The sequence below is a fragment of the Acanthaster planci genome, linkage group LG11, assembly GCF_054643075.1.
Source record: "Acanthaster planci isolate LZ-2023a linkage group LG11, COTS_SCS, whole genome shotgun sequence".
Lineage (NCBI taxonomy): Eukaryota > Metazoa > Echinodermata > Asteroidea > Valvatida > Acanthasteridae > Acanthaster > Acanthaster planci.
Window position 1 is genome coordinate 4,871,493 of NC_141787.1, and position 102,744 is coordinate 4,974,236.

At 40.9% G+C, this 102,744-nt stretch overlaps 3 protein-coding genes across 10 annotated transcripts; all 3 read left to right on the forward strand.

Annotated features, from left to right (window-relative positions):
• Positions 1-4,501: 4,501 nt before the first annotated feature.
• Positions 4,502-25,483, forward strand: LOC110981568 (peroxisomal leader peptide-processing protease-like). 6 transcript variants are annotated; one of them, XM_022239220.2, is made up of 11 exons: positions 4,502-4,559; positions 6,462-6,713; positions 8,520-9,024; positions 9,906-10,139; positions 10,844-11,025; positions 12,903-13,052; positions 13,718-13,891; positions 15,374-15,495; positions 18,623-18,714; positions 22,285-22,379; positions 23,241-25,483. In XM_022239220.2, exons 2-11 carry the CDS (start codon positions 6,464-6,466, stop codon positions 23,363-23,365), a joined length of 1,929 nt encoding a protein of 642 aa, XP_022094912.2. In that variant the 5' UTR covers positions 4,502-4,559; positions 6,462-6,463; the 3' UTR covers positions 23,366-25,483. The 6 variants fall into 6 exon arrangements, with proteins under 6 accessions (XP_022094912.2, XP_022094911.2, XP_086999484.1 ...); XM_022239219.2 differs by having other exon boundaries at positions 4,523-4,653; XM_087143358.1 differs by having other exon boundaries at positions 4,525-4,653; positions 6,459-6,713.
• Positions 25,484-34,026: 8,543 nt separating this feature from the next.
• LOC110981577 (uncharacterized) lies at positions 34,027-84,887 on the forward strand. Of its 2 annotated transcripts, none has more exons than XM_087143053.1 (46): positions 34,027-34,147; positions 35,175-35,363; positions 36,373-36,506; positions 36,885-37,157; positions 38,310-38,496; positions 39,228-39,421; positions 41,047-41,172; positions 41,765-41,987; positions 43,246-43,355; positions 44,516-44,704; positions 46,642-46,795; positions 47,327-47,556; positions 48,075-48,254; positions 48,844-48,975; positions 49,338-49,601; positions 50,418-50,534; positions 52,425-52,565; positions 52,747-52,869; positions 53,426-53,575; positions 54,472-54,625; positions 55,109-55,225; positions 56,526-56,734; positions 57,575-58,145; positions 58,624-58,976; positions 60,138-60,191; positions 60,522-60,569; positions 60,912-61,075; positions 61,776-61,974; positions 62,772-63,043; positions 63,655-63,781; positions 64,105-64,269; positions 64,448-64,723; positions 65,743-65,960; positions 66,675-66,832; positions 67,333-67,406; positions 68,664-68,906; positions 70,148-70,319; positions 71,815-71,903; positions 72,311-72,394; positions 72,629-72,769; positions 73,854-74,042; positions 76,278-76,403; positions 77,071-77,262; positions 77,784-77,891; positions 79,474-79,579; positions 80,262-84,887. In XM_087143053.1, exons 2-46 carry the CDS (start codon positions 35,210-35,212, stop codon positions 80,363-80,365), a joined length of 7,794 nt encoding a protein of 2,597 aa, XP_086999179.1. In that variant the 5' UTR covers positions 34,027-34,147; positions 35,175-35,209; the 3' UTR covers positions 80,366-84,887. The 2 variants fall into 2 exon arrangements, with proteins under 2 accessions (XP_086999179.1, XP_086999180.1); XM_087143054.1 differs by having other exon boundaries at positions 34,050-34,151.
• Positions 84,888-87,359: 2,472 nt separating this feature from the next.
• Positions 87,360-91,408, forward strand: LOC147797266 (uncharacterized). 2 transcript variants are annotated; one of them, XM_087143055.1, is made up of 3 exons: positions 87,360-88,556; positions 89,290-89,368; positions 89,614-91,408. In XM_087143055.1, exon 1 carries the CDS (start codon positions 87,485-87,487, stop codon positions 87,812-87,814), a length of 330 nt encoding a protein of 109 aa, XP_086999181.1. In that variant the 5' UTR covers positions 87,360-87,484; the 3' UTR covers positions 87,815-88,556; positions 89,290-89,368; positions 89,614-91,408. Both variants share the same exon structure in this region, with proteins under 2 accessions (XP_086999181.1, XP_086999182.1).
• Positions 91,409-102,744: the final 11,336 nt, after the last annotated feature.

The following is a 102,744-nucleotide window of genomic DNA, read 5'->3' on the forward strand; positions in this document are numbered from 1 at the left end:
TTGGGGGGGGGTTGGTTACTGAGATCAGGAAAGCGGTACAGAGTTATCAAATGTAAGACAGAAAAGTTATGGAAGAGTTTCTACTCAAGCGCAGTACAGGGCATTGAAAGAGATGGAGGAATTTCAAGTGGTCGGTTGTTGTATGTAATGATTCCTCACTTTATTTATTCACATGTAATTATTTGTCTTTACATTACGTGTTCTTCTTGACATTTTTCATAGGCATTTAATGTAAATGATGAATTGTGATTCAATGGAATTATCTGTACGATTTTGTATGGTGAATTGTAACAAGCTCTATACCCTTAGGCTATTGTGCCTACCGCACCCCCCCTCGGAACTCTGAGAGGAATTCCAAAGATACCACTAATACAAAAGAATACACAATAGAGGGGGGTCCCCTTTGCCGTATGTCGGGAGATACGGGATACGAGACGTATGTCCAATCCCTACCCACGCTCTAGAGTATTGTTAGAAAACGTCTCAAAAGGTATACGCCAATTACCAACCAGGTTGGTTAGGAGAAGACGTCGTCGACTTCTACATTCGACAACTCTGTTAGACGGTCCAACGCAACAACCACCAGTAAAAGAAGTGTGGGCAGTACAGTGTTTTATTACAAAACGAATAATAAATCGCCTGTCAATTCCACAAACATTTCAAATTGTGGCCAAGAACTGTTATTCACAAAAGGCATTGAGTGAAGTCATGTTTTTCCCTCTACTTGAAAATATTCATTTCACCCTCTGTGTCATCGATAACACCAATCATACAATAAACTATTATGACTCTCGCAATCGAACAATGGATTCGTGACAAAAAAATGCTGAATCATGCTCGGACATTTGGCAATTTCTAATCCGAGTGGTTTTTAGGGTGAGAATATCGCTCGGATCATACAAGTGCTGTGCATGCAACAAACTGATTCGGCAAGTTATGGCACCTTCTGCTGTTTGTTTGCCAAAGAACTATGTATCTGTGTCAACTAAATTCTGATAAATAACAACAGTGACGATCTCCGAATGTATCTTGCATTTTAACTTATAAAACGTTATGCCGCTATCGACCCACAACTTCGTATCATCTCACACGAGTATTAATCCCAAACAAGCAAACAGCCATAGATAATACGGTACAATATAAGAAATATTTGAAAATGTGCTCTCTTTTTATTCATTACATGGAAAGAAAAGGTTCAACTTAAGAAAAGAGGTAGAAAACAGAGTATTAGTCCTGGCCAAAATTGTTGGGACTCGTGTAAATGGATACAATCTCCGAAGGTTGCACAGACCATGACCAACCAGACTTGACACTGACCGAGATGTGGGAGATCAGGGGAGGTCTGGTCGATTTTGTGAGATTTAGTTTGAATAGTTGCACACCATATGCCTCAATTGGTCACTGTGGTACACCCCGAACCACACTGACCTAAATTCCATCGTCAGATGGCGGCCTGTATCTGTGGTATTAATATTTTTTATTATTTTTCAGTTTACTGAGACCAAAGAAAGTTCATTAAAAATCACATAACTGTATAAAGTTCATTTTTACAATTTTATTCATAGCTTTGAATGGACACTTGCCGATTCGAGGGCTGCTGTTCATAATTGATTGATTATGACCACTCCCTAGATACCTGTTACGAGTAAATATCCGAATTACTAACCTTGGATGTGGTAGGTGAGAAGATTTTCTGCTTTGTTTTCGAAAATGTTCTTTGGAAGTTTTACGGCCACTCCAAAGACAGTGTCATTTGGTTGCATCACGCCGTTTCATGCACATCAAAAATATGGAATGGTCAGTACTTGAATTTGATTTGAGAAGCTTTTGATAAATGGCAGGTACATTTTAGCAGTATGCTGTTAAAGTTCGAAATGGAGCATACATATACTTGAATACTTCTAGTAAAAAATGGCTCTTTGTCCTGCACTTTTGCAAACTCGAGTATATACCGATGTTAAAGTTATGGCCAGTGAGGCACGGGTAAACTATAAAAATGACATCATGAAGTTTCAGCCAGATCAAAATTAAGTGCAACATGGGTTCCCGTGGGAAAACTGAATGGTCTATGTATGCCGTGATGCTGAGGTGTATGCAGCTTTTTCTGCGAGAACGGGGTAAAACCAACGGCATTACTGACTTTCTGTTGTTGAAATTTAACAGCTGGGGAAAGTTCGTTTGGTTGTTTCTTCATTTTTCTTTAAGAGGCGTTTTTACACTCAAACAAATAGCCATTCTGTATAGCCCTTACTGAGTATGGCCAGGGGGTCTGAAAATTCCAGTTATAGAACAAAATGAAAATGTCTTCAATATGTAGGGTACAGTTTCGTCAAAAGTTACGCCCTTATAAATCATGCAAATGGGAATTCTTGGAAAGTGTTTAAAACGGGATACCTTTAAAAGTCGCTTTGACACAGAAATAGCCATTTTATGTTTTCCTTACTGAAATGTGGCCAGGGCTCTGACCATTTCAGTTATGCAAAGAAAAGGAAAATATTTGTTAACATATAGGGTATACTTTTATGGGCTTTTTCGGTATTGTAGATGATTGGAAGAGGCATTCTTTAAAAACACTCTAAAGGAATTTTAACACACCATTGCATGCAACCCTTGCTAAAACATCGGGTCAGGGCTCAAGCAATTGGAATTATAAAAAAAGGAGGATGAACTTATAACATGTTTGGTTCGCTCAAATCGCAACAGTGAAGTATTCTTTGTTGAATATTTCAGATTGAGAATAGGCCTAGGTGAAAAGCATGCTTCCCCCCAAAAAAGTTATGAGACTGACCTTTTACTAGTGAAACCAAATTATTTATTACACATTTTCGTTTAAATAGCTTAAATTTCATCAAACATTAGGAATGTTGTTTGTGGAAAAAGTAAAACATTCGTTCAATTTAGGACTAGGCCTATTTAACGTGTCCTTTGCTTGTCTGTTTTGACAGTCTTCATCAGCCGAACACTAAATATGGCACCCCATTATATGCTCCAGTGGCCTGTCCACTCTTCTACACCCCGTGACTGCATATTAACCACCCACATCCACTAAACCTCCCCTCCGAAAATAGATTTGTAATAATAATGAAGAAGTGATTTATATGAGAAGACAAATAGTCTATAAATTAATGTCCTTTGAAAATGTCCGTGGGAGAACTGTTAGATGACATGAGGACATCTGATTTTTCTGGGGGGAATCACAACAAAAACTCTAGTATTTGTGTCTGGAAAAATTCGAAAAAGGTGGGTTATTTCTTTAACAAATAAAGTAAGATTACAGGATTAATTTCCAACATTTTCGGGGTCTTTTGCAAAACTTTTGACCATGGACAAACTGATCAAGTGACCGCTGGCTGGTCAGTAGCGCGCTCGTTCAGTTCGCAAAAAAGTTAACTTAAAGGTCAGGGTGAGTGCGTAGAAATAGGACTGCGTAGATTTAGGGGGCCTGATAGCACCACAAGGAACGTGTGTATAGGCCCTGCAGTAGGCCTACTTGTAGAGCCCCAAGTCACTACTCCGTATGACTTGGGTTCGTAACACTATGGGATTTTAAATGCAACTCTGCAATTAATGTCACTTTGATTCTTGCCGGCCGAAACTGCGCTTTCTCGGTCAGTTAAAATCTGCGGAAAGAGTTCCATATATGCGGATGTACGCCAGTAATTGTTCCCAGTAGTGACCTAGCTAGGCCATTAGCCATCAGAAAGCAAAACAACAACAACAACAACAACAACAACAGCAACAACAGAAACAAACAAAACAAGAAAGGCCAGAAAAGTTCAGTTAAGGAGGGAAATAGAGGCGGATTTAGCTTTCATTATACTGTTCTGGCGTTTTTACGTAATCACAGCTGTCACCTAAAATGTTTGTAATTTTCTTTATTGTTCACTGCGACGTTAAAAACATAGATGTGGCCTTCATTCAGTGCAGTTGGCTACAGGGCGTTGGCTCCGTCACGTTGTTATGTACAGCTCTTTTCGTATTTTTGTTGGAGGCCGGTGGCCTTATTAAATGTTCACGAGAGCAGACATTTTAATTCTTTTGAGTTTTCTTCAGTCTGTCTGATAGCCTCATTCCACCCTTCTCCCGAGCCGGTTCTTTGAGCTTCATAAGAATACGGGGGTTGATGGGCGTACTGAAGGGATCCCCTGCTATGGTGGGGGGTCCGAAAGCATCATGCACCGTTCCCTGATAAGAAGAAAACTTCAAAACTTACGATATTATTTTCTCTTCTAAAGACCATCGGTGTAATTGTTTCACTGTATAGATGGACAGTCGGTAAATGGCACCTCTAGCTTTACTGTGATCTTTATGGTGCGAACCATCACACGTACCGTACATTGTTCATGTACAGTACATGTAAGTACATGTACTGTACATGTTTGTACATTTACTATACTGTACATTTACAGGGCGCCATCACCTCACGAATCGTTATCATAACGATTCGTGTGGTGATATGATAGCACCCTCTAACAATGTACATGTGTGGTAAGTGTCGTGGCGTTCTCCGCGTCAAACGCGCCTCAGCTCCCGCGCCCGGCGCGCTTATAAAGCATGAGGTGAGTACCATAAAACTACGCCCTCTCTTGCTCGCGCTAGCTAGTGTGTTTGTGAGAGGCTGATGAAGAGGGTGGTGCCCAACGATCTTCGGTGGTGAGTGCGGCACTATGTGATTTTGGTAGTAATAGAAGCTACGTTATAATATAGGCTGATAGGCCTAATGATGTGGCTACCTCAATTAAACAAATATAGGCCGAGTCATTCACTTACGTTAAACTTTTGAGATTAGAGGCATCGGGACAGCTTTTTTGGGGGTGGGGGAGCCCAGAATTGTGGGGTCCGACGTCCGGCCGCTCCTCTCCCACGTGGGAGAGGAGCGGACGTCGGACCCCACAGTTCTGGGGGTAGGGAAGACGATGACCTACTATCCTACTGTCGGCCTACTAACTATCGCCCGACCATGTCCAAATGTTAAAAAAGGCCATTTGCAGGGTCCAATTTCCAAGTTACTCGGACTAAATTTGGCACGAACAGTCAGGCCATGGTCAGACATGTCAGGTAGATTAGTTACCCCCAGAACTGTGGGGTCCGACGTCCGCAGCTCTCTTCGTGGGAGAGCAGCGGACGTCGGACCCTTAGTTCTAGGGGTAGAAGACCAATCAGGTCAGGCAGGCTGACATGGCTAGGCAGGGTACTTGAAATAATTAAGACTCTATAATTTCCCATTTACACATTTGAATATGGCTGTGTTCCATTGTTTACTAATACTATGGCCTTAAATTTTAGTAGGGTAGCAGACGGTGGGCATAATTGGGTTTGTCATTTGCCATGCAGCAGTAGCGTAGGATTTAGTGGGGGGCACAAGGACACCAGTGTCTTATGGAGGGCACCAGCTTTCAGTGCAATGGTGAGGTTTTTTGGGAGCCAGCTTTTTTTAGCCTAATCCGTTCATCCATTTATCTTGTTTTCTTAGTGGGGGGCATCTTGGGGGCACCGGGAATTTGATTCATACTTCAGAGCTGCACTTGCCCAAAGAAGGAGACATCTTGTTTGTGTAGTCCTCAAATACTTTTACATATTCATTTACGTGTGCTTGTACACACATGCACCTATGAATCTGTACACGATAAATTCTAATTAATAATTTTTTGTTAACTCAGAGCTGTTGCTTGCTAACTTTGTGCTTTTGATAGGGCTCAAACAATTTGAATAAATCAGTATTCAAATATTTGACCTTCAATCAAATGTCCAATGTTTCGGTTGTACTGACCAGCAAACTGATGAACAAACCTTAAACGAAATCCGTTGCAATAACAAACACAATGTACATGAATACTTCTCGCCCTGTTGAAAATTTCTATTCCTTTTAAATTTTGTAATGAATAATTTACATGTACTTTTTAAATCATAAGATTTCTGTCATTGTTCTTTTGAATGTGTTTGAAACAAGCCTCCATAGTGTAATTTTTCTCATTTAAAATAAAAGAAAATTCTCCCCTCCTTTTCATGAATTTTGCATTTCGAATATTCAGATTCAGAAAATACTATTCAAATATTCAATAATCCCGCTGCAGTAGTGACTCATGCTAGAGTTGGCAGTTACACCCTTTTTTTTCCCTTTTTTTTAGAATTTTGAGCTGTATTCATGGACATTAAACTTTTTTTTAGAATTGTGAACATATTTGGGGGAAAATGTTCGACCGACCTTATTTTCCATTTATAGCAACACATACACACAGATACATGTACATTTATATATCTCTGCACTGCTGTTGTGACAAGGCAACCTACTCTTTTTGTAAATTTGATCAAAACCAATAAGGGATTGCCTTCTAAAATCATCTTTTTGTCAACCATTGCAGCAACGGTCTACAAAGCCAGGTACATGTATATGGCAGCAATACCCTATGAATAATTATATCACATTAGTGACACACCATTTCTTTGTCACTCTCCAGCAGATATGGACGGCAGTCGGATCTTGTTGGCTGACAGCTGTGTCGTCCACGTGCAGAAGCAGCAAAGGTTCCACACAAGAGGTGAAAATGACCAATCAGAGTACAGCTGCAGTGGGATTGTAATTGACCCCCTGAATGGACTAGTCTTGACTAGCGGTCAAGTCTTCTCAGAGGTTGTACACTATCAGAGATCTCAAGGATTACACTTGATCAAGCCAGGAAAGAAAGGACTAATTCCAGCATTACAGAAAAGAGGTCAGATTCGTGGCCATGTTTAGTATATGTTTTGACAACTGTCAACACTTTGTTTTGTGAATCCTAAAACTTGAGACATACTTTTTTTTTTCTTTTTCTTATTTTTTTACAATTACATGTAATCGGTTCGTAAGTGTGACATCACTTCAGTTTAAACCATGCCCACAGCACGTGCACCCCACTACATGTAGAGTTAATACATGCATTGATTGCCATTTACATGAAAACATGGAACCGGAAGTTAACGCCCAACCTCAGTGGTCGTCCAATGGGAGCCTTCAAATCATGGTGCCTCTGCCTTTGTGATGAAGTCACTTACAAACCGGATTGACTTTAGTCCATTGTACTTCTTGAGTGTTACTGTTACCATGCACTAGTTCCCCCAAAGGACCAAAATGACTACAAAAATTCAATAAAATACATGTACCTACAAAATTGCCTACTGGTTTATCTTCCTGCACATGTCAAAGGTGGAGCATTGTTACAATAGGGAAACTTATGTAAAAAGATACAGCTCCCCAGTTACCAGATCTAGGTCGCTGTGTGAAATACCTGTAACCAGTCTCTCTCTTCTAGTGTTGCAAAATCGAAAGACACATGTATGTAAAAAGAACATCATTACCAGTTTCACCGTACATTCCATTCATCTTCAAAAATGGGTCAGTCTCCTCTTCTGCTTGTGAATTGAAATCATCAGGAAAGACCTTTTCAAGGTTTGAAAAACATACATTGGATTGATTTGAGATAGTCTGGACAAGAATTGTGTCAGTCATCTGTCCAGAATGAAAGTTTCTGATAGGCACATCTAGAATCTACTCCAAGCCAGCAGTGAAAAGTAGGTACCCTGTAGTAGAAATTTCTTTTACCCAGTAGGGATGCAAATATTTTCTGCTCACACTTATTAGTTAATAAATTGGGTGTACCAACCTCAGTATGCAGTCTTTGGATCCACACATGTGGTGGATGGTGTTATTTTGCAATGAACTGGCCTCTGTATTTTAAAATATACAGCAAGAAACGAACATGTACACACAGCAGCCACTTTTTTTCACGACTATATGCCACCACAAAATGCTAACCCTTGAGAGTCATGCTTCTGCAGGGTTTATGCAACATTTCACACATGGCTTGCCATCTTTTATACACCCTTATGTACCGGTACTGCTGCAAAGTGATCTATGTATTTGGTTTATATGCTCAAACATCTACAGTGACCAGTAATGGCTCACAGGATTTCTGTTTCAGGGCTATAAAATTAGCCTCTAGAACAAAAATGAGGCAGTTTTGAATTCAGACAGGGCATGCCCAAAATCATTCAGGAAAAGCAGTACAATTGCATGATGTCGGCCCTATCAGCGCTGTCATACACCAACTCACAGAAGTGTGTATTTGCCTGCAACTGGGGACCCCCTATTTCTCTTTTGTTTGTACTTTAACTTTTTAAGAAGACCACCCATATGTTTTGTACACAGTTGTCAATCGGGGACCCTCTGTCAATCGGGGATCTTATTGTCCTCTATTGTTCAGGGTTCCCAATTGAATGCAGAAACAAACTCACAAGCTGTGTTCTCGAATGACCATGCTTCTTTGAAATACTGAACCGGCTCATAGCCGAAATGTGTTATCATGTACACGTGTATGCCATCCGGTTGAACAGCACAACACTACCCATGTGTATGCCCTTGAGTATAGTAATGAATAAAATCTTGCTTGAAAATTTGTTTCCAAATTTGGAAAAAATTACTGACAACGTATTACGCACATTTTTTGTGTACACGGTTTTGGTGCTGTTAATATTACCTATAGAGAGCCATGGGTACTCCACGGCAACAGAAGTGATGAAAAATGTGCACATTGATGTCATCCTACCGGTACCACAGCAGGTCCTGTCACATCTTGCAGTTCTTCCTGCTTCATCAGCAACTTCCGCTACCAAGCACAGTCCTACATATACTTCCAGTCACAAGCAATCCGGTGTCAGCACTATGACCAGAAAAGCCCAGCTGATCTCACTTTGGAAGTGCCAAGAATTTCACAACCTCCTTCAGGCCATCATCCCGGAGACAGACGGCTGGAAGTACACTGAATACGGAGAAGGCCAAAGGGAGCAGAGTGGTCAAGCAGGCGACTCGACAGTGAGATCAGGCTCAGGGAGGGACTCTCCAAATGGCCAGTGCGTAGAGCCCTTTGGGTTGAGCTCTGTCTCCAGGAACTTACCTAGGGAGAATTTCATCAGTTGGTTTGCCCTGTTGAAGTTGCAAGATAGCAAGGATAATCCGTGTCCACTGGGCCATCCCTCCAATGCCATCTGGTAAACTTGACTATAGCATTTTCATTTCATCTAGAGCAATGCTAACCTAAATGCGTGTATATTTGACCGTTGCTGTCCTGATAGTCCAAACCATCAACGCTACAGTTGGAAGGGCCTTGATAAACAGTAGTATATTCAAAGGAACCCTGAAAGATAAAAGCATGGGCTATTAGGGTTGGGCAAGAAATATAATATTAAGGTGAAAATGTGTATTAGAACTTCAAGTATTTGAAAAAGACATGAACTGATCTGAATCCTTATAAGGTGTACTTTTGCATCAGGGAGATGTCAATTTTACATCAAGTGATTGCCCTTTTAAAACGTTTGCCATATACATGTTCTGATTACTGTCAATTGGCTTGTGAAAAAATCCGCAAGCTTACATGGGTGGGACTGGACCCGAGCACCTTCTGTTTACTTGTGCAGACATCTTTTACCTCTCAACGACTAAGTTTGTTGGGGTCGTGAAGCCAATTTCAGTCAGATTAGTAGCAGATAAGATTATTGTAAGAAGTCATTTTTGCATCAGCATATGTTGATTTTTACATTAGGCATTTGCCCTCTACCAACATATGAATAAACACTGTATACTCATCTGAAGGCTTGGGGAAAAAATTACAAATTTATTAGAATCCTGTCATACAAATATCCATCCTTTTACGTCTAACAGTGTCAAGCTTTGGGTCAAAATGTTTATTTGTCCAACCATTTAAGTACTCAATCAATATACCGGTAGCCATTTAACACTCATGCTTTCATCCAAGCATTCCTGCTCTTTGTCTTTATCATCAGGCTTACATGCAGACTCCAAAAATATTGGACTGTAAGACATAGCCATTGTTTGACTTTTTAACTAAATACTGATCTTGTCTGACTCACAGGTCCCGCACACTTCAAGATGCTTTCTGTCTACAGCAAGGAGATCCCGTCTGTCTGCATACAACCCCATTTGGTTCTACCTGTCCTGCTGTCTTTCTCAACAGTATCAGTAAGGGGATTGTCAGCAATGTGGCCGGCCCCAAGCACCAGCTCATTATGACAGATGCACGATGCATTCCAGGATCTGAAGGAGGAGGCATGTATCTGACAAAGTCTGGAAGAAATCACCAAGAAAGGTAAACACAACGTATGACGCAAAACACATCAGTCGAGGGGTCCAGAAAGTTACCATCACGTTAGCAGTGGCTGCTTCGTGGTTTCACATTTTTACAATGTCTTAAGCACTCCATAACCTGTTCTTTATGTGTACAATTGTGGAAGCAAACTGGATTGAGACGAGAGTGACATCTCTTTTGAAATTAAAAATTATTGTCCATTAATTTAATGTGAAAACTAACTGGTGAATTTTGCTCCATCTAATTTTGACAGCAAAAGGGATTAGCAACTTTGTAAGAATAAGGGCTCTACTTATTCATTCAAACAAGAGTGTGCATGCCTGTTCACAGGCATGAATCATTTCTGGATGTTAGCCCAGTGGAAATTTGTAACCCAAGGGTAAGCACTGTTAACCCAGTCCCCTCTGCTGTTTTGTGTGTCATATACATATGAGTTGATGCGTGCACAGGACCCTACAAAGCCCACCTTTGTCCTTAGCTCTACTGTCCGTACCTTGGACCTAATTTGAAAGCAAGAAGAACATATATACCTGTACCAAACGTTTCTGCATGCATGTGAGACATAAGTTACGTAGCATATTGACTTAATAAATCTGTCTTACTATAAGCAAACTTGTCATTATATTTCACCACCAGTTGTTACACCACAAGTGGTTACAAAAGGTGTATCCAATTGAGGATGTTGTTTTCCATGTTTCTTTTAGTGTGCTTGCAGGTATCATAGTTGCCCCACTGTGCTGGAAAAACAACGAATGGATTGGTCTGACCCTTGTTTGTTCCATTCAAGCAGTCCTGGACTCCCTGAGATGCATCACAGATTCCCTGACCCACAAGAAAGTCACCTCTGCACCTCCCTCCTGGCAAGGAGAATGCAAACCTAATCAAGGTGGTGGAAATACATCAAAGCGTTCTGGATTTCATATATTCATTTCAGGCTTCTGCGTCATGAGAATAATTGTATTGTTATACCTCTTGCTTGAATTCTGTATTTTCATTGGCTCCAAATAATCATGTGACCGGGTAATGAAAATTGTGGACACTCATCATTGTGCTTGTTTGGGAGCAAATTATAGTTCATCGCCTGGTTATTTGCTTTTCAGTTATGTTTTTTCAGTAGGAATATGCTTTGTACATCATGTTTGAACAACAGTATTTGAAGTTGTTTTTAAAATTGTATCGTTACATTTTGCTTTGGGATTAACTGCAATTTTCATGACATTCATGACATTTTGTACCATTGTTTTCCTGTGAATGGGTTCCCTTCACAGTGAGAGCTAATAATAACCAGTGGTGTGACCATGCTCCAGGGCCTGGTTCCCAATGTTCTACCAGATTTTCCAGACAATTCTTTTTGGGACTCAGCTCAAACTATAATCTTTTCCTAGACTTACTCTACGTGTGCATCATGACACCATAGACTTGTTCCTACCCCACAGTCCAAACCATGATGCAGGGACACTTTGTGCACCTCTGCTATTTTTGCCCATGTATAGTTAAGAAGAGTGAAGTTCAGTGGGACTGGTAAACCAGCCTACAATATGATCAGCTGGTGGAGCACTGCAGTATTATTGTCAATAGTTGAAGCTCATTTGAAATTTTCTGGGGGGTTTTGTTTAAGTTCCTCAGCATAATGACTGCTAAGCCTGAGGGCACGTGCAGATGCTTCTGCAGAAATGGTTTTTAAGACCAGAAAATATTGATTTCAAGCGAGACACATGCAATCAACACAAACCAGTACAACAATGCTCAGAAGCTTTTGTTTGTCATACAACTTTCTGTGCAGCAGTGGACAAAGACACTCCAATAAATTCAAGACACTTTATGAGGAATATCACAAAGAATTCCAGAGAAGGATACATGTGTAACAAAACAGTTATTGACTATGTGGGATATTATGCTTTTATCACCCTTTGGGACGCATGGCACCCTCTGCTTCACCTGGGATGGTATGCGCCCCTGGAGTGTTCAAACATCATGTCCCACATCACAGTTGCCCATAATGAGCTAGTTCAGTATTTCAAAAAGCCAAGGTCTTTCAGGGAGAAAACACACGAGTCGACGTATGGCTGCACTAATAGGACAAACTATCGCACATAGCTTTTCCTGAATAGCCTTGTATTGGGCATGCCTTGTTGGAATAACAGGCCGGTTCATTGTTGAGTATTTTGTTGCTGTGGGAGGAGTACAGTATTAGTACTTGCATAAGGACAATAGTATTTTGATACTGTCCTGAGTATTTGCTCTTCACTAAAAGTGTGGAAACTTGCTGTTGTTAACCTGTGAACAGTGTACAGCAATATTGGGCACGTGTGTTGTCATGGTTGTAGGTTATTCGTACAGGCACTATCATGTTGTTCCAGTGTTTGAAACATTTCTGAACTGCCAACATCTGCAATTTGGATGGTGAACCAGCTAACAATTGGATTTGAATATTCACTTCAGTGATCCAAATCAATTTGCTTGGGCTGTTGGAATCACCAGCCTGATGTGATTGATACTAATGTCATGAGATGCCTAGATACAAAAACACGGTTTATTGACTCTGACAATATTGCACTGGTCTTCAATTGGCACAAAATTGTTCAATCTTGGGCAATATTTTCTTGTAGCTCCCTCAATCCCATAAAATCCTCCTGAACCTCTTGTGGCTTTGGAGGGAGGATCAGGGTAAAAAATAAATTAAAGTTTCTGACAAAATCTAGTGTAACACCACGGGCATGTGAGATTTGTAATGGCTTTCCCGTCATTTGTTTCATTTTTCAGGTAGACCACTGTCCGTTGTTCAGCAGTGCATGAAGTCTGTTGTTCTAATCAAGGCTAGCACTGTGTGGGGATCTGGTGTGTTGATCAATGCAGACAAGGGTGTCATTCTCACCTGCCGTCATGTGGTGCATAAAGCAACCGATCACCACGGTAATGAGTACAGTTTTATGCCCCTCAGTCAGAGCTAAAGGGTCAAACTTTTAGTCAACTAGTTGCGACCAGTCTATATCGAGGTTGGTTGTATCATTGGTTGCCATGCATCACACTTAATAGCACATTGCAGAGAGGACCAATTATAAAAAAAAAAAAGACAGAAGAACTGTATACCACTCGTAAATAACCATTTTCACTTTTATTTTTGCTGTTTTGGCCTTCCTGCTAACACCTTTTCTCCCCTTTGGCCTAGTGATGGGACAGCGGTCGTTCGCACTTCCACTTCACTGCACATGTGCTAGGTACATCATGAACCAACTACTAATTAACCAGTGGTCCTTGATCAAACTTGCCTCGTGATTGTGTTGTGGATTATGCCAGATATTAAAGTTATGTCACATGATCTACAATTTACCACTCAGAAGATAGGGATTTATTCCGGTGAACCTTGGTCAGAACCCACGAAATGAATCTGAAAAAACCTTTTGGGCAAGTTTACTTCCTGATTTACAATAGAAAGAATTCAGTCCTGCTTTGCATTTTCTCACTTCAAATACACTTGGATAGGCCATTGGCAATGTTTATTGTTGATTTTCATCAATCATGGAAGTGTTGCTCTTCTCTGAACTCAATATAGTTATATAGATACTTTCTCATTGCAGTTCGTGTTCGGATTGACTGCCCATATCTGCACTGGGAAGATGCCACAGTTGTGTATACTACTAGCCCCAACTCACCCTTTGACCTTGCTATTCTAAAACTAGAGGGAAAATTGGATGCATTGAGAGAGGCCTATAGAATCACTGGATTAAGAATGGCTACGTCATACACACAAGGTAATGGACACAGCCCTGTTGTTTTTGAAGTTATTTTATCGTGTTGCAGTTCAAGCAGAAAGTGAGTGTAACTTGTACAGCAGTAGCAAGTCTGTGTTTCTGCTACTCTTGCCCATTTTAAAACTCGATCAGTGTGTTTCCTGCATTATACGTTATCCTCACCGTTTCACGCCAGGGTGGGATATCGGGGTACCCTATCATGTGACCCAACTTAGATTTGGCTGAAAGAATTCTGCAAACCACCTAGACATACTGAATGATATGTTTAATTTTTTTGTTTGGATTGAGGGTTTGGATGCTAACTTGCTCATTTGTTTGTGGTAGCATCTTTGAAGACCAATAAACTCCTTCCTAAATGAAGGTGGATAGTTGAAAAATGGTGTGGAAGCTGATTTCCTCTTTGAATCTTGAAATTATGGATTCCTAATCCTAATCTGCTCTGTATTTAAAAGAGCATACTTGTCTCTTTGTTTTGATGTATCAGTCAGTTTGGTATTCTGTTGCAACTAGACATTATATGGGGGACAGATGTTAAGGGTTCATATTAATTCTTACTCTGTGCAGTTCTTTCAGGCTTTAAATTCTAAAGTTGCTCTTGTGAGTTGAGACTTTAGATTCCAAAGTTGCTCTTGTGAGTTGAGACTTTAGATTCCAAAGTTGCTCTTGTGAGTTGAGACTTTAGATTCCAAAGTTGCTCTTGTGAGTTGAGACTTTAGATTCCAAAGTTGCTCTTGTGAGTTGAGACTTTAGATTCCAAAGTTGCTCTTGTGAGTTGAGACTTTAGATTCCAAGGTTGCTCTTGTGAGTTGAGACTTTAGATTCCAAAGTTGCTCTTGTGAGTTGAGACTCAGTTTCACACAATGGGCCACTGAGAATAATTACAAAAAATTTTGTTGTTTTGTAAAAACTTTTCTGAGAATTGACCACGTATCAAATACCTTTGTGTTGATTGGACCATGGAGGGCTGGGGGGGGGCAAAACCTAGCACCAAGACAGTAGTCACATCTGTGACATTCCTAATTCAAGCTACTTTTTGACTGTAATTGGGAATTTCATTTTTGGCCCCATAAAATATCACAGGTTTTATGGTAGTTTTTAAAAAAACATGCCTTTGATAAGACATCTGCACTATTAAGCAGGACACTTGTGGAGAGTACTGAGCATGCATTGCTGACTACATTACACATGTGATGGGCACAATATAACTTAAAAGGATAATGTAGTTGTCCAGTTCCATGGTTTCAGGTGAGCTAGTCACACGGACACATGCACATTCATCTACAACCACTAAGTTCATAAATTTGGTTGAAATTGCACTGCAGTTAAAGTGACATCAGATAACTGACTGCCAATCTACTTCAGATGCTAATCTGAATAGTTTTCTCTATTTACCCTACTTACTATTCAGTAATCATTGGTAAAAAGTTTTGATTTTAAAGTGTAATCTGTTTAACAGTATCCCTCAATACTATTTGACCACAGGTCAGCCAGTAATCATGGTGGGCCATGCTTTGCTTGCTCCAGAACTGGACCTCTCACCATCAGTCAGCTTGGGGGTAATGTCAAAGGTCAACACAGCCAACAGTACTCCAGTAATGCTCCAAGTAAGCACAGTACAGCACAGCTATAAGAAACACAATAGGGTCATTGCAGAATGTTTGTCATAGCCATCATTTAGTCGGGATTTTCAGTGGAAGATGCACCTATTTCTGGCTCCAACCTTATGCATGTGGTGGCCTGCTTCATAGATGTTTCTGCTTGAGGAATTGGGCCTGTAATTCCAATTCCAACGAAAAACTTGGTTTAAATGACACTGAAATTTGTTCCTTTTTATTGAAGTATATTCATTTCCTTCCATTTTTCACCTTTTAGGTGGCTCTCACTGGAAGTCAAATAAAATGCAGTTTTCTTTGAGTCCTCACTTAAAAATTGCATGCAACAGGCAACACAGATACTCTGGTTGGAGTTGGGCTGAAAAATATGACTAAAGTAGGCAACAAAAGTTTTCCTATGCAACAAGTACATGTACATGTTGGAGAAATAGCACAATGTTCAAGTTACATTGGATCACAACCAAGTGCAATGCGTAATCTTTCCCTTTCCAATTTTGGAGGAAAATTTCCCTGGAAAATTCAAATGATGGTTACAATAAACAACTACCTTTTTGAAGCAGAGATAATCATTCTCATATGCTTAGCAATGTGTACACTGATGACGCCCATTCTATCCTATCAATGTACAACGGTGAACACTTTGATATGTCATCAGTACATAGGGCTGTTGAGAAAGAGGGAGAGCATGTTAACCACTTGCTGCCGGGGGACCCGTTGTCGAGCACCTAGGCTTTAAACACGAAGCCGGGGAGCCCAAAACCGGACAAAAGAGCTAGGCCCTGTAACAAAAGACCGTGCTTGGCACAAAAGACTGAGCTGCTGGGGATTGTCAACATTTGTTCAGTTGTCAATATCCAAGGAAATCTGTCCTTGTTTTGAAAGATTACACCACTGTTTGTGGCATTCAGCGCAAGCAGATTACCACCGGGGACAAAAGCTCTCCAGGGCTCCAGCAGTGAGCGATACAACACCGCTGCACACTAATCTGGCCTGTATTGAAAAGACGCCAGCAGTGCACTGTGCCGATTTCGAGAACAAAAGAAACTTACATAACACCGCACAATCTGGGCTTTTTTCACAAGGCTGTAGGCCTGCTTGAAATACTCTGGCATCAAAAGATTTTGTCTGTCAGACTAGAGGGGCCACCAGACAGTAATTCACGTGGGTGTAAACGTCCATTAAATGAAATGATGAATTTTTAACGAATTTTGAAAACTGAAAATCTTGAAATTGACAGGTATGTGTGCACTGCATTTTTCAAAGCATCCGGTACCAAGTGGTTAAAGAGGAGAGATGTACGTGTAATCATCCATAGTTAACCCACGTTGCAACATGTGCTTATGCAAACAATACTGCACTTAAAAATTGAATCCTCCTTGGTCAGTTTGACCTCTCTTGGAAAAGTATGCATAACGCTGTAAAAAATGATCAGATTAGGACATTTAATGTCAATTTTAAAGTGGAAAGGCATGTCATTCGAATCCTATCTACAGCATATTACCAGCGTACGTTAATGTTCTACACTTGGCAATATGTTATTCTTGGTGTGCGTTTTTTTAGGTACATTTCAGCTGCTGTTAAGCTGACAATCATTGTGGACTTGTACTCATTCCAATGAAAGCTAAACCTACACACCAAAAAACTTTTACTTGGAAACAAGTTTTTTACATTTTTCTCCATCTCTCAAATGCAAGGACACTATCCAACATCTGTCTTTGATTATGGTCCATGACTAAGTGCACTTTTTAAGTAAGGTAAACTTTTTCCTGCTTTTCGTGACAAATGAGGGTGCTTTTGATGTGATGCAATTATGGGAAGACACTCATCCTTTTGCAGACATGCCAACCTATCATACTCCTTCCTGAGGTCAGGCAGTACCACACAATACATTAAAAGGTATTTAAATGAGCCCTCAGTTCATTTAAAATTCTAATCTTTTATGCGGTGATGCCTGACCTCAGGAAGGAGTACGACAGGTTGGCAGGTATGCCTTTGGGAGTGATTCAGTTTAAATTGTGAACGCCAACCCTATTTCAGTGAAAAAAATGGGGGGGGGAACTGGGCACTGACCTTCATGTACTGTACTATCATTAACAAGGAATTACTCAGGTAAACAAAATTTACCGAAGAAAAATACATGTATATCTAAAGCTCCGTCAAATTTTAGTGCAGAAGTTAAACTGTTGCACTGAGGTTTCTGCCTCGGATAAGTGCTCATTTTTGCTCATAAATATGGAAATTGGCAGCGTAAAAATAAAAAGTACATGTACCAGAATGCCCTTCAAATTAAAATTGAAAGTCATATTATGTGAGACAAGGTTTGTTAATAAGAACTACATTACAATGGGCCCTTTGAGATAAATGCATCCTATATGAAACACATTTCTTTCACTGGAGCTCTCATGAAGGGATCACACTGCACCGTCCACAGTTCTTGAGCATAGTTCCATGCGTGACACACAAGTTCAGATACTGATTTAGTTTCACCAAAAATGTTCATCTTTGCTAATGGGTACTTCCAGAAAATAGGGTCCAAATGTGACATTCTTGTGGCCCTGTTACATCTTGCCTTTATTTTTTGACGTGGAGATATCACCGGAACTGATTTCAAACTATTTTATTGGTTTGGCAGGTACTGGTAATTTACATTAATTCATTACTCTTGGAAATTAGAAGATATGTTCTGAACTTACAAAATCAAATGTCTGATGTGACAGTGACACGAAAAAAATGGACCCCTAATTTGTAGAATTACCCTGTTGAGTATGTTATATATCCATAGTTTCAAAAAAGGTGCACCAAACCTTAATTTTTTTACATCAATTTTTTAAATCAATTATTGGCTACTCTACATTATCTTACCAAATATTCAAACAGACCTGAAACATAATGTGATATTTGTTTGCATGTGTGCTTTCCTATGGCAGTGAGATGGGACACAATCCATCAAGCCTCACAGGAAAGCACACATGTAGAAAATGCTTGACATCATTATGTTTCAGGTCATTCGTAAACCTCTGCATAGTTCCATTTTTGAGAGCTCTTGATCTTGTCCCAGCTCTTGTCAATTTGGTTTGCATAGGCATTTAGAGATGTTATCATGGACATTTTGTTGCAGTCAACTTGTGCAGTGCATGCTGGGGCAAGTGGGGGTGCCCTCTTCTGTCACAGGACTGGACAGCTGCTGGGTATAGTTACCAGTAATGCAAGGTATCGTTTTAACCTCGTTTCCATGTTATTAAGCAGTGCGCCCCCGTAGCTACCTGTTGTCCTACCGTAGAACAGGATCATCAAGCATGTTGTTAATATGAAATAGTCTGGTGCCTGGCAGCCCTATAGAATTTCATTCACGTTTGTATGCCATGTCTGTTTAATGCAGCCAATTCTGTATGTTTAAGACGAATCAAGTTCATTTTATTTCCCCCCCCTTATTAATGTTTGCACTGCCGACTCTTGGTAATCTTACACGACAGAAACTTTATGTTTCTGTTATGCAATATGACCCTCAATGAAAAAAGGTTTTAGGTTGCGATATACTGTAGACATAAAGGGGTCCTCCATGGGGAGAGGTGAAAAAAACAATGGCAAATCCTGGATTTGCACCATGCACAAGCCACTATTTGTCTGTCACAGGGTGTTTCAGAAAAAGGGAATCCTGTTTTCCAGAGTTCAGTTCAATTCAGTGGACCTTTATTTTGACTTCTTTTTAGTAAACCAATAGCAAGTGGAACAAGACAGAGTACAAAACTGTGATATTTCAGCAAAAAAATGTAACACCAGTGACAAAATAATGCATTGGGTAATAAGTCGAAAGGGGAATAAAAATAGTAATACATGTGGAATAGGACGGATGTTCACATTAACCAAGGCTTGTACTTGGAGATGGGATAACCTGCACAGACTGTACTGCTAAATAACTTACAAAATACACCCCCAAAACCAAATTAGAAACACACAAACAACACTTAGACAAACACAGCATTGTGTAATTATGTCGTACATCAAGCTGATGCCAGAAATGAGGACCATTAACAAGGACAATATACAGAGATGACAATGAAAAGGAAGCAGAAACTAAATATTAAATATTGAAAGGAAACAAATAGCAAATGAGAGAAGGCTTTGTTACATACTGGGAGAGAAGAAATCTTTTATACATGAATATAGATAAACCAGTCTGCACTGCCCTGATGTCATTAGGGGTAGGATTTCTCAAACATGGACCATCGAATTAGAGGGTGAGTCTATTTAACTTTAATTTTGGGGGCTCACATATCACTCTATTGTACTTTATATTGCAATTTGTATAGGTTTATTGGAAAGTTCAAAATGTCTTCTGAACTGAATTCATATGACAGAACTCTATATTTCACAAGCAAAAAGCTTTTTATCATATTATAAATGAAAAAAACCTTTTGCTATCTAATGATGCATGTGCATTGATTTTTCATCCAGGATCAAGTATCACTGAGCACTTTGTTTTTCCAAATGTGGTGTGAAATCGGGTTTGGCATACTGTTTGTCTATTTGTCACGATTCCTATCAGTTCATGTAATTTTACATTCTTGTAATTAAAGGGCTCAGAATTTTAATGTTACCTATGTGGAAATAAGGAGAGCCTTGCAGAGTTACTGATCACCTCTTCCTCCATTCTGCTGTATTCTTTTGTTTTGTTCATTTTACTTTTGTTATTTTGATATTGTGTGTTTTAATATCTGCTTGCATTTTTCTCAGTGTGATTCCTTTTTACTTGTTTCACCAGTCTGTAGTGTACTAAAGAAAATAAAAAATTAAACTGCAATACATTATTCATCTCAAGAATCACTGCAGGGATCAAATTTGGCTTAAAATGTGACAAGTTCAACTTAGCAACAATTACAATATAATCCTGATATGGTGAAGCTATTAAATTCTTGTTTCGACCATCAATACATGTATTTCTGCATCCATGTGCACGTAATTCTGAATTGATGTATGTACCATAGAGCTATAAGATATTACTAGGGCAATGCATTATCATATACTTGCTGGGCAAAGTAAAGCCTGCTGAGTGCATCCAAGTTTGTACACAAACCTATAGAAAATGCGAGGCTTTTGTCTAACTGGTTGCATCTATGGTCGAGTTTGGGCGGCCTGTTTTTGACGCGGGTTTCGCGTTCTCGCACTCGAACGTTCTCGGAACAGGTTCACACACCACCTTCTCGTCAGGGTTGTACACGAACACACAGGAAAACTGGTAAGATTTGATTTTTGAAAAGCTGGAAAAACTATGGAGACGGCTTACAAAACTGGAGACAATGGAAAATTTTGCACAATTAACATCAATAATTTTTGATAACAGATAAATGGAAAAGATGTAAGCTCAAACATTAACTCTCAAAGAATGTACAAGGACACCGCCATGTTTGCATGTTGCTTGCATGCTACAAGTAACTAGTAGCGATAACGGTTCCCAGCGTTCGAGCGGCCAATCCACAAACTGTTCCTGAACATATGAGAACAATCCGCCCGAACTCAGCCTATATTCTCAAATGATGCATTGTCATTAAAGCAGATACATGTACACTAAACAAAAACTAAATGCTCAATCGGTAAATGGGTGTTTCCTTTTGCTCAGTGTGCAACACAAATGCCTGTGTATATACATGTACAGTTAAAAGTTACAGTTCATTTGGGAATTCATTCCATGTTATATCATTATGTACTGTAATTAGGCTCATGGATTCAAGATGTCTACAATTAGGATGATGTTAAAGGAACCAGGAAATTAATTCTTCTAAGAATCACTTTTTGTGTATCTCTGAACTCTACTTCCATGTATGAAGAATGCTTGACATCTTTTTTGAGTTACATGAACTAAACGGTGCATTTTTTCAAACATTAAAAATTGACCAAGCATTTGTGGACAAGTGGAGGCGCTTTTGCTTTGATGTAAATCTAGGAAGACATGGTTCAGGCTGCATGTTTTCATGTTCAAATTGTGAATCCCAAATTCCAAATCTGGGAACATTTCTGTGAAAAGGATTTTTACTGGATTATTGCCATATACTTACACAGCAATAAATTGTCAAAGAAAATCAAATCTGCCATAGGAGTGGTTTAAAAAATCAAGAAATTTCCTGTGCACAAATCAGTGCAACATTGCGATTCAGTGCCTTGGATGACATCATAGTTCTGCTCATGAATATGCAAATCTCATTAGAATAAAACAAAATATGGGTTAAAATTGCAAAGCAAAAATTTAGAATCAGGTAAATTGAATCCCAAAGATGCAGTTTCAAGGGTTTTTAGTAAAATTTATAGAAGTATTTCTATTTCCTTGTTCCTTTAAAGTTTCTCTGCAAAGGGAATTCAGGAGTTCCATGCGGCACTGGAATAATTCATTGTAGCTCTATGATTTTACAGCCTTAACCCATTAGTGTTGTTACTTCATTTAAGTCTAAGTTCATATATAGTTATGTACGTGTACGATTGTTTGAGAATTGGTATCCGTTTGTTTTGAGATGGTATATTTCCTTTAACTCAGGCACTTGCAGATGTGTTTGAGCAGCTTCCAATGGGTAATCCTGGCCTGGGACTGCCATGTATGTTATGAGACCTAACTAGTGAGACTGTGGGGACAAGGTTGAATGCCAGGTCCACCAAGGGAAGCTACTTCAACACACCCATACTTGCCAGTGCTTGAGTGTTTCAAATTCACGTGGACATGCATGTTTGTCAGAAAAGATTACACGTACATGTGCTACAAAAAAGGGAAATAACCTTCAATTTCTTCTGCAGAGATATGGATTCAGGGGCATCATTTCCACACGTCAACTTCAGCATTCCATGGACTGTCATTGGCCCTGCCTTGAATAAATATCTACAGACAGATGGTAAGCAAATTAACAGACAATTTAATGGGAATAATGCTGCAACTTAACTCCACTTTGTTGTTTTGTACTAAGTTTATGGAGAGTTCAATGCATTTTGGAAGTATCTTCTAAGAAAAGTTGAGTTTTCAGCGCTAGACTGACTGACTGACTACTGTAACCAACCATCACTGAGGTCATGCATTTAAGCCCAAAATTATCCATATCCATTCCAAATTCAGGCAACGTAGAATTGACAACCAAAAGTTTATATTTTTGCCCAGATCAGCTTTTGCAAAGGAACTACAAGTTTTTGTGTGCCTGGGTTTACCATCAGTCCAGTTGAAATGCTTAATATAATAAACTGCCGCATTTTACAAAGGGTTTGAATAATTCTAGGCTGAACTGCAACTGATGGAAAAAATGGAGGTAGGTTGCAACATTCTTTCCAGTGTTACTCTGGACTTAACATGTACAAACTCTGCATTCTCTGACCCCTCCTGCTTTGTGTCACATTTTTCACTACATTTTTTTTCACTGTCGGAGGATAGAGTTGTTGACTCCAGTGTTGTGGTCGAGTCTGCTATTACAAGCCCCTTTACAAATCTAGTCACAAGGCTAGTCATAAATAAACAAGCATAAATAGCAATAACAAAGGAATGCTTCTGTCATCCTTCATTCGAATAAGTTGTGACTCGGCTTAATACTGGATGACTTGTTAAAGACTTACAGGGACCTGTGATGATGGACTCAACCACAACAGGGTTGAGACTGTCTTTTCCTAAATATCAAACATCAACTCACATCACTTATTTGATTTTGTTGCCTCGATCACACTTGATAAAGGTGTTTATTCAGTTGAATTCTTTTTGTGTTTGGTTGTAGATGTGACTAAGCTAGATTCACTTGAAGCTACTGATGACCACAGCCATCTTGTGGCATTATGGAGTCTGGACAATCAACGGCTGACTGACAAGAAAGAGACCGACCTGACGCTTAGCAAGCTTTGATCAATCTGTATTTATAGATCTAAGGAAAAAAATCTGTGTCCGTCATGGTTGTAATATAATACACCTCAGTAGAAAATTATCATAAAGGAGTTGAAACAAGGGCTGGTCACATTGTTGTCTTAACTATGTTATTTTCTCTGGGCGGAACAAAAGAGGGCGTGTTTTTTTTTTTGTACTCACCGCATTCGTGCGCCATGAGGCATGCAGGTATATGCGAGTTTGACGTGGAGCACGCTGAGTACATGTAACTAATTTATTCCGGCATGCATGATTTTTTTCGTACACACACAGAACGCATGCAAGAATCCGCTTGTAACCACCTGTCTCTCTTTTGCCGATTGGGGGTGCACTTCAGCTCGGGGCAGATAACTATGCCAGCCCATTTTTTTAGCATGGTTCTGTCATAAATCACCCTGGCATGTTATTTTCATCTTCATTTTGTACAGGAGGGTGCTGTGGCCTTTTAGTTATTACAGGGAGACCGTGTTCATTTTGGGGGCTCTCTTTTCAAATTGTGAACCCAAGGCTCTCTCGTTGAAAATATTTGTAGAAAGTTTTGCCGACTGGCCTGCTGTTCATGAACTCAAACAACAATAGCCGCCACCAATGTACAAAATTTACAACAGCATAATACTTCAAGTTCTGATAAAGTGTAGTTAACACTGAAGTATCTACCTCAGATGCCATCACTCACACATTTCCTCACAAATATGCAAGTTTGCCATTAACATGCTTAAGAACACAATGCTTTAAAATCAAGCTAAATTGGACACAAAAAGAGCATTTACAAAAACTGCACTATAAAGACATTGTTTGGCCTTTCAACATAAAAACCCCACAAAGCTCAAAACATTTGATTTCAGTGTATTACACGCAGAGGCCTGCGACCGGGCTTGTGAGAAGCCATATGAAATTTGCTCATTGAGAAATATATCGTCATACAACTGGTCAACCACTCATGATTTGCATGCAGTTCAAACCAAGGAAACTAATATGGCAATTGAAAATAAAATAAAAGTTTTCAAATTAGTCTCACAACAAAGACAATCTGTTTAATTTATCTAGACTTTACATCATCTGTGATGACTTGAAAAAAAACTAATGGTATCAGAATAATCGGATTATATACCAGATGAAGAATTGATCGATGAGACGCCGAATTAAATTCAAAGGTAAACTCTTCATGACAAGGTACATGTAATGGATAAGCAAAAGGAAAAGCATTTTTCGGCATTTGTCAACTTGTGAATTGAATTTGAATTTCATTTTCATTATGCACAACAATATACACGGTAACAATTGACCATGTTTTTTATCGATGTTAGATATGATGTGACTGATAGGACATAAGCCCCCCGTAGTGTGAGGAAATTCTCAGACTGTTGCCAGAATACAAACATATAACTCAGTAAGCTGAGCAACTTGAAGGTGCTTTGTTTCAAACACTAGTGAAATATGATGAAAAAGCACCTAATAATGAGCTTCAGTTTCTACAAGAAGTAAGTTTTTTTGTCTGTATAAATATGTGTCGATCAAAGATGTAAGTGCCAAAATGGAATACTGATTAAGATTTCGTGTAATTTATTTTTTAAATAAAGTGCTTAATTTCAAATTGAAATGTTCAGTGTACTTCCATTACAAGAGGCAGCAGGTATGCCTTTCATTTAACGTTGAAAGTTATTATGTAGTTTCTTTTTTTTCACAAAGACTTATTTCCTTTGTTTTTCCCCCGGAAAAGTTACTGTCTGCCGTTTCTTTTTCCACACGAAAGGACATTTACATGTAATTCCCTTTTTTTATTAGAAAGCATCAACTGTGTAGGTTGTCTCAAATGACTGGGTCTCCTCAGTTCCTTCAGTCAGTTAATTAGCAACCTAATCCAGCATGATTATCAACCATGTTTCCTGTGGCATATCAAAGCCTGTAGCTTATAAGGATAGATATGAAATACGGGTCCTGTTGATAATTTCGCCGCTAATGACGCACGGATAGTTTACACCTGGCAAAATTTGCACCGTCTGGTTTTATCTCCATCGTTTTCTAAACCACCCTTTATCAGCTGTTACTGTATAATAAAACATCGGCAGCACCAATTTCATTACATTGTGAACACTGAAACTTCGTGTTTCCTATGCTGTTGATAATGTTGTAATTTGCCAGTTGGGTTGGAGCTTTCCCAGTAGTGCGTATTTGGATATGCTACAAGAATATGTGTGCGTTTTAAATAAGGGGCACTGTGGTTTCGTTGGTCCTCTTTTTTCCTTAATCCCGAGATTTCCGTAGGCCCTGTCATGCCTATTGGATAACTCAGCCTTCACAAGGTGTCAAATCGAGAACCAGGGGAGGCCATCCCAAGCGATTCCTGGTAGCGCGTTGTGTGGACTAGATGGGTCCGTGTCCTGCCTTTAGATGCCCAGGCCAAGCTATCTTGAAACGGTTTTTACGTACCATTTTAATTCAAGCAGTCCAGTAATAAATTAGTAGAGAAACGCATCCAAGATATAAGTTCAGTGGCAAGTTTGTTATCCCTAGTTCACGGCAAAACCCTGATAATGACCGTTGTTTTTGTACATAGCTCAGTGGAACTTTCCCATTGTTATCTGGTTGCCTGGACAATTGGTATCAATTGTCAATGGATGATGTATTTCAGACATGTTTCCAAGGGCATATTTCTGTATCCCAGTGAATAACAACAATGCCAAGCAGTGGTGCTGGTATTTGCTACTGCTTAGATTGAAAAGGATTGCAGGGAAAATGACCCATGACCCGTTGGAACTCGTACCTTCTTATTGCAGTAGACCATATTTACGCTTTTGTTGAATGACGCCAGTCGCTTCACTTTGCTGCGCACATTGCGTACTTTTGCAGTTGAAAATCATTCTTTTCAGAGTTTCTTTGCATTCCTTATTTCTAAGGCAGAAGATGATGCAGTCTGTCCACTTAGTGGCGAATATTAGAAAATACGCCAAATCATGGGCAGCCCGCAGCAACCAGTTATGATTAGCCCGATAGAGCCAAATAATCGTTAGCACCAGATAAGGAGCCCAACCGCACACGATGACAGCAACAATCATCATAATCGTGGTGAACGATTTGGTGTTGATTCCTCGTGCTATCTCTTTTCCGACTGTAGGATGCTTGAATCGGTTCGCTCGATGCGACTGGCGTGTAGCAATGACCAGAATGTGCAAGTACATAATCAAAATAACAACCAGCCCAGCCAGGTTCAAGCTTGCAATAAATGCGATTACCTGTACGATTACTCCTAAAACGAAAATCAAAGGGATTGTGAGAAGAGATATCAGTGTAGCCGATACCCAACTGCAGATGACGATGATTTTTGATCTCTTCACTGTCATTATGCTTGGGTAGTGCAAAGAACAGACGATGGCAATGTAGCGATCAATGGTCAGCAGCAACAAGGACAGAAGATTTTGATTGACGAATGTCAAGGTCAGGAACACCAAAGGTGCCACCTGTACAGTATGACCAATGTTTGCGAAGACGATCACGATGTTTGTGACAAATCCAATTATCCCGACACCAAGGTCAGAGATGGTAAGAGACGTCATGAAAATCTTGGTGGTAGTTTGGATACTGGCCGTTCGGTAAATGACGAACAAACACAACGGGTTGGTGATGACAGTAAGGATGGTGCATACAATGCCTACAGCGATAACAACATTTCCACTTGGCAAGGCGTAGTTAAAATAATGTCCGCTGTCACTGGAATTGGTTAAATCTTCCAACACTGTTTCGTTCCAAAGGTTAAACATTGTCAGATAGTGTGATAACCGATTTTTGTTCTCCCCGTAACCCCTTTGTCGTCTTTTCGCCGATGTGTGAGTCCTTGCTGTATCGCACCATTTCTTACAGTCACATAGCGTGCACTTTCGTGCCGTCGTTGGCAGTTTGGAATGCAACCCACGTCGCAGTTGTTGCGCCTTTATGGAAGTGGTGGAATTGTTATAGCAAGTACAATCACGCACAAATAGACTTGTCATAGCGAGTTAAGTTTCTTTCTTTCGAGTAAGTCACAACCGTGACTCTGTTGGTTAAAGGGGCATATGACGCAAGAGCATCACCGGTCGAGAACGTGACGGTTTGGTCCACGCGAGAATCAATGTCCATGTGGTACTGTCCCCCAAAACACACATTTTTGTGGTTTTCACCACAGGATTACCGCAGGACATTTTCGTAAGGAATACAAAATATAAGGCCAAAGACACGTGATCAGTGAAACGGTGATGCTTAGTGAGAAAATAAATTAACACTTGTGATTGTACTAAGGCCATGTTTTTATTATATAGCCGATTCTTTACCTGTGCCAAAGCATTGCCATTGGCGAACCCAAAAAAATTAAATGACGCCTCGCGGTCACAGGTTGTGTAGCCGTTGATCAAGGCGCCCGCGGCGAAATGGATAGTCGCTCAAGAGCGAGGAGCGGCAGGAGACTAGTTCGAGCACCAAACCAACGCACAAAAAAAGACTACAGGCCGAACCGCACGCCCCGAACGCCTTTAGAGCGAGCTCCCCACATAGCTTATGTTTTTCTTTACATTTGCTAACGTTTTGGTAGCAGATACGATATATACGTATGCATAAGTCTCCACCAATCAAAACGATCGCCTCTGTGGCGCATGTAATAAATTATTCATCGTTCAACACGGCGTCCTTTCCGGCAGTGGTATAAGCTCTAGACGACAATCTCTTCCAGAATTGCCTCAATTTTACAGCATTTACAGCATCCCAGGATACTCTGTGACCTGATTTGCCTGCCGTCATCACCGTTCCTACTGTCTTCACTCTTCCTGCCGTCTTCACTCTTCCTGCCGTCATCACCGTTCCCGCCGTCATCACCGTTCCCGCCGTCATCAGCGTTCCCGCCGTCATCAGCGTTCCCGCCGTCATCACGGTTCCCGCCGTCATCAGCGTTCCCGCCGTCATCAGCGTTCCCGCCGTCATCACGGTTCCTGCCGTCATCACCGTTCCCACCGTCTTCACCGTTCCCGCCGTCATCACCGTTCCTGCCGCCATCACAGCTCCTGCCGTCTTAACCGTTCCCGCCGTCTTCACCGTTCCCGCCGTCTTCACCGTTCCCGCCGTCTTAACCGTTCCTGCCGTCTTCACCGTTCCCGCCGTCATCACCGTTCCCACCGTCTTAACAGTTCCCGCCGTCTTCACCGTTCCCGCCGTCTTCACCGTTCCTGCAGTCTTCAACGTCCCCACTGATTTTGCTCTACCGGACTGTGTCCGCTGAACTGTTTGTTGATCTGCGTTCTGTTCCTGCATCTTCCACTGTCCTGCCTTTACGCTGTGCTCCGAACTCTGAACTACCCCGAACTGTTCCTGCTCTCACCATCTAGTCATCGCCTGAACTTTTCCGCCGCACTTTTCCCACTTCTCTCTGCACCGGCCTGCTTCCTTCATTTTTTAATCGAGCCGAGTGTTTCATTTTCTTCACGGGGGACAAGTGGACACCTCTTTGCAAGTTATTTTCATTGTTTTGTTGTTGCATTTTAATGGTTGCATTCTACTTTAGTTTGCCAATTGCTTTTCTGATTTCTGTTGGATCACATTTTTTTATAGTTTGCTTTTGCTGTTCAACTTCTCGGTGAAGACGGCAGGAGCTGTGATGACGGCGATAAGAGTGGTGTACATGTTCCTTTTCATTTTCACCAGTGCCATTATTGTGTTCTTTTGTTGTATTTTATTTTGTGCGTACAAACTGTGCATTTTTATCATCACTGCACATAATTAATTGCATTTCGTCCCCTTTAAACTTGCATTTTACTTGATACCGGTGCCCTGTTGTAAGATCTAGATTTGCAGTCCCTCACCATGTTCCCTCTTCCCACTGGCTCTACCAGTTGCACTATTTCAAAGCGGAACTACCAGCCCCATTTTCTGGCAGCGGCACCGAAGATTTTACGCTTTGGTGTCGCCGTCTGGAAGTGGGCGTAAATGCCAACCCGCACGAAAATAACCCCCAACTTGCCACCCTCCTTCCCGCAAAGTTATGTGGCTATGCATTTATTTTGTGGGACAGTCTGATGATATCAAAGCGGATTACGATAAGGTCAAATCTACTCTAGCCTCTGTCTTTGTCCAACATCAATCGATCAAACGCTTCCGAACATGTGCAAGCGTCCGTCCCCGCTTCCCCAATGAGCCTCTTGAAGTATTTGCAGCTGACATTTCTAGTTTATACCAAGAAGCATTCCCCCAGTACGGCCAAGTTGCTCTAAATGGTGAGCGTTTCCGTAGATTTGTTGCCGGGCTGGCCCCATACTTGCAATTGAAAATTCACGAACAACATGTAACCTCCATTGATGACGCTGTCAAATATGCAGTACAACTTGAGAGGGCTCACGAGGCCAGCGAGTTATCCATCTCCCCACCCCAACCTGCCACGCCTTTGCCCATCCAGCCTCTGGTTACCCCACCAGCCGGAACCACCCTGCCCACCCCATCTCCGCCAGCACCTACCACTTCTGCCACACCCACTACATTCTCAGTTAGTTCGATTATCGATTCCACCTTGGCCCAACTCTTGCATAAAATGGATAGCCGTCTTGATGATATCCAGTATTCCTTGCGCCGCAGCCGTGCCCAAAGCCCACGTCGATCCTTCTCCTAACGCCAATATTCTCCCTCCCCACCTCGTGACCATCTACGCCGGTCAAACAGTCCCTTTCCCCGATCTCCTCACGATTCTTATTATAACCACTATGACTCCTTTGATTCCCTAGATTCCCGTTCTCGTTACACCCAGTATGATTCTCGAGACTACCGTAACCGCCATCCCCGCTCTGCTAGTCGCGATCGGCATGACCGTCATGATAGCCGTAATCGCTATAACCGTCACGATAGCCGCGATCGCTACACCCGTCCCGATAACCGTGAACGCTATGAACGGCCCTCCCAATCATCCAGCTCCTCTCGTGGACGTTCCCCCAACCGTCGACCCTCCCCTCGTGACACTGGTAGCCGCTGCTCATCCAGCCCTAGCACACGCCGTGTTACTTTTACACATGACTTCCCATCCTTACAGATTCAGGAAAACTAGAAGTAGCTAGCGAAACGGGCCCTTCCCTAACTACTGCCTCCCCAGTGGCCCCACCCCATGACCCATCCTTATCTTGCGATGTATTTCTGTCTCAGTTACACCCCTCAATCTCCCAAACCCCACCTAAGACTTTTGCACCTGTTCTCGTTGACAACACCCCTGTTCACGCTCTCCTCGATACCGGTTCTGATATTTCCATCATAAGCGATGAAGTTTGAATGCAAATCCCAAGTCTCAGCAAAAAACCGATAACACACCAATTTCTCCACACCCAATCTGTCACTGGTCAGCGGAAGGACACCCTAGGCACAATTCAAATTGCTGTCAAGGTCGTATCTTTTTCAACAACACATACTTTCCAAGTTGTCCGAGGCATCAACCGACAATTTCTCCTCGGATGGGACTTTTTCTGTGCCCACAATGTGCATGGCTAGAAGATCAATTTTCGTTTCAATTTCATAGGGGTCAGCCACGAAAAGTTTTTCTTATTCGCCTTTGAATGAAGATACCCCCCAAATAGCAGTAAAACTAAGCGCTCATTTCTGAATGTAGCCGCCCGCCTCACTCCAAAATTGGGGCTTTTTGTGAAAGAAGTACCCCGAGCTGGAAACTATTAGTCCTAAATTCGGGATTTATAGAAATATATCTATGATGCTTCCTGATTATGGCCTGTCTTATTGTAAAAAAAATCCCGTGGGATCACAAAATATTAATGAGCTCGCGTGCAGAAATACAACCATTTGGGGGAATGCACCCCGAACTGAAGCACCATGCTAGTGTGGCACCTGGCCTTTGCCGGTTGCCGCTCACTCACTGGGCTTAATAGACCTTTCTTTTGTTTACAGACATCGACTGTTATTACACATGGGTGGCTATTGTTTGCACTGGAAGTTCACGCATGGTCGGCAACAACTTTTACTGCGAAGAAGAAAGTTTACATTTGACTTCATGGCGGGAATTTGATCAGGATCCTCAAAGCACACCGAGTGCCCCCACGTCTTCTCCTTGCCATCCTGCCTATGCAAGCACACAGCGAGCCAAAGCGGTTCATAACGGCAAAACTGACGCTTTCAATATCACTGCAGGAGTGTTGCAAGAGATTACTGTCACACCTTCCCTATTGCCCAGGGCGTCACTTTGCTGTTACAGAGACCAATCTAGACTTGGAGAGCGACATTGTACTGCTCTCAGATGAAGACTGGGCCTGGCACAGGAACTACTTCTTCACGTCGAATCAAAGTATAAATGAGTTGGTTTTGCTTTAACGCTAAGAAGAACGAGGTGATTTACATCAACATACCAGAAAACAAACCATTTAAGAACAAAACTGAGGGGAGGGGGTACTGAAGGATGTCAGTGACTTCACCTAGTGCCTCAGGTTCTGGGTCAATTCTACAAACAGGCCTAGGGCAACATCAAAATAAGAAAAACAAATTCTTGGATTTCCAAAGAACCACATGACGAGGATCTGGAATTGTGGGATGTCTCGGATGGTCAGGGTCTCCTTTATTGCCTTGGAACGTCTCTTTCAAGTGCCTATAGTTAAATAGGTCTATGTCCACACTGAAGTTTTAGATGAATCAAATATGTAACAAATAATAGATAAATGAATAGATGACCACTGTATTTTATGTTGATGTCCTGGTTTAGGTCTTCGACGATAGTAGTTCATGTGACAATCATGAAGCTGGTTACATTCATTCATTCTGTCAGATTCCCCTTACTTTTCGTATTATTTTTCGTACGGTTTTCTTTTAGACCAAGATTCTCTCTGTGAGCAACTTGAAAACTGGCTCATACTACGTGTGCCCCACCAATGTCTAGGGGTAGGGCTTAATGGGGGCAAAGGAGCCACTTACTGATGGCCAGCTGGAGATTAATTAAAATCCACTCACGGTTGACATAGGACTGTGGTGTGCCGTGTGAAACCATATATTTCCATTTTACAAGTAGCATTGCGTCCCAATAAATAAGGTTTGGGATCTCATGTACGTAGCTACGTATACCTTCACTATTATTTACATCATGTCTGCCGATACCACCAAAACTCCGGCGAACTGCACAGGGTCTTTTTGTCAGCTACGACAACGCCACTAGTAAGATGGCTTTATGTTCTGCTAGGTGGTATCATCTTCAAACCACTGCAGAAACTGAGTTGGAAATGTACACAATGCTGTTAGTTGCTGACTTCTGTCGTCTGTCGTTTATCAGCCAAGGGCGGGGATGAGAGATATACCCTCTCCCTATTATTTTGGACTCCATATTCAGTGCCAACAAAAACAACAGTACTTATTAGCACCCCATGCAATTGGTGAAGAGCCAGAAGGATGATAAGATGACTGTGCTACTCTTAACTTCAGAGGCTTTTGAAAATTTGGATGACTTTTGAACAGTGCGAATTACAGTCGGCCATTTCGGTCTGTCGAGTGGAGGAGCCAAATACGTTCATACATCCTGCATTAGACCCAAATTATTAAGTTTAAATAGAACAACAGATAAATAAAAATACGTTTTTAGGTATTCGTTTTGGTTAATCTTAGTATATGTGGATTTATGACAATAATATCAGGGAATTTAAAAGCATCCGAAAATGCATGGATCCTATGGAACCCATATTTATTTTGGGATGGCTGACGGACACCAATGACATTGTTTCTGGATACATGTTTTAGGTAGATATTCATGAGTCCTGGCATATACTCCCTCCAAGTTATTATGGCCCTACTAAATTCTAAGCGCAACAGTCAAGTACGAGGCAGTGGTGTATCCTCCCCCAGGTCTTCCCACGGTGCCCCTAATTTATCTTGAATTTGACAAAAATATCCATAGCTTGTCTTCGGTTCCCTTTGAACTTGAATGGAGGCACAAAACATTAAATATTGCTAATTGAAATGTATCTTGTCTTTTACACATAATATGTGTTGACTTTCTGAGCCTGTGACTCAATTCCATCACCCCCTCACTGACACATAATGCTACTGATGAACAGTGCCCCCCAGTGTCACGTTATTTCCAGCCCAAAACCCTCACGCCCCCCCCCGCATAGATCTGTGCCACTGCTCGCACTCACAGTGCTGAGTAAACATGGGAATGACCTTGTCTGAGTACAAATTTACCCTTTTCTGGCGCACTCTGAACCTTTCAGGTCATTGTAATCGGTACAAAAAGTCAGTAACCTGGACGACTGAGGATCAAGCATAGCACCTATAATATATTATGTTGCCAGTATGCAAGTCCTGCATGGGCTTCCTTAGCTAGGGTTGTTGTTACGCCCCAACTATAGTATAAGTCCCAACTATACAGCCCCAACTGTAGTGCTGCAGTTGGGCTGGCCCAACTATTGTTGACCAATTAATGTGTGTGGCAAATGTCTCAACGTTATCAAAGTCAATGTGTCTCACACTTGACACAATTCATCTAAAATGTGGCACTTCATCTGTTCATCTAGTCCTATGACCAATGACATGACATTTGTAAACAATATGGCTTTGGCACAAGCTGGGCACATCATGCACACAGGACCTCTCTGCTGTAGTTGGGCCGGCCCAACTGTAGCACTCTAGTTGGGACGGGCCCAACTATAGTTGGGACTTATACTATAGTTGGGGCGTAACAACATAATGCGGCAAACAATCATGGCGGCTAGTTCAACTGCTGATTCAAAGTATTGGCTACCTCTCTCACTCAAAATTGTAGACTCCCAGGCCCTCATTGTAAGTTAGCATGGCTCTTTTTATATAGATATTTGCCTATGTTTCAGACGGTTTAACTTTTGTGCGCAATCAAATATGTCAAACCGTATTCTTGACTATTCTTTTTTCACTAATAATTTAATATAAGTTTGGTCATGTTGCATGTTGGTTGGCATGGTATGGTTGGTATGTTTCCTGAGGCTGATACTAAACCTAGAGGCTTTGCCGACTATTTGATTCAGTTGACTCAATGACCTGGATGGAATTGGGAGTAGCCTACCTCTGTATTACCCCCACACCCACAGTTCTGGCGGTAGGATTGTCAAGATTGTTTAGGCCTAACGTTTGGGGGATTGTAAATTTAGGGACCCTGTTCCTATAATCATGATAATAAAGAGAGAGCTAGATTTTAACTTTTGAATTTACCTTGGTAGATTGTGACATCATGCTCAAAAACTGTAGGGTTCATGTTGTCAAAACAGGGCAGGGTTTTGAGTTTTGAGGGAAATTATGAGGGGAAACTGTGAGTGTTTTAACACATGACATACACCTTATGGTGGATTCAAACTTGCATGGCTAGTTTATCAATAAAAAAGTCACATTTTCTCGCAATTTACAATTTGAAATTTCCAAAAAGTTGGGTCAGCATAATGAAGAGAGTGTCGTCTGTGATTTTGGGAGGGGAGCTGACCAGTTTTACAAGTTTAAAATGACAAAAAACTGGGGGGGGGAGGTGCCTTCCAAATATATATCCCCAACTGGCATACATCACAACATGGAGGAGGTCCTTGTAGTTGGAGAAGTCCCTTTATTCAAGGACAAAATCAGTCCCCGGAAAGAGAGATGTGCAGTAATAATAATAATATTTATTGTTTCAGGTACATTACATCATAAAACAGATCTCAACAGGCTGTACATAAATAAAATATTATACTATAACCATAGCTTAAGAATTAAAAAAAAATTAGCAACAAATTGTACAACAAAAAGCTGAAAAAAAATATAACTATTATGCTTGTTTTCTTCTGTTTTGTCATGCATTTGATAGATGTGGCTGAGACAGCAAGAAAGTAAATCATCAGCATGAGAAAAGCAGGAAGACCTACTCCATTGTCCGGGACAGGTAGCACCCCTAAGACAGGCAAGACACAGCCGGTCTCTAAGAGGAAACTACCCCAGCCAGTGGCGAGAAATCCCAAACCGATGAAGCCTGCCAAGGATGAAGATGACCGCAATGGTAACCAACTGCTTCTTTATACCTGACCATAAGCTGGTATCCGGCATCTTCATCTCTGATAAGTTAATAATTAACATGGTTACTGCATTGAGTCACAAATGCCATTTGATGAGATGTACATGTGATGCCTCTCTCAGTTTGGGGCAGTGTAATTTAACTTTTCATGGCTTCTTTTTGAAAATGAAAATTTTTCTTCCTCTGTGACCTAAAATTTGCATGACAGTGCAGTGACCTTCCCAACAAAGGCGTGTGTTAAGCTAGAGGCATTTTTTATGTATCAGAGATAGAATTCGGCTGATTTTAAAATTCTTGGCTCTTACTTTCATCAAGAGTTCACAATGTCTTATGTGCAATCTCTTCATTAGACTCGATAGACCTTTTTCACCCATGTTACTAAATGCAAACAATACCACCACGTGTGGACCGCCTTCGCCACGGTGATTGCATATATTCCTACGGACAGCTTCAACCACGTGCATGCACACGCACGTGTGAAGGCTGCGTGCTTGACTGATTTATCTTGAATAGGTAGATTACCATCGCAACACTATGCACTCATTACCATCACAACACATCATAGGTCCAGCATGATCTTGACATCACAGGAAAAAGGGCTATAGGACATGTGAAGGATAGACTTGATGACAACTCGTTTTATAGCGTTTTATCCATCAGCACAGTCATAATAGTACAAGCGTGGCTCCTTTATGCCAATACTGCATTCACTTTGCAACGCTCTGACATGTCTGTTGGAGGGCATGCATAATAATGGTTGGTTGATGTTATGTACCATCCCCACCACTGCAACAAATATGTGGTACGTCCGTACTCACTGTGCAGCACGTGGCAGGCAAATAAAACCATCCGATTACCGGCTTGATTTCAAGTTTAACAATAGGGGGGCATTACACACCACTGGTACTTGACCTCACTGGCAGTACACTGCATCTCCTCCATCTTGCCCTGCCGAGCATGTACGTTCTTTATATACCTACCATTTTGCTTTCAGATTCGGGAGAGAAGTCACTCGTGCGGTACATCAACGATGTCATGATCAAGAAGATATCAGGCAAAGATGTACTGAAGGATATTACGACCCTAAATCTGACCCTGACAACCAAGGATGATGGCAAGAAAATAAGAGTATGTAAACTCCCACCCTGTTCAAGTGCCCAAAGCCAGTATAACCTTACATGTTTTTTGGGGGGGGCTACTTGTAAATCACTCTTGTACAGGGTGTATCAGAAAAAGTATACAGTCAGAAAATTAACTGCAAAATAAAAATGTGAACATTTTTCAAAAATCTCTTCTCCTACATGGGTTGATTAGAGTGTCATGCTGTTATTAAACTTGCGATCATGAACAGATTTTCATGCCTGAGTGACCAGGAGCTATTTTCCTAAATCGCTCAAAAATTGGCTTGCGAAAAAACCCAGGTCCTCTAGGGTTGTGCCACTGCATCATTTGGATAATCTTAACTTTTGCCCATCTTGCTTGTCTTGTGAACCTCTATTTTCACAGTACATTGAGAATCTAGAGGGTCTGGTCAATCTTCAAGTCCTAAAGATTAGCCACAACCAGATCAGCAAGATTGAGAGACTCCACCACCTGACACAGCTTCGGGAACTAGACATCAGCTGCAATAGGATTGGCAAGGTGGAAGGTCTGGAGACCTTGATGCACCTGCAGAGCTTGAACCTGTCGCATAATCTGATTGAGACCATACCGGCCTGGCTAGGCAAGAAACTCTCTGCTCTGAGGGTGTTCCACATCGCGGGAAATCTTCTGTACTCTGTGAGTTTACTTCAAGTTCCCTGCAGTGATTCACTTTAATTCAAACTGCTGCCCTCAACCTTCTAAGAATTATTATAATTATTGTATATTCCTAAAGTGTGTTAATGCTCACATACATGTACTTGTGTATTTGTTTTGTTTCCAGTATTGTTTCTGTCAAGGTCAAATAAATAATTATCATAACTCATCTCCTTTCTGTGATCAGACTTTGTTTGATCCTGCTTGTGCCATGAGAAAATAGAACAGGTTTAATGGCTGCAGATTTAAAGATTTTTCCTCGCCATTGGATCTTCACATCTTGGTTATGATATCTACAATTTATTAGGAGTTGTACCAGAATGCTTCTTCCGTAAACCTTTTTGTTTCTTTCATGCTGCATCATAACTTTCCACAAATTACTTTGGTCTGAAATTCTCTGTCTTTATTCTGTTTTCCAAATTGTAGAAAAAACACAAACCAACCAACCAATGAGTAAAAGCTTGATGATTTTAAATCGACATTGTGAATCTAGCCTGTTCTCTTGTCACAAAGTCTCTTCTTAACCACATGCTGCCGGGTGCTTTTAAAAATGCAGTGCACATATACGGGCGATTTCGAGAGTTTCAGTTTTCAAAAATCTTCCAAAATTCATCATTTTATGCAATGGACATTTACACTCACACGAATGACTCTTTGGTTGCTACTCTAAGAAGCCAGGTAACCTTCATTGACTCCTGAATATTTCAGCCAGGCCTGCCACCCTGTAAAGAGAGCCCAGAATTGTGAGGTGTTTCGTAATTTCCTTTGTCCCCAGTGAATGCGAGTGGCATCTTTTCAAACGCGGCTGGATTAGCATGCACCAGTTCTGTGTCACTCATCAATGGGGCCCTGGAGCACTTTTGTCCGCGGGGCTAATCCGCGGGCGCACTATGCCCCAAACAAAGGTATACTGTTTAAAAACAGTGCCGGACTACCTTCAAAAAATGCAAGCTGAAAAATGGTGGCAATTCCCAGCAGCAGGTCTTTTGTTCCGAGTACAGTCTTTTGTTACACGGACCAGCTCTTTTGTCCCATTTTGGGCACCCCAACTCTGCATATAAACCCATGGTGCTCAAAATGAGGTTCCCAAGCAGCAAGTGGTGAACTGGAAGTTCCTCCTCATTCTATCCACAGCTGTCTGATGTGTTCAGACTTCGTCCACTCAAGGATCTGGTGCATCTCTCACTTGCGGACAATCCGTTATGTGACCTGCCACACCACAGGCTGTTTGCAGTGTTCCACCTGCGGACCCTACAGGTACTAGACAAACAGGCAGTCACAGAGACTGAGCGACAAGAAGCTGACAAGAGATTTGAACAAGGTAAGGACAGAAGACAGAAAAAACAATGAATAAAGTGTAAGATGTGTTTGAAGAACGATTACTGCGATTTGGGTTACCAAGAATCATGCAGAATTCACTGCAGCAGGTTATCCCAGGCGAAGACAACTTTGATGAAGTTGATGTGGATGGTGCTTTATTGTTTAACATCACATTGATCGAGACTCCTCTGTATTTGACCGAAATTGAGCATACAGTTTTGGGATATTTTGCATTAAAAACCTTGGTTCTTTGACTTCATTTGGAGTTCATGACTAATGATTGTGTCAATGGTTTGTTGCTCAGAAATGGAATTTGGAAAATTTCCAGGTCAAAGAAGCTTAGAAGCTCATTTTTATTAAGTAAAAATTTTCCTATACATAATCCCGCGTCACATATTGTTTAGTTGCACATACATTTATCATTCAGTACTCTGCAATGTTGCTTGAGAACTTACTTAACGATAGTGCTTTGTGCCACTTAGAATGTGTTTGCCATCATCTTTGGAGGCCCAGAAAATAATAATAACCACATGTATGCACAGCAACATGAGCACATGCTATCCAGTCATTAAATGGAGATCAGTCACTTAATCCAAAAGGGATTTCAACTAATTTTTGCACATTGAAGATTAGTATAAAGGGGCAGCCAAAACATTGTAAGAAAAATATTCACTTGGACCCTTTGATATTTGGCTAAATATTTTGAATTGAGTGTGAATACTTGTTTACCAGAGGAACTTGAGAATCTTGAAATGCAGTTGGGACAAGAAGAGAAGAAACTTCGCTCCCTCCAAAAAGACCACAGCCAGACCGTGACTGAGCAGGAACAATCCAAGAGCCTTATTGCATCATTGAAGACCAGGAACGTTGAACATCAACGCAGTATCCATCAGCTACAAGAAGAACTGCATGCCAAGGATGACTTGGTAAGGCTCTCAAGACTGTCTAGCCCCTAGCATTCAGGACCCACAGCACCTTCAGTTGGATCCTTTATTTTAAGTGTTTTAATTTGGATAACTTGTTTGGTCATGTTGTGTGCATACATGTATATTACAGACTCTTTGTTTTTCTTTACAGCTATTTTTGACTGTGTTATGTCTCGTGCTGCTGGAATCCAGTCTAACATACTGTAACCCCAAGGTCCCTATGACACGTCACATGAGTTTGACATATTACCTCACACCCTTATTCTAATCTCTTAATAGGTGTAATTGAAAAAGAATTTGCTCCAGACTATTCCATTTGTATAACTAGTTTTAGATCTAGTTTTTTTAGTTACTAGTTTTGACTCGGACCGGCCAGCCGACCCCGGCTAGCTCGGTGGTCGAGTGGTTAAGACATCTGCACTAGTAAGCAGGAGGTCGTGGGTTCGAGTCCCACCCGAGTAAGCTTGTGAGGTTTTTTCGCAAGCTCTCGGACAAGCACTGAGCATACAGTGCTTATTAATATACGTTGGGTAAGGGCAAAACCTGTTATATATAGTTTTAGATCGGCACCAAATCTTCTTGTCTGATCTCATGCTTAAAGGAATATTTTTCAGTAAAGGCCTCTATAGTGCAATTAATCATTAACCACTTCGTGCCGGGGCATTTTCCAACGTTGATGATCCTGGGCCGGCATGACTATCATTTTTTCCATTTTCAAAATGCTTCAAAAATTCATCATTTCATTTAACGGTCGTTTATAGCCGCACGAAGTAATCTTCAGGCACTATTCTAAGTTGATAGGTGACCTTCATTGACGCCCGAGTACATGTATTTCAGCCAGGCCAGCAGCCTTGTAAACAGAGCCCAGATTGTGCGATGTTATTTAACTGTCTTTTGTTCGCGAACCTGGCTCAGTGCACTGCTGACCTCTTTTCAATAGGGGCCAGATTAGTGTGCAGCGGTGCTGTGTGGCTCATCGTTGCGGTGGTGGAGCGCTTTTGTCCCCGGTGGTAATCCGCTCGCTTTCAATGCCCCAAAGCCTGGTATAGGGTTTCAAAACAAGGCTGGATTATTTTTTAGATTTTTTAGAGGGGAAAAATGCCGGTAATGCCCAGCAGCCTGTCTTTTGTTCGGAGTACGGTCTTTTGTTACAGGGCCCTGTTTCCTTTGTCTGAGTTCGGAGACCCCGGCCATGTATATAAACCATACGGCTCCGATCCCGGAGTCCCCGGCAGGAAGTGGTTAAGGCATTTGGCACTGACATGATGGAATTGTAATTTACTATTTGTATGGGGACTGAAAAAACAGAGAAAATGTTCAGGATTTCTATTCTTAGGCCTTCAAAAGAGTGGCACAGTGTGTACGGTAGGTTTTCTTTCTGCATTCAAAGTCCTAGAAAACATGCTTGATTGCTTTTTGGTGGGATTAATAATGAAACCTGCCATAACCGGTGTGGGAGCTGTCCTTTTATCATTCTTTTAGAGCACATTGGTAGGTACATCCCTCGTTTCAGAATGTGAGGGAGTTTGAACTTTTCCACTTGAGGGGACCAAGAGAACAGTCCAGTTGATAGTCTGATAGTACATGTACATACTTGCCGAAGTATGAATGTGGTTTATTCACAGTTGAAACGCAAGACCGCCGAGCTGAACAAGGCCTGTGAGAAGCAGTACAGACTGGAGCAGGAACTTGCCTTCCACAAGATTGATGCTAAGTTTGAGCCACTGGCATTCCGCCATGATATCGAGGAGGTGATTGTTTTGGTTGACTATTTAAACTTGAAATCTTTGTTAAAGAAAGTTGAGGCCTCGATATGCTATGGTACATTTGTTGTTTTGACTGTAGTACAGGAGAGCTCTTAGCTAGGCCATCTCTAGGCCATGAATTATAGGGGTGTGGCCCCAGATATGAATCAATGACAAGCAGTTATGTTGGCGGATAGAGAGGTTTTTTTCTGGCACTGTTGGAGATTTAAAAATTGGGGACCTCGTGTGATACAGTGTGCTGCTGAGATGGGTAGGACTGGAAGCCATTTTAGAAAAGATGGCACTCGTTAGATGTGAGTTTATTTCAGAGTAACTATTTGTGTATGTATTGCCCCAGTTTTCCCCGTGTTGCTGTGTTTTTCTGTTATGAAAGTCATGCTTGAAACAGAAGTACCCATAAATAAAGTGGAGGTTTTATTACGTTAATGCTTTATTTCCATGAGTCTTCTGCAGTTGTTTAGTGAGTATGCATGAGTGCTTAACATTGCATGTTTGATGTTAACGGGTGGTTGTGTTCAAGGCCCTTATTAAGTTCCTTTAGTGAGGCTTTAACTTTCTGCTTTTTTTTTCTTTTCAGGCTGATGGCGGCACAGAAGAGAGTCCTTACATTGGTAAGGCTGGGTATAAACGCAACGAGCTAGCGCGCCAACAATTCCTGACTCCTAAGGGTCAGAGTATCCGAGAGTCTCGCCAGCAGAGTGGGGATGCTGTGGACAGCACACTGAGCCCAGAAACACAGGGACAGCTCCATGCTATACTGCAAGACAGACTGACGGACAAACAACGCCAAATTGCTTCAGGTAACTATTTATAATCCTCACTCTTCAGCAGTTTTGTAGGGAACTTTCTTCCAAAAATCCTCCTTTGTCCAGGAACTCTTGGAGCATTCTTTAAAAGAGAGGTAAGTCCATCCATAGCATGATTCCACTTTTTTTGCCTTTTTAAAAATTTTAGGTAATGTGTTGTCATGTTACTTTCACATAAAATTTTCTTTAATTAATATTTCAGCCACAAATATGTACTTTAGGGATTAGGTTTGCTACACTGAAAGGTAATTTGGCACTGTGTTAAAAATATTTCCATATTTATGAGCAAAACTATGATGTCATCATGAAAAGAAATCTTAATGTTGCCTTGATTTGTGCACAAAACTGTTTACGTACACAACATTCATGCTTTCTTAGAAATTTTTTTCAGTGAGCTTATTTTTGGTTGCCAATTTAAATACAAAAAATTGCAAACTGAGCGGTGTCTTTCCAGATTGGCATCTCTGCAACAGTTCTCTTAGTTGTCGAAGGAAGCTGGGACTGTGTTAAATGTTTGTAAAAGTGTACTTTTCAATATGTAACTCCAAAAGGATGTGAAATAGTTTTCCTACATAAAAGAAGAATATAAAGATGTACAGATTTTGTATAAGAAAAATAAATCAGAAGAACCTATTGAATTAATCAATGTCTGGTAAAAAGTCAAGTTTTCGGAAAGCATTTGACCACGGTGTTTGATGTAGCCCTTCACATGGTTGTTTCTATTCAAAACAAAATATATTTGTATGTTGATGCAAAAGAAATGTTTGATTGGTGAAAGTAATGTGTAAATAATTACTTAACTTTGAAAAGAGCTTTTTAAATACGTTTTTCAAAATCTGTCATACTTCTTCAGGACCAAAATACGAAAAAGGAAATAAAGTTATTTATAGTGTTCTAAGTGGCAGTGTTTTACGTGTATCTCAACTGACAGATACCCATTTATAGTCAATTCTAATTATAAGGAATACTGTCATTTCAAAGTATTACGATAAAGAGCAAATTTCGAATATCTTAATTTCTTGCATTCTTGTGTTTTCTTTGTGTTTAGACCAAAAGCCGTGGTTAGACCAAAGTAATTTATCCAGTCTCTGCAACTTTGTTACAATGCGAGTCGACAAATTCAATATGCTTGTTCCAAATTAGAAATTCTTTCTATATTGCTGCTAATTACATAGGTAGAAACTTCAATCTAGATTTCCCAGCCAGAGAATTTTCTCAATGTTTCTGTAAATTTCTCTCTTATTGTAAACAGCTGAAGAACGGTTGAGTAAACTTCAAGACAAGATCGATGATGCTGAAATGACATTGCAGGACAAAAACAGGGAAATGCAAAGACTGTCAATTGAACCAACGCAGAGACCGGTGAGAAGTGGTGGGGTATTTAATGTTTTCCTGTGTTAATCTGTGTTACACACGTACATGTATGTTACCAAGGGATTGTTGTACCTTTGAGGTAATGAAATCAAGAATTTCACCAAATGCGCCACTTACCAGGGATTTTATGAAATTGCCTGAAGTAGCCTGTGGAGAACAGATGTGAAGGTTGGATGCTCTGACTTATATCGCAGTGAAAAGAAAGTAGAAAAGCTATGAATGAAGAACTTAATGACATTTGTTGGCCTGATGAAATTTACAAGCACATACTCAGTACAACAAAAATAGTGAAAAGAACACCTGTCTACCTCTGGTAAGAAGAAATTGAGAAAAGGAATATTTGAACATATTTTTGAACAAGCCTGCTTCCTGCCAGTCAAACAGAATGTCTGTCAGTGCATCCATCCCTCAGGTTTCCCACTGTAACTTGATAAGGACTTGACAAATCAACTTTAAACTTGGTATACTTGTACAGTCGACTCCCTGTAATACAGGCTCAGATAAGATGAGATTCCGGTTAAGACGAGCATATTTCGCCAGTCCCGACCAAAGTGTGTACATTCCTATGAAGACAAATATCTTTAATATAAGCTTGGGTAACAGCAGATTTCGGTTAAGATGAGTGCTTTGTCCAGTCCGGTCTAGTGCAGATGCATTGTTCTCTTTCTATCTGGCATGAGTATTTTGAAAACAACTCGTCAGTCAGCAGACCAATTTAATGCAGGTGCTGATGTACTACACGCAGTGATAATGCTTGCTAATCCACAGGGCATTTTAGATTCCCAGTGATCAAAGTGTTTTCTTTATGGGTGCTTTAATGCCACCTGATTGAAACGAACACCACGCACAGTGGGCGTTTGCGATTCCCAGGCTGCCAGATGGCCCGATCAGACCAAACTCATCACAAACTCCCCACCACAACATGAATAAGAGACTGACAAATGCCCCTACCTAACCTAGAAACTAATGTAAATTCATTTGTCATCAAAATCCATTCTTCTCTTTCTCCAGTAATGTCCTTTTGGATGTCAAATTTACGAGTTCTAATCCCAAAAGTTAAAAAACTTCATTTCCCACTAAAAACATTGATAGTAAATATTATAATGACCTTGACCCTGAGTACACAAGTATCCATCTTTCTTTTCCAGCTTTCTGCAGCTGAACGGCAGGAGTTGACACGTCGTCTGGGGCAACGTCTCCAGGCCGTCAAGGATCTCCAGCAGCAGGTAGCCAAGCTGGAAGAAGCCATGGGGGAGACACTGGACATCATCCAGAGCAAGGAGAGAGAAATGGAGAGACTGAGACGACAGCTTCCTGGCCAGAGACATCCACAATACGTGAGTCACAAATACTGTTGCACCGAAACTACTGCCTGCACTATTAACATGTGTTAAATGCTTTTGGGTGTTCAAACACTTGCAGGTCATTTTAAATCATTGTGCAAACATTGCTGTAAACTTTAGTGGCCAAATTTACAGTGTTTCTTGTCATATGCAATCCATTATGTAACCTGCTAAGGGCAGAATTGTAGTTAAGTTACTCAAATGGAGTTCAAGTATGAAACTTGAATGAGTTGGTTTCAGTCATGAGTCACTTGTCTGAAGGCAGATTTACAATACCTGACAGCAGAAATACTGGCCTACATGGACTTCTTTGCTGATTAACCACATGCTGCTGGGGAGCCCGGTTTCGGACAAATGTTTTTTATATGCATAGCCGGGGTGTCCAAAATCGGACAAAGGGAACTGGGCCTTGTAACAAAAGACCGCACTCGTAAGAAAAGACCAGGCTGCTGGGAATTACCAACATTATTTCACTGTCAATAGCGGAGATAATCCAGCGTTTTTTTTGAAACAGTATACCACTGTGGCATTCACTGAGAGCAGATTACCACCAAGGACAAAAGCGCACCACCACCGCAGCAATGAGCCACACAGCACTGTTAATCTGGCCCCTATTGAAAAGAGGTCAGCAGCTCACTGTGCCAATTCTTGAACAAAAGAAAGTTACATACCGGTAACACTGCCAAATCTGGGCTCTTTTTACAAGGCTGCAGGCCTGGCTGAAATACTCAGGCGTCAGTAGATGATGTCTGTCAGATTAGAGTAGAAACCAGACAGTCCTTCGTGTGGGTGTAGGTATCCAGTAAATGAAGAGATGAATTTTAAAGAATTTTGAAAACATAAAAAAATGAAAAATACTCCGGCTCAGTAGAATCAACATTCATACATGCCCCCGGCCCGAAGTGGTTAAGGCAACAAAATCGCAATATAGCAGCTTTAAGTCAGGACATTAAATAAAAGATGGTACTGGGCTTCTATTTAGTTATAAGTACTAGTTAAAATTCCTTGTTCAATTTTATCTCTTTTTGTAAATACTGTTTTATCAATATTAAAAAACTGTCACAATGTTAAAACCTTCTGGCACCGTTCTTGAACTCTTTTGCTATATCTGCCTATCTTATGGACCGTTTTCCCCTGCAAGTCCAATTATATGTTTTGTTTTCCGCCTTCTCATCTTGCTCATTACGCACTATTATGGGAACAAAACCAGGCTAAATCTCAGCACTTTTGTCATTCGTGTTCTGGTGAGGACTTTGTGTCACTGGAGGTTAAGAAAATGAAAAATATATGACCAGGGATAGCACTGAAGTTACAATACTCAAATTTTGTAGTTCATCATCAGAAATGTTTGATTGTGCCAAAGAAAAAATAGTAAGATCAACTTTTTAAAGATTCTATGCAGTGAAATTTGTTCACTGCAGCCCTTGAAGAAGCACCGTCAACCTTGTTGTCAATATCTGTTTGCTATTTTAGAATTAATTTTTGGAGCCTGTTATATGAATTCTTTTCTCCTTATTCATGAGCAAATTTTTGACATCATTCCAGGGAAAACCTGTTTTGTGCACAAAACACTGCTGGCCTTTTCTTTCATGATTTTGTGCAATGTATTTAGTACCTGGCAATAAGCCAATGAAAGAGACCCTTTCTCAAAAAAATGGTTTCAATGACCAAAGTTTGGGTTTACAATTTACAACAGAAGAATATGTAAACTGAATATTTTCTTTCCTGAATGAAATCACAGCAACAGAGCCCTAAGTTGTCCAAAAATGCATCTGCGGCCAATTTTAAATGTTCAAAAAGTGCACTTTTCAATACACTGAACCCCCAAAGATGCCAAATAGATTTTATACATTGAAGTGGAGTCTAACGCTGCCCCCAAACGTGTGGCTACAACAGCCAATTTACAGCATGGACTCTTTGTAATGTATCAGGCTGAGGCTGCAACAGAGATGGCAAATAAAGAGCAGGAGGTGAGTGATGCTGGGGAGAAATACCGGGATCTTCAGCAGGAACTTGAAGAAGTTGTGGCACTGCTAGCTCAAGAGATGGAGAAAGTTAACCAGGTCAAGCAGCAAATGGCCAAAGGTAGGAGAAGAAGGATTGCATGTATAGTGAGGGGAATGTTTAAAATAGTCTGGTACCTCCGCGATACTCAATTCCCGCTGTTGTGAAAGCATGTGAAGAGTTGGGGACATGACCAAGATGGCTGCAGTTTAGATATTTGAATTGGGGAAAGTTCAGTCATTTATTCAATCATTTAAGAATGAAAGTCTAATTGAGGTTTGAGTTATTGAAATACAGACCAGTAGATGTCAGTGGGCTTGATACATACATGCCCAATGCTTTATGTACATACATGTTGACTCATATCTTGGGAAAAAGGAATTCATAGATTTGTAAAATGCCTGACCAAAAAATCTTTGACTTCCCTAAATATTCAATTGCTTGCAATTCCAAAGATGGCAAAGATGCCAAGAAATCTATGAGATATTCGGCAAGGTTCTCAAAGAGCTTTGACACCCCCTCCCCTTCAGTTCAATTTTTTTGTCAGTCCCCACCATTTTACAGTGAGAAGTCGGAGAACACCGGTTTATTTTCTTGGTTTTCCTCTGATAGAAAAAGTGGACCTTAATGACAATCTGAAAGATGAACTTGAAGACACCATTGCCGGGCTGACTGACTTCATGCAGGAGGCACAACGCAAGGCAGCAGAGCAAGACCGGAAGAACCAAGCTCTACAGAGGGAGCGAGACCAACTACTGGAACAGCTACGCCAAGCAGAGAGAAGCAAAAGAGCGCATGGTGGGGGCGATTTCATGCCTGATGATTGGGAAGACATGCAGAGAGTAAGTCAGGATCAATTATTCAAGAATTCATTGAACAAGTCATCAAGCCACAGGAAGGATTATTGTAACACATTCATGCCACATCATGGTAACATGCATGGAAGTCTTGCACACAGAGTTCTTGTTGAAAGTACAGGATACATCTTTATGGTACACAGTCGGACTTCACAAATACTGACCCACAGTATTCATCTGCTCACCATGCCCAGGCCGTTATTCACTTTTAGATCATGTTGCAGAGTTAACGTTTGCAACAACAATTGATGTAACGTTTTCAGCGGCCACTTGCAGGTTCGGTACACACTCAATTTTCACGGAATAGTTTGAGTCTCTCAGTGGGAATCACTCAAGCATCAGGACAATTAAAGACATTATCCACTTTTGCATACAGCAATGCTATGATGTGTTTACACATCTGCCCTGGTAATTGGCTCAGAAAAGCCCTGTGTGTCTGTACCTCATCCAGTGTGCTCAGTGGTCAGTGGTTCATCGTACATAAACCTGTTTTCTTCTCGAAGAGGTTGGATGGATTAGAGGCAGCTCTAGCCGCAGCTGAGGCAGAAAAGGAAGAGCTGAAAGCTTCACTGCAAGCTGAACATGACAATAAAATGGACCAGGAGGAGGAGAGGTTAAAAGCGGCTGAAGAGGAGGCTACGAGGTTGAAGAGTGCCCTGAATAGACAGAAACAACAAGCACAGGTGAGATGATGATATTGCACATATATTGCTACCAGTTGCTCAGTATGTCAACGTTTTTGGACATCATGTCATTGGGTCAGTACCACAAGATCTGTATGGCAGTCACATGAGTTTTGGCCAATATTCAAAGGCCATATTCAGGGCTTGAAAACCAAAACTGAAACAGAATATTTTCCAGACTGTACAACTAATTTGGGCATCAGTATTCTTAGATTTCACCCACCTTTGCTCAGTATTGTACTTACAGCAATTTTTCAGAAGGAGTTTTAAGTGCAACATTTTAGTGAGGACCTTATATTGGTAGTACTGGCATGATATTAACAGTGACCATTCAGGTTGTGGGAAAAATCATATTGAAATTAGAGGATTCAGAATTGTTGGAATTAAAAAGTATTTGCACAGTTGTTTTTAAGTTTCAAACTAGGGGCAAATTTGGGCGTAATGTAAAAGTGGTGTAGCTGATGATATGTAAATGAGCCATCATAAACACAAGTTTAGTTTGCTTAAATGTGAAAAATAGAACTGAACTCATTACAGAATTGATTAAACTAAAATTGAATTTCATTTGTGTGTGTTTTCTTGAATTCAGGCAGAAAAGGATGCATTGAAGCAACAGCTTCATGCACAGCAGAGACAGGCTGAAGCAATCAGGCGCTCAGCTGATCAGTCACATGATCCCAAAGAGATTGAGGTTTTGGCCAATCAGCTTCAAGCACTTCAGGTAACACAATGCTACTTACTGTCTTGGGGAATGAAAGATGGAATGAGGTCTTCCCTTTTGGGTGAACAATTTTGAGGGTTTCTATGAGTGTGCTGGGTTCTTACAAAGTTCTTTAACTCAGTAGTGGTTCTTGCAACTTCCGATTGCTTTGTTAAGTTTGGGTCAAAGAAGAAACCTTTTTCAGGGCTCTCAGGGAGAATAGGTCCTTATTGAATGATGGGACTAGCCTGGTTAAACAAGACAAAATGAATTTCTGAATAAAAATAAAATTGGTCACACAAAATTTCTTTATTATTGGAAGTATAAATTGACAAGTGCCGACTTGAGTGAGGATGTCACTGAAGTGTTTGCTGTTATCACAGGCTGAGAGAGATGATTTGGAAGACCGACTGCATGACCAGCAAGCACAGATGCAAGATGCCTTGGATGCCTCCCTCCATCCAGATGACGTGGTTGCCCGCATCAACCAGCTGAAGAGACACCTGGAGCATGGGCGGGGCAAGATGAAGCCCCTGGATGAGGAAGATACCCTGGGGAGGTCGCTGGCCGAGGTGGAAGACACGGTGAGAGACAGGCTGACAGACACGGTGGGGGAGAGGGAGGAGGCACGCAGAAGACAGAAAAAGGTAAGACATTTGCAAGGGGGAAAAAACTGCAAAATTCCGCAGGGGAAAAGCTTGAGGTTTAACCCTTATGTACCCAACAAAGCCTTATGAAAACCTTAAGGGGAACCTCCAATTCCTGCTTCATTAATTTTGCTGGTTCTCATTTTAATACTTGTGATCTGTTTGGATTATTAAGCTGCTCCATGACAGATGGTAACCTTAACAGTGCAGTTGTGGAGAGAGTTTCATTGTATCGTCTTTCCTGCTGTAAGCCTTGCTTTAAAATTCACTGCTTAGTGTAGGTTCAATTACATTTCTGTTGTTTGCATAGTAGTGTCTGGTTGTCCTTACTTCAAGCATTTCTGTGTCTCATTTCATTCTGATTGGCAGTTTTCATTCTATAGCATTCCACTGAATTGTTCATTTCCTAGACTTGGCAGGCATGAGAAGTCACTGCCGATTGGCAGATTTCAAACTTTGGGGAAGAAAATTTGTGTTTTCAAGAGCAATGGGAAATTAATGTAAAATTTTGGAGATATATTATAGCGTCCTCCCTAGGTGAACGATCAACATTTTGCTTTACGTTACTCAGAGTATTGCAGATACTAACTCGTAATATCATGCAGAGTATGATCAGCAGATCGCCAGTGTGGGTGTATTGCGGTCCTCTTGTTTTGTTCTTGCACATATGGACAGACTCACATGCTTTGCAACAGTGCTTTATAGGTCCCCATTAGTTTGGCATTCTCATGCCTGATTTAGACATCTGGTGCCAATCTTCATGTTAGCGGAGCCAACACTTATTGTTTCTGTTTTCCTGACCACATTTACATGTAGGCAGAGCAAGAGGCAGAAGCCTTGAGGAGGCAAGTGGCTGCCTTGGAGGAGCAGCTGGAAGATGTTGAGAATGAACACCGAAGACGGGGGAAGGATTCACCCGAGTTGGCTGTGGAAGTAAGTCCTCAGAAAAAATGAGTAAGATTTGAAGCTTTGCATGATGGAATTTAATGAGATATAGGCTTGCAGGTACACCATGGAATCAATCTCTTTTGGAGAGGTGTGGTTCTTAGAAGAACCAGTGATGGCATGAAGGTGTTGGATCCTGTGGTGGTGGGGGGATGCGGAATTGGCAAGAAACCTCGGGTTGGGGTGAAGGGGACCCTTAAGCCTAGGGGGAGGGGGATTGTGGCTTCGGGTAGAGAAGACCATGACACCTGGGGTGAGTGGCGTGGGTTTGGGGTATAGAGGAGCCTACTGCCCGGGGATGGGGGTTGGCTTGGGTGCTAGTAGTGGGTGTCAGATGTCACTGAGCTTGAAACCGATGTCTTACGGGACAGTGTTGTGCCAGAAAATCTCGATGGCTTTTCAAATTCTTCTTGGGAGCCAGTTCTGCATGTGGATGATGAGTTCTGCATTGTCCTGTTTGATGTGATGTCCGAGGAGTGTGATGGCCGACTTGTCGTATTCTCCTTATCGCCCGTGCGAGCGATGTTCTTAGATTCTGGTAGGGAGGTTCCTGCTAGTTCCCCCGATGTATGCTTGGCCACATTCACATGGAATGCGATATACACCAGGGCGACTGCTGGGTGGGTGCTTTTCTTTGTGGGTGTGAAGCACAGCCTGTAGCTTGTTGGGTGCTGAGTGATAGACTCTGATGTTGGCCTACTGTAGGAAACTCTGGAGTTGGTGGAAAGTGGGGCCCAAGTATGGTAGACATACTGTGGCGGTGGGGGGGCTTCGGGTATAGGAGACCCAAGCATTCTGGGAGGGGGCTTGGAAAGGTTCATACACTTGTGGTGTTAGCCGTTCATCTGGAGCGCAAACTTGATGTGCTTGAGTTCTTGGCGTTGGCTGCTCTGGTCGCAAATTTTGTAGGCTCTGCAGATGAGGGTGTGGTTGACTGAGGTCATGATGGCTGGTTGGTGGAAGGATTGATCTCTGGTGCAGGTATGGGTGGGCTTGGGGTGGATATGGTGGTTGAGGGTGTTGTCTGGGTTCCTGGACAGGTGGATATCCAAGAAAAAAAATGAGGTCATGGCATAGTTAGCAAGCTTGCCATGGATGCTTGTGAGGGCATTGTGTTCTGGGCATTAACAACTAGGTGGGTTACCTGCTCAAAGAAATTATTTTTTTCATGCCTGACGATCAGGGGTAATAATCATTCAATTAAAAACCCTGAGACCATATTGATGAAAGTATACAGGTTGCAGACCAGTTTAGACTAGCACATTCTGTTGGGCCCAGCTAAACTTTGTGAGACAAGACTGGTGTGTTGGTTTTTTTTCTTGGTTGACTTCCGATAAAGCACCTGACAATTGGAAATGATTATCAGCGATACTCAACTCAATTTTAGCTAAGATTTTGACATACAAGATAGATACGATCAAGCAGCGATAGCTACTCGGCAAACTGATCAATACATGGATAGAAATGTAACAATGAAATATGTTTAGTAGTTTATGTAATAAAACTCATATGACCCAGCTGGCAGAATTGAAGTATAATTCACAATTGATTATAGGAAAATACATAATGATACATTTTGTCACTTTGCCCTTGAGAAAGACACTGTGTCAATTGAAACATCAGGCCCTTGTAACCTTTTTGGTAAGTATACCTTAAGTCACCTTAGCAAGCAGTTTACAGCGGTTTTCTACGTAATTTGAAATTAACCTGAAGGAAATGTACTCTAAATTTGAGAATTCTAATGGTATAGAAAGCAGTGTCTCTAAATAGCTCAGCCCTTGGTGTGGAGAAGTAAAACACGGCCATCATATGTGGGACACGTGGGGATTCAGTGAACGATTCTGCGGTGCTACATCCCTGATTTTCATTTCCTGGCAGGATCTGAGAGGCAGAAGACAGCGACAGGATGCCCGAGAGGCTAGAGCCAGCCAGGAGGAAGCGGCCATGGTAGAAGCCATGAGAGAGGAGGTCAGGAGACTAGGAGAGAAGCTCAGACAGCGACCTCCTCATCGAGAGCAGGTATGAATGGATGCCTCACTGTACAGTAAAGCACAAAAGCTGTAATGCAGTAGGGAGCCATGATCTGGATTGCATTGGTCTAATGAGCATTTATGTATTCAGACAGGATATGCCCAGAATGAAGTGCATCAGAGGTTATTTGAGAACATTATTAAACATATGTTTAATATTGTTTTGTTAGGCACAGGATGCATTGAGAGCTAGACAGGACCCTCACACGCTGGCTGAGCTGCAGCAGCTGGAAGTAGCCCTGGCAGAGACTCAACGTCAGATGAGAGAAAATGACCAGCTGGCTGCAGACGAGGTCAGGAAACTAGACTGTGATTGGATTTGAACAAGATTTTCACCGAGCAGTCAGTTTTGAAACATTTGAAACAAACGATTTAAACCCAAGCTGGTTTGACTTGGATTGACTTTTTTAGAATAAAAGATCATTCTGAATTGTCTTTATTCAGGTATAGTTGGTCTATTGAAGACTTTTTCCAACATTCATTATTGAAAAACAAAGTGCATTGAAAGCTCATTGGCAACATATTTTGAGATATGAGTTTCCATAGTTGTTGCATCCTGTCTCCTGCATTTCTCTTATATTTAGTGTAACGTAGCCTGTTTTGTGGAAGTGTGTTGTCAAAGTAATCTTCAGAATTAATTACTGAGTTTCATATCTGTATTTTTATTCCATCCTGGTGCGTCTAGCCGATATGAAAAAAAACACTTAATCGGTGAATTGTTGTTTTATTCTATGTGAGCCACTCAAACACATGCACATACGCGGATGAATGTTGCCATGGTTTTTAGTAATGCATCAAACCTAGAATTGCTGTGACTCTAACTTGAGGTGTACGTCTTTCCTCCATCAGCTTGCTAGAGCAGAAGCTGAAATGAGACATCTGAAGGATGACTTGCATCAGGAGATGATGCGAGCACGAGAGAGGGAGAGACAAGCCAAGATGCAGATGGAGCATCAGAGAAGAGAAGCAGACAGACAGACTCAAGAAGCGTTAGCCGAGGTAGGCCAATGGAAGTCCATTTTCAAAGTCAAAATCAAATGATTCCCAGCATGGCACAGTATTTCAGAGGGGAAAGGTTTGAATCTTTTACACCAGTTTGATAACCAAAATAAACCTGTTCCTCAGTGATTTGTTTCACGAATTTCTCTTTTAACCTGTCGAAAGGCAATATTCCATGAAAAACTTGTCTCAATGTTGTGATTGTTTTTGACCAAAAGATTAAATGACACACTGCAGTCAGAGCCTGTTACGAAATTGGGCTTTGTAAATGTTGACGCTTACAAGTCATAACATTTCTTTCCACATCGTCACCTTGTTATATTGTGAGATAAAGTTACAGAGCAGTATTAGCTATGCTAGGCCGTAGCTCACAGCTGTACGAGAGTTCCACACACATTCAACCTCTGACGTCAATGACAGTATTGTCTCCAGCTCCCTTACTTCACTTACTGTGCAAACCAATCAGACTTGACGATAGGTGGCGAAATTAGGGACCTGGCGACTACACAGTTACAGACATTACCGTCTAGTTTTAAGCATCTGTGTTTAAAATCAATTTGAATCCTTGAACCATGGGTACAATGCCTTACACATATTGACTGCTTCAAGTGGTAAAGTAAAACTAACCTCTTGAGGTGATCCATGGACCATTGCACTTTCCGGACACAGAGGTGAAAGAAACTAGAATTCTTCTTGGATTACTGAGGGAAGGGAAGCTAGTTTTATCGTAAACTACACCACAACATAAAGCAGTTGGTATGTGTTTTATAACACCGGTCCCTCAGATTCTGCTTAAGTGTAAGCCGTATTAAACTGATTTATTTAATCCAACAAGCTAAACTGAGCAGCATATCCACATTTGCTTACACCTTGTGTATTGTTTTGACCTGCCCCAGGTTGAGTCGCGTGCCAGGGAGAGAGCTCGACGGGCTGCTCAGGAGCTTGCCCGAGCTGAGGATGAGATGGCAAGGCTGCACCATACCCTGGCCGACAGAGAGAAGCAGTTACAGCAAGAGATGCAACGGGGAGATGCAACCTCAAAGACGCTTGGTCAGTCCGGGTTTGGGATTTGAATGCGGTATCATAATATCACAAGATGCACTTCAGCAGCAAAGATGAAAACTTGACAACTTATCTTCCCCATCATCTGCTGTTTGTTGAAGACATTCATGTCAAGAGTTGGTGCATTCCACCCCAAACCAGGTGTTTGTCAGATGTTGGACAAATAAGAAGCCACTTGAAATAGGAATTCCTTCCCAAAATGTCAGTTTCTAATTGTTTTTATTTGTACCCAACCAGTTTTCTCTGAACAGACTGGTTGAGATACAGCATAGAGCAGAAGTCGATGAATTACACACAGCAACTGACTAAAAACAATCATCCGAGTGGTAGATTGTGTGTCATGAATGATTTATCCCAATGCTTGGCATAGCTGCACTGCAAAAAAATGGAGTGGTCCATCCATTGTTACGAGAAATTCTGAACTCGTAGGTTTTGTGGGAATACATTGGGTTTTTTCTTTGTATGTTTTAGCGGATCAGCGAAACGAGATTGGTGCTTTGTACGACACTCTGGAGGAGCAGAGGGCTGAGATATTGAAGCTTCATGATGCACTCAACAGGTTCACTATGCCCCAACCAGGCATGACAGGTAGATGGCTGAGGAATGATAGATTCTTCATCAAACGAAGGCAGTGGATATTTGGCCATAGCCGGCAAGAGTTCCAAAACGATATTCTGCTGGAAGTTTGTTCTATTTGTCCATATTTGTGACATCACCACCGTTGATGTACATATACCTTAATGTGGCCTGGCCCATAACGTGGCCCATTTGTATTTTCTGCCAGTAGTTAGAGCAATATGTTTGCCGTAGTTATTGTCTCTCTAAGTGGAGTTTGATCGAGCTTCAGTGTTCCCGTGCATAAATCTCAGGTTCCTGTTTCTCTTTCAAATATCCAATGAAATTTTATTTCGGCCCCATTTTCCAAGTTTTTCTCTTGTGCAAATAATGCGACCAAACACAATGGAATAATTTTCTCCATACTTGAAGTTGGGTAAATGAGTGAAAAATAATGATTTTTTTGAGACTTGATCGACTTTGAAGAACTTCTCAAATGTCAATGTGAAATATTCTCAAATTGTTTGTTGAAGTGCCTTAAGAAGTCCATGTCAGGAAATTTGAAGATTTTCAAATCAAAATGTTGGCATCGTGATGCGCCACATTAGGAAACTCGATGGTCAAGTTTATAATGTAAGAATACATTGTGAGTCAGGCACCGCTGCAAGTGACTCCATGTTCTGAGGAAGAGCTCCACTATTGTCGACAATATTACCAGACCAGTTAAAAAGCTATCAATGGTTCATAAATATGGACCAATCAGAACAAGGCCACCAGCAGAATATTGTTTTGGAACTTTTGCTGGCAAAATGTCCACTCCCTAAAATCAGTGGTGTATATCTACGCCGTAGCATGTGGTACAGTCAGTATCGTTACTTCTGTACTTTGGTGTCACCTTTAAAAGTTTGACATACAAAGGAAGGATTCTGCTGGAGTGTTTTCCTCATCACTCACAAATTTTTTTTACTCAAGAAATCAATCTAAATGGTGCTGTCTTGACACCAAGTATTTGTCTGTAGGGAAGCCCTTGATGTTGCACATGGTAAGTCCCATACAAGACAGATGTTTCACCTTTGAAGACTTCCATGGACTTCAGTGGATTTTTGTGCTCTAAAGTTGGGCATCTGGCTGCAGAATGCCCACAAAAATGTTTACATGACCAGTCTTTGTGATGATTGTGTAATCGCAGTAAATCTGACGTTACATCTTTGGCAAAAAGGGAACCTTTTCATGGACTTACCTCGGAACAATTGTACCAAGACCTGTTGGCTAGAGTTCTTTTCCATCAACTTTCTCTATTCCTTGACTTGGTAATAATTGACTTGTTTAATAGGAGGGATTCCACCCACCACAAATGATTCTAATCTGGAGCATCTGCTTCGAGAAATTGAGAGACTGAAACATGCATTGCAGCAGCAAAGAAGCTTCATGTCAGCCCCAGGAATTGGTGATCGGCCTGTGAATGGAATTCCACCTGCATTTGTTACACAGCAACAAGCAGGATCCCGTCCATCAGCATATATATACAGTCCACCGATGCAGGTAATGCAGAATGACGTGGTTTGGGGAAAAATGTGCTGCATTTCTGGAGGATTTCTGCAAGTAAATTGCACTGTTGGCATATTGTTCAATGCATCCTCCACATCTGTGGACCAGTATTGTAACTAAAAGCCATTTTTTTTGTCAAGTCAAGTCGCTTGGCATAATTTCCCAAGTCAAGTTATGAGTTAGATCATCAGTCAACCCCCAAGTCATTTTTCATCAGAACTCATTACTGATACGGGATTTAAACTTTTTTATGATGTGAAGTACACGCATGATGTTTTGCCAAACTGGTCTCACCTAAAGGCTTAATTTGTTCATCATGATATGGTCGGCTTTCTAGTGATATAACATCAGTATATTGGCATCACAGAGTTTTGGCTTTTGTACATGGAAAGTCACACATGCATTTCATCTGGTACAGCATTTATTTCAAGAAAACTTGGTATGCTAGCAAGCCAAATTTGTTCAAATCAAATTGCAAGTCAAACCTCAAGTCAAAAAACTGGCAACTGGAATCTGACTCAAGTCCAAGTCAGCAATACCAGTCAACAACTCTGCTGCGGACTGGGTGTCATCCAATCCACGGATAGCACACCAATTGACCTCCCATACTTTTAATCGGTCAGTGCACTGCAAGTGTATTCAAACTTTCCTGCAACCTCTGTATTCCATGCCAGATGTTTATTTTTTACTCAGGCAATGTTTCGGGCAGAGGAGTTTAAAGCTATAATTGTACTTAAAAAAAAAAAAATTGTGATCACTGTTAACGTGCTAATACTAAAAATGGAAAATTTAAAAGTGTGTTAATGTCTAATACATAGGACTGATTTTTTACAGCCCACTGCTGCAGCTGCCCACCGTTTGCCATCCCAAGCACCGCCCAGTCTTCCAAATCAGCCACGCCCACCACCAACTTCTACCCAGCAAACCGTCCCTCAGCAACGAAGCGACTTACACTCAACTTCATATCAAGACGGTGTAGCCGTGCACTCAGCTACATCCGGACAACCTCGGCCAAACCAGGGCTTGAGAAATGGACCAGGGTTGCCTTCGGCTATTCCAAATCCACAGGGCATGGGCCCTCAGCCACCACCGTTGAGCTATCCCAAGGTAACCCCTCATGGAACAGTAAGGGCAGCACCAGGCTTCCCCACAAACCAGCCAGCAGATCAAAGTCGAGGAATCCCACAATCCTCTGGTCAACCAGTGCCTGCCGGGATGCCTTCCGATGGAAATGTTCAGCCACCCGTTTCGATGGCATACCCTGTTGGCAGCACACAAGGACAACAGGCTGGTTACGTGGATGGTAGGCCTAGGACAGTGCAGTTTGCTGTTCCACCAGCTGTTAGCCAGACAATTGGGACTGGACAAGTCCAGCAACAAACCACCGGCATGCCAGAATCACAGGGTGGGCTTTCATTTGACCTCATTGATTTTGTTTTTGAACAGTTCAAATCAATTTTTGTGTTGGTGCAATTAAATTTTGGGCTGATTTTAAAACTGCAAAGATCTTTGTCAAGCATACGATTCACAGGTTAAGTTCAATCAGCAACAATTGTCAACCAATGGCCAGTTTGGACTGGTAACCTATGCTTGAAATACATACCGGGCACCAGGCAAACTCAACCAGTGGTTAACAAATTGCCGCTGATCGAACTTGCTGAGAATTGTAGAACGTTTGCCGAAATATTGTTATATCTTTTTTTATCAGTGCATAGAGACGTGGTTTTGTTTCATTTGTTATGTAATCAAAGCTGCATTTTTGTATCAAAATCTGACTACACTGAGGTAGATACACTGGATTTCTGTTGAAATTGCCTTCCTGGATCTTTCTGGATATTTTTAGTTGACCCATTTGAAGTTGCTCTTGTGTCATTCCACATCAGGAGCAAATGTTAATGTTCAAGGAGCACCGATTGCCACTGCAGGAGTGGCACCCCCTACCGGTCAACCAGTCATGGCTCAGATCCCACTCGCAACAGTTGTTGGGGCTGTGCCAGGGGGTCCCACACCTGGACTCATACTGGGTACTGCTGTCCCTGCGCAACAAACTACAGCAAGAAACTTGGGTGGTGACTCAGAGGAAACTGCCCCCCCTGGTGAAGGAACCGCAGAAACATTGACAGAAGAGGAATGCGAAAGTGCTGTTCCTGTTCCAGCAGGAAGCAGCAAGAGAAGCAGAACCATTATTTTACCTCCAGGGGGTTTGTTCTGTAATGTACCAGAACATCATCACATGGTAAGTAGTTATCCTCAGAAACTCTGATTTCAAATTCTGTTCAATATAGGGACTCCGAACAACCCATGTCAGGCAGACGTGACCTCCAAATGTAGGAGTAATGTCACTATTTAAAAGAAAAATTTGAAAGTGAAAAACACGATAACATTAGGCTTACAGATATAAAGGCAGGCACACAAAATTTACTGATCTCACTTTGGATTTAAAGCCTGAGTCATAAGTGAGTGCATCCACAGTGTTCAATTTCTGAGAAATTGAAGAAGGTTTTTCATTGAAGAGACTGCACACATTAGAACTGAAGATGTATAGACAAACCCAATGACACTTCACTGGATGTTCCAGATGGCCGTCTTTAATGGCGGAAATTTGTTGTTTTGGGTTTTGTATAGAATGACTGTCTAGGAACAGTGGCGCCATGCAATAGTCATCACAATGCTTTCCGCCATTGGCAGGGGCCACCACTGCATATGAGCAGTGATAGCATTTCCATGGTGGTTGGATTCATCTGTCTGAAGTCTGGGAAATTGTACAATTGAAGTATTTGAGAAAGAAGGCAAGAGTTAATGTCATATTGCTTTCTATTCTGTGAAGAATAAACGTCGGAAAATTTCACAGGAAATGCCAGATAAACAAGGGCATCATTGATGAAATAGAAAGCAGCATGACATCAACTCTCGCCTTCTTTCTCAAATATTTCTGCAATGAAAACACAAAAGGCAGAAACCCATTTCTTGTGCAGATCATTATGTGAATGACTTTGCACAATAACAGTATTGCCCCCAGGAAGAATCCAGGTACATGTACAAGAAAGCAATCAACCACGCCAACCAGTCCATGATTTCATATCTAACAAGACCACTGAATGACCAGCACTCACAGCCTCAACCTGGTATCCTTGAAATATTGCTCAGGTTTCTGAATACATCAGTTTATCACCTCGTGGTACGGTATAGTTTCACTGCTTGCAGTGTAAATAATCCCTCATAAAACCATGCATTCTGTACCATATATATAATATATACTATAGTTTTACCATGTGGAACTCCATCGTTTCTTGTCTATGTAAACGAACACCAAAATACCACCTTTTTGCTCTAAACACTTACACTAGAATTTCAGCTTTCATTTCTGATTGTAATTTCTTTCTTTTTTCTCTGTTAGGAGGATGAGATAGCACGTCTCAAAAAGCTCCTAGCAGAATGCAGAAAATCAAAGGTGAAAAAACAGACATTGTTAGGGGTTTATGTTAGTAGCTTTGCTTTGCTGTCAGTAAATGTCTTACACGTTACAGTATGATTGTTCCATATTGTAACTGGCTCTGACTTGATTTTAACCCCTTCATGGCTGGATTATTTTGACCGCGACTGCTGGGTTGTGGTATGCCCTGAATGGAGGGGTTTGTCCAGCAGCAGGCCCCATTGAACCAGCAGCTGCATGGTGAATAGACTGTATGTGTGGTATGCACTAATCCTCACACAATGGTGCGGTAGTGGCAGTCCTCTGTAGCGAAGGGGTTAATGATCTTTTTTTTTTCATGGTTTACAGAGGAAAAGGACAGATCCAGAAACAGACAAATTTAAATCCGTTCTAGAGGTGAGAATCGAAGGACTTCTTGTTAGATCTTGGACATCCGTAACTGCATGCTGCATTTCCTTTAATGAAGTGAACTTGCTTTCTCAACAAATCAGATTCTAAGGCTATAGTCAAGTCCACAGCAGGCCCTTCACTGGGTGTTCAGCCTTAATTTAATCAGTCAAGGAAAAAACATATGTGATTAATTGCAAAATATGTTAAATGTAGAAAATTAAAGCATACGTGAGTAAAATGTATGAAGACATGACACGCAGTACATTGTAAGAAAATGGCACGTGTTTGTTACAGCAAGTGTGTAACAATCAGGTTTAAGTGAAGCTCAATTATTGATTAATCTGTCAGAATCGGAACAAGGAGCTGGAAACTCTTGCGCTTGCCATCCAGCGACAGCGGGAAACGTTGAGGGCGCTACACAATGCCGACATTGACATACGGCGCCAAAGAGATGCTGCAGCAAGAGAGTTGCAAGAACTCAACACCAACATAGACAGGAAAAGTCGCAGGAGGTAACGTCAGCTCTGATTGCAGATTATCCTTAATGAAGATGGGATTTCTGAAAAAAAGAGTTTCAGAGAATATAACTCAAAGCCGAAGGTTTTGGCGGCAGTATGTAACTATTCATTCTATCTTTGGATGTTAATAATTATAACAAAAAAATTATAAGGCTGGGAGAAAGAACAAACAAATACTTTGAAGATGCTTTAATAATGCGTGACATTTATGCTTCATCTAGGAATGACCGAAAAACACTTTGAAAGACTTGCTTCAATTAGGATCTCTTTTAAAACTAATTTTGAGAACCCAACATGCAACCAACTTGCTATATTCTGAAACACCTATGACAAGCGATGAAGTGTGCTCAGTAGTCCTTGAAATTTCCAATTGCTTAGAGGCAATACCTTTTATTTAACTACCCAGTCCTGCACGGTTGTCTAAAAGGCTGGCCTGAATTATTCTGTTGTTACTGGATAATGCACTTTATTAACTCATTACAAAGCTCTATGAATTGTGCTCTGAGACTAAACCATTTATTGTTTTAACAGTCCTTGGTTCAGCCACCCTGTTTGGCTATATTGCATGTCTTGGATAATTTGACTGATTTCCATGTATTATAGAGATTTGAAGTGATTTACTGGGCTTCTGAAATATCAAGTGTAATGAAAAACAACCAAGACCAAGTGTCTGTTGTTGCTTGTTTCATTCCAGGGACTTCCTTGAGGGTCAAGAGCCCATCACACCTGAGGAGGCAGACTATGAGATGCTGGAGGCATCCATAGATCAAGACTACCTGGAGGACGAGATTGCATGCCTGGGCAGGACGCTAGCCAAGAGGAGAGCAGAGTTGCGAGTGGCTGATCGGCTGCTCCAGGAATGCCAGGCAGACCTGAAGGATGCAACGGATAAGGTTAGAAGTGATGGTGAAATGCCATGGTCACGGTATGAAGTCACCTTAGAGAGCCGTTTCAAATCAATACAGCATCAATTCCCTAGTTCTACAGAATGATTTGAAGCTACCCGGGTGCACCCATTGTACATGTGTAAGAACTTATTGAAAACAAGACAGAATGGAATTCAGAATGATTTGCCCTAAATGCTTTGCACATGTATCACTGATACTGGTAAAAGCATCTTGTATAAGACACGTTCACAAGCTCCTGTGATGGAGTCAGGCCATGCTGTGTATACAGCTTTCAATCAAGGTTCATGTCTCCCTCTGTATATTGTGTTATCCACAGGGTAACAGTGTTGTATTGCTTACACAGAATAATTCAGAGCTGCATGACCCACAGTTAACTCAGAACTGTGGTTTCTAGTTTCTTTGAAGTAAATTCATTATCCCACTGGCACGGTATAATTATGAGTGAAACAGATGCGTCAAATTGATCTTTAAATATTGACTCTGTATCGAACAGTTTAATGTTTAATAGAAACTACCACAGGAAAAGGCTAAAAAAGAATGGTTAGTTGATATTCTAAACTCCAATTTTACTCTTGTTTTCTTACTTTTACTTCCGAAGGGGACTTTTTTGCATGAAAACATCAAATTGGTTTGGGGAGCTTAGCAGACCAAACAAGAAGAACAAAAATTATATAGAGGCTCTTCCTACTGTTACAATGTGCTCAAAGGTTGAGAGTATTCTGTTGTTAATATAACCCTAGTTGCCATAATGGATTGAGTTTATTTTGCACGGAATCATACAGGCAAGAAGCACGTTGGAGCAGTATGACGAAGGCGCCAAGAAACTGAAGCAGGCTCAAGAAGATGCTGAAGAGATTGAGAAGCGATCGGTCAAAGTGGCCAAAGACCTCGTTCAAGCTCAGGAACACCTCGACCAAATGCAGCACGATGTCAAGGACATGGAAGAGGAGAGGCGGAGTCAGGAAGACAAGATGAGGGCGGTGGACGATATACTTAATGAGAAGGATAGCATGTTTCGATCACTTGAGGGAAAAATTGAACAGGCCACAGACAGGTATTTTAATCCTCATTCACTGCCAATGGAATTGGAGAAGACTTCTTGTATGAGTTCATACAGTATCTTTTGCTGTGGAACTCTAGAATAATCTTGTGGTTAGTCTTTTTTCCCTATTGCTAGCATTACACTCAAGCAGTGTAGCAGTGAAGCCCATCAAAAGCCTGTCATAAGTCATTAAGCCTCAAGTCATGTCACCAACTATTCAGTTGAACTGTGATTGACACATTCTTTTGACAGTAGTCACAGTCCCCTGCTGCTTTTAATCAGACATTGTGATTTGATGGATTTGTGATGGACTTGTGATGAACTTGGTTACACTTGTGAACTAATGTAAGTTAACTAAACGGTGTGGCCATCTATGTATTTTACAGTGCCTAGTGGTTTCGATATTCCACTCAAAGTGTTGCGATTTATGAACTAAAAATCAGCCCATCTGTCTCAAAGAGTTGATTTACTTCCATTCATTAAGCTACACAAGAAGTGTTTTGATTGGCCACCAATTAAAATTTATTAGCTATTGGCAAGAGAACGCCTCGATGGGCCAGTATTGGACATCCTGGTCACTTTTATTGATTAAATATGGCATTTGGGGGTACCTTTGTGTCCAGACTGCAGAAGGTTCAAGCAGAGTTGTTGATGGTAGAAGAGAAAGCAACAGAACAGCAGGACAACGCAAGACAGCAGAACCAACTCATAGCTGATAAGACTGCAGAGCTGCAGAGACTTGAAGAACAGGTACAAGGCATCGTGGCAGAGTTACATACCTAATGCATTTTGTAACTACTCGTTATCTTCAGTGGCAATCAGTCTTGTTATCATCATTGCAATCAGTTTTGTCATAACTGTCATTACCATCATTATTAGCACCATTATCAATCTCATCACGTCTACTACTGTCATTTTCATGGTTGTCATCACAGTTATCATGTCATCAAAATCATCATTGTCACAAAATGTCAACTTCTGTCATCTGTATCAGCTTCACTGATTTAACAGTACAGATGGTGAAATCAAATCAGCGTTCCCATCAATCAATTACTTCACTTCTGTATGTGCAGGTGGAAGAGGAGAACCAAAGATTGATTGAGCTTAACCGAGAGATTGGCAGGAAGCAAGCTGACCTGAAGGACCTGACTTCTGACCTAGACACTAACAGCAAGGAGCTGGTCATTGCATTGCGAGATGCAGAGAATGAATTGACATCATTGAAACAGAAAGTGAAGGTCAGTTATAATGTGACTCTTGGTGGTAAGTGGTAAAGTAGCACTCACTGACCTGAACCATCAGGGATGAAATACAGACAAGTGCTCCATTACCAGTTACTGCTGGATTCGATTGGTTTCTGTTCAGTTTGCCTGAAACTATTTCCACTCATCAAGGTACAACCTTGTTGATTTCCAGGAAACCAGGGTAATCCTGGATGACCTGAACCACCAGAAACATGACCTATTGACCACGATCGAGGATCAGCGCTCAACCCTTGCCCAGCAGCACCTGGATGCCGAGAAGGAGAACCGCACCTTGCAAGACGTTCAGGCTAGCATCAATAAGAGCCGAGCTGACCTAAAGCACACCCTGGAGATGATCCAGCTGGAGAAGACAGAGCTGGAGGCACTGAAGATGCAGCACGAGGCCAAGATGGGAGACTTAGAGAAAACCCAGCTAGCTGCCTTGCAGGTGTAGTGTCATTTGACAATCAGACTTATAAGTCATTACTGGTAACACAACTCTCATAGACAGGTGATAAAAAAAAATGTGTCAAATGCACGTACAGTACGCATCAAGCTGAAGAATGTGGGTGTGAGCGTGGTGCCACCTCAGATGGAGAGAAACCTTGGCATTGTGGGAGGGGCTGTAGTGGCCTGCTCACAAGAGTAGATTTTCCTGACACGGTATGCGTGTTCCAGTTCACATGCATTAAAGTCAAACCCTGTGTGTGGTTGGAATCCTCAAAAAAAAATCCTCACAAAGTGGGCTCTTATCTTATTAAGAGGATACCGTAGCATGCAGTAATTTTAAAGGTAGTTTGAAGTTGGTACATGTAATCCACTCGTACTAAATGCCCCAAACCGTGGTATACTGTTTCAAAACAAGGCTGGATTATCTCCACTATTGAGAGTGAAAAAATGTCGGTAATCACAGCAGCCTGGTCTTTTGTTACGAGTACGGTCTTTTGTTACAAGGCCCAGTTCCCTTTGTCCGATTTCTGAGACCGCGGCCATGCGTATAAAGAGTACGTCTCCGGTACCGGCAACCCCAGCAGCAAGTGGTTAAGAGCCCAAACTGAAGTCAACTCTATTTATCGAAGACCCCACTCCAAGCTGGTTTTATGAACATTATCCTCAAAAGTGTTCCAGCACACTCATAAATACCCCTTTTTTGTCAAAAAAGTTAAGAACTGACGAATCCCCAGTGATGGTTGATCTGTCATTTTATATTAAGTTTTGTTAAACACCCCTTCTGGTTATGTCAGTGGTATCTGCCTTGCATACGTAATGCCGGACCCTCTCCTTATATGGACCTGTCCTTATATGGAGACTGGAATACATTGCACGTATCGCACAATATGGTGCAGAACGCAGTAGCACTTAACAGTGTTTTACTAGCAGTTTAAACCATCCACATAGCAGGCTTTCAGCAACAGCAATTGTCAACCTGTCCAAGGTGTTTATGGATTGTAACTATTGTATCTCTAGGAGAAGGCTGAGTTGGAAACGCTGCAGGTGTCTTGCCAGGAGAAGCGAGCAGAGTTGGAGCGAACCAGCAAGCAGCTGAGCCTACAGCGATCAGAGAAGGAACGTCTGACCACGGAGCTATCAGCCATGGAGGCTAGGGCAGTCACCCTGCATAGAGAGGAAGAAGGCTTAGAGGAACAGTGTAGACAGTGGGATAGCAAGGTGGCTCAGCTTACAAGGTCAGTCTGATTGAAATCACAGTGCTGTGCCTCTGTCTTGAATACAATATTTAATGATCATATGACCAAGTGATTAAAATGCATATTACTCTTATTCGCATAAAAACCACGTCGGGATGTAGACCCTGTCATACTTTATTCCAAAACTTTGTTCCCTAACAAGATGGCTATTGCCTTTGAATCCTGAGTGCTTTCTGCATTATGAAAATCGTGTGTCCAAGTTCAGCCTATGGATTGTGTTTGAATCATACCACTGACCATGTGGAGTTTATTTTTCTTTCACCATCCAATTGCATAGGCTTTACCCAAGCTAATTTGCAGGGGTTTTCGTTCTGAAAACATATTTCCTTTTCTATCTTCTTTCACCAAATGAAGGAGAACAGTACAAATGCACTGTTCACAGTGCCAAAGATAAAGAGGGAACCAGACTATACAAATATTGACTGCTTTGAGTGATTTAGTAAAACTCATCTCCGGAGGTGATCCATGAATGTGTTTCACTGAGGCAAAGCTGGACGAAATAGAATCTTCTGAGGATCACTGAGGGGGGGCTGTCAGGGTAATGTCCAGTGAAACATCACTGGATTTGTCCATTTCAGATGTGACCAAATATAGCTACAGTGGGACTAAACTGACATCTCTGCATGTCTGCAAAGTTCAAAGCTGTACCAAGTTTCAAGGATTATTATTCCAAACATATTTCCACACCCACAGGCAGCACATGGATCTGCTTGCTTCCAGGAAAACCGAGGAAGCCAAACTAGAAGACATACTGCAGGATTTGACCACTGGACAAGAGAAGCTGGACAGGGTTAACAGCAAGAGGGAGCTACTCACCAACCAGTTCCAATCCTATAAACAACAAGTCAAAGGTCAGCTGAACTTAGTAATGTGATATAATCACCAGTTATTTGTTATCAGTTCAGAATTTAGTCATGAAAGTAACGGATAACTTTTGGCGGAATGTTTTGAGCCAAGAAACACAGACAGTTGCCGTATCAAGATTTTCTTATGGATTTGTGAAAACTTTGTATCATACGAGATTACTGGCTTATGATAGTTTGCCGACTGATAAGGTCAAAGAAACAATGTGTGCCATTTGAATAAGTGAACCATTGTAATAAATGCGAGATTTTTGACTACAGTGGACAGCAAACTGTCATCTTTTTGTTTGCATAATGTTTAAAGCTAATATGTGTAAGTTCAAAATGACACACAAATTGGAAAAGGGCCGGACTATTTGCCAACGAACATCTTTTACATCACCAATGTAAATATACTTACCATTGATCAGAACAGCTTAAGCCAAAGATGCAACTAACCATAACCTTTTTAGATCTGGTAAACCTAAGTAATTTATTTACTTAATCAGAGACTGGCAAGGAATTGAGGTTAGCAAGAGAGGAACTCCAGAAAGTTCAAGATGAAAAGCATCATATACAGCAGGTAACTATGCAAGTAGAGTCATATACAGCAGGTAACTATGCAAGTAGAGTCATATACAGCAGGTAACTATGCAAGTAGAGTCATTGACCACAGGTACCATCTGATTGTACAAAGCAGGGAATTGCTTTGTCTTGGTACTTTGTATAGGTTGTGACATCATGAGCGTATTGACATGCAGTGTGGGCCTTTGTAAGATGTCTCGGGAGGGGAGGACCATGGGTTTACAGTATTCTGCTTTATCTTTTATTGTCAAATCTACTCATTACCAAGGCATAAAGATTATCAAAACATCCAACAATTCAGCATAAATACTCAAACCCTGATGCAGTTCACTATCTCTTACTACCTGCCGGTTCCATATCAATGAATTAGCGAGTGCCTCTTTTATTTGGAGCTGCAAGCTACTGTTACCACGTGCATGTACCAGGTACACTTGACAGGTTTTTTGAAAGTACAAAAGCTACAAATGATGGCTTTAGAAAATGCTCTATACAGCCATAATGATGTACTCAAAAGGTTAAGATTTTACCCAGAAACCAAGGGCTGAGAGGTGAAGACTACGCCTGGGCCAAGCACTGTCACACAGTTCTTCACAGGAAATGGCAGACTGCTACAATAAACACAAAGCTCTGGTTCTTGTGTTAACAGGAGAAAATATTGGTGAATTCTGAAATAATGCTGGTGCTTCTGATTTAAAGAAAAAAACTTCAATATACTCTCAAACTTTGAGCAATTTGTAAGAGATCTTGGCGCATATGTCAAAGAATATATTGATTTGGAACTTGACAAGATTCTTTTCTAATTTTATGCCAGACTGAGAATGGAACACATCCATTTGTACACAGAGACAATATTCGGGTATTGTGTGAAAACAGTTGTGCACATTTCACACTCAGTCTGTCTTCCAATGAAAATGCTCTTAGTGTAGCACTCATAAATATTCATTATTTGCATAACGTCCAAAGGATAAAAATAGCCTGGATTGGGTTCCATGCACAGAAACCTTTCCCAAAGTCTCTGGGGAACCAGCTTTCTACATAAGATTAAATTTCAAATAAAGGTGCAGAGATCTCACGAGGCATCATACATAAAGTACTATAGAAATATTAGTTATTTATTTCATCATTTCTGATTTCCTTCACCTTGCCATCTACATTCCTGTCTTCAGAGCTGTTTCCAAAGACCCTGTTGCAATTCTCTCAAGAATAAATAGAGCAAAAAATAGATTTGTCTTTTTCTGTACCTTGGACATGACAGGAACTCCAAGAACATGAACGTCAGAAATCTGAGGCCAGAGCTGATTTAGCCCGGTTACATTCCTCCGTCGAGAAAACCCAGCAGACTCTGCTCCAACTCGCAGACGAGCATAAGACAAAGCAGGAAGCCCTGCAGCGGTTGAAGAGAGCAGTGGTTGAGCGCCACCAAGAGGTTGAGAGTGGCCAGCATCACGTGGAGAGAGTGCAAGCTGATGTGGAACAAGAGGAGAACAGATTATCAAGAGTAAGATTGATTTCCAATAGTGGTTGCTAGCACAGTCATCCTGTTGTTTCTCTGTTATGTTACAGTTGCTGTTCATTCAACCGCTCAACTCTGCATAATGTTTTTAATACACGGAGATCGTCTTTGTCAGTTGCATGGGGGGATGTTTATATAACACATCATTGCAGTTCTCTATGCAAGATGATGGATATAATCATTCCTACACTTGAGTGATGTCCGTAGTACTTGGCCATACACATTGACTGGAATTAGTCTGAGTGGGCTGAGTTTGTGTGCAGACCTCAGGCAGACATGTGCCACACGTGGTGTAGTAAGTATCAGTCCATGACATCATCTTGGAGTGTGATGATTCGGCCAAAAATGTCCCACAACTCTCAGACAGATGACCACCAAGGGTCAGCATTAGCAAAGTCCAAGGACTGTGGTTGGGTATCTTGTCATTTTAAACTGGATGTATTTGGGGCTGGAAATGTCACCATGCCTTGGACAAGTTCCTTGTGCAATATTATTGTCCACAAGTGGTCAATGCCTCAGTGAAAATGTATTCTGGCATTGTGCATAAGGTATCTGCCCCCTGCATGAACAAGAGATGGATGCCTTTACGTAGCAATAACTTTCCTTTTGTGGGGTAAAAGGCTTGTGTCTGCAGGCTCATGTATATTTAGTGCTGGATAGAATGAACAATTCCAACCAGTGTCTGTTGGAGTGTAGGATTTTCATGTGTTTATTTGTCCAGACAATGCACTAGCTGTAGAGTAAGTTAACTGACACATTGAGGTTGTTGTGAACAAAGGCTTGTCAGAGATTCTGTGATAACTTGGAGGCATATTCATAGTCAGACTGGTCTGAAAGGTTTCAAAATCTCAGGGTTGATTGTCTTGAGAAGAGATATTAAAAGTTCTCACCTCACACGAGCAAATACTGTGCCATCCATGGAGATGAGTGTTGTCTCCAAGTCCGTCACAAGCCCTTTCACGAGTCCCCTCACTAGTCCTTTCACAAGTCCCGTCATACGTCCAGTTATAAGTCCCTTCACAAGGCCAGTCCTAAGTAACAGGGTGAACAATGACAATAGAATGTCTTTGTCACAGCTCATTTAAATAGCTTGTGAATTAGCTTAAGACCGAATGACTTGTGATGGTCTCAAATGCAACACTGGCAAAAGGTTCTTTCAGTTATAACAGAAAGGATGTAAAGTGATGAATTTTGGTGGTTTGAACAACACATTTGACTTTTCACAGCTGATTGGTGGATTGACTGTTGAAGCTGAGCATCTTCGCTCTGATATCACCACAAAGAGGCAAGAATTGGAGGAAGCAAGGCGACGGTTGATGGAGGTGCAAACACAGACTGAGCAGCAACAACAGAATAGAAGGACTGTCAACGAACAGCAAGCACACATCACACAGCTTGGTAGGTATAAAAACAAAGCATCAAAGTACCCAAAGTACTGTGGGACCACACTGTTTTCCCGGAGATCAGCCAACATTGCAGTATGAGTCAAGTGTGTACCACGCATACAGTCTATTCACCATGCAGCTGCTGGTTCAATGGGGCCTGCTGCTGGACAAAGCCCTCCATTCAGGGCATACCACAGCCCAGCAGTCATGGTCAAAATAATCCCATTGTGAAGGGGTTAACTGAGACTTTGGGGCATATTATCACGTTAAAGAAGTGTGAATTACCTCATCAAGTGTCATAACGGGTCCCACTTGTGCCATGTATAGCTGTCCTCATTGCACCAATCCATCATTGGGTGCTAGTGCCATTTGTTTTCATTCTTCTGCCATTTAGAAGCCTTCGAAAGCTTACCTACCAACTAAATGCTGGGCGTGGTGACAATGTACGTCTGTCACAATGGCAGATGTACATCACGTCACTTGGATCAGTGAGAGTGACCCATGCTTCCAACAGGCTCAATTATCATGTTATATGGTTGTTGTTAGGTTGTAGATCCTTGCTGCAACTCACGAGGCTGAGACATATGTTAAAGAGGAGAAATAGTAGATTGGGTTTTCAGTCCCTACCTGATTCTGGGGTTTTCCTCCCACCTCTAAAACTGTAACTGCTTCTTATTGTCTCCTCTATACGGGTTGCTTCAGGCTTGTAAGCTACAGTGGCAAAGGCACTTTTGAGGAATCCGGGGTGTCATTACCAGAAATGATTAATAGTAATGATAATATTTCCAAATAGGTCCCTTTGGAGAAATCTTGTGGTAATGTTTTCAACATTAGGGAGACATCGGTCATTAGGGAGACATTTCAATGTCACAGAAAATAATAGTACACAGTAATAATAGTACATCCTGTGACTGGTGCCTCGACCCTCCCACTGCAACAACTTGGAGGAAGAAAGGTCATATCCAAATTTCTTGGCTATGGCTTCACCTAGCACATTAATGGAAGTTGTTGGTTAATGGCTTCATGAGTGTAATCAGCAGCCGTAGCCAAGTAAATTGAGACACAGTGCAAAGACAGGCTGTGGCAAAGTTCATCATGGAGATGGAACTTGACATAAAAGCCATAGACAGAGCAGCACCCGTAGCAACAGTCAACAAGGTTGATTCTGTTAACAGTTGTACTGAGATTGGGCAGAAGCAGATGCTGACAGATTAAAGACCAGAAAAGACACCTGTTCAACTAAGTTAGTAGTTGATATTCTGTAAAACAGAAGCTGTAATGATGTCTGATGTGTAGATATTTCTGAAATATTGAGCCCATCCCACAAACTCTGCTGTTCTCTCCAAAGTCAGACCTTTAGGGCTGAGATTGCCTTAGGCCTAATTAATGGTTTATATGTACCATGGCTGTTTCAGATTGTGTTTGTCAGCAAACTTTGAGAAGGGTTGTAACAGAGTGTTTCTCGATAATCGAATAATCTTCCTTTTGACACTTTCATTTTTTGTCAGAGAGTGATATAAAAGAGCGGCTGGAGGAGAAGACCAAGCTTGCCGAAGCTCTCAACTTCTCACATACTGAGATAAATTCTCTCAGAAAGGTAGGTTTTGCAAAGAACTCAAAGAACAACTTTTAACTCAAGTCAAAAGGGGGTTCAATCTTGAATCAGTTCAATATGGTAAAAAGAATTTTGGTTGCATTCGCCGGGATGCATAAAAAGCATGCCACTTGCTTCCCCATCCATGTATTTCTGTTCGTGATGCAATCAACAAAATTAGACAATTCTCAGACAATTTATTTTGAAAACATCCCAAACAAAAGTACAATAAACGTTAAGTGTTTTGATTTCCATAACTTTTGAACCAGTGGTGATATCAACATGGAGTTTCCCACATCATTGAAGTTGGCATTGCAATCTTTTCAATTGCAAAAGCTATGAATTGGTCCAGGTTGATAAAAGGGCCATTTTGCTTGAATGTGTCATATTTTTCTTTGTGAACATTATAGGATAAAGAGTCCTTGGAGAAACGTTTGTCTGAGATCATGTCAGAGCTTGATGAGACCAGAGACAGACTACATCATGCCAAGCAGGTTAGCACCAGACTATTCACTCAATGTTGTCACCAGTTTGGAGAAGTCAGGAAGCTGGATTTTTAACAACTCATATGCCTTCATTAAAGTACTCAGAAAATTTGATACATTTACAAGGCTTCTGTGACTTTTGAAATTCATTTTGTGATTGTATTTATAGGTGGTTGGTCAGATTTGCTTGACTTGTCTTGCTATTAATCACTCTAGCATCAATATTTATTCCAAATTCTGTAGAAGTTCAAAGACAGGCAAATGGAATTTGAGCGAGAGGTAGAAGAGGCCAACATGGCTGCCAGTGAGCACTGCTCACAAGCAGATAGGCTCAGTCTGAGACTCAAGGATGTCACTCAGCAGTACATACAGCTCCAGTCGCAGGTCAGTGAGGAACTGTCAGCCATCTTGGTCTGGTACCCTATAAGGGTATACTAATGATCATTAGTATACAAATAATGAATGTTTATGAATGCAGAGATAAGAACACTTCCATGAGATGACCGATAAAATGTTCCATTCCATGAAGCAAAAGCAAGTGAAATGGAACATTCAATCTATCACTGAATGAAACTTCTTTCCATTGCATTAATATAAAAGATTTACACTTTACTGAAATGATTAAATCCTCTTTTTTGTACAAGTCACAGTTTTCCTGTCTAAGTCCGGCATAAAATGGCAACCCAAATCAATTCATGCTTCATTAGACACACCTGGGTGTCGTGCAGGTTGCTGTGATCATTTGACCACATACTTCATGTTGTCAGTATCAGCATCATTTGTGAGTTCAGAAATGTCTTCATCATTTAAAAGACAAACAGGTACTTTGTGCTTATTGCTATATTAGCCACCAGCCATTTTGAATAAAAAGCTGTGTTACAGCACTGAACTGTGCATAGCACTAAGTGTGCATTTTTCATTGTGACAAAAATGAGCTCGGTCATGGAATCTGACTGGACTGTTGTTGCAGAGGGCAAGTGGCCCAAATAATTCATGTCACATGATCTGCAGTTCCCCAAACAGATGACAGGGATTTAGTCAGGTGGTGAATGCAAATAAGCAACTGTGTTTTTTCCTTTTGCAAATGGTCTTTGAAAGTGAGTGTACCCCTTTGGTGTTCCAGTAATACATGAGCGCTTCAGCTTTTCGTATAGAACTCATATCTGTTGGAGTTATGCTAACCAAATTTGTCTAATCTGCAATTTTTGATTCAATAAGAATATGGAAATTAAATTTCCTTATAAAATAGACTGTACAAATGGTATTCAAGTATATAAAATTTGTTTATGTCACTTTTCCTCTGTTGGAATATGTTAATTAGGGAACATTATCTGCCCTTTTGTATCATGCATGTGCTGGAGATATTTATGAAACATATCAACAGAAGAAAATTAATTTGATTGAATCAAGGCCACAAATTTGAACCAGCAAGCATTGTTTACATGTTCCGAGTTTGTTTACATGACAGAGTTCCAGGGAGCTTGAGGAAGAGCGTAGGGCAAAGGCAGAAGCCCTTGAGAAGCTGAGAGAGTTGTCACATCGAGAGGAAACGGCTAGTGTGGACGGAACATCTGATCTGGACGAACTTGAAGATCTACAGCAACAAAAGCTGGATTTAACAAAACATCTGGTTGAATTGCAGTCCAACATACAACAGGTAAAAGCTATGTGAGAATCTGATAATGACAGCCTTGAAGTGTCGTCATGTGCATGGGGGGCATTCCATAAATTAGGAGTCCTATTTTTTTCGTGTACCTGTCACATCCGATTTGTGATTTTGTAAGTTCAGAACACTTTCTCTAATTTCTAAGAGTGATGGATGAATGCAGATTACCTGCCAAACAAATAAGAATAGTTTGAAATCAAAATCCGTGTAAAATTACACAGATCAGGTGTAACAAGGACACAAAAATGTTGCCGACCCCGAATTTATAGAGTGACCCATGTAACTTATTTATCCTGGGTTGAGTGGTTAGTGCTTCACTCTGTCTTCCCATAAGATATCAATTCTGAACTGGCAGAAATTTCAGTTTCTGCAGGTAAGAGGCAAGCTTGCAAGGAGGGTTTGGGGGCCGTCCAAAGGTTTTAATATTTTCACAGTCGCACAAAGCAGACGAAGGGGGTTGTGGGTCGTAGGCCATGTACGACATTTGGGGTTTTGTATTGTTGATTTTTCAGTAGTATTCTCATTTATATGTAAACTGTGAAAAATCAAGGAAAAAAAAACAAGCATTACATGTAATCATCAGCTGGTACCGATGGAGGGTAAATCCGCAAGATTCCCATGCATCGTGCATGATATGTACATGTACTTTCCATGTTCTGTAGGCCTACCAGCCATGGCGCGGCCTGGCCCGGTACACACAGCATTGATATGATGTGTACATGCGAACAATGTATCAGTGCACAGGCCTCATGTGTAATACTATCCTGGAACCATACGATCGTTGTGCTGTGATTGGCTACTTTTGAAATATCAAAATCCAAATTGTCAGTGGGACTCCTTTCAGCCCTGCCTACGTCAGGGGAAGTAGTGACTAACAATCTCCACTATAATGCGTGGTAGCATTCATTTCACCATAAATTTGCAGCTTGAAGTAAGGTCTGTAAACTTTCCTTTTCTCTGATAGAGGGCTTTGATTCATGACAGTGCAGGGCAAAGTTGTATAGTCATGCATTATCACAGTTTCACATGCTGTACGTGCATCGTTTTGTATGAGATTTCAAATAATGTTTGGATATAAACTGAGCAAAATGTCGGTACAACACAAGTGTATAAGTTGTCCAAAGAAGCTCTGACTTGGATTCAAACTTTGACAAGACCGATCCTCATCTTACAAATCCGAGGAAATGAAAGTGGATGGAATACACTGTAGACAGGCAGGTGACTCAAATAAAAAAATCCAAAAGCCTGGATGTGCATTCTGTGATGTGCATTCTTTGTAACAAAGAATTCAAATTTTGAAAATGTGGTCGAATCAGGTGGGAAAAGGTACAACTCTCTCCACAAACCTTGATAATGGATTTTTTATGTGATTATTTTTATGCTTGAAGAAGCATTGACCCAATCCAGAGTTGGTCAAACCGATCATGGAGGAATATGCAAATTTTTTGAAAAATGTGATTTTTTTCAATTAAAAAAATACAACTTTTGGATTTTCAGTAAACAGTTTTGTGATTTCAGAGGTTGGCTGGTCTGAAAACGTTTGTGAAGCCCAGCCTAGCTATGAGCGCGAACAAACAGCGCAATAGGCCAGCAGTACAGTACCTGTATTAAATAACCTTTGACATCATGGTGCATCGTTCCCGATGCAGTGTCCATTTTTATCCACATAATTTTATCCCAGTACTGTGGACGTGCACGAGATCATCATTGATGACAAAAACATTTCTTTTTCAATAATGTCTCTAAACAGTGTTTTTCATATTGAACCTTTTTATTTTTAAAAATGAACGTTTTCATAAAAGCATCTGTGTGCCAAATAATGGGGACTGTCCAACAATGTAGTGCCTGCGGGAGTTTGTTGATATTTGAGGATGATGACAGAAAGTTGTTGAGAATTGAATACTAATTGGGGGAGGGAGGGGTGCCTTGAAAAGTAGTACTCTGTGTACTACTGTGAAAATGCTGAGAACATTGGACAGCCCCTTGCTCTTCAGAAATTCCATCACTAAGGAAAGCCCTAGACTTTAAACACAGACAGTGCCTTCAAAGAATCTAATCCCTGATTGGTTGCTATGCATGTTGGGTTTTTCCTGACCTGTGTTCTGATTGGCCACAAGCTCAAGTGCATGTGCATACAGAATGCAGTGCCTTTTCACATGCAGGAGGACATTTGAATGATATTGGCTTGTAGAGTGTTTGCTTGACTGTCTCATGGTTTGGCTACAGGCGAGACTGGATGCCTCCCTGATACGTGATGGTGACTTCCTTCATGACATGAGCTCTGCTGAAGAGAGTCGATGGAGGCAAGACAAGGAGAAAGCCAAGATGCAGGAGGAGCAAGACAGACTCAAGGTAGATACCATTCTCGTGTCGCTGTTCCAGGGGTGGCTATCTAATCCCAGGTGTTACCTCTGCTCTGAGCAGGAACAAGACAAGGTGTTTTTTTTTAACAGAGAATCGCCGGCCCTTTGAAAGGAACTCACTGCATGCATGCACACAGCTCTGCGCGCACTTGGTGTGTGACAAACTGAGCACGGGTAAACAATTTCTTCACAAGTAAGCCAGGCATGTGCAAGAGCCCTAGTTGAAACATTTCCCACCAGTCTGTCTCTTCTTTACCAGTGAGGGCGCTCTTCAACTTCACATATGAAGGGAGTGGTTCATCCTTGTTTCATAGCAAAGTTATCCACCCAATACATGTGCACAAAGAGTAGAACTTCTCTGACTTTTTCAGTCCGAAAATGTTGCCCTGGAATTTGGTTTTTGGAGCCATTTATTTTGAAAATAACATGACAGAACCTTTTAATACAAACTGGTTGGCATTTGTCCAGTAAATCTGTTTTTGGTTTGAAGAAATGATGTAATTTTTAATTTCAGAAAGGGATTTTCAGGTCTCCACATTTCAGACATGAATTAACATTGAATAATGTCTCAGTATTGATGTCATATTTAAATATTGGACAGATTTTCTGAAATGAAGTTGGTTTGACACTGAATGAAATCCTGTCATCATCCACAGCTTCAAATCCGGCAGCGTGTCTCTCGCCAGGCTGAAATGTTGGACAGTGTGAAGGAGAGAACAAACTCCACCTTGCACAGTCTGAAGCGAAAGCTGGATAACCTAGAAGGCCTGGTCAGCAGCAACTCAGCTACGGCTAGATCAATGGCTTCAACACAATCCAGTGTGGACGGCGACAACTCCCTCAATGAGGTATGACAATTTCATTTTCAGGTAAATTTCATTTTCAGTTTTCCTTTTCATTTTGTGAAAATTTCATTTTAAGGAAAAAAATAATTCACTATGTATCATTTGCAAATGAATCACACGTAATGTTTCTTAAGCTTGATTCCCACTTGGTGTACCGGTGCACTTATCAAAGAACTTAATCTAGATGCTCTATCTTTCAATATATTGACAATTCCGTTGACAAATCCTTTTTATCCCTATTTGAAACATCTTTTAATGCTCTATAATTTATAGTATTTCCAGTGACTTTGAAATTATGTTCCTGTCACGAGTCACTTCTGCTGTTCAATCCATCAACTTTCCTCATTTATTTAACATTTAATTGATTGAACAAGCTTTTGTATTTGGTCCACGTGAACAATCCACACAAAGTAACTAAAACGAGATGCTGTTTTGAAAGATATGATGCCACAAAATACTCCCGCGGCCAATGAAAGAATTTATGCTTTGTGATTTCATTTTTGTGTGTAATTATTTGTTGGCAGCTTGGTGTGGGTAATTCTGACCGATATCCTCAGCATGACACGTCTCCTATCAGGATAACATCAGGCAAGCACAGACCACTCAAAGGAATATTAAAAACCACACAAGAGGTTGGTGTCTGGCATTGCTTTGTGAAAGATTTCTGTTCAGTCGCAATCTGGAGTTGAAGATTGCATCCAGAACTAACAAATTAGAAACATGGCAATTTTGGATACAACTAAGTTTTAGAATTGGTGATTTTTCAGTCATACCATGATGCAGTGCTCTCAGGGAATTTCCAAAATTTTATTAAAATCTCCAAATCAATTTCCCAGAAATTGATCAGCTTTGAACAATATGTTTTGACATCCTGTCTGAAAATTTTGTTTAAAGAGCACATCTAAGGAAAACATGTTCTCTCTGATTTTATCTGTTCAAATAAATGTGGAAGCATCCGAATGGAACGCAGCGTCATTTGTCTTCAGAGCTCCACTTTAACAAGCTAAAAAGGCTTTTTTCTGTTTATGCCAAGATGCGAATTCTGAATGTAGATTGCATCATCGAGGAGAAAACAGAAAACGATGGTAACCGTCGCCCTGTGTTCGTAGTGGATAAACCCTTGTGCATTCCAGAAAATGCATGAACAGAAAAAAAAAAGCCCATTTTAGCTTGTTATAGTTGAGCTCTGAAGACAAGTGACACTGCGTTCAATTTGGATGCTTCCATATTTATTTGAGCAGATAAAATCAGAGAAAACATATCTCACTTAGAGTTGCTCTAATGCTACTGCAAATAAAGTTCTTGAGTGTAGTCATGCATAAGACAACTTTCATTACAGTTTGTAACTGTAACTAAACGGCCTGGGTGTTTGGAATGCCTGTGCATACAATGCACTTCAATTCATTCTTTAATTCTTGGGATGAAAAGGGAAAATTGTTTAACCAGCCCTATGAGGATTTTTTCAATTAAATAAAAACTGTGTATGAAATTCACATGCAAGCGTTTGTGGTTTCTACTTAACCACTTCATGCCGGGGCAATTTTCATGTTGTTGATGATGCTGGGCCGGCATGACTATCATTTTTTCCGTTTTCAAAATCCTTCAAAAATTCATCATTTCATTTAATGGTCATTTATAGCCGCACGAAGTAATCTTTAGGCACTACTCTAAGTTGACAGGTGACCTTCATTGACGCCTAAGTATTTCAGCCAGGCCTGCAGCCTTGTAAACAGAGCCCAGATTGTGCGGTGTTGTATAACTGTCTTTTGTTCACGAACCTGGCTCAGTGCACTGCTGACCTCTTTTCAATAGGGGCCAGATTAGCGTGCAGCGGTGCTGTGTGGCTTATCGCTGCGGTAGTGGAGCGCTTTTGTCCCTGTGGTAATCCGCTCGCTCTCAATGCCTCAAACTGTGGTATACTGGTTCAAAACAAGGCTGGATTATCTCCAATATTGAGAGTGAAAAATGTCGGTAATGCTCAGCAGCTTGGTCTTTTGTTCCGAGTACGGTCTTTTGTTACAGGGCCCTGTTTCCTTTGTCCAAGTTCAGTGACCCCGGCCACGCATATAAACCATACATCTCCGATTCCGGAGTCCCCGGCAGAAAGTGGTTAAAATATTTCTAAATGCGTGTAAATGTGTCAGAAATGTAAATTTCATTCTGTCTGGTATGGTACAAGTTGAGTTCACAGGGACATTCTGTGATCATTTTTAGATAGACCAACCACCCCCTGCAGCAGTCCCCTCACGTACCTACTCAAGCCAGCGCCATCGACGAACCTCTCCCTCAAGACCAGTCCAACAAAAGCAACGACAAACAGGTATTGACTCTCATTTTGAATCACAAGAGCCAAGAGTTTTCTTATGGAGGGTTTGCATGTCTGCCATCTTACTGGCCAGTGCTTTTGTTCCACATGGTATGCACAAAGGAGGTTCCGTGGGGAACAAAAGAACTGCCATGCAAGATGGCTACCACACAAAGCCTTCATTAAATTTTTTTTGGTGAAATGAGCATATGAAAAGTGTGATGGTGTTAAAAAAAAAATGTAGAACTGCATAATTGGTAACTTTTCAAAGAAAACTGGACGTGGCAAGTTCTTTGTGATGGCACTTTTGGTAATTCTCATTTGAAATGCGATCTGTGAAAACCCTTTACATGGTGAACTTTGTCATTTGGGTGCATATAAACTCCCAATTAATATGGACACGCTCTTGTTTTCAGATATATTCCATTTATGATTCTGTATTGTCTTCAACTTGAATCTAGGTTGTCTAGAATCATGAACAGTTTTGAAAATAGGACATGTCCAGATCAATTTGAAGTTGATATATACCAAAATGGCCAAGCTCACAATGTGAAAGGTTTTCACAGATTACATCACATTTCTGATGCGAGCACGCCACACGCTGCCCTCAAGAGTCTGTTTCATAGATCCCATTACAGAGCTGATGTTCAGTGTCCCACCCTAATAGTCTTTGCTTTTGTTGTACATCCACATACAGCTGGTGATTCGGGCCGAGGCAGACTTGAGGACTTCATGAATTCCATCCAGCGCTTGAAGGAGGAGAAACTAGCCCAGATAGAACATTCATCATATCACTCCTGATGGTCTGACAGAGGCTGTTGTTGGCCTGGTGCCTGTATTGATTTCTGTTGTTGAACAAAAGATGCTTTCTGGTAGAAGTCATTGAAGTGACCAGTAACCAAACTGTGTGCACTATTTTAGTACATAAGGCAAGTTTGAGTAGCGACAGTTTGTCAACCACAGGTTGATTGCTGTCTGGTACCCAGTTTATATGTCATGCATAGGTTACCAGTCAAAATTTGTCATTAGTTGGGAATTTGTCTTGGATTGAACTTGCCCATATATTGCAGAATTTTAACATCGCCCCACTGCCACTTCGCCTTATCCCCCCATCACCACTTAGCCCCAGTGTAAACTTTTAACATCTATGAGTTTAGTTTTAACCTACTGATGAAGGTTGCAACATTGACAGTTTATCTGCCCAGCCAAAGTAAAGCTTCAAATTCATTCAATTTGCCAGGGAAAATGTTACAGTAAACATGATCCATTGTCAAATCCGACATGGAGTCACGTCACACAGCCAGGCAGTGGGCCTATATAAATGCACTAAACTCCTAGGTGCCACAAGGAGTGAAGTTATGCTGAAGTTGTAATTGCATGTGCCTAGTTTTACGAAAATATCATTATTGAAACTTTAGGGTTGTTGTGATTCTTGACTATATCAGGTGAATATAATTGCTAAAGGAGAATGAAAAGTAGAGATATGCATTTTTGTCTTTAAAAGTTCAAGTTTGTTTGGAAATGGGTTCTCAAAAGAAGGCCTTGAGGCTCAAATGAAAGGATTAAAATGGAAGAGAAAATGTAAATGTAGCCTAGGCCTGTGGGGGATCCATGGAAAACTACAGGAGAAACTTTGATGACAGTTTTAAGAAATGATACTGTTTCTTTCATTATTCCAATTTTATTATCAAATCATTGTCACCTGGTGTCAGTCCACGCTACAAGAAAAGTGCCTTGTTTGTGCCAAAGTTTCCGAACACGTTCAAGCACGGCTGGGGGCGAAGTGGCGGCAAGGCGATGTGGGGATGGGGCCGAGTGGGGATGGAGCAAAATGGCAATGGGGTGAAGTGGTAAGGGGCAAAGGGGCAAAGTGGAAACAGGGCAAAGTGACCGACACACCCTTATAGACAAATGTAGATATGTAAGCACTCTAACTGGAAGCCTCAGTTATGGTGGAAGCATTGTTTCTAGGTTTATGCAAAATAATGGACCAGTGAAGATTTTTCTGAACAATACATTGCTAATACATTGCTTCTGCCATGTCTGGGGGCCTTCTCAAAGTACAGTTACCATATGCCTGGATTTGCCTTTGAGCTCTGTATATATGTGAAGAGGTGACGCATTGTTCTATGGTAACGATGTCCATTTAGGGCCACACACAATGTTGATACCCAGGCTAGCTTCACATATGTTGTTTGGAAATTTCTAACCGAATATAGCGACAGAAACTTGTTCCCATAACAACTGTTATTCAACATGTGTATTCCCCAAAGCTACAGTGCCAGTACATATGCCCTGGTTGGCCCCACATTGAGGGGGACAATGTCTGTAGTGGGAAATCAAGGACCTGTTTGGTTGTGAGTCCAAAAATTTGTCCCGTAATAAATTTGCTTCCAAAGGAACTATCACTTAACATGTGTGATACCCACAACTATGGTGCTAGTGGGGGTTATGCAGGTTTGTGTATCTTTGGTTTGGAGCATATCAGTTTCAATGGGGGTCTGTATGGTCTTCACATAGGTGGCGGCTACTCAGTGGATATGGTCATCTGTTAAATCTGTCCCTTCTTGGCAAGTGGGATTTGCAGAATGGAGACTATTTGACCCTTGGTCTTTACCATGTTGTGTATAGTAAGCTTTTTATGATAACAAAAGATTTTTTGTGATGGGTTTTGTACACTGTTAATACATTTGCTCTTGTCAAGGCACAACTGTGCTTAATGTTACATTCAAGTGACTTCTCACACTTCCCTTAAATGTGTGTTTGAGTACAAGTTGCTTTCTTCAGTTTGAATTCAAGTTACAAACTTGATCACCGCATGAGCTTTTGGTTTGGTGAGAGCACCATGAGTAAACCAAGATCATTCATTCATGACCAATATTGCACATGCCTGGTTTAAACCAATGACAACGTCAAGGGTAAGCATTTGGGCCGTAATCAGATGCACTCACGGGAAGAAAAGTCTAGTTCCAAGACTTAACCACTTCCTGCCAGGCTACCCGTTTTCATGTACATAGGCTTTATTTGCAGAGCCAGGGAGCCCGGAACTGAGACAGAAGAACGTGCTCAGCACAAAAGATTGAGCTGCTGGGCATTACAAACATTTTTTGCGCTCTCAATAGTGGAGATAATCCAGCCTTGTTTTGAAACAGTATACCACAGTTTGAGGCATTTAGAGTGAGTAGATTACCACCGGGGACAAAAGCACTCCACCGCAGCGATGAGCCACACAGCACCGCTGCACGCTAATCTGGCCCCTATTGAAAAGAGGTCAGCAGTGCACTGTGCCAGTTTGGGGAACAAAAGAATCTTACGTAACACTGCACAATCTGGGCTCTTTTTCCAAGGCTGCAGGCCTGGCTGAAATATTCAGGAGTCAATGAAGGTCACCTGTCAGCTTTAGAGTAGTACCCAAAGAGTCCTTCATGTGGGTATAAACGGCCATTGAATGAAATGCTGAATTTCTGAAGAATTTTGAAAACGGAAAATCTTGAAAAGGACCTGGCAATCTTGTCTTGCTCAAGAAAAATCCACCCGGCAGCAAGAGGTTAGAGCATGTCTAAAAAGTTGTGCATTGCATAGTCTGACCGTGTAGCCGCTTCCCAGTGACGTTGTAAAGTCATGAACCAGTTTGCAGCTTCCTTTGCACGTAAACCTAATTCTTTGCAATGTTTGTGTTCAAAATTCTGTATTTGGAGTCAAGACTTTTAGTCCGGTCCACATAGACATTTGTTACTAAATTTATACTGTTGCTTTTGGAGAAGGGTTCGGCTGTACAGGAGGTATGTAAAGATCTCATGAATTCCAAGCTTAAAAACCGTCCAGATCTGTTTTTAAAAAAATCTTTTTAAAGGCATATTCTAAACAAGATGTCAGAGTTTTGGTTGTACAGAAAGAAACATCTTGAGAGTAAATCTGAACAAAATTTGAATTTATTTAAGTCACCTAGATTTCTGTAGTCATGCAGTCTCCAGAATTTACATGTAAACTAAAAAGATCAAAACTTTTGCCAGTTTTATAACACCAAGTCCCATGTGTACAGTATTGCTTTTTGCAATTTTATTTTCAAAATTTTAAAGCATGATGAACATATATATTTTTTCAAAAGAAGCGTTCACAAGTAATTACATTTTTAGCACAAAATCCTCATTAATGGGAGAAATTTTCAAAATGTTAGCCTCACAATGAAATCTTTCAAAATCCAGGGTTGCCATCTTTCATATGTTTTCCTCCCGCTAAAGCTTCCATTCTCTGTTCAAAAAGAAAAAACACTTATGCAAATACATCTGGAGCCTTGTGAGTACAATCGTTTTTCTCCAAAATTCCAACTTGGAAATGTTTGTTCAAAGCAGTGGAAGGACTGCCTAGTCCTCATGCAAGAGAATAATTTTCTTAAATGCCAGTTTCTTTACAAAAACTATATATGATACTCTACCTGTCCACTTGAAATTGCTTAACGACTTACCGAACAGTGTTAACATTTTAGATACCTTGTACTGTAAACTTTGTAAATTAAATTTTTTGTAGCAAAACTTGATCAGTGTAGTTAATGTACATGCCAAAAATGAATCCTGTGGATACATTTTTGGTTTTTGCCTGTGATATTTAATTCTGCTGTATTATGGATCCAGGATCAGTTAGAAGCGATGTTGACTGCTGTAATGTGGGACATGGTGTTTTTAAACTCAGAGGGACACATGGCACCTGAGGGTTTAAAAAAAACTGTCAATAGGGCTCATCCATTTTATTTTCATCATTTTCGTGAGTATACCAAATATGGGGGGGGGTTTAACAACCAGTGAATGTTTTTCACCCAGGGCTCATTCTTTTTCCGTTTAAGTCTTTTTCAGGAGGGGGTCACAGAAAAGAGTATTTTTTCTTTTTGTTTTGTACACTCGCCAAGATGAGAGAAATGGATGACCCTTTACTTTGTCAGAAACACAGAATTTAGTCAACATTGGTAACCTTTCTTTTTTTAATTTTTTTTTAATTTCAGTTTCAGTGATTAAATTACAATATTATCAACTTAAAATTTATGAAGAAAACATAGAGACTACCAATCAAATTGAAAATAAAAATCTGTAAAACTGAAACAGTTCATGTGATTGAACAAGAAGATAATCAAACCAAATTGAACAAGTTAATATAAGAACCATCCATTGGATGGCTGATGGAATAAGGGACCGCAAAACCACCATTATTTCTGAGTTCCAATATTAGATTTTTAATCGATTGTCTTGAAAAATCATTAATTTAATTAATGTAATTAATTTCATTGAAGAAATTCAGAATGTGGTCAAATAACAATTTGGTACCAATATAAGTTCCACCTCACTAACTTATTGGCATAATTCTGCAGGATTCTGCAAGACTACAAGAGACTTTACACAATTCAGTGCACGGAGGTTACCTACGTGCAGTGGCTCATTCTAATATTTCCAACATTACGAAGACCTCAACTTAAGGCTCATTCTTGATCAAAAAGCAGGCGCGCATGTCATTGTGTTCATTGCCTGGCACTCATCAGTAATCATTGCTCAGCACCCTTCTATTGATTGGATGCATACAGGAACTACTGAACTAACTTGCATGCTGAGAGTGCTTTCTGACATTTGAGTGAAATCTATTCCATCCGTCCTTGTTACTTTCATATTGTCATGGAGCAAGAAGTGAATGAATGATATTTCTGGAGTATAGACGGAATCACGTCCCAGAGATAATGTGTGTCGATGGAAATCAAGTGGATATTGGAGCACATGGAAGTAGAGATTCCAACTCCACTATCCTCTCCGCAATCCAACTCCTTTTTGTCCTTACATAATGCTGTCAGCATCATGTAAGGACAAAAATCAATGCATGTAGAGAGATCCACATTGCTCCATTTAATTGAGGAGAAGGTACTTGAAGTGCATAATACCTTCACATTTGACAATGCAGCTGATAGAGACAACTTGATGTACTCTGAAAAAGTAAAAAGTGTACGGATAAGAATCACTCCAAATTGATTTACTGGAGTACATGTAGGTTGAAGCAGATGAACAGTCTGGATGCACAGACAAGATTCTAATCGGAAAGGATCAGAATCGGATTTTTCTCGTGACACCAAGAAGCTGCTGGAGTTGAGTTCAGTGGAAATCATGGCATTAATATCCACACCAGGTCTCTACACAGCTGAACCTTCAAAGTGTGCAAGTCTGTTTGATTTGGTTGTGCATATATTCAAACCAGAAAACTGTGACTAAGAATTGCCTAGGCAAAGGTAAGCTAGCTATCTACTTTGTTTTATTTATACATATAAGCATAAGAAATTATGCTTGTCTTTTATGTTATCTGTGCACAATCTCAGTCGATAAGGAACTGTTATTGCTTCAGGCGGTAACTAGTGATATCAATATTCACAGTGCTCATTGTAACTACAGCAGGCCTTGATGAGGCATGTTCACACACACCAGGCCTGCTGGAATACATATAGGAAAAGAAGATCGTGAAACAAGTCAAAGCATATTGGATGGAGACAACAAACACGACAGTGACAGGTGTATTTGTGAGTTGCATTTGCTCCAGCTGTTAAAAGAACATTTTGAACATTATGTGGTAAGGAGACAAACTTTGGTTTTAAATGATCTGTTTACTTTCAAGAAAGCTCTGGCAGGGCCAATATGCAAGGACAACAGCAGTGAAAGCCCAAGCTGTAACGGCAATCCCTGCCCCAACTCAAGGCATGTACCCAACTCAAAAAGACCAGAGACTCTCTTTGTATGTGTTTTTCATGCTAAAAATGTTTATACTTGCTTTGGAGAATGACAATTCTGTTGGATGAACCATGTATCGTATATTGTATTTCTATCAACTGATATTCATTCTCTCAGCTACCATATGTGACAGAGAGATGCCAAGGTACTCTTCCCTGAGAAGCATTTGCATGATCCATGTATAACATTGTGAATATTTCTAACTGATGACATTCACTGCACAGTATCAAGGAAGCTTTGGAGAAACATGGCCCCCAGGGTCAGGTACATGTAGTCTTGTAAGGGTACAACGAAAAGGGCATGCTTTCATGGGGTTCCGTGTGCGTTTAGTGCAGATAGCAACAAATCCCCTGATGCAGGCTTGTTAATTACAGTAAGTAACTTATTTCACAAGAAGTGAGGCACCTGTCCACATGCGCATTGGTGCATGTGCCAACCATTGCATATGTTGTATATCCGTCAAAATGGCTCCGTAAAAGTGAAATGCATGAACACATCATCCGGAAAGGCACCTTTAATCATAATTCGTTAATGTACCGACAACCAAGATAGTGCGTGATACAAGTGTGTTGTTAAGTATGTGTTCTACTCATATGCTGGTGACTCTACGTGAAGGCATAAATTAACATAAGGAAGTTGTCCATCTGGTTCGCTCGTTGTATCATTGACATGGGGATTACATGTAAGGCACTTTTCACTGTCTGCTCATCGGTGGTTCTATGCCAGTCAAGTTTCAGAAGTTTTGCCTGAAGCTTTTTTTTTGGAAATTTGTGTCAATCACAAACCAACCCAGTGAAGCCTCTTTCAGTGCCTGCTAATCAGTGGTTCTAAAGATACAGCAGCCCCACCTTTCACCTTTCATCCTATCCGCCCCATGCAGCGCTGCAACTGCTGAAGCATACATGTACATGTATGCCTACGAGTAGGCTCATTTTACCACTTATAGGAAGCCGCTTTTCTGAGTAAATTTTGAAGAGCCGCTAACGGGAAGGATTGCGGCTCTTCCAAAAAAGGGAAATCTGAAATGTAATTGGTGGGTTGGTATGTACCACAAATCCCTCGTATTTCTACAAAAGGAGAGTTTTGTCGAACAACTTTGTCAAGACAAGGCCTGTCCAAGTCAGCTTTCAAGAACCCAGTTTCAAGAACTCAAGAGTCAAGATCCAAGATGCCATTAAAGTACCCCTGCATCTCCTGCAAGAAGACCGTTTTTCGCAATCAGCAGGCGTTCCAGTGCGACCAGTGCAATATGTGGCAGCATCAGGTGTGTAGTATGGGCTACTCGGTCGACGAGTACACCCAAATTGTCAGCAATCCCAACATCCTGGTACGCTGGATCTGCGAGGACTGTGCACAACTCAGGCTGTTTGGAGAAAGTGCTAAGATCTGGGTCTTCAAGCGCCACACAGTACTGATGATGCTGTACACAGCTTCATCCGATGGCTTCTGGCACGATCATTTCTGCCAAGTGAGCACATCCCACTTGCCTTCAACATAATGGCGGAGGCCGCCACCACACTTTCCCTCATTGACCTCTGCAGCTACATCAGGTCAACATGGCTGGAGAGTACCACTTGGGGGCCGGAAAACCAGTCAGTTTTTATGAGGAGCATCCAGACGAACAACGACATCGAAGGATGGCACAGGAGGATCAACGGTAGAGCGAGGCAGCACAATGTACAGCTGTACAGAGTCATCAAGCTTCTCTACCAAGAGGCATCACTGGTCAAGCTCCACATGAAGCTTGTCAAGGAAGCCAAGATGCAGTGTCACCAGCGAAGACAAGTCCGGACAGTCCAGGAGCACCTCTTTCAACTGTGAGACCGCTACGAGGTTGTGGAGATTGAAACTTCGAGGTTTCTGGTGGCCTGCAAGTACCTGATAGGGCCCATGTCCTGAAGAAACCAAACAACATTTGATTCATCTGATACTAACATAAGGCTAAGCTCGACACTCCGGAAAACCAGACGGAAAGTTGATAATGTGTTATTGAACAGTGGTCTGTCTTTGCCAAAGGATCAAATTCCCAGGAAGTCTTGGTTGATTGATTTTATTCATTAAAATCACTTGTGGCAGAACCTTGCAAGTGAACAGCACAGGCATTCAAGGTGTCCCTTTCTGCCCTCTGTTTTACAGATTTTAGTATTGACCAGCCTCAGTCATCCTACCCGCATCTTACAAAGGGTCTTCAGAATGGAAATGTGTTCTTCTCCAGTAGAGATGGTGACAACTGCATAAAGGTGGGTCATCATTACGGATTCATTAGGAATATGTGCAAGGATACCCGAGATGAGACTTCAGAATCTATCTTACTTTTTGATCCATTTGTTTCTGTCAGTGAGTTTTTTTGACTGTTACCTTCAGATGTCTTTTTTGAGGGATATGTTATGAATTTGAAACGTATCATATTTTGGGTATAAGAGACTTATTATTTTATGAATCAAACATTTTCCTAGTCCTGTAAAATGTTTAAGTGTGAGAGCAGTGTCATTGAACAAGTATTTCCTTGTAGTTAGCATGTAAATATAACCCATACCGGTACTGTATTTGATTTTGGTGTGACTTGTGTTTCATTTATCATCTTGAAGAAGCAAATTGGAAGTGTGACTTGGCTGTGACGACCTCCGACCTTGAGAATGCCAATGACAAAGAGTCACATAAAAGAGCCTGCTAAGAGCCTGCTAAGTGAAAAAGACGGCCATCACAATCTCGTCACGGTCTAACACACTGATTATTTATAAAGCACTCAAGTACTTGGCCAATATATGTAATCACTGCAGAATTAAATCCTCCAAGACGACCCCAGCCTGAGACATATGAGGTTCAAGCTATCAATGACACCATACCTGCAACTTACGATTCCCCTTTTATTTTGAGAGCAGGATATAAAAACCAACTACAAACACATTCAAGCACGTTGAAGAGATTAACTGCTTCACTTGCATACATGAATATGTTATTCTATATCTTCAGACAGATTCACTCCTTATGAGAAAAGTGATGAGGACACTTGAGGCCGATTTGTTTAAGCCTAGGTCATGTCGGGCCTAAGGTAATTGCTTTGATTTCTGTTCTTTGTAAGGAAATCGTATTTTAGGCCCTAGGCCCTATTTGTAGATGTATCTGGCATTTCTGCTTGTTTCATTTATGTAAGACCTCATGTAAGACCCAGAAGAACGTGGGCCAGTATTCAATACGCAGGAGGTTAGTGGGATTTCACTAAAAATATTACACATTGTTGATGTTAAATGTACATGAATAATTATTTGTTTACATTTTGTTGTTACTCTTATGCAGGTCTGCATGTTTTCCCACCATGATTTGATGTACGACAGATTGTAATGGATGGCAATCCTCAATCCCAGTGCCTTTGGGCCATGTGCAGATTATGGGGAGAATGCCGGGCTGTTGCAAAGCGTCAACAACCGATTCCAAAGGAAAAATTTGCACGGCAAATTGAAGTGGCATTTGACATTTTAGTTGGTGACGATACCCCCACTTTGCATCCGGCATTTATTTGCAAGGTTTATGAGGTCAAGCTGAGGCAGTGGTGGGCCAAGTTCAGCAAGAAGAATATGAAGTCAGCTGAGTGCCGTATTCCTCTGGCATCATTTGGTCAAGCTGAATGTGAACTGAGCAGAAAACCTTCATGTACGTCACCAATATCAGAGCAACTTCCTGACTACCAAACGGAGGCATTCAAACACGGTTTGTTACCTTGGTTCACAGCTGATTCTTTGAAGATGAGTTCCAGTGGTCATCCTGTTGTGTTTGTGTCAATTTCCTGCAATAAATCATGGCAGCTCACGATTGCACGTCAGCATTAAGATTGATTGGTACGAGTTGGAAATTCCTGCACAGATGAGCTCAAGTGATTGTGGCCAGTTGTGTCATGTCATTGTGAAGAGGTACATGTATGTTTCCCAGGAAATGATGACTTCAAAGAATTGATTCACCTGAAGGAGGGGCCGGAGGGCCAGATACCAGTGTCTATCACACCTCAAGACAAAGTAAGTGGAGGTACAATCCGGCATTAAAGCTGTCACCTACTTGTCGAAGTAGATACCAGATGCGAAGTCTGCCGAATCCACAGAAGTGATTTGTTCGGAATGCTGCATCGATTGAAAAGTAAACAGGGAAATTCTGTTGGCGCCTCATCATCTGCTCGTCACAGGAGTATGACTCTTAACCAGTTAAAACAAAAGGCTGAAAGCCTACAGGCAGAAAGACGAAATTTAAAGAGTAAGAATGCTGCTCTTCAGGAAAGAATCTCGACAATGATGGAGAAGGAGGCAGTTCCCTTAGATCCCCGTCAAGAATATGTCATCAAGGCACCACTGCAGGAATATGATGGAGAGACGATGGCAGCATTTCCCAAGGGCTCCCCTTCCATGCTGATGTGGGAGCAACAGAGAGAGTCTGCTCTGAAGGGCAAGCAGATGAGATGGCACCCTGCTTTAATTAGGCTGTGCACTGCCCTTCAGAGCAAATCTGCTTCCGCGTACAATCTGATGAGTCGGGCTTCATGAGGCTTCCCCATCTTTCCACTCTCCATCCCTACAGCCATTTTGCAGATGCTTCCTGTGGTTATAGTGCTGGGCTGCTTGAGAGGATCTACAAAGATAATCACTTTGCAACATGCAGTAAAGAGGAGAAGAATGTCAGTTTGCTCTTCGACGAAATGAAGGTTATATCGGATTTGGTATACTCTGTTAGGTCAGGGTGGATCATCGGTTTCACTGACATTTCAGAAATAAGTAATGAGGTCTCCAATTTCGAACGATGCTGAAAGGGAAGTACAGAACCAGAGTTGGCAAGTCATGTACTGGTGCTGCTGGTCAGGGGTTTATGCAGTTCTCTTCATGTCTCTGTGACATACTATCCCACCAAAGCCGGATTAAAAGTAAGGTCACTGGTTTGTGATGGAGCATCTCCAAACCGGAAGTTCTTAAGGCTTCCTGGGGATGGTATACCAACTAGCCTGGTTTACAGCACATCAAACCCTGCAGATCCATCCAGGCAGTTATACTTCATTTACAACGTGCTATCACAACAATTGCATAGTACTTAACACAGGAAATGCCCGTCCCAAAAAGGCACCTTGTATCCTACATGCAAAAGGGGCAAGTGTTATGAAATAACATGCAGCCAATGTCATGAAAATGGCCACAACAAATGTTCATACCATATGAATTTCAATGTAAATACAATTCAAGTAAATCCAGTGTCATGATTCTTTCAATGCACCCACCTAAACGGCTCTGACATTTGCTTTAAATGTTAAAGAATGAGGTATATAGCTCATACTGCTTTGCAATAAAATGTGATTTTAATTCTCGAATGTAGAGACCTACATTTTCCAACAGATAAAATACTGTCTACTTTTAATAAATTGCTAAATTGACTGTATGCATTTTTTATGAAAGTTTTAAACATGTGTTTTCAGAGGCTTTGCTCTACAAAGAAATGTGAAAGTTTAAAGAATGTCAAAGTTTAAGAATTTCCTAAAATGTTGGCATTGTTTCCCTTTACAAATTCCTGCATGGCATTCAACTGATGTTGATGTTATTATCTTTTAACACGCTGTTTAGTTATGCAGATTGAATTCATTCAAAAAATTCATTCACCTTTCATAATTTGAAAAACAAAGCATTCCATTTCTTGAAAAAAGAAAGTAAGACATTGATGTCTTTTTACTCCATGTTTTTAACAATGTTTACTTTGTTGTTACATTTCCATTTGATAAATGGATTTAACAATTCATTTATTTCATTTATTTTCAATAAATAATCTAAAATTACTATTACCCTGATTACTCTAACTGTCCCTCAGTTTACTGATTTTCGAGAACTTCCCTGCATGTATAATGGTATGACCTCGTTTGCGACTACTGTAGGGTCGATCATCACGTGCAGGTACGCGTGCTATGTTTACTCTGCGTGGTAAATGTATGTATGTATGCGTATTCACATGGGAAAGTTAGTGATACAACTTTGTACACACGAAATTCATATGTTGCACACATCATTTGTCGAGCTCAACTAGACTTGTGCACACTTTTAACCAGGCTGGACTTTCTGTGTCAAGTGACACATTAGACAGGTTTCTTGAAGAAGTTAAGGAACTCAGATCCAGTAAAGGTCCAATCTCAAATTTACAGGAATCACAATTCACAATTTTGTCAGTTGATAACATAGATGTCCTTGCTTCTGGTGCAGCTGTTACATCTGAAGGCCTTGAAAGAAGTTGACATGATACCTCTATCATGGCCCAACAACCAAAGACTTTCAAAGAAGTTGACATGATACATCTATCATGGCCCAACAACCAAAGCCTTCTGAACAAGTTGACATGATACATCTATCATGGCCCAACAACCGAAGACTTCTAAAGAAGTTGACATGATACATCTATCATGGCCCAACAACCAAAGCCTTCTAAAGAAGTTGAAATGATACATCTATCATGGCCCAACAACCAAAGCCTTCTAAAGAAGTTGACATGATCCATCTATCATGGCCCAACAACCGAAGACTTCTAAAGAAGTTGACATGATACATCTATCATGGCCCAACAACCAAAGCCTTCTGAACAAGTTGACATGATACATTTATCATGGCCCAACAACCGAAGACTTCTAAAGAAGTTGACATGATACATCTATCATGGCCCAACAACCAAAGCCTTCTGAAACACTCTAAATATGAATATCTAGTCAAAAGTCCAGTAGATTTTTATGAGTTGCACAGTTATGGACCAGTGTCTTGCAGTGTACGGGGAGTGCTCATGAGACTCATTTGGGATCTCAACTGAGGGTAAGCACTTGAACAGGGAAATACCATTGCTCCAATGATCAGAAACAGGGTTTGTGATAATGTCATTCAGGTGTTCTGGATTTGCTGCCTGGCGCAGAACGGCACAATCTTCTGAAAGAGATCAGAACAGTTCATATCCTGATTTTACATCTCGTATTGAAGATGACAGAAAAATAAGCACTTACACAAGTCATCTTGAGATTTGTGCGGCATCTTTTGCTGTAAAAACTGCAATTAGACTGTATTAAAAACAACTGTTGTTCTCAAGGAAGTTGCAAGATATCCCTTAAAGGTTCACAGAAATCAAAGCTCACGTGATGGTTAATAAATCAGTATTGTTATAAAACTCAACCCCTGTGTCCTTTTTTGTGTTAATAATTCCTCCTTTAGCAAATAAGGTCACAGTTTGGACCTAAAACAGTGCACCCCACTTTTAGCAATGAAAAATTGAGATATCGTACCACATGACTCAAACGTCACGTCCAGAACAGGCGACCAGCATCAAGATCATGCGAACTCCCTACAAACCCATGATATCGTATGTCGTACATGTTTTGATGCCATCAACTCACGAACGATTCACCTGTCTTTTCAAGCCAAATCTTGTTCAGTATTCAGTATGCCAGCATGGTGTATTGCTGCCGGTTGCAGTAATACAACCAAAGATGGGGTAAGCCTCCAAAGATTTCCAAAGAACGAAAAATTAATATCTGGACATCTAAAGTTAGGCTGTCTAGGAAGAAATGGCAGGAACCATCTGCTACGAGCATGATCTGTAGCAAACACTTCAGCGAGGATGACTTCGATCCTGCACATGCTTTCCACAAGCAGTTTGATGTATCCAGTCACAGGCTTCTCAAGAGAGACACAGTTCTGTCTCAAATAAAGCCTGTGAAAACGCCCAACGAAACTGAGATGCGAAGAGTAGAAAATGCAGCAAAACAAGCAAAACAAACAAAACAAGAAAAAGGTGAGTTCGTTTCTGTGTCCGGAAATTGGGCATTTAACATACCGATCAAACGTACATGTACATGCCAATATCACATGCAATGTATGAGACTTGCATAGTATTGCCTAGTGATTATCATGTTTGCCTATTGTGTCCTCCAGGTGTGGTTGCTTTGTGTGGTCATTTTGATTTTTTAATGAGGGGCTGTTGTAGACCTAACAAATATCACTCTCATCAGTGATGAAGCCATTGAAAGTGGCAATATTTTTGAAGACTGGCATTTTCCTGTTTCAAGAAGTATGGGTGTACTAAGTCTCCATTATTTCTACAGTGACAATATTATAAACACAGTTCCAACAGATGCTGTTGAATTTCATGAAGAGCAATTAAGCAATCAAGCTGATATACACATGGTACCCCCCAGACCCAAAAACCAAGTATTCGAAGGAGAATCAGCAAAGAATTTTCAGAAAGGCTCACTCCTCAAGCATCTGATCTGGATGCTCCATATTACCAAACTTATCTTTCCAATCAGTTCAGTTTTGAGCTGAGGAAAAACGAGAAAGAAGACAGTGCTAACTTGAGTGATCAAAGTTTGGCTTACATATTTAAATACAACAGTATCCAAGCATCCTGAACATGTTGAAAGAAAGTATCCCAGGCCTCCCTGTAGCAGTTATTGGTAGTGAACTAGCAAATTCAAAAATATATTTTGAAAAACTGCATGAGAGTGGCATTTCTGCCCCTGATCAGTCTCCCTCTCTTTTTCAAACTTTTTCAAGGACAGCTGCTTCAAAGTTAAGTAGCAAAATCTCCTCACAAATAGAGATATTGGCAGAGACTCTTTCAATCTTTTTATCAAATCAAACATTTTGAAAGATGCAAGTGTGGCAAAACCTGAAGTAAGGAGACACACTATGCAAACATTCACCAAAAAGAAGATCATGAAGCAAACTAATAATTATCTTGAAAAACAGAAGCGGCTTCTAACCAGGTGTTACAAGTGCACCATAGCTTATTCAGAGGAGAATCAGTAGCCTGTAAGGAAGTTGTGCCAATTTCTTGAAATAACAAGAGCAATTTGCTTACCCAATGGCACGCCTTACAAAGGCTCAAAGTCAGTTATATATGACCTTACAGCCAAACGATATAATGAGACAATAGTTAGTCATTCTTTGGTGTTCTCTAAAAATACATACTGCAGGTCTAATTGCTGAGGGCATGAATATTATCTACACTTCACCTCTTGGATACCAGAAAACATTTCCTGAATATGGAGAAATGCTGGCACCATGCTGGATTGAACAATACTTCAACAAGGGTTACTCTGAAAGTAAGAATTCTATTTGATCAAGTGAACATGCAGGAATTGTCTCCCAAGTTACTTGAACGCACTCGAAGAGATGGCAATCCTCAAAAAGAAAATGAGCTTTGTGATGACTTGCAGGTCGATACAAAGCTTCCCAGTATAAAATGGCTTCAGTTTCTTAAAAACAGAAAAAGAAGCAACTGTTGTGTAATTGCTCGTCAAGCAAATTTGTTGATGTTGTTCCATCATTTCTGACTAGCCCCGAGCAGAGATTTGTGACAGCTGGGGGATTCAAGTCCAGTTGCAGATTCACTGGAATTGAGGCTACTTTGGATAAACATTCACATTGTTCAAGTAAAAACCATGAAGAATCTGGCACTCAGACTTGGATTCATGTATAAGACTCTCCTTGTTCACTCATTCCTATATATTTGGTTGATCGTGGTATTGCAATGACAGGCCTGTCTTTGTCAATACGGAATAAAGATATTGTCATTCAGTATAGGGCCAAGGGGGAGAGTCAAGTTCATTCATCTGCCGAAGTTGAGGGATTGTTTTGAGAGGGATCCCAATTGAGTTAGTGTATTTGAAGGAGGCTACAATTTGTTTAAAAATATTCAGGTACTGTTTATCTTCAGTGGATGTGACTTTGTGTAATACTTTGTTTGTCTTAGCAAATGTTCATTTTTTTAACACTTTCTTTCAATATTCCTCTTTTATATGTGAGTTTTTACATGACAGTATTACAGGACAATTGTTCAATACTTGTAAACATCAATGCAGACAGTGGTTTAGAGTTACTGGCATTTATACTGTTTCATTGGTTGCGTTTACTTTGCAAGTCGTAAAAGTTGTTTCAAGTAAATATCACCTGTTGAGCTCTGTCAGCCTGTACATGTACATGTATGTAGATAGTTCTTTACAGCTTGAACGTCATATCAGATTTTTAGATATAATTTGAAAAGCTACATGGAACGGAACGTACAAAGACGAATTACTTCCTTCAAATGAAGCACTGAAATTTCACTGGCTTTGAACATGCTGGGTCAGTACAGTGTAGGGAAAAGCTCTCCAACCTGTTTTCATGTATCCTGATGTTCATGACTATGGTTGGGTAGTTAACGAGTCAGATGAATCGCTATCGTTAACAGTCTTAATGAATGAAGATAACCTAAACATAACTGAATGTCACAGCGATCAATATGGCAATGATGAGGACTCAGAAAATGACAGCAGCTCGCTTGATGAATGGAATCCACACATGTCGTGGTCAAGATGATTGAATTGTGGTTGAGAGAAAAATAATTTGATCTGGGAAGAGTTTGCTGCACCTGCTTTTGCTTCATGTTTAGAAAGAAATTATTCAGAGGAAAATAGCGATAATGAAGTTTATAGTGAAAGCTACTCATTGACTTTTGTATTAACATTCCATGAACAAATATTAATATATACACATGTACAAGCTCAAAACATAAAGCAGGTCATAATGACTATTTTCCTTGACTCTAAGGTGCTATGTTAAGAAATCTTGACAAGTTTTGTTTACTTTTATTTAGCGAGAACCAACCTTGTCTTGTATTAAAGAAATTGTATGCCTCACTTCACTGCAATGGAAATTTGTGAAGTACATGTACGTGAAGGAATTTTAAGGTGTGGATTGTCCAAGCTACTGATCAGACAACCTCAAGATGAGACTGAAGAACACATTTCCTCAACTTGTATTTCAAACGGGAGCTGCAATCAACATGAACGACATAGTCATCTGTGAAACGCTTGCTCAAGAAGAATTGCTTGAGGGTGCACTTGGCTAAGAGACAGACACCTCATCTGAGAGTGAAAGTGAGGCTGACACTAGGAATGTTGAGGCAGGACCGGGGCCATCAAGTAAACACAAGATGTCCGCCCGTAAGCAAACAAACCTGCACACAGATTAGATCAAATTTTCTTCATGTTAAGGTGCAACAATGAAGGCCAGACTATTCCTAAGTGGACAGGATTCAGTACTGTACTTCAAGGTGCCATGCATCCTCCCAAGGCATTGGTCTGGTATCTGTCTCTGATTGATGCAAGCCCTACCGAATATGACCCTGTGTATACAATTTTCCTTAGGAGTTTAGAGTATACAGATAAGCTCCACTTAAATCAAGTTGTCGTAGTGTTTGATCAAGCCATATATGCCAAGGCACAGCAGATCAAATGGCAAGACAAGGCTCCAGCCAGAGGTTGGTCATCAGATTGGGAAAGTTTCACAACTACATGTCTGTAATATCCTGACTACCGAAGGACCTAATGCCAAGTTATGGAAAGTAACTTTGTTCCCTAACCTCTTGTACTTTTAGCCTGGCTACTTCTGGGACTGTGGACACTATGGTCATAAATATATTGTATTACTTTCTTTTGATGTATAACAAATGCTACGTGTGCATTTTCTGTTAGTCTTACACTTGGTTTCCAGAGCCTCACATGAAGAGAATTAAATCGGTGTTCTTCCAACTCAAATATTGCGTGTATCTTTTGCTCAGTTCATTACAATGTCCTTTCTGAGCTGCCTTGGTAAAAGATATGGAGATAGCAGTTTACGAGATGTGGTGATTGGGTCAGGTTTGATTGCAGAGGGTACCATAAGTGGAGTTCTGAGTAGTCACCACTACAACAGAGCAGTAAGAACTTACAAGATATTAAGTGAAGCCCTGCATCAGCTGAGGTTTGATGCTTACCTAAGCACCCTGCAAGAAGAGGAACTAGAGTCAATGCATCATCTTCCTCATGAAATGCGGCAGTCCTATGTCAGCTTTGGTTCGGGTTTCACTGATGAGTTGAGAAGTGAAGAGAATGATTTAATCCAGCTTGAGTCATATAAGAATAATGTTGAAGAGGCCTGCAAACACAGCACAACATTTGCCTTCTGGACATCCTATATGTCTAAGGTGCAAGTGTTGTTGGTGATACAAGCAAGCAGAGCAAGTGACTGGCAGCTACATCCTTCAAGCCATAGAAGTATGCTGCCTTGGTATTTTGCTTACGACAAAGTGAACTTCTCCAGGTACGGGGCTGTGTACTGGCTCGAAATGTGTTCATTGGAGACGACACATCCTGACCTCCACAATGACATGATGATGGGGCACTTTGCAGTTCAGATGCAAGTATGGTTTTTCACAAATTCCCTGTGATCAACTAACAGAGGAGAAGTTCCGACGGGTCAGCTCTTATTGTTGATGGTAGGGCTTCCGAAGCCGCTTCCTGCAACTTACAGTGCTCTGGCTCTGTTTTACATGATTTTCTCACACTTGCTGGTGTATACAAATGTACCAGAGTAGATTTTGTCACTGACTGCTACCAAGACCTCAGTATCAAGGCAGTTGAATGAACGAGGTGGTTCTTCAAGGGATCCCAGAGAGGAAGAGTTCTCTCCGCTGAGCAGAAGGTTCCAGTACCCGAACTACTTGAGTAACAGTGCAAATAAAGATCTTAGAAAGTTCCTTTTTAACCTGTGGTCAAACATCAGTGGGATAAAGCACTTGAGAATTGTATGGGCAGAGTTCTGATGACATCAATGAGGCTAGACACCCACAGTTTTTTCTGTCTCCAGGCATCAAGTGAGGAAGTCCTACCTTCCTTTATAACAAAGACACCCTCCTTCAACATATACTCTGAGATAACTTTCAAGCTGTAATACACGGTCAAGTTCTCCAGGCACCTATGGATGCCCCAAGTCCAGTGGGAAACGGATAGATTGAATCTCAGTGCCAGTTTAGAATTCAATGGAGCACAATTTGGCCAGCACCAGATGACAGTTTGACTGTTGTCCACTATCTTTGTAAGCAGAGCCATTGTGAGATGGCAACTTGAAGCTGCAGTTCAGCCAATCGGTCATGCACTGATTTGTGTGCCTGCACAAACTGGCTCAGCCTTTTTACAAGAATCTGATAAACTATTTTTGTTATATGGGATTCAACATGTATCACAATTTCAGTAGAACTTGCCTTTATGGAGTAACTGTATTATTACCAATGACTCTAATAAGCAGATGAATAGCGTAGTATTGAAAGCGAATGGTATCTTTCTCCGGAAACAGGTTGTTGTATTGTGTAGTGTTCTTAATTGTAGAGAACTAGCCAGAAAATGTAACATTTTGCTAATTAATGCTGGGTGCAGTGGTGGCGGGTCTAAATAGGAATATAAAATGCGAGTTTATAACAGAAGTGAGGGCAAGGCCTCCCAACCATTTTCTAAATAGGATTACTGTCAAAATGTAAAAGATGATTCCAATGTAGAAGTGTTAGCTTTAAACATCAAAACCTGTTACAAAATTTTGAATGCTAGGCAATACGTGCCTCCAATAGCGCAAGATTGTTGGGAAAAATATCTTCATTCTAATGACATTCAGTAGAACAGGGTATGGGTACACAATATCTGTAAGTTGATAGGTTGTAAGGATAGTGAAATCTGGCACAAAATAAAGCATAGAATTCTTCCTACAAAAGATAAATTAAAGCATTGTAATGAAGTACAAGATGATAAATGCCTGCTTTGTAATTCAGAAATCAAAACTTTAGAGCACTTACTTGTTAATTGAACAAAACATATTGAAGCTTGATTATTTGTCGAAAATATTATCTTAAAGTATATTTAAAGATCGGATTTCCCCTTGACAGATAAACAACAGGATTTTAGGAGTTGATATAAAAGAGGATGTATGTTCGTTTTTAACAGCACACCTTCACCAAGTTATCTGGGAAAATAGATGCAAACTTACCATGAATGGGTCAAAATAATCGTATTAACATTACATTGATGTATAAGCAGAATTTGAAAAACACCTTCATTCAGAATATGAGCGAATGGGAACAGATCTGTTCAAACTAATTTATGGAAAAACGCAGCTTTAATATACATGTACTTCCAAGGAGATTGCTTTAAATATTGTTTTTGAGAAAAAAGTCTTAAAAGACAAATGATGTAATAGAATTTAAAAGTTGTATTGTTGTAAAAATAGTTTCCTTTTTTCTTGTGTTTTCAATTGTACATGTACATTACTTTTGTGTTTAATGTGTGTACATAGTGTATGTTTATTTTTGCTTCTGTATATACTTATATTTGGTCAACTAATTATTTAGCTGGTAAGGTTTCAATTGAGGGTGTTTATCACTGTTACCAGTAAATGAATTTTGTATTAGTTTGTATGGTACTATACTTTATTGTATTGAATGTATATATGAAATAACTGTCTTGAAATAAAAGGAGCCGTACAGCTCCTCTTTCACCCCCCCCAAAATAATTAAATTAAAAAGAATGATCAAAATAAATGGTTTTATAATTTAATAAAAGAAGCGCCATGAGCTGGAGTGTGTTTTGCGTCCTTCTCGTGTACGTGTATTTATAATGTCCCAAGTGGTTAGGTACCAGTCTTCTATGATGTGTGGCCCAGCGTGTCTTGTATCCCCACACATCGTGTTTTACTTCCATTGTTCCAAGCTTCCTTCGACTCCACTTTTCTTCAAGATTAATGTTCAACATTTCAAACAATGGGTAAAACTAACAGTGAAGGTAAGCCTAAAAGTGAAAGATGGAAGTTTCAATTCTGGTTGCATTTCGGGGAGACAACGAGATTCCCAAAAACCTTGACAGAACAACAAGAAATGGAAAAGTGTTCTCAAAATTGTCAGACTGCTGACATGGTGCCGATTATGAATGGACCCCTGCCCAATGCAAAGAGAAATTGAAAGCCATGAAAAAAAGAGTACAAGAAGGTAAAAGATCACAATAGAAACCAAATTGGGGGCAAAATAAAGGACAGCCCCTTTTACGAGGAGCTAGATGCTGTTTTAGGTTGTGAACGGTTGCAGAGGTTTAGGTGGGGTAAAAATATTTCCCCTAGATTGGCTCTGCAGTGTGAAAAGGCCTTAACAGGGTAAGAATTGTGCAATGAGGACCTGCTGTACAGAAGAGACAATAGTGTGCCTGTTCCACAGAGTTTGTGGCACAATGATGGTCATCATGCTCTCATGAGATGGCGCATGGTGGCCTATGGCAGAATCGATGGATACAGCTGCCTAATTGGGTTTTCACAGTGCGCTGATAATCATCAGGTAGACACTGTCACCAACTCTGGTCCTAGATGTTGTAGCATCATTCGATCATGGGAGACAGAGGACGTGAAAGTGTAATGGTGGCAGGCATCATGAAAGAGAGGACGAGATCGTGGCAGCTTCATTGCTGGAAGATTGGATCACAACAGCAGTACAGAACAGTTCTTCAGCAGGAAAACCATCTACACGTACGTCTCATGGCTGTTGAGAAAAGTACTAATACTATAGAAGGATGGTGGCTGATTCCAAAGCTTCACTAGACAATGATGTAAAACTTGGATCCAATGCACCATGCAGTAGAGAGAGCGAGAAATGTCATGCTTTCAATTTTGCACAGCAAGTGCAAAACCCAAGTGACCCACTCCAGCCTGGACTAATGTATTTCCTTTGTCTGAGGAAATGTGGAATTTTCGGTGTGGCATGTGAGGCAGGGGGTAGAAGTCAGCCAAAGCTCCAAAGCTATAAGCCTTTTAGAAGTATGGAGGACACAATAGGGGGGCGCTATTTGGTTTGGGTAAAATCTTGTAGTCCCCCTAAATGTTGCATCATGGCTGTATTCCCTCATTGTTTATCTTTTACTAGCTGCCCTGTGTGCAGATGTTGCTTATATCAGGTACCATGACTCACTCCCAAGGAATTAGTTGCAGACCCCCCCCCTTAGCTTAGAACAAAGGCCCCTCTCAGCCACCCCTTCAGTTGGCAGGTCAGCAGTGTTGGGAGTAGGCATGCCGGCCTCTCCTCCTCTGGTTTCAGAGTGTACTTGACTGCTAGCGTATTTTCCCTTCCCTGCCCGAGTCAGTGGTGAGTTTTGATATGGAAATTTTTTGTGCGATTATTATTATCTCATCATTATTAAGTTGTTTTTAAGTGTTTTTTTGTGTGTTAGAAGATAAGGACCTCACAGAAAATTCATACTTATTCATGGAGATTAAGTTCATTGTTTTGTTCACTAAAACTTGTGATATTTACGTTCGCTTCTTTTCTACTTGCTCTTGATTTGCAGAGTTTTGTTGTATAGATTGCTCAATTTGTTTACCATTATTGGGACACTGTGTTGGTTTTATAGTTTCCTGTTTTAATTTCTGGTTTAAGTTTCTGGTTTTTTTAGTGTTCGTTTTATTATTTTCTTTGGTCTTTTAAGTTGTACGTGGCAGTCTTTTCAAATTAATAAACTCTTTTTGTCATTTTTTGTGGAAGTCTAGAATAGGTGTCTGAGTCCTTATTAATACAGTTTCCCTGCACCTTTTCCCTAAAAGATCTTTGGTT

Coding starts and splice junctions, on each gene's coding strand:
- LOC110981577 (XM_087143053.1), top strand. CDS start 35,210: ATGAGAAAAGCAGGAAGACCTACTCCATTGTCCGGGACAGGTAGCACC. Junction 53,576..54,471: donor CTCAAGAAGCGTTAGCCGAG/GTAGGCCAATGG, acceptor GACCTGCCCCAG/GTTGAGTCGCGTGCCAGGGA. Junction 68,907..70,147: donor AGGAGAACAGATTATCAAGA/GTAAGATTGATT, acceptor GACTTTTCACAG/CTGATTGGTGGATTGACTGT.
- LOC147797266 (XM_087143055.1), top strand. CDS start 87,485: ATGCCATTAAAGTACCCCTGCATCTCCTGCAAGAAGACCGTTTTTCGC.
- LOC110981568 (XM_087143356.1), top strand. CDS start 4,917: ATGACCTACTATCCTACTGTCGGCCTACTAACTATCGCCCGACCATGT. Junction 5,059..6,461: donor GCCATGGTCAGACATGTCAG/GTAGATTAGTTA, acceptor ACTCTCCAGCAG/ATATGGACGGCAGTCGGATC. Junction 18,715..22,284: donor ATAGTTACCAGTAATGCAAG/GTATCGTTTTAA, acceptor TTTCTTCTGCAG/AGATATGGATTCAGGGGCAT.